General features: G+C 42.4%; 7 protein-coding genes across 7 annotated transcripts in view; 6 read left to right on the forward strand and 1 right to left on the reverse strand.

Moving 5' to 3' along the window:
- Positions 1-17084: 17084 nt before the first annotated feature.
- On the forward strand, positions 17085-51447 carry cntn3a.2 (contactin 3a, tandem duplicate 2; the record flags this gene model as incomplete). Its single annotated transcript, XM_084553352.1, has 22 exons — positions 17085-17139; positions 17648-17783; positions 20551-20726; positions 22116-22211; positions 22704-22907; positions 23793-23895; positions 24286-24470; positions 26420-26556; positions 28523-28652; positions 29141-29291; positions 30603-30730; positions 31971-32140; positions 34592-34709; positions 39386-39544; positions 43473-43622; positions 43716-43786; positions 44457-44691; positions 45172-45281; positions 46655-46841; positions 48707-48819; positions 48974-49142; positions 51350-51447. 22 exons carry the CDS (start codon positions 17085-17087, stop codon positions 51445-51447), a joined length of 3081 nt encoding a protein of 1026 aa, XP_084409478.1.
- A 3825-nt stretch (positions 51448-55272) lies between these two features.
- exosc10 (exosome component 10) lies at positions 55273-68521 on the forward strand. The gene is made up of 25 exons (XM_084553251.1): positions 55273-57204; positions 58122-58258; positions 59120-59243; positions 59337-59441; positions 59642-59801; positions 59896-60004; positions 60083-60158; positions 60257-60367; positions 60471-60614; positions 61969-62159; positions 63377-63533; positions 63702-63850; positions 63991-64041; positions 64159-64270; positions 64369-64416; positions 64506-64581; positions 64671-64783; positions 64870-64962; positions 65050-65118; positions 65205-65310; positions 65394-65467; positions 67669-67849; positions 67961-68025; positions 68117-68193; positions 68287-68521. The coding sequence occupies exons 1-25, from the start codon at positions 57082-57084 to the stop codon at positions 68315-68317; spliced, it is 2682 nt and encodes an 893-aa protein (XP_084409377.1). The 5' UTR covers positions 55273-57081; the 3' UTR covers positions 68318-68521.
- Positions 68522-73146: 4625 nt separating this feature from the next.
- On the forward strand, positions 73147-76467 carry srm (spermidine synthase). Its single transcript, XM_084553252.1, has 8 exons — positions 73147-73334; positions 73710-73830; positions 73918-74010; positions 74104-74257; positions 74346-74429; positions 74896-75041; positions 75158-75280; positions 75380-76467. The coding sequence occupies exons 1-8, from the start codon at positions 73204-73206 to the stop codon at positions 75395-75397; spliced, it is 870 nt and encodes a 289-aa protein (XP_084409378.1). The 5' UTR covers positions 73147-73203; the 3' UTR covers positions 75398-76467.
- A 4243-nt stretch (positions 76468-80710) lies between these two features.
- Positions 80711-82783, forward strand: sst6.1 (somatostatin family member 6.1). Its single transcript, XM_084552876.1, has 2 exons — positions 80711-81748; positions 82056-82783. Exons 1-2 carry the CDS (start codon positions 81644-81646, stop codon positions 82281-82283), a joined length of 333 nt encoding a protein of 110 aa, XP_084409002.1. The 5' UTR covers positions 80711-81643; the 3' UTR covers positions 82284-82783.
- Positions 82784-99637: 16854 nt separating this feature from the next.
- Positions 99638-103213, forward strand: masp2 (MBL associated serine protease 2). Its single transcript, XM_084552759.1, has 6 exons — positions 99638-99799; positions 99870-100092; positions 100176-100353; positions 101359-101490; positions 102543-102739; positions 102957-103213. Exons 1-6 carry the CDS (start codon positions 99792-99794, stop codon positions 103128-103130), a joined length of 912 nt encoding a protein of 303 aa, XP_084408885.1. The 5' UTR covers positions 99638-99791; the 3' UTR covers positions 103131-103213.
- A 1858-nt stretch (positions 103214-105071) lies between these two features.
- Positions 105072-113696, reverse strand: dffa (DNA fragmentation factor, alpha polypeptide). The gene is made up of 6 exons (XM_084554318.1): positions 113381-113696; positions 110677-110835; positions 110432-110586; positions 109422-109617; positions 108380-108510; positions 105072-107533 (listed from the first exon to the last, which is right to left on the reverse strand). The coding sequence occupies exons 1-6, from the start codon at positions 113472-113474 to the stop codon at positions 107309-107311; spliced, it is 960 nt and encodes a 319-aa protein (XP_084410444.1). The 5' UTR covers positions 113475-113696; the 3' UTR covers positions 105072-107308.
- Positions 113697-113979: 283 nt separating this feature from the next.
- pex14 (peroxisomal biogenesis factor 14) overlaps positions 113980-143833 on the forward strand; it is a 43674-nt gene continuing 13820 nt past the window's right edge. Inside the window, exons 1-6 of the mRNA XM_084553353.1 lie at positions 113980-114045; positions 115492-115542; positions 132874-132958; positions 139205-139330; positions 141558-141643; positions 143470-143572. Coding sequence (XP_084409479.1) covers positions 114010-114045; positions 115492-115542; positions 132874-132958; positions 139205-139330; positions 141558-141643; positions 143470-143572 — 487 coding nt within the window. The 5' untranslated portion in view covers positions 113980-114009. The remainder of the gene's footprint in view (positions 114046-115491; positions 115543-132873; positions 132959-139204; positions 139331-141557; positions 141644-143469; positions 143573-143833) is intronic.

Here is a 143833-nt window from a genome sequence, read left to right on the forward strand (position 1 = left end):
CAGCAGAAATAGTACTTTCACAGTCAGAGAGCTTTGAAACACTGTTGTTTAAGTTCCGGTGGCCACAGACGATATTCAAAGCTTACCCTTTGAAGCTGTGTGCTTTCAGGTGGGTAATCTGTTATATTAAGCCAAAAAGTCTGAATTGGAGACTTCAGATTTATGTTATTAGGGTTTACCGTGGATGCACGCGCGGAGGATGGGCACAACAACACAACCACTCCTCCTGTGCAGTGTTTGTTCCTGTGCTGACTGAGGATTATGTGTTCAGATTTTGTCGTTCAGTTGGTTAAGCGAGAAATATTCTTCTGTTCCCGTTCCAAACACGTCATTATTATCACAGTTAAATGCTAGATAAATCATTTTCCATACTCCTGTGTCTGTGTGCTCATTCATCTGGGTTGTGTTATGTTGTAAAATGAAACATATTGCCACAGTGTACGGCAAAACAATTCCACTTTTCATTCATTCAACCCTTCATTCATTCATCTTCTATAATCGCTTGTCCTGTGAAGGGTTGCAGCTGTCATCGGGCGAGAGGCGGGGCACACCCTGGACAGGTCACCAGTCCATCTCAGGGCTAACACAGAGAGACGGACAACCATTCACACTCACATGCACTTAGAATCACCGGCTGACCCAACGAGCATGTCTTTTGCAATTCTGCTTTTCTTTATTTGCAATTAAGGAAAATATTTCTGGGTCCGTCCAGTCTCACAAGCCGCAGATTCTTTTTAAAGGACTGGAATTCGAGACAAATAAAAGCTCCAGCTCTGCACACCCTGATTAAAATATTTGGCCAGTCTTATTCCGTTAGCCTTCATTTTAATTCGCCTCTGACCTTAAAACAACCAATAGGAGGAGTGTGAAAGTGAATTAGACCTAATGCAACAAAGAAGAATAAAATACTGGCTTAAATCTTACATTTTAATGGTAAGAGAGTGTTTAAAACATTTGAATATACAGTTTTGGACGTTGCTTTGTCACTTGCTTTAGAGCTCTTTGTGTCTAATTGATAGATCCGGTCACCAATAATCCAGGATTAATACCGGTGCAGTAATAACGTTCGATGATAGATAACAGCGACTGAAATGTAGAATAAAAGTGTAAAAGTAGTTCAGAGGAAGTCTGAATTATAGATCGTCGAATTGCCAAGTAACTAGAATGTCAGAGGGCTCCAGTGCTGCCAGCTGCTTCTGACTGATAGTCCTTTTGCTACTGCAAGGCTATCATTCAATAAATCTTAACAGCGCTTCAAGGATTATACATAGCACAAGCTGAGCTATTGTGCAAGGTATCAAATCATCCAATTATGCATTTCTTGTGTCGTATGCATTAACCTGAAGATGTCAGGGATGTTTCTGTGTGTCCTTTCCCTTTCGATGCATTTTTATCACCCTGCCAGAACAGGTGTTCCTCAGGTGCTGCATCTGATTCAGGTGACTCCGATAAGCGGAGAGAAAGGAGGTGGCACCGTGACAGAACAATGCTGCCTCTGATGAAGAATGCTTCAGAGAAAACGGAGCACATGTCGAGAAGGATGCTCATGCGGCGTGCGTGTTTTAATGACTCGCCCCTATTGTGTAGACTACAAGCGAGGACGTGAAGCCCCATGCGAAAGTTTCCCACATTTGCGGCCCAACAAGATAACGGCCTGGTGCGTGGCGCTCAGCGCAGACGTACGGGGGAATAAATGTTGATTGATAAGTGCAATCAAAGGGCGGCCGCCTTCATTTATTGACTTGGGACCCAGGGGTGTGAACGTGTGCGAGAATGTGTGTAGTATCAGGGTTGCAGTGCAATACGAGAAGTTACATCATCACCACTTAACGGTATTACAGGCGGCTCGCAATGACTATTGGTGCCCAGGGGAAAAATTTAAATTGAAATGTTAAATGGCTTTAATACAAGTGCACGTTGGGAATATGTGAGTAAGGGTTGCATTTAAGCGTTGTTATGGTATTCTTGGCTTCTTTATGTACAGTGTCTATGTACACCAATCAGGCAAAACATTATGACCACCTTCCTAATGTTGTGTAGGTCTCCCTTGTGCCTCCAAAACAGTTGTGACTCATCAGAGAATGGACATGGGCCTTCTGAGGGTGTCCTGTGGTGTCTGGCAACAGAATCCAAGTCAGAGTCAAAGAGGTTTTTATTGTTACTTCAACCATATATAGCAGGTGCTGTACGTAGTGAGATGAGACGGCATTCCTCCAGGGCCACGGAGCTACATGTGCGCGTGTGCAAGCTTATGCAGACAATACAAAACAGTACGAACAGTGCAAACGGTGCAGATAGTGCAGACAACAGTGCCAACAGTGCAAGAATAAGAGAATGTTGTTAGTGGGGGCCTTTGGGAATAATGGGTTGAGGGGAGGGGCCTCTGTGGATCATCCCACAGATACTTGATCAGCTTGGGATCTAGTGAATTTAGAGGCCAGGTCAACACCTTGTCCTGTTCTTCATGTTTTTTTGAGTTGTTCCTAAAGTGTTTTTGTGTGTGTGTCTGTGTCTGCATCCTGCTGGGGATGGCTGCTGCCATCAAGGAGCGTCATTGCTATTGGGTGGGGGTGCCTGGTCTGGTCTAGGTGGGTGCTACATGTCTAAGTAACATCCACACAAATGAATGCCAGGTCCAAAAGTTTCCCAGCAGAACACTGTATTGTCACAAGATGATCAATGTTATTCACTTCTCCTGTCAGTGGTTTTAATGTTGTGGCTGATCGGAGTAGATAGTCTTTATACTGCGTACTGTATGTGTGTGGGGACTCATGAGGAGGCAAAAAAGTCAGACCCCATAACATAAACCACTGAATTTTCATGACAGTATTTAAAGCTGGGCTCAGCTTTGACTCAGGTTGGGGTGATATGATGAGGCAAGAAGAGGTTATGATTAGGTGAAGGCTCCAGGACCTACCTCTGGTCTCCAGGAAATGAATGTTAATCAATGGAATGTCCTCTGTAGTGATGGAAACACGGCGGTGTGTATGTGTGTGTGAGAGACAAACAGATCAATAGAGCAAGCTCTTTTGTGCACACACACACTTGAAGCAATGCTGAAAGAAGGAAGCGGCCAACTTCATGTTGCAGGATTATTTGTGGCACAGACAGTTTGGTGCGTCTAAACGGCTACACCCTTTTCTAAAGAATCACATTAATTTCTGACTTGCACTTCGAAAGGCTACCATATCTGTTGATACTGTCCAAATCAAAGCCCAACTGTCGTCGTTGGATCGACCACTTTGTCCAGATTGATGCAAACTCAAGTCCTATTGAATTGTTTATCACTTGCTTTAGGTCCAAATCCACTTGCAACAACAGCAGCAAGGATTCCTTCTTAGTTATCCAGGGAGGAGACAGGAGAAAATCTTTATAAAAACATGTAAATATTAATGTGGTGCACTGGGATTACTTTTACATACGAGTCCACATTTTATTTATAAGAAACCATGTCCAAAATGTTAGATCTTGTAACTGCTGCAAATTAATTATTTAGAAGGTGAAAGTGCAATGAAAGAAATAGTACATGATGGTAACAATAACACACAATCCAAGCAAGCGGTACTTTTCCGGTGCACCGAAGTTTTATCTTCATGCACTTGTAATATGGATTTTCTGTTTAATTTACACTTGCGAGTCAGCACGTTGACCATTAAGGGATCTTTTATGTTAATCAAGCTGTTTGAATAATTCATGGGTCTGACGTCCTGATGCTAAGCTAGGCAGAGGCATCAGGAAACAGATGTGGTTCACCCTTAACCAGCAAATGATCATCCATAAAAACTGAGAGCCAAGCATATCCGCTGCCGTTCGCGCCGGCCGTGATGACAAAACTTTGCCTTCTCGCTGCGTTTCTGCATCATTTGTCACCTAAAAATGTGCAAGTTAACGCTGGGGAACTGCAGTGTAGTCGATCCTTACCAGATGTTTGGGGTTAATTGTGTTTTTTGGTGTTTTTTTTTTTTTGCCGTTTCCTTCAGTGTGCTGAAGGGATTGTTTTGTGTACGGCGCGTTGTGGGTTGTTGTTAATTGCAGCTGAAGGCCGTCTTTAAAAATCAACTGAGGTCATTTTTTCTTTTTTTCTTTTTATACTCAAGCTAACGTCTTGTAGCTTTTAATGTATGCTAAGTGCACGGGATCGTTGTGTCATTGGCAGGTTAGAGAGTGAAAACATTCATTAGTAAGAGACTATTGAAAATCCATACATCGTCCTGCACCTTGGATCTATACATATTTGAATCGCAATCACCTAGGGTAGATCTTCTCATCGAGCCCTCGAGAACAATGCGCGAAAACAAATGCCAGTAGCATCGGGGCCTATGTTAGCTGAAGATCTGTGATGTGTGTTTCTTGCGTACCGAGCCTTCTGTGAAAGGGAAAAGTGCGCGAGACAACCCGCGGGGGCTATATCCCCGATGTTTGTTCTGTTTTGCTGCGGGGGTTCACACATGTATAAGCTTCTAATACTCTCAAAATGAAAGCAAACACAACTTCCAAGTGCCTCGTTTTCTCATGAAGCGGGCAAACATTTAATTTAAGGAGGTGCGCCATGGGGGCCAGGCAGCACTTGTTGGGTTGAGCAAGTTGGGTGAAGCAGGGAACATTTGTTTCTGCTGATAGCATTTGTTGATGTTTTTAAGACCCTTTGGTTTAAATGAAATACAGCGCTGAGCCCTGTTGTCATTTTTTTTTAAAGATCTCTGTAGACACCCAGTTCAATAGCATGTACTTATAATTATTAATAAAAAAAATGATTTGATAGTTTCATTTAAATTAGTTTTAATAAATTGTCTACGTGTGGTCTCCAGGAACATGAAGGGAAAGGAAATGTGATCCTGTGTGATTGTATAATTTCAAGCAGCAAATTGGCAATTTCACCTGAGGTAGGCTAACCTTGTGGGTTCAGTAGCTTCATTGATTGCGGATGTCAGACAACCGAAGACCGGGCAGCAGGACTGAACGCCTGAAAACAACACACTCGCCCATACGCGCACACACACACATGAGATGAGTCAATGGAGAGCTGGTGAAATGAAAGCTAAAATATTTATGGGTGATGAATATTCAGCTGAGAGTACTTTCGTATCATCGCCCATAACAGTTTTACTGTTTTAAATATTTATGGCTGCTTAAATAAATGGAACGGCCACACAACCTAAACATTAGGCGTGTATAGGTGAGTGCAAACACGTCATACGCGAGAGTTAAGAGTTTCGATTACCTGAAAGTGTGATTTAAATCTGTGCCCTGCCACGTCAAATAAAGCATCGCCGGATGTGAGGCGCTCTTCCTGAAAATTCATAACGCAAGTTGTTCCATGTAAAATCTCCTCTTGCCACCTTTTGCAGCACTTAACACATCCCCTCCTCTTCTCCTGACAGAAACAAAAGCATTTAAGCAATTTTGATTATCGCTTCATGTGTTGCCAGAAGCTGAATTTATATCCACAATTGACCGCACTGGAAAATATCTGTTCAGATTGGCACCGGGACGTGGGCAGTAACGTCTGCTGCCACCTGCTCCTCTCCCGATGCTTTTCCGCGCTGAGCAGTGCAAGGGTACAGGCATCTCTAACTCCGTCTGCATTGCGTGTTTAGGATTTAGGGACCTTTTACCGGGGCCGTAAAGGCAGCGAGAGATGATGATGTCAGTGCAATTTAATCCTGTCAAAACTTCAAGGTTGGCCTAGAAGCTAGAGATACTGACAATCAACAAAGTACTGCATCTGCAGGGTTGATTTCTGGCACCGGATGAGAAGCGAAGGCCATTAAATTTGCACACTATCAAGTGCAAGGTGTCTGTTGTTACAGGCCACAAACACTGCTAAAGGGCCCCCGAGTAAGCCACTAAACCCCAAATTACTGCAAGGGTAATGTACTTCTTAAGAGGCTTTCTGGCCTCTTTGTGCCTCTTTAAGTTGCCTTATGTTGACTTGAAAAGTCACTGTACTAACCATGATTTTCAGATCTCTTGCACAGTACAGCTGGCACTTGCTGCTAGTTGGTATTCAACTTAGAAATGAGTCACTTGTGTGAAGATGCCTTTCTGTTTTAACACCTGTCACTGCTTAAATCTCTGGTGCATCGGTCGCGCTGTGGAATTACATAAAGGGAACTTCTCGACAAAGATTTTCCACACGCAGGAAAACTGCTTCAGCGAAGCGCACCAGTGGTCACAAGTAGACCCTCACCAACACCGACTGAAAGACACTTAGCGGGACAGTTGCTCAATAACACTACTAACTATGTTCTCTGAATGACCATTGAGACTAAACAACACTTCTCACAGTCTCTGGTGCAACTGCCCATTATGAGATTTACAGAATTAACTTTGTTACGTAGCCCGCTGTGTTTAAATGGGAACAAGAATTTTGTTTTTAATATACAGCGATCAGGCACAACATTAAAACCACAAACTTGTGACAATACAATGTTCTGTTGGGAAACTTTTGGACCTGGCATTCATGTGGATGTTAATTAGACATGTAGCACCCACCTAGACCAGACCAGGCACCCCCACCTCATAGCAATGACACTCCTTGATGGCAGCAGCCATCCCCAGCAGGATGCAGCCTGACACAGGCACACACACAAAAACGGTTTAGGAACAACTAAAAAAAAAATAATAAAAAAAAACTTGAAGAACAGCACAAGGTGTTGACCTGGACTCCAAATTCACTAGATCCCAAACTGATCAAGCATCTGTGGGATGATCCACAGAGGCCCCTCCCCTCAACCCATAGGACCCAAAGGCCCCCCACTAACAACATCCTGTTGCCAGACACCACAGGACACCCTTAGAAGGTCCATGTCCATTCTCTGGTGAGTCACAACTGTTTTGGAGGCACAAGGGAGACCTACACAATATTAGGAAGGTGGTCATAATGTTATGACTGATCGGTGTAAATTAGTGTACATCATCCCAACGATCATTTATGTGTCCTTAATGTCTGGTCTGAACTGGAAAAAAGGGGGAAAAGCTGCTTCCTCTCAAAGGAACTGGCTGCAAAATTTCAGAAATCTCTCAAAATGACTTGGAAACTGTTTTAAATAGCAGAGGCACTCCTGTCAGGCTGTTAGCTTACCCCATTATCGGTGCTCCTGCATGCATTCGGGTGCGGTTTTATTAAGGTCATCGGTGTGGACGCACAAATGAAGAAATGCACCATTGCAAACTCACCCAAACACACACACATGCACCCACACAGATTTCTTGGTGAAAGAGGTTTCTTACACATGAATATTTGATGATTCTGTTATTTTCATATAAATTGTCATGTGCAAATTCTTTTGGCAAACAGGCTATCTGTGCGGCTGCCCGACTTGGCCAAGACACTCATGAAAAAGACATTCTCCTGGTAAAATAACGGTCATAACCGTAACAGCAATGACTATGATAATAATAATAATAATAATAAAAGGAGGATAAAAGGAGGAAGAGGAGAAGGGGAACAACACGAAGGATCATCATCATCATCCATATCATGACCACATTTTCAAATTTTATTTCTTCTCGTCGCAGGAGCAGAAGGTATTTTTAGCTTTCATATATACGATGATGAATGTGATGAAGATATTGCAGCCCGCGATGATGAATGTATTGCCGCCACATGCATTTTTACACGTAAAGAGACGGATGCGTCGCGTTTCCTCGCTGAACTCACAGTAGTCAGCCCAGGTCAGACCTCACAAGCCGGTTTCTAATTGCAGGTCTCTCCTGTAGCCGAGCGAATTTCTTATTGACCCGAAGGTGGATTTATGTCAAAGTGAAGATTTCCCTTCTTTAGCCCCCAGCGATTGGCCTCCTAATCAGCGGCAGTGGAGAGTAAATTCTTGATCCTCCACCGCTATGGAACTGCACTGTGCAATAAAAGGTATGCTGGCCCATTAGTCCTGCATGCAAGGCTGTTGAAAAGAGCCCAGCTTAATGAATTAAGGCTGCTAGAAAGGTTCAAAAAGGAACTAAGGAAAACCTGATCCGCGAGGGGGGAAAAGGAGAGAACTCCCCTAAGTGATGTTTAAGTGAAGTGCAAAAAAAAAACTATATACATACTGCTGACAAGACTGTTGTAGAGACATGTTTTCATGTTCAATTGTAGTGTAAAACAATTCAAAGGGGTTTGAGGAGAGGAAGACGATTTATGGGTTTCATGAAAAATTATTACAACACATGAGAAGGTGATGCAGGTTTATATATTTGCTGCAACAGCTGTTAAATCTTTCATGAAATAATAAAGTAGGCTATATAGTGTTTCCTTCAGTCCTGACAACCTGACAAATTGTCAAATTACATTCCATTTACAAGTGATGAATTGCATTCTGTTGCTAGTGCTCTGTGCGTGTGTTTGTGTGCATGTGTGTGCCTTTCATGCAAAAAAAAAAAACTCCACTTCTTCTTCAAATGCACAAATCCCCCGCCCCGCCGCCGGACGAATTTCTGTCAGGTGTGCAGTCAGGATTTGAGCAATGTTCCGTGATCAGGCAACATCATAATTAACATCTTAAATCCCATTTGAAGTGTGTGCGGTGGAGATTTCCTCCTTCATTTTGCAGGAAATTGCTGTGTTTCGCTGTCTGTTAACCAACCTGCAGAGTGGGCAAATTAAGCGGCGGTGTTTTCCTCTCCAAAAAACTGGGTTAGACATGGGGGTCGCTGCGTTGTGCGATAAGCGCACGTCTTGCAACCGTTTGCTCTTTTCTTTATGCTCTCCCAAAACAAGACAGGGGAGTAGCGCGGGAGAGTTCGCGCTCAGCCCTCTGAATGGCTGAGAAATAAGACCTAATGACTTTTGCAGCTTAACACGTGCATTCAAGGCACAATGCTCGCTGCCATTACACACACGCACACAAACACATACCATAAGTGCACACACATTCACACAGTGAGGGAAGTAATACCTTTAGGGGATTGCTATTAAGATGCTTAATCCCTGGGCCTCGAGAGGAGCAGGATAAAATATTCCTGGAGGAAGCTTTTCACAACAAGCTCCAAGGATCAAGTGCATGAATAAATTACAGGCATAATTAAAGGAAATGTCAAATGTCTGCTGTATGGAGCACTATTAACGATGTCCTGGGCTTGTGTAAGAAACCTGGGCCTGAAATGAGCATGATCAATGTAGGTTTAATGGAGTTCCTGTTAGACTGAGGGACTGAGGGACCTAAGATAATATAGTTAGGCTTAACTGAGGCCCAGCACAGATATTGACCTGCCTGTGTGTGTGTGTGTGTGTGTGTGTGTGTGTGTGTGTGTGCAATGTACAAACATGGATAACGTGATTGCGTCTCAGAGAAGGAGACAGACAGACAGAGTAATGAAGGGGAGCCCGAAAAAGTGGGAAGGGGAGAAGTGGAAGCGAGAGCGGTTTCTCTCTAGTCTCGTCATCTTTTCACAATGAACCAAAGCTGTCAGCGGATGCTTATCAAAACCAGGGCAACGTCAGCCTTCTGCAACTCAAGTACCTACACGGCAACCTAGTTTCTTCCAGTTAGCGGAGTCAAGTCAAGTTTTCCTTCACAACAAGCTCTTTCTTTTCTTTTTTTTTATCAATTACAACCTCGACTTAGTGAAGAAAATGTGCTTAAACAAGGGAGAGCAGGATGGTCAGACATGTAATCTCTAATCTCTACATGGACTAGAGAGAAGCAACGGCTTTACAATTAGTAGCAAAGGCAGTTTGGGGAATTGTAGTAACTGGTGCAGATGAAGGAAATAACGTTAATAATCTTGTTGCAATGCAATGTTCTGCTGAAAAATCTGGTCCTGGTATTCATGTGGGTGTCATTTAGACACCTACCGCTCACCTAAACATTGTTGCTGACCAGGCACCCCCACCACCCCATAACAGTAACACTCCCAATACCCAGCAGGACAATGCAGCCTTCCACACCACAAAAAAAAAAAAAAAAAAAAAAAAAATATGCTTAAGAACAGCTAAAAAAAACTTGAAAACTACTCCAAGCTGTTGACTCGGCTTCCAAACTCCCCATACCCCAAACTGGTCAAGTATCTGTGGGATGCTCTGGAACAAGCCTGAACCACATAGAACCCCTCCCTTCAACGCATAGGACCCAAAGACCAACATCCTGGTGCCAGATGCGATAAGACACCCTCAGAAGGCCTGTGTCCATTTCCCGATGCACCCGAACTTTTTGGGGAGATTCAAAAGGGAGAACTAAGCAATATTAGGCAGGTGGTTTTAATGTTGTGGCTGATTAGTGTATAGTTAAAACATATTTAAATCCAGTGCGGCTGATGTTAAATATGCTGTATAATTTTCCTTCTCTGTTTATTGTATTGTTTGATATTTAATGAATGTATGAAGTAAGCTTGTGCATGTGTGCACATTAAAAAGGTAATTCATGAAGGTAATGAATTCGTGGTTTGCGAATACCTGTATACGACAAGCACAAAAAAATGGAAAAGCAAAGAAACCTGATGAGAGTGTCAAGTAAATGATATAAAATGTAAATATTAACAGCCAGGAAAAAAGTGAATGCATTCTCTGGATTGATTAATACGTCATCCTGACCCTGCAGGAGGCAGCCCCTCCTTTATAGGCGGTTTAGACTTCTGCTTCAATTTGACGCTGTAGGTACGGCGACAACGCAGAGCATACGTAGACCCTGCGCAGACCCTAGCGCCGTGACTGACGTGCACCTCCACGAAAAGTAACTACGCACTGTGCCGGCGCAGACTGCAAGAGCTGCGATTGGTCCGCTTGGTAGTAGCGTGTTTCCGCTTCACTATTTCTGGCTGCTTCTCCATCTCCGCAATTTTCGAATTGATTGTTTTGAATCAATGAGCAAAGGTTAACTGAGGTGGTTCGGAGAAACAAACATTTGTATGACTCGTGACTTTATGATTCAGTTCTGTCTCTTGTCCATTCATAATGTCTGTTCTTTTCAGGGTGGAGAGAAGGTTGTAGGGTTCAGGCCTTATCGTTTTGGCAGTGACTGGTAGTTGCTCTCAGAAATCCGTATTCGTCACATACATTTAAATACAGTATGTTGTCCTTACTAGTGATACGGGCACAAGTTCAGCCAAAACACCACAACCCTATTAGTAGATTTTAACCGCAGGTTAGCTGCTCCATTATTTCAACAGCCTGGGAGCTTTGTCTGTGCACTTTGTGAGTGGTACACTGGAAACCCGGTTCAGTTGCACCCACACAACTCATCCAATCATAGACCAGTTTGAGGCATGTCACTCGGCCCCCATGCACGCCCCAGCAGCACACAAAGGAGAAGCCACGTTCACGTGCCTTTTGAGTCATTTTAACACCCCACTCTGCAGCTCCAGTTTATATTTTTATTTTTTTCCGGCCACTTGCAGCTCATTATATTGGTTTTCAGGCGCATGTACACTTGAATCCGAATGGCTCTCAACGACCCCACAGATTGCCACTGGGAGCCACTCCTACCTGAAAAGCTTGCAGCCTGGATAGTGTGAAATGAAAGTTTGCTGAAGTAAACAAGCTGGAAAAAAATAAAAAAATAAAATAAAATCAACCAAAGCAAGCCTGAACCAGTTTTCACAGGAATTTGTTTTGGAGACTTTTGCCACCCGGTGGTAAGAAATGCCTTGATGCTACTTTAAAAAACGTCAAGAAGTGTGCAGAGTAAGAAGAAGCATAGTTAACTCTGAACTGATGAAATAGCCAGTGTCTTAGTAGGGGCTGGAAATCTTTTAAGTTTAGCGACAGTTTGTGCAAATTTGCCTGAAAGGGCTTTAATTCAACGTCTTATATCTTTCGACTCCAGCTCTAGCAAGGAAAACAAAGTGGAAGCGATCTTCGATGGGACAACAGAGAAGTTATTACCCTTCCAAGAAGGACAGAGATGCAACATGATGTATACACAATAAACCAAATAAACCAAATAATGAAATTCCAGATGAATCCAAGCTGTCTCGCCGTGTCTTTCCATGGAGTCTCTGAGGTATTATCCTGCACTTATAGTGAAATACATTGAGGAGCACCTTTTATATGAACACATTAAATCAAATGACAGGAGAAGCACTTGTGGAACTAATAACATTAATGAGTGTTAGTGTGATGAATCAGCCAGTGAGCCGTCAAGCAAAATAACTAAACTAAATGAAATGCAGCCGTTAGTTATTAACTGCACCTGAGCTCCTCCCGATGGAACGTGTCAAAACTTCAACTGTGGGAAAAATAAAATAATAATTAAAAAAACAAGGTTTGCACACTGCATGTAGTCACTACCACCGAGAACAAAAAAACTCAGCTTCACAGGTCTCTGGTCACTGTTAAGGCAGTAGTTTTTAGAATCTCTTCTAGAATCAGCTTTCTTGCTGCGTGTCAGATGGGAAGACTGATATCTCTCTGGTGCGTTCAGTGTGTGAATACGTAGCCAGGAGCCTTTTAGCTCAGTTTAGCACAAAAAAAAAAAAACGAAACTCACGACTTTAATTAACACTTCGTTATCTCCTCTGCTTAATCTGCACAAAGTCTGAAGTGTAAAAATGACAGTTCCCTGTCTTATGGCGGCAACGACTCTCCAGTGAGCTTGCTACCGACTGGTGGGTTCTGTTACGTCTGAACCGAGGATAGTTTTAAATCGAAGCTCCTTCTTATCTATCTGCAAGCTACTATTCCTTTTAAAGTACGTTTATTCAGCTCTGCTCCCAAGAACAAATACTAAAGCTAATGCTAGTCAGCTGTAACACTTTTATGGTTAAGATATCTGAGTTGGCCAGATCAATATGAGCCTGTTTCTAATATATGAACCACAAACAAGATTAAAGTTAAAGAAATGATGTTGTCTTCATGACTGCTCGGTTGAGTTTAAATCACTGAACTACTTTTAAAATGGTTTCAAAACTTATTTATGTCTGCAATTATATTATAAAATGCTGGTATAATGAGCCACAGCCAAGTAAAATGTAAAGAAAACACCTTTAACGCTTATAAATTCAGATTGCTGTATCCGAATCCTTTAAAATAATGATGTAATTTTTACTCTGGCATTACTAAATCCTGATTTGTGTCACCTTTCCATGTGTAAATTCCTTTCAAATCAAGAAAATAAAGAGTTCACGTTCTGCAACGTGTGTGTTAGACTACATTGCGTTCATGTAAGGCCATTAGAGGAACATTTTAGGTGTCAGTATCCTAGTTTTCCGTGACTTCAGATTTTCTCTGTCTCTTCTAAGTGCCATGCACGCTGAGAATTTGACAGATTTCTATAAATCTCATTAACTTCCAACAAGTTCAGCCAGACACTCCGTGCTCTCTGGCTGGAATCCACTGAGGGAAGCTGACCCCTGTTTTATAACCGTGCTTCGTGTAAACTCGTCTGTGCAGTTTCATTTGAAATCAAATAACCAGATGGTGCCGTTCTTCTTGTTTTTGCACATGAGATTTTACTCGAGGAATCCCGCGCACCTTTAATAACTCCAGTGTATAACTTTGTTGGTTCGGGAGAAGAGGAACTGAAAGTGATCTGTAAGTGAATTCAAATAAAATTCTGCCGGCCTTGGCCGTGGACATACAGTCTTGGCTGACTGTGCACCATTAATTTTTCAGCTGCGCGCCTGTGTGTTTGTGTGTGTGTGCCCGGAGGACGTTACCAAAGATATATGCTTGTGTTCACAAATTAGCTCGTGCCTGACTGTGTTTTCTAAAAAGAAAAAAAGAAAAAAAAAAATCTTAAAAATAAAATGCAAATGATCCATGCAGTGCTCCTCTCCAGCAGCGTGGTGACCACCCCAACAGTTTCGCGGCACCGCCGTGGTCTGACGCGAGGGGGCGCAGCTCTCCGCCAGGTGCGCCCGCCTCCCTTCTCCTCCTCCTGCACCTTCCCCATCCCAGCGCTGCTGGTGCTGGCTGCTCCATCGCCTCCTCTCCGCCGCCGCCGCCGCGCAGCCCACTCCTTCTCTCTCTCTCTCTCTCTCGCAGGGAGAAGCTGACTTGATGCGCATAATAAATCATCTCCGCAAGATTCCCCTCTCCAATCTCCAAGCCCAGTTTCAGACCTGGATTTGAAGGCGCAAACAACAGGCGAGAGTCGAGCCTCGTAACTAGGGGGATGTTGCAAATGTGATTCAGCGCAGCAAACAACGTGGGTGTTGTGTCTGTTCGGTGTGTGTGTGTGTGTGTGAGTGTTTTTCTTTTTTTCTTTTTTTTTTTTGGTTGGGGAGTGGAGGAGACGGAGGAGCGCAGCGATATGAAACGCGTGTGTTTATGCCTGCTGCGTTACCCGTTATCTGAGACTGACCACCGGCTCAATTTCACCTGTATGAACGACCTTGCAATTGTGACCGAAATTTTCCTAACGAGGTTTCCATGGAGGATCAATCTGCCGTTGTTGTTTTTTTGCTGAGGGCTGAATTTGTTTCCTTCTGGTCTCAACACATTTCAGGATAAGAGGTAAGACACTGTATATATATTTATATATATACACACACACACACACACACACACACACACACAGCTCATGGGCGCGCTTTGCAATTAATTAACGCGCACACACTAAATTATTGACGCTGACATTTGTGTGCCAAAATATTTGCTCCCTTCCTCCGGCAGGCTGCACATGTCGGCCTTCCTCGCCGTTCCGAATTGGCCCATCAGCTCCTAATGCCACATATTTGATAATGACTGTTTGTTTTAGAGTGGAGCAACGTGACGCGCCCCCTCCCCGACTGCAGCCAATTCCTCCGCACGTCTTCTCCACCGGTCTGATTTTGATTTTTGCAGAGACGTGCGTTCGGAAAGACGCACTTCTTCTTGCTGTTTTCTTTTTGGGTAAGGAGTTGGTTTATGTTTTGTTTTTTTTCCCTCCGTGGCTCAGGCGTGCCTTTTCTTTGTCAAAGTGGTGTAGGGGGTGCAGTTCTGGTGTTGTAGCCTCTGACTGCTCTCGTGATGCCACACTGCAGCTTCAGCTTCACATCAGTTCACCCTCTGAAATGTGAAGCTACAGCCCAGCACCCTTAATCAGGGACAGCCTTGTATTGCATGTATGAACAGGCTGTTTTAAAAGTAACCAAACATGTACTGGTGGGTAATTAAGGACGCTCTCTTGAATGTATTTCAAGGCAGAAATACCTCCAACAAACCTTGAGAAGTATTTCTCTACTAAAGGGGCTTTATGGAGAGATACAGCAATTGGAGAAGGCACGCACACATACACTCAGTATTTGCACCTTGCAACATTCACCAGGTAATTGCATGCTTGTATGCCACAATGTCATCTGTGATGAATGCAGCTCGGGCCTTCAAACTAAGTACACTCCCACTCTTCCAGCTGGGCTATTTGTTCAACCAGCGTTTTAGTTTGACGCTGACAGAGTGGGATGGAGGCGGTGGATATCATGTCTGTACTTTTTTATTTTTTCCGCGTCAGTTAAGCCAGTTTGCCGAGGAAGGTAGCCTCCTCGACTGAGGGTGATTCACACCGTAAAGCTTTCTCACCACCTCCCATGGCCGTCATTATCACCATTATCCGCGAGTGCAAGCTGAGGATGTGCACGTAGGAGGTCACCTATGCTCGGATCTGTGCGTGTGCAGGAATATCCGCGGCACAGTGTGCACGCGTGCACATGCCGTAATCCTGCAACTCTGGAATTTGCATTAGTGAATTAGTCATTCTCACGGTTTATTAAAAAAAAAAAAGAGAACATGGCACGAGCTGTTACACGGTGCCATCCCTGGCAGAACCCCATTACAAATGCAAACCATAACATGCAAAGTCGACAGTGGTGTAATACCCACTGTACCTTTCTCACACCAATCCTGAGGTGCCAGCAGTTTGCACACTGTGGCCCCTATCACTGAGGTATGGCATGCAGGACTCTTCCTGAGAGGAAGCGTACCAATCCAATTTTGCAGACTTTGGGGGAGGAAAAAGGACCGAGCAAACATGAAAGGTATGGAAGAAAATCCTGGCTCAGACCCCACATGTCTGATTTGACATCCAGGCAGCTGACAAACAATTAGAACCTCCATAAGTCGCGCTCTGAACCAGGCTCGCCTCAGGATTAGGCCGCAAATGAGCTGCACATCATGGCTTATGTCTTCTAAATGGAAAGTGAGTGTACTGTGTGAGTGTGTGTGTGTGTGTGTGTGGAGGCCGGCTCGCCTATGTGTCGTTCAAGGCGAGAAAGCAAGTTTGGCGTGTAGGTGTGTGTGTGGGCTGTGTGACATTTAGCAGATTCGTGTTAGTATCTGTCCCTGCCCTTAATATATCTTGAACGCCTCTCGGAAAGGAAATTTGTATTTTGTGTGCGTTTCCGCGCAGGTTCTCCAAGTGCACGCCTTCACCCAGGTGCAGACTGATGCGCAGATATCCGCACAAGCACATGTGTATTAACGTGTGACTCCTCGCTTAACTGCTGTGTTATTGCCGTGTTCGCAGTTGTGTGTGTGTTTGACATTTCATAATTGCATCATTACTCGCTCAGTCTCCTCCTGCAAAGAAGCGCGTGCGCCGCAATTTGCAACACATGCTACAAGCAGACAGACTCTCGCCCTTGATTATGGACCTGGGTGGAATGGCTTCCTCATCAGGCTGTCTTGATTCACCCCAGCATGTGGGAAGACACATGCTGCTGTGGGTGAATCTAATTGATTGGATGGCACCCAATTCCCAGGTCCAAGTCTCCTCAGGCAGCCAGAGAGCGAATCCGTCCAAGTGAAGGATGAGCTTAGGCGTCGGCCGCTCCCATAATAGATTGGCATGGTCTTTCTTCCATATGCCTCTGGTATCACCCTCAGGCATCTCCGGGTGCAGGTTGGCTGCACCACGGGGCACAAAGTGACATTGCATGGATCTTCGCTGGATTGAAATGTGAGAATGGATCCAGAAATGAGACAAATCCGCCCCCAAGACACTTATTGTGGTTACATTTCCACCATCGAAAATCGTAACACTCCCTGTCTTCTCCTCATAGGAATGTGTAGCGTTGGAAAGTGGGATGAAAAGTTTGGTATTTCACAACCCTTGTCTCAACAGGTGACACTCCTCTCTCTCTCTCTCAATCTCTCTCTCTCTCTCCAGAGAACACAAGTGCCATTTCAAAGCTTATTGGATGAAAGTCTCATTTACACTCGGCTGCCAAAGATGACGTTGCCATGGAAACAGCTTCTACTGTTATCAATCATCGACCGTCTGACAGGTGAGCCACCTTTTTTTTTGTGTGAGCGATGATTCTTTTCGCGCTTGGACGTCCACAGTTCGCGGGCTGATGGGCGAGGAGCCGAGAATCGTGTCGGGGATGAGCGGACGGCCCAGGTTTATAAGAACACACCTCGGTATCGATTTCCGTTCACTGCACAGACACGATACTCTCGGTCTACTCACGTTTAAGATCCTCCCGTACATTAAAAGTCTGTTATAATCAAAATTGGCAATAAAGATTTTAAAAAAATAATAAAAATGCTGGAAAACTATTGTTCTACTTCCAAAAAAAATCTTTGGGAAACATTCTCGTTTCATACAGATCACTTGTTTGGAACAATCTGTAACAGAAATAATGTCCATACTTTTTGAAGGGGCGTTCTTATGACTCTTCTTATGACTCTGAATGTATTGTTTCCTCCAGTAGAACAGGGAATAATGGAGGTCTGACTCAAAACGGACCTTTCGCCATCTTTGCGCTCAGGCTGTTACCGTCTCTTTGACAGATTGTCTGGACAGCGGATCATTCCACGGCCCAAGATGGAGGATGGAGCCGGGCGACTTGTTCATTCCTGTCGACTCCATAGAGGAGGAAGCCACTCTGACCTGCGACGCTAAGGGAACGCCCCCTCCACAGTACAGGTGAGAGTGCGCGCAAGGGTAGAGGAACTCGTTCTGAGCCGGCGCTGTTGGAAGAGCACCTTGTTTAGCGCAAAGTACTGGGCTCAAGTGCATGGAGGCATTGTTGCAGTTTATGCAAAAATCGAATAAAAAAATCAGGATATTCATTGTGATTCTTTAAAAATTCAAATACTCAAATTCAGGTTACACGAATATGTTTCTTATGCTATAGTCTGCTTGCTTCCTCTCAGTCATGCAGATCCTGTTTTAGTCATTTATAGAACTGTAAATAAGAATTTGCAAATTGGAACATAACACTTTTCACATGGAAACGAAGGTGCATTCTCTTCTGTTCAGCTTCTCCAAATTAGCCTGAAATGCACTGCAGACAGTCTGAGCTGTGGTTTCATTATACACTAATTCATATTGACTAACAGGCCGCCAATCTGCCTCTCGTCTCACCAGATAGTATCTTAGCGACACACGTGCAGCATCTTAATGATCGCCTCCTCTTAGAGAAAAAAAAAAACGCCACAAGGCCGATGCTAGACACCAGTTGGCACCAACAGGCATTGATTACAAGTGTCTTTGGCGTTTGGAATCACCGCGGCGCGCCGAGCGCGGATGAGCCGAGCGGTAGCGGTGTGGAGCGTGTGCGTTCATTATTTCAGGCTTTTCACATTCCCCGCCTAAGACCAGGTATTTCCATGTACTGATTAAAGGTGAGATGAGCATGTTTAACCGTGGTGTCTTGTCAGGCTTGCTGCGCTAGGCTCTTCATGCCCTCAGCACATCTCTGGCTTCTCTCTTGAAGTGTAAATGGGCTCTCACTGCCCCCCCCCCCACCCCCTTCTTCTCTCTTCCCTCTTTTCCTTTTCCGAGCCACTCCTGTCACTCACGGAGATATGAGATTTTCATAGCATGCACACAGTAGCGGCATAATAACTCGTGGGAGAACGCCAGATCTCGCACAGAAAGGCAGCCGACTCCACAGCAGGCCACAAAAGCGTTGCTGTGTGAGTTTCTCGAAGTCTAAACAGACAGTGACTTGTTTAACCTTTGCTTGACCCCCCCCCCCCCCCCGGAGGTTAAATCCAGCGACCCCCGGACGGCAGGGTCATCCAGGTCTGCTGGAGTTTCTCTGTGGTCTGATCGTCAGAGAACAGGTGTTAACAAAATGAGTTTCAAGCACAGTAATTCAGTTATCCAGTCGCTATTCAATCACCTGCCCTCTGCTCATGGCACCACAGAACAGCAGACGTACTTCAGAGCGGGTCAGAAAGAGGTGAAAATGTTCAATCGGAGTAAAAGAGCTGAGTGGACGCAAACACATAAACACACCGCTGGCTTGTATCGCAACAACATCTCACCTTTTAGGTATTCATTGTGCAGCCTTAAGAAATGCTAGTGTTAATTCCAGTCTATACTGCGACACGGCTGTCAAGTGTAAAGTGTCTACAGCATGGCGGCAAACACTCATCCCGATTGAATGGCTCGGATATATTCTTTAAGAAATTATTTCGTAGGTTAGAGTTGAAAGCGTTTTGGAAAGTTGGCTGCTATGGCTTCCACGTCTTTCATTTCCACTTAACGCACAACAGAAGAATGTGGCTGGAGGAAATAAACAGCTATTTCCTATGCTTAAGAGAGAGAAAAAAGATTGAACATTTTTGAAAAGTGCTCCGTCCTTGAACCCATCAGTGCTCAGCTTCTGAATAGCATTTAAAAAGAGATAAAGGGCTGCGGTGGTGCAGAATCAAATAGGAGCATTTTCTCGGCAATAATGGGACTTGTTTAAATCAATGAATTAACCTTGTGTTTTAAGGGTTCTCGGAGGTGCTTCATTTGTTTGGAGGCGCAATCTGAACCTGCTGTGCAAAGTTTTTTTTTCAAATTCCCACGCCTGCTAAGTGAGTGATGGGTGTAATCGAGAGCGAAAATGAGTTTAAAAGGCGTCCTTTGTTGCATAAACCTACTGTTACCTCTTGCCAAGTGCTAATGCTGGGACCTAATGAGAAGCCAAAGGTGGAATAATGTCACATTATGTAAATATGATGTGACAGAAGAGAGGTGATTGTGGTTAGACGGGTGATAACATCGAGGATGGCTTCGAAAAGCTTTATCTTCCGCTCCCCTTAAATAGCAGAGGACAGCTTTGTGTATGATACTCTTAAGATGAAAATTTAATGATCCCTGTGGGGGAAATGGGATCTCTGCTGCAGCAAGCAGTGATAGAGCTAAATAAAGAAAAATAGAACAGAGAAAGAAAGAAAAAAAAAAGAAATCTACATAAGTAAGAAATTTGCATTTCAAGGATTATATAAACACATAAGCAATAACTCTAGAACATCTGTTAGGTAAACAAATGATATGCAGTGCAGCATTGTGGAATTAGATTGCAGGGACAAAAAAAAGAATTATACAGCAGCCATAAAACATAAGCATGACTGACGGAAGCATGAAGCTATTAATCAGAGGAGGCCATTCTGATGATTAGCCGTAAATTTACTTTTAACTGAACTCCACACGTTTATTAGCTTATTAGCTGCCTTGTCCACGGACGAAGTTTCGCGGCGACGAAGCTCACAGAGCTCCTTTCAACCTGCAGCTCTTTGAATTCCTCAACACACGGCGCAAATCACAGTGTATAAAGTACATTATTCTCTCTCCAAGTGAGTTACCACAGTGAGTTGTGTTCTCCACTCACCTCCTGTCAGATCACTTTGGTGGGTAGAAAGAAATGGACTGCGCGCTTTGCCAGGGACTGATGGTGTCTTTGCCCTCACAGATGGTCGTTGAATGGGACTCTCATAAATCTGGGCCTGGATCGTCGGCGGCGTCTGTCCGGGGGCAACCTCATTATAAGCAGTCTGGACCGCTACCAGGATGCAGGGATGTACCAGTGTATGGCCTACAACACTGTAGGAGCCATCCTCAGCAGGAGAGCCAGCCTGCAGTTTGCATGTAAGTCACAGCCGGGTGTTTTGCTAAGAAAAGGCATTGACGTGTTTGCGGCACTTAACTGGAAACTGTGCACACCAAACTGGAAGGGCGATATTTGCAGTATTTATCAGCGTGTTGCCACTTCGGTGAGGGGCTGCATTAAATGTGAAGTCGCACGGGAACAGTCTCAGTGCAATGACTTGCTTTACTTACGGTCATACATGCAAACCACGAATGATTGCTTCACTTTGTGTTGTTTACCTGAATCGAAAGTCGTTGCAGTCCTTCGGATGTCCTATGGGGTAAAAGTCATCAAAGCCAACTAGCGTTTGAAGAATATCTTAATAAGAAGTGAAGCCTGAAGTGAAAAAGATGGAACATAATATAACGGCGCACCTATAAAAAATAAATAAATAAATAAAAGGAAAGAAAGTAAGAGTGATGCCGGTGAATAAAAGCTGCAGAGGAAACACAGCCCTATATAACGGGGCGCATTAGAGAGAACGCAGCATTTCTTTCACATCACGTACCTGGCGGTGAAACCGGCAAACATCTCAAATGAGAAACCCGAATGAACGCTTATTATTTCGCACGTACTGCTCATTAACGGCTTCTTTTCATGCAGATCACAACAAAACATCTTTTCGCACCTCCGCTCGGCGGCGGCGGTGGTATTTGGCCATGGAGATATTTTTGGCTTTTAAGAGTGTATACCGCAGAAATTTGCAATGTTCAAAAAAAAATAATAATAATGACATTTGAAGTACGATGAGTCAGAAATAATGCCCTGGTTAGATTGGGTAATGCACAAACCTCGCTGATTAGAGTTTCAGATATTTACATTTTGGAAAACAGGCCTTGATGAAATGTGTTTTTGCAGATAAACCTGTGCGAGATCCTGACCCTGAAAACCTATATGTAATAATAATTATAATCATTTAATTTTTAGTTAGTTTTTGTCTTATCTCATTATTTGGATGTGATGCTACAGAATTATAATAATAATAATAATATGTTTAAACTGCTGTAGCTTAAATGAGATTTATTCTAAATATGGTTTTAGTGTTTTCTCATGGCCTAGTGTTATGAGCTCTTGCAACCTATGTGATTACACAGCTTTCATAAACACGCGCAAGATTGGAGTCTGTTAAAAAAAAAAAAAAAAAAAAGCCTAATCTCCGTGTCACGAAATTAATTCTAACATCTCATTTCTTCCCAAACTCTCTTCTGGCTTCCCTTCTCCTCTCCCTCTCAGTCATCGCGGAAGTGCACTTCTCATTACAGCTGTCTTGTGGCTTGGTTTGTGTCAGTGTCTCACTGAAAGCTTTTACTCTCTCCCCCTGTTCCGCTCCCTTGATATGTGAGATCCTGCGGTGATCTTTTCTTTTCATTTTCCTTTTCCCCCCTCAGACTTGGATCATTTCAAAGTTCACATCAGAAGCTCGGTGTCGGTCCGAGAGGGACAAGGAGTGGTGTTGCTTTGTGGAACGCCCACTTCCTCTGGAGGTAAACTCTCCGGCCTTCATCGTAAAAGGTCCGGTGTGTAGGATCTAAAAGGGGCTTCTGTGTGTTCATTAGCGCGCAATCAACTAGAAATGGGAATAATTGTGTTTGGGATATGTTAAAATGAGGCCTTTACGCCCACGCAGGGAGCAGGTATTTCATTAAAGAGCCCATCGTGCTGCGCTTCATGTTTCTGCAGTAGCCCTGAAAGAACAAACCAAACACCGGCTCTAAAAGAAAGTGTTTTTAGCTGCTATTGTAGGTACTCCTACATGCTTGAAAGAGGAAGGTGAAGGTATTCAGGTGGTTGCACTAAATCTGAATGCGGCACACTGGACCTTTAGTCGAAGGCACTGGAGTTATTTACACTTCTGGCGAGATTAAAATGTAATCCTGCCGCCACTGATTAGCCTTCACGTAATCACATTAAACTCTCTTAATCACATTTAATATCATGCGTTATCATGCTCGTGTGCCTCCTTGTTTGTCTTCCAGACCTCACTTATGCATGGGTCTTCAATGAGTACCCGTACTTCGTGCAGCAAGACAATCGGCGTTTCGTCTCCCAGCAGACGGGAAACCTTTACATCGCCAAGGTGGAGCCCTCCGACGTGGGCAACTACACTTGCGTGGTGATGAACAGCGTCACCAAAGGCAAGGTCCAGAGCTCTCCCACGCCTCTGATCCTCAGGACAGACGGTAAGGCGCCGCTCACGGATTGTGACGCGACCGGCGAGCCTTCGCGGCCTCGCATTAGGGACCTCTCGCTTTTGAGGCGGCTTTAATCACGGCCCCGGCGCGAGAGCTCTTTGTGCTGCCGTGCCTCGCCGGTCGTTCAGTCACTGAGCGCTAATGCTTGTAAGTAAACAGTTGCTCCTCGATGTGGGCCAGCCAACAAAGCGCCCCGATCTCCTCTTTGCTGACTTTGCTTTCTTATAATTCGCATTCCCTTTAAAAGCTTTCGCCTACGCTCTCACACGAGTTCTCAGGGCTGTTCTCAGCAGCCTGTTGTTCTATTCTCTTTTACGCTTTCATACAAAGATTGAATAAAGATTGCCTTTGAAATGAATTAAACATAAGTCGTACGTCACTGGACCATTACATTGAGTGTTCTGGTGGCTCAACCAGTTAGTTTCCACTCAGTGTACTGTACATGTCGCTGCATACATTTAAATCCCATTGCGTCACTTTCTGATCCTGTTCTTGACTGTCTTCGCTGAATACTGATATAAACAATGAAACACCAGGGGATGGGAACTGCCCACTCAAGCTTTGAAATAATAGATAAAAAAAAATATAAAATCCCTGGCTGAAAAAAAAACAAGATTTCTCATACGCTGCGTGTATTCCACCAAGAAAAGTTTTAAATTATTCCTGGCTGGGATTTCACTACACCCTGGTGGCTATACACTTAAGTGATGTGCTACTTTGAGCTCACCCATGAGAGAATGTTTGCTCGCGCGTCTTTTATTTCTCCTCTGTTAGTTTTACAGTGCTGTTGTTGTGGCCCATAATGCCCGCCATATTGCTTGTAAGTCATGAATAATGGAGGACTGAGCGCGTTCTTGTGCTTGCTCTTCATAGGAGTGATGGGTGAATACGAGCCGAAAATAGAAGTTAATTTCCCAGACAATGTGCCCGCCGCAAAAGGATCAACAGTTACGCTGGAGTGTTTCGCCCTGGGGAAGTAAGCTGGATTCCTTGAAGCATGTTTTCAATCTTTTAGTCTTTCATTTCAGAAAAAGAAGCCTCCGCATTTCTATACTGCAAAGTTGCTGTTGCAATTATATTTCTTACAGTGTGGTATTAAGCCTTGATTGGTCTGAAACCAAGTCTGAAGCCATGTGAGACAGCTTTTTCTTTTTTTTCTTTTTTTTTTTCTTTGTTGGATTGGGTTAAGTCTGAACCAGTCATCCGCAAGAAATACAGTATAGGCTTTAGCACTCCATCTAGCACTTTATTGCCGGATTGTTACAGACACCTGCAACCTGGGCGACAAGCGGCGGTTTCGGATAAAGGCTTAAAGTGAGCTTGAATCAGAATCCCCCCTGAGGTCTGCTTCCTCTGTCTCTCCCAGCCCCGTCCCAGAAATCACCTGGAGGAGGGCTAACGGCATTCCCTTCCCCAGCAAAGTCAAAATGAAGTACTCAAACGCCGTGCTGGAGATCCCCAGCTTCCAGCAGGATGATACGGGAGGATACGAGTGTGTGGCTGAGAACAAGATGGGGAAGAACACAGCCACCGGTCGCCTGGCCTTTTATGGTACTGTCAATTTTTGTTTTGTCTTGCTGAGAACTAATTCTGGTTGCAATAAGCCCATTTATTAAAGGGATTCTGTTATGTTTTCCCTTATTTTCTCTCATACAATGGCTTTAGAAATTAGATACTGTTCAAATTAGATAGATTCCTGGAGTTCAGTAGAAGGTTTTCTACTTCCATGTCACCACCACCAATATCTATGCATAGTAAATGCATGCAAATGTAAATGCACGCACAAACCTCACCGCTGCAATCTTTGTTGCCGTGCACGGTCGCGTTGTCCACTATCATATTCTGGATGACGAAGGATTTAAGAAAATTTCCAAAAATTAGCAGTTTGATTTGGGCGGCACAGTGGTGTGGTGATTTGCCTTTCTGTGTGGAGTTTGCATGTTCTCCCTGTGTCTGCGTGGGTTCTCTGTGGGTACTCCGGCTTCCTCCCACCGTCCAAAGACATGCTCGTTAGGTTCATTGCTGATTCTAAATTGGCCGTACGCGTGAGTGTGAATGGTTGTCTGTCTCTCTGTGTTAGCCCTGGCGACCTGTCCAGGGTGTACCGCGCCTCTCGCCCAACGGCAGCTGGGATAGGCTCCATCGCAATCCTCCAGAGGACAAGCGATTACAGAAAATGAATGAATGAATGAACAATTAGATGCTTCTTAATACGACAAAACCTGCTAATCTGAAGAAGTGAGCTTTCGTGCTGCACTCACAGTAGCTACGATAGAGCATCAAGAGACGATTCATTTTTAATTAAAGGCCGGCAAAGGGTCGAACCGCCCCCAAACTCAAGCACACCACATGTCAAAGCTCAGCTGGCTTCCACTTTCGGCATCAACTCCAATGATGCAAACTCAGGTCAACCAATCAATGAGAGCTTGAGCAACACTTCGGTATAGGCTTTAACACTCCATCAAACCCTCAGCGACAGTACAGCTGGCGATGTTTGGCCATTTTGCACGTTTTTTGTTGCTCACAGTGCGAACACAGCATGACTTAACTAGGTGATATCGACTGGAGCTAGCTAATGTCGTCTATTTTTTACGCAGGAGATGAGCTCAGAGGCTGCATAACAAGCAATATGAGATAAATAAGCATTTTTTAAGAACTACTAAAATACTCTAGCGGAGTCCCAGTATAAAAATGTGGAGCTCAAAATGAGCATAATATCTCCCCTTTAAAATATATAGAATTACATAAGCTTTATTTTTTGTTTTATTTTGTACTGCCACCATTATTGGGACATCAAGATGTAATTTGGTAATGTGGTAATTGTGATAATTTTAACAGCCCGTTGTTCTACACACAGCCGGAAAACATCTTTATCTTCTACCCCGGATAATAGGCACCGTTGGTTTTAATTTTACTGCAGTTATTACATTTTGGCTTCTTGGCTTGCTTCAGCTGCTGTGTTTCACTGTGAATTTGCGAAAAATGACACCTGTGAAATTGGAATTGACAGTATGTACAGTGCCTGCAAAGTGAGCCGCGCTTATTATGAGCACAGCACTCTGCCCATGAAATTTCCTGAAAAGCTGTAAATATGTAGGAGATGTGTGGCGCTGTGTGCTGGATGGGGTGATGTTTATTATACACAGAATTAAGGTGACAGGTTGGGGTGAGCGCGGATGTCAGGTGCTCCTTCGCCAGGCGCGGGAGCCTCCTGCTCTGTGGTTCAGTGTCTTAATGTTGAGCTTGATTTGCCACAGGCTGCAGACGCGTTTAAGTGATGAAACTGAGCCCACATTCAATCTCCTCTCGTCTCAGCTCATAAAGACAAGCCCAATCTCCTTAAGTTTTATGATTCCCACTGATTGGAGCTGCCAATCTACTCATGCTTTTTCCTTTGAACTTCTTTGGATGCGGCATATTTAATGAGATAATGCTGCTCCCTCGAAATCTGTCCTCTGGTTCGTTTTTTTTTTCACTGGAGGATATTTCTGCATCCTCAGCCAAGCCTCAGTGGATCCAGACCATGAAGGACACGGCCCTGGCCATCGAGGAGAGACTGCACTGGGAGTGTCGAGCCAATGGCAAGCCCAAACCCTCCTACACGTGGCTGAAGAACGGCCAGCAGCTTCTCTCGGAGGTAAATCACCGCCTGTCTTCTGCCACCTACAAGTGTTTCATTTTAAAGACTTAATCTCATCCTTTCATTTGAGAGAGCCTGGCGCAAAGCACGCTGCTGTTTCTCCAAGTGTAATTCAGAGTGAGATGAGAGAGGAGTGTAAACATCTTGCCGGGGTGCGCCAGTGAAGAGACACGGATGTAACTGTCTCCGTTTCTGCTTTACCTTGGCAGATTACACAGTCTTAGAGAGTGGATCAGCGTAGTTCCCGAGAGATTGCTCCATTTCATGTGAATGGGGCTGGTGGTTGTTTTTCATTATTCATGGTGCATGTTTAAGCTTCTTCAGATTTAAGGACAAAGGGCTTAATCTGCTGTGAAATATACTGTATACAACAACACACCTTACTTCAGACCACTAGAGAAATGCACTTAGACTTGCATTTTTTGAGATACTTGGCTAAATCTAAAGCTATACTACGAGACCTGCATATATTGCATAAATTAATTTCTGCTTTAAACTGTCATAGCAAACAACTGCATGATTAAGCTCAGTTGTCTGTGGTGACATCCTGCACTGGCTCCCGGTATGCTTTTTATGACATCCAGCAATGATTTCCATTTTCCAGAGCTGAAGAGTGGAGCAATTGCAGCAGCTGAGAGTACGGGGGAGCCTCGAGCAGAGAAAGTTATGAATGTAACTTGTGAATTAGGTTTCGTGACTTAAGCGTCACTAGTCTGGCGTAACTGTTTGGATTTCATTATGGGGCGTGTTTCAACCAACACAGAGAAAAAATACCTTTGCATGCAGTTGATAGTTCTACAGCCAATCAGAGCCATTTGTTGTGAACAAATTCCACTCCATGGAGTCGCTTTTTTTACGCTTCTGTCCATCACCACATAAAACCTGTGAAAAGAATTTGATTGGCCCGACAGATCTTGACTGAACCATAATCGACCAAAGACCAACTTTACGCCTCATAAATTTGGTGCGAATATTTGGTCTGGGTTCCAGGTTAAAGTGTCTCTTGTGGTCAGGAACAACGTAAAGAATAACTTATGAAGGATCCAGTGCAAACACCTATTACCACTGGTGTGGCTTTATCTCGAAGGGACTTAGGAGTTGTAGAGTGTGGTCATACGTCATTCGCACACCGGCAGTGTTTGTGCAATTCGTTTTGCCGCCAGAAGGGGGAGACATACGCTCCGCACTTTACCTTTAAGACTCTGCTGAGATTTGTTTTCTTAGACTCACATTGTGCTCGGGATGAGGCATATCTCTTCTCACTAGAAGAACTAGACTGCAATAAATAATCATCCACCCATCCATCCATCCATTATCTATAACTGCTTAGCTTGTGGAGGGTCACAGGGGGCTGGAGCCTGTCCCCACTAGTGGCATCATGCGAGAGGCAAAGAACACCCTGGACTAGTCACAAGTAAAAGTATAATGTCATAACTAAAACTTTATGAATATGTATCCTGGTGCAAAATATAGATCACGACAGCTAGAGTTACAGTATTTAGTTTACATGTGCAGTAAATGCTCAGTGATAAAAAATACACATTCTACAGCATTATATATGATTCAGTTTAATTCTGTTGCAAAAACTTTACATATAATGCCTCAATAACACCTTTTTTGATGATTCAAAAGCAAATTTTATAATGTGAAACTGTTCAGAATCGCAGACACAAATCATGCAAGCTCAGTTTTCACAAGAGTGGATCCTTAAAGCAGTGCCAGCCAGCCAGCTAAGACAGGTTTACCTGATGGTAAGAAAACAAGCAAGGAAACAGAATGTGGTTTGTGGTCTGACTGATTAATTAAGTAGAACATACAGTAACCTTGATTTGATCTATGCCTATTGACGGTGTCTCTGCTCCAACTCAATGTTTACTGAGCTTTGCCAGAGCGTGCTGCTCAAAGCAAAGCCTACCTTTAAGTCCTAAGCAATAATTACTTTCTTTCGTCCCTGCCTCCACAGGACAGGATCCATGTGGACGACGGAGTCCTGTCAGTGTCAGTGCTGACATTATCTGATGCTGGCATGTACCAGTGTGTGGCCGAGAATAAACACGGACTCATATATTTTGCCGCTGAACTAATGGTTTTAGGTAGGATGGCATTTATCGTTCTCTCTTAAATCCTCAAATCATTGTTGCCAAAGAATCTTAAAGGTCATCTTACTGTCATTCTTAAAGGTTGTCTGGATTAGCGGATAATGGGGTCACCTGGGGCGGTTTTGCGAGGTCAAAACATTTAAATAAATCTTTTGCTTTGCTGTTGTGTTGACGACGTCGTGATGGATACTCGATTCCTGGCTGAACAGTTAACATGATCTTTTAAAGTGAAGCCATTTATAAGTTACAGTATTTCATGCTCAGAAAGGTTTACTTTGTAAGTCTCTTTCATACAAACAAAATAGTCTAACACTCACCAGCAGCGCTTTGATTTTCTATGTATTTAACTCCCACAACACATGTTTAAAATGTCTGTCTTCATTACTTTACAATTTGATGGTTTAGCAGATCAAACAGCAGAATGCTTCGAGTGCCCGGTGGGCTTTGCTGCAGTCTAAAGTCAGTTTACTCTTTCCCTTCAGCCTCTCCTCCAGACTTCACAGGGAACGTCCTCAGAGCTTTGCTCAAAGCTAAGGCAGGAACTACAGTGACTTTAGAGTGCAAACCCCAGGCCTATCCCATCGCCAGCATTTTGTGGAAGAAAGGAAACCTGCCCATCCACACCAATGACAGGTAGTGACTGTACTGAAGGTTATTCTAAGTGTAGAGTGAATCTTCTTCTGTAGCAAGAGACAAAAAAATCTCCATGAATTACACATAGGATTTATGTCGATAAAGAGATCCATCCATCTATCTATCTATCTTATACATGTACAGAATATAGATTTATATACAGTATCCATATACTGATCAGTCACAACATTAAAACCACTGACAATAGAAGTGAATAACATTGACCATCTTATCACAATACAGTGTTCTGCTGGGAAACTTTTGGACCTGGCATTCATGTGGATGTTACTTAGACATGTGGCACCCACCTAGACCAGACCAGGCACCCCCACCCCATAGCAATGACACTCCTTGATGGCAGCAGCCATCCCCAACAACTCAAAAAACCTGAAGAACAGCACAAGGTGTTGACCTGGCCTCCAAATTCACTAGATCCCAAACTGATCAAGTGTCTGTGGGATGATCCACAGATACTTGATCCAAAGCAAAGGCCGTAGCAGTATTAGGCAGGTGGTCATAATGTTGTGCCTGATCGGTGTATATATATATGCAGGCATCTTTCCAATGTAGGCCTCCCTGCTTGACATTTGCCTCCAAGCTATTTCTTAAAGATTTACACTTTATTTAACAGTTGTCAAATATATAATAACAGCAAAGAAACTAAAAGTATATTGGCGCAGGTTGGATGGTTTCCACAAAATAAATGACCAGCTGACAAACTCGAATATATTTAGGAATAGCTCTGTGGTGCGTGTCTTAGCTCGAACATTAACTCCGTCCCAGCAAATCCTATATCACAGTTCTGCTTAGATCAGCATGAATATACAGCTAGAATCTCTTCTCAGTTCTGTTAAGAAGCATTATCTTTTTAAATGGAAAAAAACACAAGTAATTCACGGCACTATCCGTACAGCATAAAATAAATGATGTGCCTCTTGCTGTATACTACTATATATATATATTTTATATTCTTTCCTAAATATGGTCCCATGGTGGTCCAAGGGAAATTGGCGGGTCTTCATCTCTCTATTTGTAGCGATGCACACACATAAACAGATTTATTTTTATTTTTTTGATAGAAACAATATCAGGATAGGATTATTCTTTATTCCAGCTCTGCTCATTTTAAGCCTTGTTTGGTCTAAACAAGATTCACTCCACACACGCATGCCTCTTAACTGCAGGACGTCTGTGATTATGTAGAATTCTGGGGGAAAATCCAGCAGCCCGTGTTTATCCGATGGCAAAACGAGCCTTCGTTCGTGGAAGTCGGACTGTAAACGGCCGTCTCTGTTTGTACACTCCCTATAGGATCACGCTTTCCCCAGATGGAACGCTGAGGCTTGCCAACGTGAGCAAGTCCGACGCGGGCAGCTATACATGCTTCGCCAGGAATAGATTTGGCATGTCAAGTACAACTGGAAGGCTCCTTGTCACCGGTAAGCTCCGCTGTTTTGCAGACCGTGCACACACTCCACTTAGTAAGCAGAATGTATTGCTCAGTATGGATTAATGCGCAAGAGAGAGTTACTGTACCGCAAAGGACTTGGGTCAATAACTAGCGGGTAGGAAATCTAAACAAACTCGAGGCATGTGTCAAAACTTTGGAAAGTCTTTATCTATAAGAGTGGAGTCTTTGCATAGTAAAGGCGGTAACGGTCAACAAAAGCACCTTAAATAAGAAAAAAAAAAAGTGTTACATTTTTTATTGAGCTGATTTGTCTGGCTGCATTTTGCAGTAATGCTTTTTTTTTTTCTTTTAAAGGTGTTTGACAAAATACTCCATCATTGTTTTCCCTCAAAGCAACTGAAATTGTGTGTGTACTGCAGCAAATGAAAACGCCCTAAGTGGAAGCAGTGAAAATCATTAGCGAGGTGGTGTACAGACACTGCTGTTATTGAGAATACTTAAATGTTCTCTGACTTTCTTTCACGTTTTATTAATGTGCTGAATTGATATTGTTGTGACGCTTTTTTTTTAATTCAAAGGATATTTTTCATAATGCAGTCCGTTACACAGAACCATGGCCCAGACATTGATTATTACTAGCCTAAGAACTGACGGGACTTTTTTTTTTTTTTTTTTACATGTGATTTATTATTATAAATCCCTCTATGCAAGGTAAGATGTTAGGGCAAAAATCCTCTTCCTTTGTGTCGTACCTTCTTTATTTGAATCCTGCAGATTCATTATCGTGACTTTTGAAGCACAGAAGGCTTAGCCAAATGACTGCTCTGGAAGACTTTAAAGCAGTACTCCTCTTTTCTTTTCCCTTTTCTTGTAACTGGATGCACAGAGCAGCCCATTACGTGAAGTTTTTATCTGATCCGAAGTGTATTGTAATTGCTATCAGGATTTCAGAAGATTAGGCGAGCCGTGTCATCCTGGAGCATTACGCCATTTGAGCGGTGGCGGGCCGCATGTTATCACACATTATTTGACTGAGACTTTCATGAGGCCCTCCTTTATAAGTCGGCGCTGCCTGTGACTCACTGTAATACAGAGCGTGCTCTTGTGTCCCGGCCAGCATTGTATTAGCGGCCAGCCTTCATCTTCAGAAAATCAACAAAAGGACTGCTCATCCTCTTAAAATGAAACGTCTCATGTTCCGTATGAGATTGGCACCTTCCAATTCAAAGAAATGACACCCTCTTTTTTCTTTTTTTAATCTTGGCCAGATCCAACCAGAATCATCCAGGGGCCGGTGGACATGGAGATCATTGTGGGCGAGAGCATTGTGTTACCTTGCCAGGTTTCCAGTGACCCCGTCCTTGATGTGTCTTTCTCCTGGGCCTTCAACGGACAGCTCATCGCCAAGGGAGACGGTCACTTTGAGCTAGTGGGAGGGGTGAGTGACCCGCAGCCGTACTTCGTGAGGACGTGCGAATGGGCAGTTGGCACCTCTTTCCATCTTGCTTCGCTCCATCCCTGCTATTAGTTTAAAAAAGGACATCTAGCTTGACATGATGATATTTCTAGAAGAGCTTTACTGTGGCCATCCTTTTTGCATTTTCAAAACGATCCTTAAAGGGGAATTACTATTTTTTACAACCTGGACCTTATTTCTGGCATAAAATATGATCCTTTTACTCACCCATGTAACTTTGGTGTCATTTGGAGTCATTCGGATGATATTTACAGCCGCATATATCCATATAGTGGGAGTGACTGGGGCACCGAAACGCAGCCTCTAAATAACGCATTATCTGCAGCTAAACTCATTCACCAATATTTTGTTATGATATGCTGGTGCTATTCCCCGTTGAGTCCGGAGTTACCTGTTATCTATTCGCGGCCGTGCAGCGGTTTGTTGTTCTTTGGCCAGCTGTTCCTCTCTCTGCCTCCACATCCTCTTTTCAACGAGCTCATCATCCGTATACTCTGGCTCAAAACGGTAAGGACGTCGATCATAAACAAAGTCGTCGTCCACAACCTCAGAATTGGAAAAAAATTCAGCCATGTTGCAAAAAACTAGCAGTAGCAAATTACAGGTAAACAAGCTGTGCGTGGCGCTCAGAGATGACATCATCCAGGCCAGAAGTTAGTAAGTCAATCTACAGACCCCGGATGATGATAACAGGTAACTCCAGACTCAACGGAGAATAGCACTAGCGTATCATAACAAAATATTGGTGAAATTAACGAGTTTCGTGGCAGATAATGCGTTATTTAGAGCGTTTCAGTGCCCCAGTCACTTGAACTAAATGGATATACATTGATCTAAATATTGTCCGAATGACTCCAAATGACACCAAAGTTATATGGGTGAGTAAACGATCATATTTTATGCCAGAAACAAGGTCCAGGTTGTAAAAAACGGTAGTTCCCCTTTAAAGACACGATGAAAAAACAAATAAAAAAAAAATTTAAATGAAGTGATGCTGGATCATTTAAACCAAGGGTGTCAAACTCATTTTAGTTCGGGGGCCACATACAGCCTAATTTGACCTCAAGCGGGTTGGACCAGTAAGATAATAGCATAATCTCCTATAAGTAATGACAACTCCAGGTTTTTTTCCATTTTCCAATACATCCAACAAGAAAATTAGGAGAATGTTTACACTTAATAAACTATCCTTTAAAAAAAAAATGGGCACATTGCTCTCTGCTGTTTAGTATTGGGTCTCTGTGTTGTGTCCTGTCCACTTCTCTTACTAAAACAGTTGACAAATTAGGGATAGCAGTTATTTTCATTGAAAAATTGCAGTCTTCTATGTCATTTTCACACTATGCAAATTCATGGTGCGGGCCAGATTACACCCTCTGGCAGGCCACTTTTGGGCCGCGGGCCATATGTTTGACACCTGTGATTTAGACCCTCAAAGCCAATTGTATTTTTGTGAATGGAAAAGGCTGCCGTGTCAGATTACACTTCCTGCCTAAAAGTCACCGTGTAGGTAATGCACGAGTTGTTGAGCCGCTGTGACAGGTTGTCATCTTTCTGAGTACACTTCTCCAAACGCGAGCTCAGTCTTCTGAAGAAAGCCATTTTTTATTTTATTTTTTTAATACTGCGGCTGGTCTTGGATTCTCTTTAAATTCTTCCTTGACATGGCCTGCTGCACAGCCCCTCATAACGGGAAGGCGGATAAACATTGTTAGAGACGTCTTTTGAAGGAATCAAAGCATGGCAGGGACCCAAATGACAAAACACTTTCAGAACATCCTCAACCCCCTTTGAGATTACTCGTTCTTCTTGTGTGCGTGTTTGACTGACAACGCTCTTATCTGAAAGGAAGAGACTCCTTACCCAGAAATGCTAGAATGTCCCCAGTCCAAAGAGATTATCAACCCAACTTTGCTGCTTCAGGGAAATTAATTTCCATAATTAAACCACATTGGCTCTGCTGCCACGTTTCCCTGCCAACGCCAAGAGGACGATTTCACCACTAATTTACTATTTGCTGCTTACGGGTGTCCTCTCAGATGAGGACTTAGAGGATGTTTTTTCCCCCTCTCCGATCAAAAGCAAAAACTGCTCGCTGAACTCAGTTGTAATAGCTTAGTGTTGAAGGTCACAGTGATAATAAGAAATAGCAGAGATACAAAAAAACATTCACTGCACACAAGTTTTGGGAATCCTTGCCTTTATTCTTTTAATCCCTGTTAATCAGCTGTTCGGTTGATGATATTTTCTGATATTTAGTTTTTCTCCTACAAAATGCTGTAGCTACACCTGCAAACGCTTTCAGGACAGCTATTTCATGCACCTTAAATATGCCTCACTACATTCTTTAATAAGCTGTCACAGGGGCTGTTATCTTTCATGCTACATAAAGCTTTCTTTCCTCCCTGGTAGAGAACAGCAGGGGATCTGATGATCAGGAACATTCAGCTTTACCACGCCGGCAAATATATCTGTGTGGTGGACACGGACGTGGAGAGCCTGTCAGCCGTGGCTGTATTGATTGTGAAAGGTAAGAAAACCTCCTCTCTCCTCTGCAGTCCCTAATTAAAACAGCCAGGATTGTTTAATGGTTCCTGCTTTTAAAAAGGAGATATAAAAAAATCTAGTCTCCGCTGTGGAGTGGGTTTAAAAAGATATCTGCAGTCTTTAAGTGCTACTAAACAGAGCTGCGTTCGAGATATTTGGAGGCATTATATGTTACTGATAAGATAAAGGATGCTGACTTTCGGGGTGGGTAATGTTTGCTTTGGCTTTTAAACTCAAATGGGTGCCTTTTAGACGGTTATTGCAGTGCGACTAAAATGCCCATATTCTCATGAAACTCATTCTGGATATCATCAGAATCCGCAGTTTTTATGGCCGGATTATTTCCAGCAGCAGTTGCTTGATTACAAACAGGGGAGGCTCGCTCCCATTTTACATTTCATTCAAGGGCGTTTGTGAAAGCAGAAAACTTGACAAAACTGTGTGAAATTCAAGGAATACCACTTATGAATCTTTTAGGAGGTTTGTTTTTCTTCCCTTTCTCTCCCTTTAACGACCAATACAGTTGCAATGCACTTGACAGTGGGATGTTTAGATGCCTGTCTGTGTTCACTCATGCAGTATGTATAGCTCCGGAGAGACGCAATTGTCGAGAGCGACGGCGGGCAGAACAAAATAACTTTTGTTACACATTTCAGGGAGTGACAGGTTTGTATTGCGTTGCAGGGTGAAAGCTAGGCAACGTCTCTGGCTTAGATCAATACGCCAAATAGCCCAGCAAATTGACACTACGCAAATATGTTAAATGTCAGAGGAGGTGAGGGATGATTTTGGTGTCAAGTTTTGAAAAGGTTGGATCCATATCTTTATCTCGTACGGATACCCACCAGTGATTCAACTTTGCGCGCTGAAGATCTTCAGCTCTCCTTTTCCAAAACGTCTTGAGGACAGTGTTGAAATAATGCCGAATGCGTTAGCAAGGCCAGGGAGATGGATTGCCTGCGCGCTGACGGGAGACAAACTTGACTGTGACTCAGATTGTGCATTATTTACACTTCCTGCTCACGGCAGCTGTCATGGGTGTCTCATTGTTTGGATCAAATGGCTTCAAATGCTGGGTGGCAAGGCATGAAGCTGGATAGAAAACCAGCCATGGAGGGTAAAATGAGTATTTTCTTGATCACTGCAGACCTTTAACAAACAGGGATCACATGATGATTATTTTCCAATTGAAGCTGTCATTGTCCTGCTGGAACGCCACTTTCTTTATACCTGTGACCCATAAAGGACAAAAGAAGTGCTTTCAAACAATGTGGAGCAGCATACTAAGCGCTAAGCACATTGATGTATGTCAGGGTCGGGCGGTCTGCCTCATCCACCGCCTGGCTTATATTATATTCTTAAAATTTATATTATATTCTTATTTAAAAGGCTATTCTCAGTCTGCTTCCATCCATAACTATGGAGATACATCATTCAAAAAAAGTATTAAAAGACTTTTCTCTATTATCCGTCTTTAAAGTCTGAACTCAGCTGTGAATAAAGCATTTAAATACACTTTAGATATACTGAAATGGTGTCTTTGTCAGGAATCCGTTGCGAAATTCCTTAAAATCTTAGGGAGCCGGTCTCACTGAATAGATCCGTTTTAAATGCACATTTGGCTGATGTTTTGCCTGACTCATTATCTCCCTGTTGGGGCTTTGAAATGAAAACTTGCATTGAACAATCACTGAATATTTTTGTAATTTGGTTATTTTTGTGCACTGTACGCCTGTAATTCTTCCTGAAACCCTGTCATTTGTGTCGCTGCCAGGGCTCTCTTCAAAGCAGAATTTATCCTGGTGAAATAAAAAAAATCTAAAAACCATGAATCAACTTGCAAGCACATTACAACAAAAAAAATGTTTTCACGCTTAATTTCTGGGGAATAGCACTAGCGTTAACATATCATAACAAAATGTCGGTGAAATGAACGAGTTTCGCGGCAGATAATGCGTTATTTAGAGGCTGCGTTTCGGTGCCCCAGTCACTCCCACTATATGGATATACGCGGATCTAAATATCGTCCGAACGACTCCAAATGACACCAATGTTATATGGGTGGGTAAACTATCGTATTTTATGCCAGAAATAAGGTCCAGGTTGTAAAAAACGGTAATTCCCCTTTAAGCGGCGTTGGACAGAAGTGTAATGGTGACAAGTCGTACATGTCATCTGAGCGCCATGGAGTTGAATTTGTTCACAACAAACCAGCTCTGTTTTGCTGATTTCATATTGACTATGCCGGGCTAAAGGCTCATTTAAGACAGCGTAAAACTATACGCACGTAGCCTATGCACGTAGCCTATGCACGTAGCCTACGCTAGCGCTAGCCATTTGTACTCATCAGTCTGGCTCGCCCTGTAAAAACACCATGCCAGTCGGGTTCATTTTAGTTTCTACTTCCTGCTTCACTTTCAACAATGCCGACTGAAACTTTTGCAGAAATTTAGCCGAAGACGAGTCGTACATGTTTGTCTCTCAGAACCTCCTTGGTTAACCTTTCCTCACTGTCTTCCATCTTTATTGATCCAAAACAGTCCATTACAAAATTGCAGAGATGGAGAAGCGGCCGGAAATACTAGAGCAATAGTTACTACTAAATGGACCAATAACAGCTCTCGCTGTCTGTGTCACCACGGCACGTAGTTACACAAGGAATGATTTCAGTTTAGTTTCCGTTGTTAAAGCACACCTTAAATGATTGGGTAACATGTTTCTCCAGCTTAAAGCATAAAAAACTTGTAAATGCACTTAGTCACTTTCCACCAGCGTGTTTTAATTTGGACAAATTTTTCTCGAGAAGTTGTTTTGGAGATCATTTCATTTTCTTTTTAACAAGATTTTCTTTTGAGAAAAGAGGCTGAAATCTTTTGGATGAGTCACTCGAAACCATGGCAATCTAAATCAAATCTATCTCGCTGTAAGAGATAAGGAAGGCTGCTTAAAGGCTACTATAGACATGACAGAGCTGCCGACATGACGTCAGTGTGTCTGCAGCAGCATGTACAGTTACGATCATAGTCTCGATAATGGTGGATATTGGTGTTATTGGCAATAGGCGCAGTCTTGCAATCATGTATATTAGCCGACTCAATAATTTTAGCGGGCTGTTATTTCCGATCCTGCTTGGCTCCTCTCCTCTCGCAGCGCTGAAGGTCAATGATAATCGCTCCTGACACAAAGACTCTTGAGTGATCATCTGGGTTCTTGTATTTTATTTATTTATTTTTTCACAATGGCATGGAAAATGTTGTAGATGCCACTCCATGATGCCTCACAAACACTCCACTGGTGGTGATGGTGGTCATGGAGAAGGTCACGGTGCGAGGATAACATCGTGGTCATTAGCATGCACACCACTTGGCGAGCACTCGTGTTTGCTGGACAGTTGCAGCATCGCCATTATCCTCGGAGATACACCTCGCATCAATCAGTACAACCCTGTTTTAAACGTTATTATTACATCCCTTTTTTACTAATGCTGTGTGTTGGATTCACTTCCGGTGCGCTAGTTTCACAAGTCTGGGTCATATTCCGTTCAGATGAAAAATAATACAGCAGTGTCTGTAAATACAGCCAAGATATTAATTTTCCCCGTGGCAAGTTCACAATAAAAGCTCAGATAGTCTGTCCATATTAATAACAGATTATTTGAACACCCTCGAGACACTGACAGCACCCTCTTGCCTCCGCCAATGAAATATAATTAAGAAGATAAAGAATTGATCCTTGATTGTGTGTCCCATTAATATGTATTAATGAGGCCAGTGTATTAAAGTTTGTTTTTTTAATCAAGAGCCGCTAATGAGTTTCACAAAGATCAATATCTCCAAAGCTAGGGCTCTAAGGCCAGATATACGAGGGCAGCGCGTTCAAGGCTCCTGCAGACAAAAAGATGTACTTCAGCAGTTACTTGTGCTCACTGAGTGCAACCTGATAAATCCTCACGCACATGCATTAATCATAAAGCACATGCATACTGCATGATCGTAAACAAGGAATCATTTGTTTGCGCTTCCCGAGCATTGATTGTTTACTGAAATGATAATTTAACGCTTAAATAATTCGAATATTTCGCTTCAGATCAGGAGGCACTTCAGAGCCGAGCAGAGCTAGGGGCGTTATTATTCTGCGGTCTGTCTCACAGCTCTCCAGTGGTCCATTATTTCTGATGAGCCGACAACAGGAAACAGTAGATGAGGCTAAAGTAAAACATCACACCGCTTAATTGGTGGGATAATGAAAATAAATGATAAAACTCCGGTTCTTTGGGCCTGCGAGGCGCTGGTTCATCTTTTACCTTTTAATTTGACTCCCTGCATCTACTTACGTCTGCGGTTCCATCGATCAATTACCGGGACGACCGTGAAAGGGAAGGATTACAAGTTGGGTGAATATTGGAGAATAAATCTTGAATTAACTTTTAATTCCTTGTGAAGGGCACTGCTTCTTCTAAAACCGAAGGCTTTTTTTAAAATGTTCCTCTTGCTCGATGTTGATTTCAGGATATAAAGGCTATGTAGCAGTATAATTTCAGCGGAAGTGTTGGGGGGGGTTTATGCAGATGTACGTGTACGCATTCACGTCTGCATTCTGTAGTGTCGTCTCTGCAATGCTGCGAATACCTCACAGTGTCTGTTCCTGTGATTGAGCCAGGCCCCCCCAGCCCTCCAGACTCGGTGACGGTGGAGGAAGTGACAGACAGCACGGCCCAGCTGGCGTGGAGCCCCGGCAGAGACAACGGCAGCCCCATCACCAATTACCTCATTCAGACCAGAACTCCCTTCACCGTGGGCTGGCAGAGGGTTAACACAGGTAACCCAGATGAATTTTCCTCTTAAAGCTCATGTGACGTTATTCAGATAATTCACAGACACCCCCCCCCCCCAGGAAGAGAGGTTCTGCGTTTTCTCCTCCCCTCTTTGGCAGGAGGTCAGAGTGTAGGGTCAGCTATAGAACGAGGACTCTGGAGATGGTTGGCATTCAGGGTCTTCACCCGAGAGACCTTGAGGTCAATATAAAAGCTCGCTGCTTTTATATTATTTCAATTAAACCACTTTAATGGCCTTCTGTGCACACCAGCCTCGGTCAAAACCACCGTCCTTTTTTATCCGCTCAGGTCAAGTGGGCTTCTCTGACATCTGCTCTTGTTGTATAAAAGCTGAAAGCATATGGTGTGAATTTCTTTTTACAAAAGCCCCTGCAAAAATGAAATACCTTTTTATTTTATCAATGCTATTGGCACAATTCGTCATCCTGATGGCTGATTTCATGCTAAGATTCAAAATTCATATACACTGTTGCCCGTGAAATGGAAATAGAAAAGAATAGAATAAATGATGTTAAGGCAAGGTACTGTAATTTAACCTCCACAACCGAAGGGCCCTGTACGGGGTACCGGTACTGGGGCCTGCTGTCTATACGGATGATCTTCAGCTGTGCCAAACTAGCCAAAGTGAAGAGAAAACCTAAACAGGCCTCTTCTAAAACCTCACTTAAACTTCTTCGTTTCACTTTATTTGCGTCAGTCTTCCAGCTAGTAATGTTGCTGTTTTTCAAAAACAGCTGAAAACAAGCACAACTGGACTTCCTTGAAGGTGTTTCACAACTCATCCAAGAAGTTTGTGCGAATTTCTGATGAGCAGCACCCAAAGATGTTCCTATTAAAACCCGCAAGACTCCCCACCAGTCTTTATGAACATGAAGAAGCTACTGAGATGAGTGTCTAAAAAGTCTTCAAGTAACTCTACAGGTCCAGTCAGCCATGGTTTGCAGCTGTTTCGGATATATACGTTGACCTGGATGACTGAGAACCTCCTCAAGATGTTCATCTACTCTGACCCACGTAACATATAGCCTCATCCTGGCACCTCTGCAGTGAACTTACCTTTATTGTGAGGCAAAAAGCAGACAAACAAACCCCGCAGCTGCTCAGATAGATTCCACTTATTTTGTTTTTTTTACCAGCAGGAGTTTGAGAAAGTGGCCTGTGCATTTCACCCAAGCCTTAGTATTTAGAACAACACCTCAGACAGTCACAACTCAATACCAAAGCTCAGACCACATTGAACATTTTCATTATTCACGCAAGAAAGTCTACAAGTCCAGTTGCGCTTGTTTTCACAAGTGACAAGGTGATTTATTTTTGATAGATAAAGTGTATATCTTTATAACTTTACTTAACAGTCCTTTCCAAACATATAACTGGTGTGTATAAATAGGAATAAAAAGAGGAATGTGTCTGAAAACAAAATTATTCCAACAGTGTACATTAAAAAAAAATATTTAAATGCCACAAATTGTTCAATATAATATAATGCAAAGTACTGATTCATACTAGACGTGAAAGTAGGATAAAAAAACATATACCAAGGAAAAAGTTTATGCAAGTTAAAGCAGCAGCAATCAATATTTTTATATATTTATACCTCACGACTTTGTGTAGTGGGAAAGAGGTCGCCTGAATTGATGAACCCAAGCATAAATCACATAACTTTATGCAGTTCCCCCGAGCCCTGCAGAGCCCGCTTGCGTGATTTAGCTCCGTGTTTTCGGGTTTTCCGGTGTGTGCGCCGCCGCGTTGGTTCGCCCTCGCCGCTCTCATTAGTGTCGGTTGCATCTGCAACAGCCGGGTCGCTTCATCAAAGAGAGGTCTAACGGCGGATGGCGCGTCCGCGTTCCGTATTTTTCACTTAAAGATCGAAACCGCCAGGTGAACCTCGTGGAACATTTAGCATCTAAAGAGCCCGGGGATTTCCCTCAAGAATTAACGCCGGGCAAAAGGCAAAAGGAGAGAAAATATTGGACTTCATCAGTTACACGACTCTATAAATGATTGCTCTCTAGCTGCAGGGTGTGTACACAGGCCACTGTTTGCTAACAAGTTGCCCATATGTGAGTTAAAAGGTGATAGATAATTTAATTCAATCCATGTATATGGCATAAATAAAAGTCCAGACTGTCTGAAAGCCTGAAACCCCCCAGAGGAAACACTGGGGGCAACAATGGCAGAGCAAAATTTCCTTTTAAGAGGAAGAAATCTGAGACAGGAATAAAAAAAGAGGGAGATGGGGCTGAGGAGAAGGGAGTGGAGGAGGACAAAGGAGAAGCAGAATACATTTATCTAGATAAAGCATACATGCCGCATATGTGCATAATACAAACAAGAGTACATGATGGTAAGTGATGCATTATACTTGGGAGATAATGGATAAAAAGGACAGATAAAGCCAGCATTCAAAGCATTCATTGCTGAAAAAAAGCTTAGTGGCTGTACGGTGGGCTCATAAAGTTAGTGTTATAAGAAGGAGCAGGAGCACAGAGGCAGAAAATGGGCGAGAGTTGTTAAATTGCACTTGAGTTGGCTGGGATAATGCATGAATATACGAGGTATCACAAGCAGGTCGGAGAATTATGCGCGGCATTAAGTTAGGAATAGATAACTGTAAGCGATGAACACTAATCAGGTTGGTGGGGCCAGGACCACAAATGGAGAAGCATCAGATGAGTCAGTGTTGTGCCTTAATCGCTCCGTTTCTGCTTCGGCCAAATCGAATAAATGATGTTAAGGCGAGGCACGGGCCAGTGTAATTTGAAAGTTGTCTTGGTCACCCGTTAACGTTGGTATCTGGTGCAGACAGCATTCTTTGCGCCTAACCTCTTTACAGTCTTACCTTACTTTAATTTGACCTCCAGAACTGAAGGGCCTTGGTGCCGGGGCCAGATGATCTTCAGCTGGGCCAAAATAGCCAAAGTGGAGAGAATACCTAAACTCTTCTCAAACATCACTAAAACTTCTTTGTTTCACTTTATTAGCATCACATCTTTGAACAGGTAATGTTGCTGAAAAGAAGCGCAGCTGGACTTGTAGACTCTCTTGCAGATGTTACGCCACTCATCCAAGAAGTTTGCGCGAATTTCTGATGAGCAGCACCCAAAGATCTTCGTCTTCAGCAGGGAAGCCCAGACAGCCCTGTCCCCAGACGAGAGATATAATCCCTCCATCGTGTCCTGGGTCGGCCCTGAGGTCTCCTTCCGGTGGGACATGCCCGAAACACCTCTCCCGGGAGGCCCTAGCTACCTCAACTGATTCCTCTCGACGTGGAGGAGCAGCGGTTCTACTCTGAGCTCCTCCCGTATGTCCGAGCATGAGTTTACTTCACAGCACCCAAAGATGTTCCTATTAAAACCGCAAGACTCCCCACCAGTCTTTATGAACTGAAGACGCCACTAAAACATCTTCAAGAAAGTCTGCAAGTCTTCTCAACCCTTGTTTTCAGCTGTTTCAGATGTATACGTTGACCTGGATGACTGAGAACCTCCTCAAGACGTTCATGTACCCTGACCCCTGTAACATATAGTCCGATCCCAGCGCCTCTGCGGTGAACTTACCTTTATTGTGAGACAAAAAGCAGACAAACAAACCCTGCAGCCCCTCAGACAGATTCCACTTATTTTGGTCAGCTTGTTTTTTTTGTTTTTTTTTTTTACCAGCAGGAGTCTGAGAAAGTGGCCTGTGTGCTTCACTCAAGCCTTAGTATTTAGAGCGATGCCTCAGACAGTCACGACTCAAAACCAAAGCTCAGATCACATTGAACATTTTCGTTATTGACCAGCCTCGTACTTGGTTCAGGGTTGTCTTGCTTTAGTTGTGTTTCAAGTGTTTATTACTCCCTCTGCTTAGGTTTATATGTACAATATGGCTCATATGTATATTGATTTTCTTTTTTTGTTTTCTTTCTAGTCCCAGAGGTAATCGATGGTAACACACTGACTGCCACAGTGGTAGACCTCAATGCCTGGGTCGAGTACGAGTTCCGGGTATTGGCCAAAAATAGCGTCGGTGTCGGAGAACCCAGTCCCGTGTCTGTCAAGACCAGGACGGAGGATGCAGGTATTCCAGTAAATTCATCCTTTTGTGCGGCTTTCTGAAGTGTGTTTTTTTTTTTTCACGGAGAAGAAGTGAACGCGGCCCGTGTTTTTGTAGTTCCAGACGCAGCTCCAGGTGATGTGGGTGGCGGAGGTGGAAGCAGATCTGAACTGGTCATCACGTGGGAGGTAAATCATCAGTCTTATGCTCTAGTCTGTTACTCATAGCGCCTGCAGTCGGCCTTTTTTCATCCTCCAGCGAGGCACTGGATGTGTCTTTTGTAAATCAAAACACCTGCTCCGTTTGGATTCGCGTGTCAAACATTTGGGTTCAATTGAAGTCTGGCGCCGCAGTCGTTGTAACGTCTTAGAGTCTGCGTGTAAGGCAGCAGCTGTCTATACAAAAGAAGAACACTGAATCTGACAGCTATTGTCATCTATTAGGCTTTGATCTGTGACGAATTGCTGCTGTTCAGTCGTATCTATAATGTCAAAAAGAATCGCAGGGAGCTAAGCCAGTCATGTAGCTGAAAAATTATGTTGATATTAAAGAAGTCATTAGGCGCTGGGCTATCTCTTTGTTTCCGTTTTCTCATTTCATTAAATGCAAAATGACGTTTCATTTTAAAGCTGCACCAAGATTCTGTAATGAGCTTAGATTTTATTAATTTTTTTTTTAAATTATATTTTACTGCTCGTTTCTTTTCACCAGGTGGGTTGCTAAAGCAATTTGCGGGTCGTGCTCTTCTTGCGGCGCCCCGAGCGCCCCCCGCGGTGATTGCGCGAGCCCAGCGGTGGCGTGAACGGGAGTGGTTTGTATATGTTTTAATATCACTATAGTTTTGTGTTTCACTCTCAGCCTGTTCCCGAAGAACTGCAGAATGGTGAGAGCTTCGGCTACATCATCGCCTTCCGCGCCTTCGGAGAGGTCAGCTGGACCCACGTGGCCACCTCGGCCCCCGGCGCGTCGCGCTACGTGTACCGCAACGACAGCATCGCGCCCTTCTCCCCGTTTCACGTCAAGGTTGGCACTTACAACATCAAAGGACAGGGTCCCTTCAGCCCCGTGGTCACCATCTACTCTGCGGAGATAGGTAAAGGAACGAAAAGGAGGTGGGATCTTAGCGACGCTGCACAGCTTTTTTTCCCCTTTTAGAAGAGGACAAAGATCATTAAAATGGTTTTGGTGCATCTTCTGTATTGGCCTCAGCGGCATGCAGGAAAATAAATCTGTAGAAATCTTTTCACAAGTCACAAAAAAAAGCAGAAAATGAGCGGAAATTGCAGCACATGTATGTAAAAACCCTCTTATGAGTAGATGTGCTGAAGTGAAAATCAGTTAGGATTTAGCTCTGTGCTGCCTCTCAGCATCCCGAGGGGGGGTCATTGTGTAGTGTTAGTTTATTTACCAGCAGCACCTGTGTGTGATGATTCATCTGAGAGGAGATCAACAAGAATGCCGCACAGTTATATGCATGTAAAAATTCAAGAGATTTGTTCTGCTCGTCTCTGTGCGGTCTGGAGACGGCGGCGGCGGCGGCGGCGGGGCTCAGTCTCCTGTTGTCTGTTTTCAGAGCCAAGTGGGATGCCAGCGGGAGTTTGGGCCAGAAGCGTCTCAGCCTCTGAGATTGAGGTGAATTGGCAGGCTGTCTCCCTCACCCCTGAAAGGGTTCTGGGCTATGAGGTACGTTTTACTCTGGTAAATGGAAACAGAAATCACACAATTCAAATGCTTGTCATCACCCATGTTGTACCTCAGAGCCATCACTTCCAAACTCTGCGTCGCCATGGCGATGGCTGTTTCAGTTGGGCGACTGTTGCAGCCAAAATTATACAGTTCTTTGTGGCGACACGACAGGAAAACATGTCAGAGCGTTTTTTATTTTTTTTCCGGAGAACAAAAGAAAATTGCCCGTCCGCGCCCCTTTTCATGTTGCCGTCGTTTATGGGATATCGTGATACACAAGCTTCGTGATAGCAGCTCGACACCGGAGCCCGTGTCAGAAAATACCAAGAAATCATGTTTTTTTCTCACATAATGAAAACTGGAAAAAAAAAGAAACTTACAGCAGGAATTAATCTACTGCTTTGTTCTTGGTTTCTAAATAAAATAGAAATATTAAACTGGTGCATTTAAACTCAAAACAGCTGATTGCACCTTCAGAAACTGGGACATCTTGATTGCCTCGTCTGCATGCGTCTGACTGAATAATCACAGCGATCAAAGGGCTCAGATGTAAGACGCGGTTGTTCTTTTTTAATATTTCTTTCCGGGATAGTGTGCCTCTACGCCGTTTCATATCTGAGCTACCTCTGTGATGTAAGAATAATGATGCCAGAAAAGTAAATAAATGAGGCATGGACGTCCTCTGGGATCTTATATTTTTCGGTTAATTATTATAATTATTATTATTAAATAATCACTTACTTTTATGATTGATAATTGAAACTTGATCCTCAGAAATAAGAATTTTAAAAGCGATTTTAATCAGATTTATGTTGGAAGGAACATAAATATTTCATGCTGTATTACACAAACACATCTTGATTATTTAATTTCATGACTGATGAATTGATTCAGTTGTTAAGATTAAAAGCTTCATCCTAACAGCCTTTTTTCTGTTTTCAAGAGCTCTTTGGGCAAAATTAGACTTTTTATCATTATTTCTGACATCCTATTAATTAAATATTATGAATCAGTAGGTTCGGCGGTTGAATGGTAATTAATTTCTGGTGTCAAACAATAGAAAGAAAGTTGTAAAAGTACATTAAAGAAGGATTTGTAGCGTTGGATCAAATATCTTGCTGGGAAAGCTGAAACTAAACTATGATCGGTCTTCAGAGGATACACCCAGAGGCGATCACTTAAAATCACCACATCACTCTCAGCAACTACAAACATCGCGCCGCCGCTTGCGTTAAAAATACATGGTGTCTACGTGCACGTTTCTCTCCAATTAAAAGCCATATATCACGAGTCGTGTCCTGAAATGACTATGCTCTCTCTCTCTCTCTCTCTCTCTCTCTCTCTCTCTCTTTATTTCGTGACTCAAATAGGTGGTTTACTGGGAGGACGACACTAAACCGGAGACCATGGGGAAAGTCAGAGTGCCTTGGAACCAAACCTCGGCCATGGTGGGCGGCTTGGCGGGAAACACTCAGTATTTCCTGACGGTCAGCGCCTTCAACACGGCCGGCACCAGCCCATTCCTCCCCGCGATCAATGTCACGACGAAAAAGCCGCGTAAGTTGCGCCGCACGCGAGGAAGCGTATATCAGCTATTATAGTTATGTTATAATATCACAGGTGGGGATTATATCCGGTTTGATTGACGTCTATTCGTAGCTTTTGCAGGACATGTTAAAGCTAACATGTAAGATTCGGATTCAGAAAACTTTATTTGTCCCTGGGGTGCAATTTAAGGCGCATGTGAGCAACGTGACGTGCAAAACCAAGACACTTTTTAACAAACAAAATAGAAGCGTACACAGTATATACCAGGGGTCATCAATTACATTTGTCCAAGGGCCAGACTTTTTCTCGTCTGACACTGTGAAGGCCAGATGCTCTCATAAAGTAAACTAAAATAAATATTGTATCCTATGTAATATATTATTATTTGATATATTAATTTTCCTTAAAGGGGAACTATCGTTTTTTACAACCTGGATCTTATTTCTGCCATATAATACGATCATTTACTCACCCGTATAACTTTGGTGCCATTTTGGCCTTTTTTTGCGGAAGATATTTAGCTCCGTGTATATTTATATAGTGGAAGTGACTGGGGCACCAAAACGCAGCCTCTAAATAACGCATTATCTACCACGAAACTCATTCATTTCACCAATATTTTGGTGCTATTCCCCGTTGAGTCTGGAGTTACCTGTTATCTATTCGTGGACGTGCAGCGGTTTGTTGTTCTTTAGCCAGCTGTTCCTCTCTCTTCCTCCGCATCCTCCTTTCAACGAGCTCCTCATCTGTATACTCTGGCTCAAAACGATAAGGACTTCCATCACAAACAAAGTCGTCATCCACAACCTCAGAATTGGAAAAATATTCAGCCATGTTGCAAAAAACTATCAGAAGTTAGTAGGTCAATCTACAGATCCCCGGCTGATGATAACAGGTAACTCCGGACTCAACCGGGAATAGCACTAGCGTATCATAACAAAATATTCGTGAGTTTTGCGGCAGATAATGTGTTATTTAGAGGCTGCGTTTCGGTGCCCCAGTCACTCCTACTATATGGATATACGCGGTGCGCCGCTGGAGCTAAATATCTTCCGAAGGACTAAAAATGACACCAAAGTTATATGGGTGAGTAAACGATCGTATTATATGCCAGAAATAAGATCCAGGTTGTAAAAAACGGTAGTTCCCCTTTAACGACGTTAACAGACTCATATTACCTGTACTGCCACTAGGGGGCGATTGCGATGTTTTCGGCTTCATATTTGTGAGGCTGTCAATCACTCCGTCACGTGCAACGTTGCATTTGTTTTTGGCTCGTCCCCGGGAATATGACTCACTGAAGACACCGGCCACGTATGTGCTCACCGTGTTCGGATTAACGTACACCTAAAAAAGCCACTTTCTCAAAAATGAACTCTTGAATTCAGTTATATTCTGGATGGAAAACTGTGGTGGGCTGGATGTTTGCCATCTGACATTCACTGATATATATATACACAAAAACTTTGCCATTAATGTTTGAAACTTTTCCAAAACTGTCTGTGGAGGATGTAAACAGGGCTGTATGGATAAAATGACTATAGTGGATTAAGTGCAGAGAGGGTGTGTAAACAGAAATTACAGGGATTGCATATTTGCATGTTATTGCAGAGGTAGTGTGGATGATAAATAATAATAAGTAACAACAGGACACAGCTGCAAAAAATGGCACGTGAAAGGTGCTAAACACCTGTACGCTAGAGGAGTTTCCTTAAGCTGCTTATTAATAGAAAGTCTGATAGTGGTTTGACAGTGGAAATATCTCATTCTTGGAAGTAATAGGAAAAATGTGATAATTGTAGTATATTGATGTGAGACTAAAAGATATATTTCCGTGCTGACACGTACAAATTAATTATTTTTCTCTCACGCAGCGCCGGCTCAACCGCCCCTGAATGTTGAATGGACCCTAATTGGCTCTCAGCTGTCTCTTTACTGGGAACCCGTGGTGGCAATGGAATCAGAGTCAGAAGTTACAGGCTATCAAGTGAGCTTTACTTCCCCAATATGCGGCGCAGTAACATGTTTATTCCTGTTCTGCATCAGCCTGAGGAAGAGCGCGGACCTCACCTCAAAGCTGTCAGGCTGCAAGAATACATATTTACAATGTGTCATCCTGCTCGTTTCTCTGCCCCATTCAGCTGTCATACAGGAGACAGAGACACAAAGAGGTAAACACACTCACAACGGCCAATTCAACAGCCGAGCTGACCCTCCCCGAGGACGATGATGACTATATCATCCGCATTCAGACGCTGAGCGAAGGAGGACTGGGACCCGCCTCCGAACCCATACGGATCCATCAACTAAGTAAGAGCCGCCGTTTTATCAAGCCGTAGTGGTTATGCGATTAAAAATACAAAGTTCGGGGGAGTAATCGGATAGTGACTCTTGAAATGCGCTGATGGGCCCACCGCTCAGCAGGAACAAAGCCGGCTGACAAAATTTTTGACGTGTAAATTCACCGGGAGCTCACTCTCTCAAAATTTCTATTTTTTATTATTTACCCACTTCTGCAAATGAAGTCACTTAACACTTTTTAAATCTGACAGGGACATTTTGTCCTCCGTTGACTCGCCATTACTCACGTCCCCAGCCGCCCCCATCGGGCTCTTCTGGGTTTATATTTTGCTGAAATATGCAGCACAATCCATCTCTGTCGCCGGCTCGCTCTTTTTCGAGATGCTATTACCGTCCTGTGGGACTCCGGGGGGGTGTGGAGGGGGGGGGGGTTCTTCTGCTCTTAATGCTTCTTTGCATTGTTGAGGCTCTGTGTTGAAGCCCTGAAAACAGCAGCGGAGAGAAATAGAAGTCCTGGTTGGCTCCTCTTTTATATTTCACTCAAAACAGTTTACTTTTCTCGCAGAGGGTCTTTGGATACCTCAAAGTAAAAGATGTTGGGGGAAACACATCCGTGTGGAAAACTGAAGGTTTATAGACACGGCTGAAACATCAGAAGTGGTTAACTTTTTTTTTTTGTTTATTTTTTTGCAAAACTGTGAGTTATTCCTGTGAACTAACCCTCTCATGTAGATCATGTCATGAAAATCTGGCAATGAGAGCAAACTGCATCAGGGTCCCGGTCCCTCTAGTTCCCTTGATAAATGTTTTAAGCTCAGTCATAAGCCAGGACATAAATATGTTTTTACCACATTTTAAGTACCCCTGTGACACACCAGTATGCATATTTTATGATCTGAAAAGCCAAGTGTGTTATTTTGAACTAAAAGGTTTTCAACTTATCTGTTTTGGGTTTTATACACAGCAACAAAAAAAAAAATAGTAGGTGTCATTGCAATACTTCAGTCACAATATAACATCATTGCAAGTGTCTTTTTGCTTTTATTGCTGCAAAACGGGATTGGCATGCAGACAGATTGACCAACCAACACTGTCATCAATGTTGCATGCACCTTACAAATTGAACTGTCTGCCGTGTTCGCCCCGGTGTGACAGTCTCGGAGAACATGAGACAGCAGCGGTCCCCCTGGAGATAATGAGTTGTCACAGTCATACAGCGTGTCAACGTTCTCGCAACCCCTTTCTGATGCACTCGAAAAAACTTTCCCCCAAACTTCGGGCTTCGCCTCTCGGCCCGTTACGAAAGCCTTGTAACAAAATGCTGTGCGGAAGTCTCTGATTTAGGAGGTAGCTTCCTCTAGATGTGCGCGTCTCGTCTCGGTTTCTTCGCTGGAGCTGATGTCATTTCAGCTAACGCCATCTCTGAACGACAATCCCATTCCTTGTTCAAAAAAATCCTAAATAAGTCCATACTTTTGATACAAATGCATCTAACGCATACTGTGCTCGAATCTTAGCTCACAAATGTAGTCTTGGCAAAAGCAAAAGAGATTCAACGGCTCCAAAATGTGACACGCGGGAACTATGGGACACTTCAAATCAGCTTATCAAGATGACATGCAGAGGGAAATCACAGAAGGCGCAGCAGCAGACGGCCCCTAAAACAGATTCATAGCTCTTCAGCCTGCGCGAGACGCGGCCTTCCGCAATTGAATGTAGTACATCATCCGCACCGGCCCAAACAGAAGCTCAGCAAAATATTTCACCGTATTCATCATTCATGCGAGCGTTTGTTGGGCTTGCGCTGGCGTCATTAAGTCATACGTTCTGGAGCTGTCAGAGGATATCAGATTATTGGAGGAATATTCTTTTGACTTTCGAGACCAGTGATTTAGATCCTTTGATGGCAATTTCTGCGAGTTACAGACTCTTGACATAATGCGAAGCGGTGCCGTGTCATTTGTCGGGCTGCTGCTGGCGCTAATGATTGATCTCGCTCGACTGGAAACTAAAAGCTGCACGTGAACGCTCAAACCTGATGATTTAGGTGATGAAATACCAATAATTAGTGAAGATTGAGATCCGGTTCAGACTAAAGTTAAGGTTCCTTTAGCTTGAGGAACATGACTTTGCAGTGAGAGAGTGGAAATAGAGGCTCTGCTACACTGTGCACATAGTCAAACACATCATGTTTTTTTTGTGTGTGTGTGTTTCAGGTATGAGTGCCCGCGGCTCCCGAGCCTGGATTGTGGACATCTCCCCCTTCACCCTGTTCCTTACCATTGCAATATCTACATTCAGGTCAACTTTGTGACACAGTGACAGACTCTGTTCGGTTTTTCAACGTTCAATATAGTTTTTTTTGCCTTTTGTTAGTTTTTTTATGGCCGCACATTATTTTGCTGTCTCATTTTGCCAGTATGAAGCATGACCAGAGTGCAGCGTGCTGTCAGATTCCTACTCTTTATTATTTTTTTTATAAAGCGAAGGTCTGTTTTGACATTTTTCGCCGGTTGGGAACAATGCTCCATTTCAACAATTTTTTCTAGAATGATACAGATGCCTTACTTCCATCCATGTGCCAAAGTAGTTTTCAGCCTTCTTGTCGTTATTGCTAGGGTAGCTACGGGCTTTCCTCCTGCGTTTTATTCCTCACACTTTATTATTATCGAGGCCTCGGCGTGCGTTCGCAGAGGGCAGTTGCGGAAAAAGTTCCCTTTCGTATATCCGAAATCTTTCCTTCCTCACAGCCGAAATTAGAGAGGATGAACGCGCTCATTCACCCGCGCCCCCGTGCCTTTGGAGATTCCCGTAACGGCTTTACTTGGGAGACGCTGATCAGCGATACTTGATGTTTCAGAACACACCGCGGCCGTTCCCGTCCTTACGTGCCCCATTAAAAGTTGGTTTGTGTCCCAGATGAAACTCATAAAACACCTCATATTGTCAGAGTTGGCCCGTTTACCTTTTATCATTTGATTGCGGAGAAGAGCTGAATGCGCCACGAGGGCATCGAGCGGTTTTAAAGCCTCGGACCAGTTATTGTAATGGCCCTCTGATTGATGGATTGGACTTCACTCTGCATTTACAAAGATTACATTCGCTTGTGTTTCAGCGGCTTGAGCGGAAGTGCCCGACTGCCAATGTGTTTCCCTTTACTTTTCAAATAGTCACTTGAAAATTATCAACAGCAATCACCGAAGTCATACGTCTAGGGAAGAAAATGCCAAATACTCTTTTGCCACCAGCTCCTGCTGAGAATTCGTTGCTTCTCTGTATTCAAAAGGTAAAACCCACTGAGGTGCACATTTAATTACAACTTATTTGCCTCCAAGGGCGTAATCGCGGAATCTAAATAAGAAATCATTCAGTTACATTTCTCTTTTTTTATACTCAGCACTTCCTATATTTAGAATTTATGTTGCTTGGGTTGCTAGGCAGTAAACAGTTGATCATAGGAAATGGTACATTTGACAACTCTGGGCCGAGAGTTGACAGACCTTCCAGAGGACGAGGTGAACCGAGATATTATTCAGTCTAATTATCAGGCTGTTGCACCATTCAGATCCTTTCTAATTCTAAAATTCAAGCAAATGAAAAGCTCCGGTGACGCTCTGAGGTTAACTACAGAGCGAGAGCTAGGAGACGGTTAGCGTAGCTTAGCACGAACGCCGGTGAAAATTCACATGGAGCTCTTTTTTATTTATTTTATTTACTTATTTATTTTTAACCTACACATATCTAGCATCCGTTTACCGCACACGCCACACCCCTTCCTATTTCTCTAATTATCCGAAACTGACGACCCAGCGTTCACTTCACACTCACTTCACACCTAGATTTTACAGGCGCGTGGAGGTGAGAAAGTAAGCTGGATTTGAACTTTTCCTTCTCTCTCTCTCTCTCGAAGTTAATTCGTTCGCTAGACATCTGCGCGTTTACAACCGTGTGAAATCCTGCAAATGCCTTCGGTGAAAGACTGAATAAACGCGTGCCCGTTTGCCCCCACGTTGGGAAAACTTATTGCGTCTCGCCCCCTTCGCCCTTGTGACTGGCTGAACGCGGCTGTAGGAAATAGTTTTTCTCGGCGTAAACTGGCACTGGCTCCGTAGTAGACGCACGAGCATGCATCTCTCGTTTCAAGTGTGAGAATGCAAACATTGGATTTCTTGAATATTCCTTTGATAATTACTTCGCAAAGTCCAAAGAAACAACAGAATAATCTGGTTTGTTTGGGAACTTTTAGCTGCATTTGTTTCCCGTGCACTTTCACAATCTTCACTTCACGTTTAACTATTGAGTTTCAGTTGAAAGCTCCAGAAAGTCTAGCAAGTGGACCTTGAGTCCTTCTGCAAGGATAAAGTGTCAGGCTACCAAACACAAAGGGACACCTGCCAGCCAATCAGAATCCAGACTTCAGTGTCCGTGGTATATTGTAAAATGTCACATTCGATATCTTTCAGTGTCGGACACTTGGTCGGGCAAAATAATCAATCGGGAAATATCACCTCGTGCTCTCGGACACGGCGATGGCCATTTTTCTCTTGTTTTCTGACATTTCGGGAACTGAGCGATTAATAGTAAATGCAACTGACTGATTCGTCAATAGAGAAATAATCATTACTTCCAACCCTAGTCTGCATCCATCTGCGCTGCACACAGCCAGTGCCAATCAGCGCGCATTATCAGCCATCGCAGTCGGGACAAGAGGTTTAAAGTGCTGCCAACTGTGCCAGTCTGATCATTGAAACCCAGCCACCAGCTTAGACATTGTTTGGCTAAATGTATCGTCAGCTGTGTTTTAATACTCTGTGAATCTGTCCTTTGTTGTCAGTCATATTGGCTTTTTGTTTTTTGTGTGGTTTTCATGTGTTGTCATTGTTTATTTATGCGTTAGAGCGAAACCCCGCTGCTCAGGTATTCAGACCTGCTTCACTCCGTCATTCAACGGCTCTGAAACGGCAGGAGGGGATAGATCAGATACGTGTCGGCACCGAACACAGGGGTCTATTTAACAGTCTGACGTGATGAATGGAGCGTCTGATATGTGCCGTGATTTAGCAGACATTAAAAGATCTTTATAAATTAGAGCTAGCCCGAAGGGTTTCAGTGGGAAAGGGCAAACGAGTAATGGTACTAATCACCCACGCAAGACTAATATATCAGGATTTAGGGACGACTAAATCAGGACAATCCCATCACGATGACACCAGGAAGGATGTGTGTGTGTGAGAGCCGGATTGTGTGTTGTTAATTCTTCGGCCTGCGATGCCATGGACAATTGGTTTCAAGGATACCGTTCCGCTTTTTTGGAGAAAATATGGTTTAAACTCATTTCTTGTATTTAACCATGGACCAAGGTTTTGGGCAACTGAGGCATGGAGGACATTCAAGTAGAATAATGCAAGGTCAATATAGGAGGTACATGAAAAAAGAAAAAAAAAAAACGAGTTGCAGTGTTACAATTTCTTTTGTGTTTTTTTTTTTATTATTATTTTTTCTCAAATTACCATGGACCGCCAGAGCAAAGGAACAAGTGGGGCGAAGAAAAGCTGCAGAATCCAAGGCCGTTTCAGGTGCACCTCGCCGAACAGAGCTCACATTAAACGTGAAGACAAACGGTTTTCACCCCCCTCGTCCCACGATAAGTGTTAACTACCTGAACGCCGTCTTTGAATCCTGTTATGTTGTTTCTGTGGTTTTATTGTATGTGCGGTTAATCTGTAGTCATTCTCTCACCACAGAATGTCATTGTTAACGGATGTTTACACGGAGAACTGCATCTTTCTGGCTGATTTATTTATTTATTATATGAACTGAGAGAGGAAAAAAAAATTGACATTACATGACGAAATTCCTGTCTTGGGTACTTAGAAGCATTGCCAACCTCTTTGTTTTGTATCGTATCAGTACTGTGGAGATGTTTGCATTTTGGTTTCCTCTTTTTTAATGTTTGATATGGTTCCTTATTGTTCTTTTGTTCTCCTTCTGCACAAAGGTCAAGTGTTGTTTGAAACTAACAATTAAGAGCAGGTGCACTGAGATCTCTCATGCCTTCATGCAGTATGCTGTATGTATTTTGTTTGTGATTTGAAGCTACAGCCCCCCAACCGGGAGGAACAAGCTGTAGCGTCCCACTTCCAATTGTAATTCTCCGTCCAACCCAGAATCTGAAAAATACATGAGCAGAGAGAGTAACGTTTCTTAGCAGCTGCTGCCACACTCTGCCTTTTGGTTCAGTGACACAAACACTACCTGTTACAAGGTAGTCGGGCCAGTGCATGGTGGATAATCCACGTCGCACTATCTACTTTTTGTCTTTTTATACCAATACAGCTTTACACTTTTCAGAAAAATTGACCAGGAATAAGCGTCCTTAAATTTGCAAAAGACTGATAATTAGAGCTCTGGGTGACAATGCTTGGCCTTTCTGTTGCGACTCCTCAGTATTTTCAGTGTCCGGGTGATCTCCGTGAGATCGTGGCAGTAATGTTTTCACATTGAAAAGTCATCAGATCTGATCTTGATACGCTGAACCTGTGCATGTATGATATCGTTTGGTGCATTCGTGTTTTCTAAATGAGGGAGTTAATAAAAACAATTCACTGAGGATTTGCTCTCGGATTTTTTGTTTCTTTTTCTTTTTTTGAATTATGTGTGGGATGGTGTCATTTTCGGCATCAGCAGTTTTAGTGTCTTTTACTGCAGGAAGAATTTGAGCAGTGCCTGGGGGCACCATCAAAGCTGTAAAATGCATAACATTATGAAAAGGCATATAAATGGTAGTAAATGGCAGCAGTAATGTCCTGTTCCGCGGATAAAGGACACATGCATAAAGGTTTTTGCTGCATATACTGATTTTATTTTTACAAGGATTATCATGACTGATATCTAAAATAACATAAAGTACACAATCGGAAACTGAGACATCAAGCTGCCGGCTTTGGGCTGTAGCTTTTTGCAAAGAATACTGATTCCTTTCCTTGGATTACTGGAGCGTGTGTCTTATGAAGTTTAGATACCTTCCTCGAAAAACAACAGAATGACATGGAAAGATACTGTGAAATATTGATTGAGTCAGTGTTGCAGAGATGCTTTTAAGATAATAAGAAGGAGAGGACCCTGTGAAGAGATCAATACGAAGGGGAAGTGAAGAAAGAAGAGGTTTCTTCCTACACACCACAGATCATCCATAATGAGCTGGTGTGTCAATACTCTGACCATGGCTCTTCACATGCTATTGACCACTGAATCACAGCACAGCAGGTACTATAACTTCTTTTTGCAGCAGAAGACTGAAAAGAAAAGGTATTTATCTATGATCAGTGTAGACACAATTGCCACGCATGTAGCTCTTAAGTGCTCGATGCTTTACATTCAGGTATGGTTTAAATAGCCCTAATAGAGATACTGGCTAAGGAATGGTTAGTGTGTGTTACTTGCCTCAATGCAGCAGATGCTGTTTGAGTACTTCCTGCAAATGTCAATACTGCCCCCTCATGGTACCAACATTTTGGTGCATCAGTGCTCAGGCTGAAGGGGTGAGGCAGTTCATGGGAGATAAGGCTGCATCTGCAGTGTGGCCGCAGTGAAATGGGGACATTGACGACAAATACCCTGGCCGTGCGGTGCTAAAAATGGCAGACTGGTGTTTATTCAGATTTCTGCTTTAGTGGTAGTTGTCAACATTTAAAATAAACAAAAAAAAAATACGTCAAATCATAATTTCCAGATCAAACTATATGAAGATACACAAATTCTAGGTTAATATTTCACACGTGTAGAAATGTTTCCATTATAAATGCAGTACCTTCCTAAACAGCTAGTCCACTCCGCACCATGAGGGGGCGCTGTCGCTCTCTGCGATTCTCATCAGCGGCTCAGAAGAAAACACTGAGGAGAGGGTCAGTTTCCTGTGGCACACATGTACACAGCCACGAACTAAACCATGAAACCCTCAAAGAGTAAAGATTCCACGAAGAGTGGCGTCCAAGAGGGACATTCAGACGCAAACGAGGAGGACAAAAGTGAGCTGTGTCCCGGCTTTAAAGACGTGGACTCCTTCGTTAAAGTAAGTGAACTACACAGGATATACACAGAGCTCAGGCTAGCTATCAGGGGAGCAACGTGGGGGAAGGAGTGTGTTGGCTACGAGCTGTGACTTAGTCCAATTATAAGACAGTTACCTGATAAGAAACACCTAATTTAAAGTTTATTTAATTAAGGTATTTGTCAAAATATTTGGAGATATTACGAGAATGGAGCTAGCTGGTAGTTAGCTTAAATGTTTTTAGCTTCAAGTACCTGTAGAATAGAGAATTTGACTATAAGCTGTTTAACTTACTTAATAAAATAATAAATCTCAACCAAATATAGGCATTTTAGAGGCTGTCACCAGCACATTTTTTTGTGCAAGATAAATTGCTAGAATTAAATTAGTGACATGCTAGATAAATATCAATATCTTACAAGATAAAACTATACTAGACAGTTTATTGGGTGCACTAGTAAAAATGAATTAATTCTAATATAATAGTCCTGCACTAAATCTCCTTTCGCGATTGCTGTAATGTTGAAAGGGCATTAAAAAGGTGGTGATTCAACTGGATGCTCATTTTGGAGGATGACGTTTGTGGTCCTGTGAAGCTGGACAGTAAGGCTGTCAAAATAATAGGAACATGTGCTAGTACAGAACCATGCAATTCAGTGGTGCTGCAGACCACAGCCTGCAAAATAAAAACGCAGCTGAATCAACAGCCTTCTCAGTTTTTTTAAACTAATACTGAATGCCACACTCATTTTACATTTGTTTTCACTAGTGTACCTAATAAACTGGCCTACAAACACAATAAATAAACAATAAATACATCCAGGGTTGGATAACAGTGTTTTATCTCGCTTAACTTTATATTTACTCCACTTGATTCTGCTGAAAGTATTTTTTTTTCTTTTTAAAGTACTAACTAACAGCCTGTCTCTCCCCTGCAGTATGGACTTGGTGCTGTGTTATCAGCCACCAAAGCATCTGCCGGCTTACCTCAGCCCGGGGATGAGTATGATTTCTACAGAAGCTTCCCGGGCTTCCAGGAGTTCTGTGAAAGTCAAGGAGATAAGCTCTTACACTGGTGAGTGTTAGGGAGGAATTTGTGGTGATGCCGATGAAGAAGAAGTACCAAAGTCCTGTATGTCTTATGCTGAAGGAGTTTATTTAGGCTCGATCGAGGAGAACAGAAGATTCATCATCACAACATAAGTGCATAAGTCCACCTCAGTTCTAAGGGTCAAACAGTAAAGCTCAGATTCTTATACTAGAAAGGTGGGCCGAGGCAGCAAAGGGGAGATGTGTTAACATCCAATTGGCTATAGTACATAAACATGAAGATAAGGATTCACACCAGCTAGGAAATACAAAGTGTCATCCAGTGACGTAGGGCGTTATCATCTAACTCTACAGCTGTGTCTGTAGACAGCCAGAGAGTGAGATTGAAGACGCCAAAGAGGGACCATGGCCTTGGCATGTTCCTCAGAGAGAAAATAGGACAGATAACTGACCCCAGCAGTAATCTAACATTAACTACACAAACTATCTATAGGGAAGTGAAATTATTCTCTAACAGTGAGTGTACTATGCGGCGTGTTGCTGCTCCTTTTAAGTAAAAAGGCTTCAGGCTCTCTGTGAATATTTGCTCTACCTGTCACTTGATTACCTTGATGGCCACAGAAGTGGCAAGTGCATGAAAAGCCATCTTAGATGTGAACTTGTGCATTGGGTCAAGTGTTGCTTTGGCGTGTCTTGACTTCGAGAGCTGAAAGATGATTGATACGAGCAACGTCATGTCAACCCCAGTTTGTGCACCGAACTACACACCGCAGCATCACTCAGTAAAAGTAATTTTGGAGGAATGACAGCAAGTCTGACTGAGACATGCACGCGTATGTGTTGTTTTAATAGAAATCTCTTTCTTTTCATTGCGTCTCTGTGTCAGCATGAGCCAGATAATGCAGCACCACGGCTGCAGATCCCACATGAGAGACAGGAACAAGCTGACGGGGCTGGAGGAGAGGTTCGACTTGGTTGTCGACTCAAACGACGTCATCCTGGAGCGCGCGGTACGACCTGCGGCATTGGTGTTAATATAACAGGTCAATTCGGGACAAAGTCGCCGCAAACCAACCGTGCTCTCGTTTTTCTCCGATTTTCAGGGTATTCTTCTCGATGAAGCCGATGGGGTGAACCGGAGCCAGCAGCCTGTCATGCCCGCAGGGTTTCAACCTCCAAAAATCGTCGTTTCCAGCTGGAATCGCAAGGTTGGCAAACTAACCTCTCATCTCTTGTGCTGCAGATGCCCCGTCTCTGTTTTGGGCCGCATTCAAGATGAAGCATTGTTTCCTGTTCCTGGCATTCAATTTCCGAGACCACTTTAAAGTTTTATGAATCACTTAATAAATATTCATACTTGTACATAACATCTTTTGGTAAAAAAAAACAAAACGCTTTTATTGATCAGGGTTCCGGCTCTAGCAGTCGCTCAGAGACTTTCCGGCTTCTCCACGCCAAAAATATCACCAGGCCTCAGCTGAAATTCAAGGAAAAAGTCGACAACAGCAACACACCTTTTACACCCAAGATCTTCATCAAGCCTAACGCCACAAAGCCACTTCCATCTTGTAAGACATACTGTACTTTTCTCTAATGTTCTCATGTCATCATACATTTTTCCTCACATTTAATTTTGACTTGCACGTATTTTCTCTCTTTTAGATTTCACCAACAAACAAATACGTGCAGAGAAACCTGAAGATCTTGACGTCCCGGCTGCTCTGGCAGACTTCATTCACCAGCAAAGAATGCAGGAACACGTTGAAGACATGTAAGACTCGTCCTTTAGAATATAAACATTTTGTATTTCCCAGTTTCTAATTGTCCATCTAAATTCTGATCCACATAGGTTTGCTCACCCATATCAATATGAACTGGACCATCTTTCAATACCAGAAAGGCTTCTGTCTAAGCCAGAGCCTCAGGTAATATAGTCATGTATATTGTTGGAATAGAATAAGATGCAATCCTGTCATCGTTGGTTAGATCCCCGTCTGATCTGTTGTCTGTTTATTCTTTTTAGATGTACAAACCAATGGCTGAGACAAGGTTGTCCTTCATTGACTCGCTGGAGGATCTGGTAGCTCTGAATGAGAAGCTTTGCAAGTTATCTGAATTTGCAGTGGACCTTGAGGTACTAGGCTAATGTAACCTGAAATTGTGTGTCAGGAATTGATTTATTTGGTTCTTTAGAAACGCTGAGGATGGGTTTGTTAACACTTTGTCCTCCGTCGCAGCACCATTCCTACAGGAGTTTCCTGGGCCTCACGTGTCTGATGCAGATCTCCACCAGAGAGGAGGACTTCATCATCGACACCTTGGAGCTTCGCAGCGAGTTGTACATCCTGAACGAGACGTTCACCGACCCGGATATTGTCAAGGTAGTGAAACGTCCGACCGAAGGGCAGATGAGATGACGTGTTTAATTACATTTTACATTTGCGGGTGACACCCACAATCTGTGGCTGATTTTAAACATTTCTTTACTTCCATTTTGTTTTGTTTTAGATATAGTTGTAACACAATGTAAAGTGCAACTTCCTTAGAATTGGAAATGAAAATGAGTATAGGTTATAGAGTATAGGGGAGTTGAGGTTGTTATTATTAGGAACATCTGTGTGTGGTGCCTGCCTAAGACTCCCATGACTAGGGTCTGTTACCAGATACTCACCTGCAATAAGAATAATTGTTTTAGCTTTGTTTTTTGGCTACACCATGACCTGGATGACTGAAGGCTCATTCAGAGTACTGTGGGACACAGACGCCGTAACCTACGCACATAGCTAACGCCGGTACGCTCGTCAGTCTGGCTCACTCTATAAAAACGACAACCATACGCTAGTCGGCGCGTTAATTTTTCTTTCCACTTCCTGCTTCACTTTCAACAATGGTGACTGCAACTTGTTCCATCTTTATTGGTCCAAGACAATCAATTCGAATATTGCAGAGCTGGAGAAGCAGCCGGAAATACTAAAGCGGACCAATCACAGCTTGCTGTTGCGTGTAGTTACATTTCTGGGGAGGTGCAAGTCAGCTACGGTGCTAGGGTCTGGGTTGTCACTGTAGCTTCTGCGTTAATTGGACACAGAAGTCTAAACCGCCTATGAGAGTCTTCACAGACATGAATGTTACGTACATCAGTCAGATTACAGATCATATTAGATCTTGTAGAGCTGCTTCCTGATTTAACTTTGACACACTGATCATACAGTATTCATGTGAACAAAGAGAAGTTCATATGAAAGGTGGTTATTATTTGGGTATGATTTCTAAATTAAACTGAGGATATCTAAATAAAACCTTTCTGTTTGTCTGAACCGCAGCATCATATTCTCAAATACAATAATTCACAGTAATGAAAACGGACTTCAGATTACCTCGAGGGAACATACGGTTTTAATTGTATTTATATTCGCTTACAGCCAGAAGCAGAAAATCTCCACTCGTGTTGTAAATTTAAGTTTTTAAAGATAAAAGTCTGACTTGAGTCTTGCCTCCGAGCTTTTTCAAACATGTTTGATGAAGTTGGCGGGTGCCCTGTGGTGTGTGTGGGAGCCACCGTGACTCACACACTGTAGGACACCTGTGAAAATGTGTGGTGCGTGGGCTGGAACAACTAAAAGATCTGTGAAAATGATCCAAATGGCAAAAAAATATCACATAGCGAGTCCCTAGCCTTTTAATTTTCAAATCAACCGAATGAGACGTCGAATGTACTTCAATTCTCGTTCGCAGGTTTTTCACGGTGCCGATTCCGACATCGAGTGGCTCCAGAGGGACTTCGGCTTGTATGTCGTCAACCTTTTCGACACGCATCAGGCGAGTCGAGCTCTCAACCTGGCCAGACATTCCCTGGACCACTTGCTCAAACACTTCTGTAATGTGGACTCAGACAAACGTTACCAGCTGGCTGACTGGAGAATTCGGTAGGTTGGTATGTTGCTTAAAGGGACAGTTCACCCCCAAAATACACACATTTATTTTTCCTTTCCTGAAAGAATCAGACTTGTTGTGAGCAGTTTCTTGTTGGAACGACACCGGTCAGCCACTACATTAAAACCACTGACAACATTGACCATCTTGTGACAATTCAATGTTCTGCTGAAGAAAAAGTTTGGACCTGGCATTCATATGGACGTTACTTAGACATGCAGCATCTACCTAGACCAGACCAGGCACCCCCGCCCCATAGCAATGACACTCCTTGATGGCAGCAGCCATCCCCAGCAGGATGCAGCCTGACACAGGCACACACACAAAAACAGTTTAGGAACAACTCAAAAAACATGAAAAGTTCCAAATTCGCTAGATCCCAAACTGATCAAGTATCTGTGGGATGATCCACAGAGACCCCTCCCCTCAACCCATAGGACCAAAACGCCCCCCATTAACAACATTCTGTTGCCAGACACCACAGGACACCCTCAGAAGGCCCATGTCCATTCTCTGATGAGTCACAACTGTTTTGGACGCACAAGAGAGACCTACACAATATTAGGAAGTAATAATAATAATAATATTATGCCTGATTGGTGTATTTTATCTGTGCATAACTGAATCATTGAGCAGTAGAAAGCGTGCATTCTCCGGGAACCACAGTGGGTGAAGTCATGAAGAGTTTGTCCATGCTCACTGCACATGCAGACAATGTTTATATCTTGTCTGTAGCATGAGCCTTGTCATGGGGCGGAGCATGCTTCTTTATGTGCAGTGATGTAGCTGGCAGGTGCAGAAAATAGTAATCCTGCATGAAAGGGCTCACAACAAGGTGTATGGATATTCTTGAATAACAGGATGAGGGTTTCGGGACAGGGTTCTTTCATTTCTGCTTCTCAAATGTATTTTTGGGAGCTTTAAATAGCCATGTAGATGATATTTCCAAAACTTGGCAACCTATAGCACAAAAATCTCGATGAATAAAAGGAAAGAAGGCACTTAAGGAAATAAGAAAAACATGTGCAGTATATTTGATTTTGGGGTGAACTGTCACTTTAATTTCTAGTTTTTGTTTAGGTTCAGTTAAAGTTCAGATCAATCTCTCTTTTTTTTTTTTTTAAAGTCGTAAGATTACTCTTTAAACATCTTGAAATCATTACTAAGTGTGCAGGTGAAATCCAATTTGTCCCATAATATTTCCTCGCAGCCCCTTGCCAGATGAGATGGTGCAGTATGCGCGCACAGACACCCACTACCTCCTCTACATCTACGACTGTGTGAGAGTACAGCTGTTGGACTTTAACCACGGGCAACCTGGCCTGCTGCAGAGCGTCTGGAATAAGAGCAAAGACATTTCCCTGAAGGTGAAATATCTCCTCATACACCACGAAGATTAAAGTGACACTTAAAAAAAAATCAACCTTAAGAGACGTATTCATTTTCTCTTAATTCCCCCCGGTTCGTATTTTTGAATTTTCCACATCGTAATCTCCTACATTTTCTGACATTTGTCATGATCTGCTCCCAAACAGAAATACTTGAAGCCGATATACACAGAGGAGTCGTATTTGGAGCTGCAGAGGAAGCAGAAAAAGTCTTTTAACACCCAGCAGCTCACTGCCTTGAGACTGCTGTTTGCCTGGAGGGACAAGGTGGCCAGGCAGGAAGATGAAAGCACCGGGTAGGCTTTTTGGAAATGGATGGATTGGCTGGCTTGGAAATGTGCTCAAGCTGTTCAGATATGTATAGCTCCTGCCCTGTGCGATTTTGTCCCAGTCTTCACGCTTTTTATGTTTTAACATATGTTACATGTGTTCTTAGATTTGTCCTTCCCACTCATATGATGTGCAAAATATCAGAGGAGCTTCCCAAGTAAGTTGATTAAATTTTCCACTCGGCAGCTAATTGGTGATCCCCGCTTTGGGTGCAGATGGATTTAGTGTGATTATGCATAACCTCCGGCGTAATCTTTTGTCTTTACCTGCTCAGAGAGCCTCAGGGCATCATTGCCTGCTGTAACCCCGTGCCTCCACTGGTGCGGCAGCATGTCAATGAGCTTCATCTGTTGGTGCAGCAAGCCAGGGAGATGCCCCTCCTTAAGGTGAGGAAAGATGTACGGCAGTGGAAAAATTCACACATTTTTTTTTGTTTTTCTGTGAACTAATCGCAAAATTTGTGTTGTCGAATATTGCAATGCAGGCAGAGATTGCAGCACAAAAGACGAAAGGACTCACACCCATTAAAAAGGTCGGCCAAAATCTGATAAAACTGTATGAAATTTTATTTTTTACGTTGAAGGAACAACAGCAACTTTGTTTTGCCGTATTATTTTCCAGCCAGAGGTCATGTTATTTGGTCCTCATGATACATCCAGGGTTCCTGAAAGCGACCTCCCTTCTTTTTCTGCCGAAGGTAAGCTTGATCCTTGGGTACGTCGTGCGTTATACAGTCAACTTGAATATTTTAAGGCCTTTTTTAATAACGCATGCATACATTTCCAGAGGTGCCAGTTAAGCAAGGGGTGCTCTTCTCAGAGGATGAAAATAAAATGGATGCCGACGTTCAGACGGCGACAAGCGGTCTCGAGGCGCCGGCTAAAATCACTCTGTTTCAGGTAGAGCTCACCTTCAGTTCACTTCACTCGCACCGATTTGTCCTCAACCGCCGTGCATAATGTGAGAACTGTGCTCTCCTTTGAAGGAGCTGGAAACGAAGGACGATCAAGGGGCGGCCTCTGTGGCTCACATGAAAGCCAGACGTATTATCGAGTCTTTTGAAAACCCTTTCAAGATGGTAAGAGATGTCTAGTGATTAACCCTCCCTAATGGTGTATTTAATTTACCTTGAGCGACAGTGTTCATCTACCTTCCTCCTTTTCAGTATTTACCCTCCAGTGACGTGCACGTCAACAAGAACGCCAAGTTTGACCCATCTACAAAAATATTTGAGGTATTCATTTCAATTTAAACTTGTATTGGCCTCTCTATCTCTTTTTCTTTTTGGATATTTATAACTGTACACTCTCGCCTTGACAGATCAGTAAAAGATGGAAACTGCAGAGTATTGAACAACAACAGACGGAGCTGGAGGCCAAGAAGAAAGCCAAGCAGGAAGCGAAGGAACAGGCGAAGAAAGAATCAGGTAATAGCGGGGTTCATTTAGCTCTAATCTTTCTGCTTTTTAAAGTAATGCTCCTAATTATCTCTTAACGTTGATTCGCGCAGAGGAAAGAAACAAGGCTAAGCAGAGCTACCAGGAGTCTCTGCAGAACGTCGCCACTGTTCGCCAGCAAGCAGCGGTGAGTCATTTGTCCTCTCGTCCTTCCTTCCATTTCTTCTTTTCCATCTTCAAACAGGCTCTGCACTCCTGTCGTCGTCGCTGTTGACGTCCCTGATGGGAAAGTTTCAAATTTCACAAAAGACATGATGTACGTTGACCCGAAAGCCTGCCTCTGCATATTGAGGATAGTACATTAATAGCCAGTTTAACCCTCTGCAGTGCCCCCCATTTTCTTAAGAAGCAGCGGGAGTTTTCTGCTCATAAATATGGTGACTCACAAGCGAGAGTGGAGCGCCGCCGCCAGTCTGGAGCATTGGCAAAGTGGTGGCCTTTTAATATTTATATCTGTCTCATGATGTGCCTGGGGAAGAAGCCTGCTCCGCATCCCAGACTGGAGTGAGAGAGACACGTCCCCTCCTCATCAAACGCTTTTCTTTCCCCCTTAGGAGCGACAATAGCTCGTCTCTGCCCAAAAGCCCACTTCCTGTTGGATCAGTTCTCTCAGGGGTTTTGCTTGGTTAGTCGTACACACTCCTGCCACTGCATTGTGTTTGCTCTTAAATACTAAAATACAAAAGTCTCAGTACTTAATCCTTTGTCCACTGTGCGGGAGAACAGAAAGAGCTGTGACCACCCTTAAACTCCCACTTCTGTCCCTGCAGGTGGAACCACTTCCCCCCCTCCCGCCTTTCACTGTGTTGAGGCTTGAGCCATTATTCACACGGCAGTTGCGTGTATCATAGCAATCCTGTGTGTGTGACGATTGCTTCAGTGAAAACTTAAAGGCACTGAAAGGACGCCTTCGTATGAACGCGCTGGCAGCGTCTGGTGGCACGCATCACAGTCACAAATGCTGGCAGCAGCACTTGAAAGTAACACTCGTCAGCCTGCCAACTGCACGCAAATATTGGCTGTTCCGGCTAACTGTCAGTTCCAGTCTGCTCTTTGGCAGTGAAACTTTCTTGTCTAATTATAGTTTGAAAGAAAGCTTTGTGGCTTTCCAAAGCTCCTACTGCACTGATGCGTTATTGATAATATGAAAGGCCTCAGCTGTGACTGGACCGCACCATCGCCAGTTCTGTTCGCTGTGTCTTCTTCACCAGTGGTTGCATGAAAAAGTGATTCATTTTCATCCGATCAAATCATCCAAGTAACGTGTGATGCTGGTATGAAGCCACCACTTCATCTGCGAACCTTTAGGTTGGTTACTAAACTGTAGAAATCAACGCTGAAGTCAAAATGTACAAAGATATAAATGTAATAAGTTACTGTGCACTTATACACTGATCAGCCACAACGTTATGACCACCTTCCTAATATTGTGTAGCCTCCAAAACCGTTGTAACTCATCAGAGAATGTAAGTAACATCCACACGAATGCCAGGTGAGAAAAAAAAGGTATTTAACCTGTGCTTGCTTTTGATGAGTGAGAGAGACTTTACAGCGTGTTCCATAATATGTGTCATGTGTCTTACATCATGACGCACATACAACAAACGGCGCTGTCCGCGGTTCTGATACAGCATCAGGAAACAATCCATCAGAGACAGCTACTGTTAGAGTATTCCTACAAGAAGAATATTAGCTGCTGGTGTTTATTTGCATACAGAGCGTGAAACTGAGACTGGATCAGTCAAGCGCCGGCGGGGGACACGTGTAGAAAAGCATTTAGATGACAGGTGTGACCACATTGAATTGCTCAGGGTGAACGTTAATGCGAGGTCTGAATGGAGCCATAATTACAGATAAAGGTCTCCAAATGAATACTGTTGCATACTGTTGCACTTACAGATTAAAGGATTAGATTGTCTTCTTTGTACATTTCTTACGGCTCCAAACATTGCAGGCTGCAATTTCATGCTGCAGAACATGACACAAGGCGATCTTCAGCATCAGAATGTCAAAAACGTGTAATCATAATGTCTTGAGTAGGTTAGTATGCAGCACAGAGAAATTAAATATATTTGACAGTAGCCTACATAATTTGAAGAACATTTCAAAGAAGTGATTTGTGTTCTTTTATGCAGTGTAAAGTTGTGCAAATTTTACATCCAGAACATTAAAATACAAAAGAAACCATAAATATACAACTGTCTGATTGCTTACAGCTTGTCCCACAGCTAGGACCAGTCGTCCGACTCTGCGGTTTATCTTGTTAGTTTAACAACATGCCTTCATTTGTGTCACGGGGAATTTAATGCCTCTGACCCATTTCATCAGGAGTCCACAAAAGATGGAGGAAAGAAAAGGGAGAGGGCTGTGAGTGAAGCTGGAGAGTTGACACCCAAACCAAGTAAGAAGCTGATGAAATCTGCAGAGAAGCCCCAGAAGACGGAGGAGCCTCCACAAGACAGCTTCAAGCCCTTCGACTACAGTCAATCAGACTTCAAAGTCTTCACTGGTATGCATATCTGATCGTTCTTTTTATCGCCCTGGATGCACCGCTGCTTCATTTCCTTTCAGTTTTTAGTCATTGTAAATTTAAAAATAAAAAAAATCTTTCTTAATACAGGGGCCAAATCAAAGGATAACGCGCAGTTTGATCCGAACCGACAATCCCATGATTTCAAGAAAAAGGTATGCTCTTGAATTAATTTAGTTGTAATATATATGACAGTACAGACAGAGTTTTTATGAGCTTAATGAATTTTAATCTTTTGTCCAACAGAAAACTCCCAGAGGACAAAAAAACAACGTTGGAGCTGGAAACCGGAGTATGTCGTACCTGACTGGAAAATCTGAAAGGTAAATTAATTCAGTATCTATCGGTGTCTTTGCTGCTGCAAATTGAAACTTCCCAGTATGGTAACCACTCGTCACTGTTTTTATTCCCTACAGAGGATTCCGACATAACTGGCCCAAAAGATAGACTCTCTTTGATGCCTCTAGTTTTCTGTCTCGTTTTCATCCTGCAGAGACGGCGCTCCACCTTTTTTCATTCACGCAGCTGAAATTCAGTATTTTTTGAATTTAATAATTTCCAAAGTGTATTTGTTTTTTCATTCGTGGAACACTTTAACCTGTAAATATGTGGACACACACAGACCTCTTTATTAAAGATGATTTTAGAGGGAAAAAAGAAAGTCGTCATTGCCTAATTATTTTTTAATATTCCCTCCAGCACATCCAGACTCACAAAATAGCTCTAAAAGGGGTTTTTTGGTGACTTCTCTGCTGAATATGTGAGAATAATTATGGATGTTCTCTTCCAACGTGACATACACCGATCAGCCACAACATTAAAACCACTGACAGGAGAAGTAAATGACATTGGCCATCTTGTGACATGTTCTGCTGGGAAACTTGGACCTGGCATTTGTGTGGATGTTACTTAGACATGTAGCACCCACCTAGACCAGACCAGGCACCCCCCCTCACCTCATAGCAATGACACTCCTTGATGGCAGCAGCCATCCCTAGCAGGATGCAGCCTGACACAGGCACACACACGGTTTACGAACAACTAAAAAAAACATGAAAAACAGCGCAAGGTGTTGACCTGGTCTCCAAATTCACTAGATCCCAAACTGATCAAGTATCTGTGGGATGATCCACAGAGGCCCTTCCCCTCAACCCATACATTCTGTTGCCAGACACCACAGGACACCCTCAGAAGGCCCATGTCCATTCTCTGATGAGTCACAACAGTTTTGGAGGCACAAGGAAAACCTACACTATTTTAGGAAGGTGGTCATAATGTTATGCCTGTTACTTGTGGAACTGTAAAGGTTACAGAAACTCCAGATTTTGCACTGTATTTCCAGAAGTAATTGGAAACACTGACGTTACACCCGTGTGTGATTGCTGAATATCACATTCCAAAAGCGTTTGTGTTATTATTCTGCTGTAACCACCACCACTGTTGAAGGGAGACTCTAGCAGATATGAATCGTGGCTGCAGGGAGTTTTCTCCCATTCACCCCGTATCAAAAATTCCTGTTTGCATCCCGGTCACCGGCCAACTAGATTACTGAGACACCCCGGTTTTTTTCCAGGTCTAAATCCAGTCAGCTGCTTCAGCTTATTGAGAATCCAGGCTCCCTTATCCCAACTAGAGCCAAAGATTTAACCATTTCCGTCTGGTTTTGAAACAACTTTTCTCCCTTACATGTTCATTATAGATCACTGAATGCGCTCTATACCCGACATGCTCTCATTTTATCAGCCAGGCAGATCCCTCAGCTCCCAGCACAGCTAGCCTCTCCCAGTTTCTCAGTTCATCAGACATCTGTTGCTTATCATTCAGCGTATGCTCCTAAAATATCCGACAGTCTGTCAGTTGGGTTCCGCTTTGCACCAACTCTATTAACAGCGATACCGAACAAATTTTTTATTTATTTTTTTTGTCTATTTCCAGGCTTATTTTTTTCCACTTTTATGTCAGACTGTGCTCTACTAATACACTTGATCTGACTTTATCCCATACTTGCATGGTTTCATCATTTACAGTACTGGACTTGTAAAGGGCCTCACAACAATGTCTTATCATAAACCTATTATTTATTCTTGGGGATAACTCCAGATTAAATCTAAATCCTAGTTTACATATCATGTTGTATGCTTCAGATTATGATCAAGCTTTCTCCGTCCTCTGTTTTTTTGGCAGTCTAATATGATCTTTTTATTCCTGGGGGTTTATGAATGGTTTACGTGGAGACTGTTCTTCACATGCCTGGATCATGAGAAGTGTGGAAGTATGGAAATATGGAAAGCATCCTGAAATCATCCCCCATTTCTGTCTTCTATGGACCTTCTTCACGTTGCTGAGATCACCAGTGTGTGCTTCCTTTTCTCAGAACATATGCACCAAACCGTCTGATTCGGCCGCTCCCAACGTTTCTGCTGTCGCTGATGGATTTGTGTGGGTTTTGCACCAAAAGCATGGCCTGTTTTTCTTGCATTGCACATACATCAATGAGGCATAACATTATGACCACCTTCTTAATATTGTGTAGGTCTCCCTTGTGTCTTCAAAACAGTTGGGACTCATCAGAGAATGGACATGGGTCTTCTGAGGGTGTCCTGTGGTGTCTGGGAACAGAATGTATGGGTTGAGGGGAGGGTCCTCTGTGGATCATCCCACAGATACTTGATCAGTTTGGGATCTAGTGAATTTGGAGGCCAGGTCAACACCTTGTGCTGCTTTAATGTTTTTTTTAGTTGTTCCTAAACCGTTTTTGCGTGTGTCTGTGACAAGCTGCTGCCATCAAGGAGTGTCATTGCTATGGGGTGGGGGTGCCTGGTCTGGTCTAGGTGGGTGGTAAATGTCTAAGTAAAATCCACATGAATGCCAGGTCCAAAAGTTTCCCAGCAGAGCTATGAATTATCACAAGATGGTCAATGTTATGAACTTCTCCTGTCAGTGGTTTTAATGTTGTGGCTGATGTGTATGTTGAGGGTTAACAGCCACAGTTTCACACACAGCACACTTGGAATCCACTTCCAGGATTTTATTTGTCCTTTAAAAAGAGTCTACATGTTAAATGTTAAATAGCTGTAACCCTCAGATTAAAGGTGGGAGGCTTCACTTCAACACATATCATTATAAAATGTTAAACCCTAAACATATGTAGAGGTAACTGTATGTTACACTAAACAGGATTTGTCTCTTTGACACCTAACTCTGCTTGTTCCAGTGAGCTTAGTTACAAATTAGTTCAGGAACGGTTGAACTTTGACTGAAGGGGGCCGCTCATTAATGTTGGCTTAAAGGTTAATTCTTGACTTCGAGTCAACAACTAAAAATGTCACAGCGTCGTGGAAATCAAATCATCCGAATGAATTAACAGGTGTTTTTAAAGCTCTGCTCAGCTATCAGTCTGATGACTAATACTGGTTCCACTTGCGTAACCCCTAACTGTTTAACGGACACGCCTCGCGAGAGTTTGACACAAACTTCAGCACTGTTGGCTGGCTTTTATTTTTCTTGGCTGTATATTACACAACTAGCACCCGGTCTACAGTAACACAACAGCAGTGTTTCCAAGTTCACCTGCATTAATAACAATTAGATTTTTAACTTTTGACAGTATTGTTACTGAACCGGTTCTTAAAAGTCTTGACTTCAGCTTCAACCAAATATGATGCAACAGAAATTAATCACAACAAAACTTTACAGCCATTTTAGTCAAAGTACAACTTATTTCTAGGTGGCCTCTTTAGAGAACGGCACCGTTTGGTTAATTTTTAATAGAACAGAATAGCCTCTCTCAGTACAGGAGCCGCCATGGTGGAAGGGGATAATCGTTTGATGACTACTGATAGGATCGCATTTCTTCATTGAGGTATTAGACGTGGAAGAGATCTTTTGTGGGATTTCTCCTTGGCTTGCTCTGACAAGTTGGGACTTGTTAGCTTGTCTTCTGGATCATTTTCTCCCCTGAATACAACGCTCTGTGTTATACAACCATTGCGGTTTGGGCAAAAAACCCGGGACAATCTTTTACATGAAACTCTGGTATGAACACCTCCACTTCATAGAAAATAAATAGAAGTGACAACCCTAATGGGATCTGACCTCAGCGAATCTCAATTCAGACGTGTCTTTATGTTGTTGAATAGAAAGTTCAGTATTTCCTTCTGTAATAGAGGAGAAGCATGAAGTAGCGGAAAATAAACAAGTACCCAGAAAGTTGGATTAATTCCGGGGGTTGATTAAATGCCCTTAGTTATATGGCCCAGATGATGTTTTAATTGCAGCCTTGTGGCTCTTGTGTGAGATCGAGTGTGAAAGTCGGGAGTGTTGAGGCGCGATTCTCCTCAGTCTACGGCGGCATGGGTTTTATGGAACTGTTTCCTTCACGTGTCCAATGGCCATTTTAGATTTTACTTAACAGAAGCACTTCAGTGTTTAATTCGATCCGGTTTAACAGCACCACAAACTACACCACCCTAAATGTTCATTTAGTAGAATCACCACCTTTCTGATGCTGTTTCAACACAAACTGAACATTATAACAGTCATGAAGCTAAGATTTAGTGCAGTGATTGGTGACTATATATACAGAATACTATATATATCATTCAGTTTATGCTAAAGTATATTGAAAAAAATATATATAGAAACATACAATACATACAATAAAATTCAGTAATACTACAAAACTCAGCCTCCACAATGAAAACACAGTTGAATCATTATTTCAAACTAATGCTAAATACCATTAACCTCCATGAAGCTAATTTTAGTGCAAGCCTATTAGAACGCATTCGTTGTGTACCTAATGAAATGGTAAGCAAGTCTATATAAAACCATAGCCAATTTTGGGCTAGCTTCAAGTGTTTGGCAGTGGTTCTGGGTGCTTTTGTTTTTCTAATTACAAGTAGGTACCCATGAAAATAATAACCACTTTGAATAATAAATAAATGCATAAATAAATATATAAATATGAAATGTATAATTCAAATTAATGTGCCAAAGAAATAAGATTAAAAATAAATAAATAAACTAATTAATTAATAATTATCGCCGTGATATGCCACCGTGCTTCGGCTTCACGTGGACGTCTCCGCTCTTCCTGCAGGGCGGTTCTGAGGGCGGGGCTGCCGTTGTCAAGTCAACCAAACTACGCCTCCCCCGTCGGTCCATCCAGCCACGCCATTGGTTCGCGCAACGGAAGTCATTACGTCGGCGGCGCTCCATTCGCCGTCGAGCGAGGCAGCACGTTAGTCTGTCGGAGAACGGCTTTTGTCGTAACTTACTCACATTGCCACACTCACAAACACGTTAGTTCTTGTAGCTGTTTGGCAGCTGTCATGGACCATATTAAAGATGGATGGTTTACGGAGTCGTGCGCGTTGTGGCCGGGCCAAGCTTTGAGTCTCCAGGTGGAGGAGGTCCTCTACCATAAGAAATCAAAATTCCAAGATGTTATGGTTTTCAAGAGGTGAGTACTTTGAGCTCCACAACTTAGCTAATGTTGCTAGCTATTAGCCACAGTGTACTAGCAGGGAGCCCCTGAAGCCAGATCTCGTTTCTTCAACATGTGAGTTTTTGCCTTAGATATTGGCAAATGTGTCGCCGAGATAGTGGCATTACTGGGAATAACTCGGGAAAGCAGCAAAAAAAATAAATAAAATGTATGACAGATTACGAAGAATAACAGCAGCAGCCTTTTCACTGGGTGGTTTATTTTTTAAAGAATGGCAGCAATCATTTGCTAGAAATCTGCAACCCACTCAAGTCATGTAATCACTGTTTGACCCATGTTTATCTCCAGAGTGTAGGAGCTTTCAAATGTGCCTCATTCTTCACTTTTCAGTAAAACCTATGGGAATGTGTTGGTGCTGGACGGAGTGATCCAGTGCACAGAGAGGGATGAGTTTTCCTATCAAGAAATGATTGCCAACCTTCCCCTGTGCAGTCATCCTTGCCCCAAGAAGGTATCGCTCGGTCTTGTTGAGATTTCTAAAGCTGAATGTATTGAATGCCTCTTGCTGAAACAGTAGGCTTGTTACTCTTTTTTCCAGGTGCTGATTATCGGCGGTGGAGACGGCGGCGTGGTAAGGGAAGTGGTGAAGAATCCTCTGGTGGAATCTGTGGTCCTGTGCGAGATCGATGAGGTGGGGGCGACAGCACGGACAGTGGTCGTAGCCTCTCTAATGAGCTCATGATCGTTTCCTCATCACTTTGTCAATGTGTTGTTTCCAACGTAGGACGTCATCAACGTATCGAAGAAGTTCCTCCCAGGGCTGGCCAAAGGGTTCTTCAATCCCAAACTCACCCTCCATATTGGAGACGGCTTTGAATTCATGAAGCAGAACCAGGATGCCTTCGACATCATTATAACTGATTCCTCAGACCCAGTTGGTAGGTGACACTGTTTAAGTGGTTGCTTCTTTTTCTTTTTTTATCTGTTAGGGAATTAGTCCCATTCTGAGTTCTGGTCTTTTTGCAGGACCTGCTGAGAGTTTGTTCAAGGAGTCTTACTATCAACTGATGAAGACAGCACTGACAACCGGTGGTATTCTTTGTTCCCAAGGTAAGTTTATGTTTCAGTAGAGCTTTTCATTAGTAAAGGGTTGCACTATTGTACAGTACAGTTTACTCTCTATGTATATTTTTTTGTATATTTCTTGTACTGTACTGATTTTCCAGACTTGTATTCATATTCATTGTACTAACCACAACAACAAATTCCTCATATGTGTGAACATAATGTGGCAGTAAAGAGAATTCTGATTTATATCTGTCCATAATTTCTTTTTCATTAATCTATCGACTATTTTCTGAATGAATCCTTAGTTAAGCACCACTAAAAAATGAACAGAACTTCCCCCAGTACATTTTTTTTTATTCGAACATTGTGAAACATGGTGAACATAAAGGAGTAATTTCACTCTTCTTATTCATCCAGCTACGTCACAGTACCTTACCTTGGAACTATGCTATAAAAACTAGACATGAATTAACACGCCCTTCCTTCTGTTCTCGTCGCAATTTCTCAGGAGAGTCTCAGTGGCTCCATTTGGATCTGATAAAGGAGATGCGGACCTTCTGCAAGACCCTATTCCCTGTGGTGGACTACGCCTACACCACCATCCCAACGTATCCCAGTGGCCAAATTGGATTCATGCTCTGCAGTAAAAATCCTGTGAGTGTGCTCGTCGTTCTCCACTTTTCCTCACCCACCACGCGCCTGAATGTTGTTCGACCGGCTTTTAAATGACTGAAATGTAATGGCGTGATTCCCTTTTACTGTCTAATTAGGAAACTAATTTCAAGGAACCAGTGAAAGCGCTGTCAAAAGAAGAAATAGAAACTATGAACCTTAAATATTACAACCCTGAAATTCACAAAGCTTCGTTCGTCCTCCCTGAGTTTGCAAGAAAGGTAAGTTGTTGAAATTAAAGCTTCACATTTGATTGATAGCTACAAGAGTGTAATTCAAAACTGTTGCGACTCCTCACTCACTCACTGTCCTCTTGACAGGTGCTCAGTGAAGCATGACCAGCAACGACACACTACCACGTTCGTCCTCCACCTGGCCCTCAGACAGCAGACGACCAGCCCCGTTCTACAGGTTCTCCTCAACACAGAGCAGCATCTCCCTAATCCGTCAGTGCTCGCTGAGTTATTCAGAGAAAACGTTAAGTTTAAATTCAGCGTTTCTTCAGTCTTAACACACTCTTTGTAACGTATTTGGTTTTTCATGTTTTTTTCCCCCTTTAATTGTCTTATCAGCATTTTGTGAAGAGCAATTTGATGGGCTGGGGGCGGGGCTGAGCGGGAAGAGCATTGTCCTCAAACCTGACCTCACTCTGAAACAGTGTACTGTTTATATGATTTACTGTATCCACACATTATGAATTATATTACAAACCATATAGAGTATATATATATATATATATATACTGTGTGTATATATACTGTATATCCGTTATGTCTTGCTGCACATTTATTTGTAATGTTTAATATCAGTTTGTGCTCCTTGGAAAATACGCAGTCGCATCATGGCTGCATACTCAGAATACTCTTGTTTTCCGCTACACATGGACCCTATAGTGCCTGAAATAGGTTGTGTGTTGTTGAAAAAGAAAACATATACTCTATCTATCATAATGTACCGGGCAGATAGTGTCTTCAGAGGAAAGAGATGAGGAGAATGAGCCCTTTAAAGTTTCAGCGACTTTAGATGAAAGCAACTTGGAAGACTGAAATGTTAAAAGTATTAAAAGGAAAAAAAAGAAATATAAGTGTATTTGGAATTCTGCAATGCAAGAAATGTCTTTTTAAGATGTCGATTCATTATGCAAGTAGAACCTTCGGTGTTGGGTATTGACCGCAGGTGGTGAACTTGTACTGCAATCGGCCTGCATTCTAATAAGTCTTACTGCCGGATGCAGTTAATTCCTCTCCCAGTGGAAATCCAATGTCTCTGTGCGGTATTTTCGTTTGTCCAGCTAATGTCAAACACAGAACCTTACTACCTGTTTTTGTTGAGACGTACAGTCATACTTGGAGGAATTTGTGTTTTTATAAGAATTAAGAACTGTAATAAATTGGTAACATAAAATGGATCCGTGTGCATTTCTGCTGAAATGGCACCGAGACGTCAGGACTTGTTTTATTATGGTTTCCTGCTACGGCATTTCTAGGTTTAAGGGTTTAATCCCTGCCTTAAAGACTCAGGTTAATCTTTACCTATTGTAACATCGTTTTCCAACTACCTGCGTATTTATACATTGCTGCTTAAAAGTCTTTGTGCCTTTTTAGAATTTTCTACATTTCTGCGTAAAAGTGACTCAAAACATAAGCAGATTTTGACACTCTAGCGGAGACATAGGACTACAGAACGACCGATCCCTTCCACTTAGACAGGAAAAGAACGGGGAGGGAGGAGCTATGAAGTGGACACACCTGAGGTGGAAAAAAAATCATTCAATCAACCAAAGCAGCATGGCGGAGAACGTACAACAGGGGTGAGAGTAATAAAAAAAGGAGTGGATAACTAAGAGGAAATCTAGTTTTTTTTATTACTCTCACTCCTTAAAACCAAAATCAACAGGATATACTTGATTATATTGGGAGAAAGAGACTGGTGGTAGAAATCCCTGGAGTTGTTAAAATGACGTTGGATGAAAGTCATGGACTGACTTGGATCCCCTGGTGGACTTTACCTTCCCCGCAGATATAGCTGAGTTACCTTCCAAACTCTCCAGACTACTCCTGTCTCCTTGCGCACACATCTCTCATTCACCTACATTTACTCACACAAACACTCTGAACTGAACGGCCTTAAATGAAAGGAACATTCAAACATCTCTGACCGACACATTAAAACATTTCGATTTTGTTTTGAAAGTTGAAAAGTAAGAGACTGTTTTTTTTAGCTCATGTTTTTTTTATGACAATTGGTTAAATGTAGCACTAGTTATTTTGAAATCATAGTTCTGAACTTATGAGAATTTGTGTTTGACCTTTGTGTTTGTTTGGATCTAATGACGACAACACATTAATTTGATCTTTATGTATGTTGAGTTAGAATGTTGTTTAAATGCAACTAATTTAATTCACAGAACTAAATGAAAACTTGTAGCACAGGTACTGAGCTAACCAGGCTAACTTTATTTATTATAAATCCCCTAATTTTGAATTGACGGGTTGACAATATAATTTACTCTCCTGGCTGGTGCCCAACTCTAATTTTGATAAAGTGTACTCTACAAAACAAGTCCTGAAAGCAGACAAAGAGAAGCCAACTGATTAAATGAAACAGAAACAATATAGTTGTGTATTTGCATGTTCAAGAAAATGACCTAATGTATCAGTAGGTTGCAAGAGTAAGTGCACTTCTAGGATTGCAAGCTAATGTCAAGGCCAAATTTGAGTCCATCTGGGGTCACTCAAATGTCGTACAGTGGCCTGTTTAAAAAAAAAATAAATAAATCAAAAATTTGTGAGGGATCTTTACAACACATGATGGTGGAAGTGAAAAGTTTTCTTAATTTCCAAAAACATAACATGGACATTTTGTGCTCTATTACAATAAATATATGTTTCATACTGTTTAACCAAGAGCAGTCAGGTAGGTGTATAGTGCGAGCAGTGTTGTAGTCCCAGTGCAGTTCCAGTATTCAGGCACAAGGTGGCATCATTGATTCTGTCCTGTTTCAGTCAGTCTCAGCTATTGTCATGGTTAAAAAAAAGAAAAGAGGGATGCATTTAAATGATGGTGTTTGTATTCTTTTTGAACTTAAATGAAAATCCCCTTGGCTGCATTAAATTACTACAGTGTCAATGAAACACTGTTGCTGTTCAGTTGCATCAGTGTCAGTGATTGTTGTGTAAGTCCTCAGAGCACACAGATTTTTCATTAATATGTGATCAGCCCCCAGCAGGGCACTACGTTATACTCCCTTTATATTGTATCACGATGTCCGCTCTGCAACACTTGTGTTAATGAGTTTGCACACACTGTAATACAGGAAATGAGTCTTATATCCACTGATTTACGGTAGGACCTCTGAGAGCACGGTAACCATGAACGTTGCAATGATAATGTCTGTACCGCAGTAACAGAACTAGTCTACGTATTAGATTTGTCAAATTGAAATGCCTCCAGTGCAGTTAAATAGATGGATGAACTCACATTTTCCAGATCCACGCGTTTATTAGAAGAAGTTGTCAGATGATGGACAACACTACATAGATGTTGGGAAAATGGAGACGTTTAAACAATCTGGGAGCACCTCCACCAGTCACCTTGCTGACGCTTCCCACTTTTTAAAGACTTTTTAAAGAGAGCTTTAAGGCGTCCAGTTGTTAAAGATTCTTCAAACACTCTCAATTGCCAATATAACCATTTCAGAAGTCAGCTAATCTTTGGATTGGCTTTAGGCCTTCTTGAAATCAGAGGAAAATACCCCAAAAACTGTTGTGAAAGCACGGCGAATCAATTTCAACACACCAGACGGGGCATATTGGAATGTAAGTACTGTATGTTCCCTGCCAGTAGTACAACAGCAAACTTTGTCAGTGAGGCTATTTCAGAGGTGTATCTCGGAGGTCGACGGCATCTTCTCAAACACTTCAACCATATTATTTTGCTTCTTTTTTTAAAAAAATAAATAAAAATGACAGATACAGTATGTCGGATTTAGAAATGTTCTCATGTAAATTGAAACATATAAATCTAAATGTACATATTCATTTTTAGGTGAAGTTGTATAAAGAACAGAGATAAGAAAACACTAATGTATTCTTTTTGTTTTTCCACATATTGTCTGTTAAAATCATATAACATTGTTCAAGGCAGGCAACTATACTGTGTAAGGAAGTAAATGTAATTGAATCATTTAGAATGTGTTGGAAACAGTTTGTCATTGGAAAGCAGTGAACAGCTGGAAATTTGGAAAAAACAAACAAATGCACTTGAATACATAATTGTAGAACTATCCAATAGGTGCAGTGAAAATGAACCCATTCTAATATAACAGTCCTGCACTAAATCTTATCTTTGTGACTGTTCTAATGTTTAATTTCTGCTGAAACTGCATCAGAAAGATGGTGATTCAATTGGATGATCATTTTGGAGGATATAGTTTGTGGTAGGGCTTGTACCGACTAGTCGACTTTACTGCTGTGCCATGACGCTTTAAGCAGGAAGTCGATTGGTCGTCAATCACGTGACAATAACAACACGGACGCATAGAAGACAGGTGAAGAGCCCGGTGGGTCATTGCAGCAAACTAGCAGCGGTTCATCAAGTGTGTGGAAATACTTCATCAAAGATGAAGCCCCTTCTACCGGGACATGAAGAATATGTAAGTCAGTCCTGAAATACAACAGAAATACTACTGCAATCTGAAAAGGTATCCGCTAACGCTAGCAGAACGGTCCAAATCCTCTCAATGAGTCAATTAACAACTTCACTAAACGTCCTGAGGTAACAGAGACAGCAAATCAACAATTAGCTGGTGAATTTCATTGGCTTATGTTATTAGACCTTTAGCTGCTAGACACTGAAAAGATTCGGCTACATTATCCATTATCTTACAACACGTTGTGAAGTATTATTAAACGCTATGTTCTAGTTAACATTGATGCTGTAGAGCTTGTTTTTGCTTTTGTTTTTTTTGTTCAAGCGTCAATTACCTGACAGAAAAGCCTCCATATCTTCTTTGTGTGAAACGCTACAATATGTATTCAGGTCAAGAATATGGATTTCATTGTTGCAAAGCGTTCTACTGTAGTTTTATGTGTGACGTCATCGACTAGTCGACGTCGACTCGACTTCCATTACATTTTAGTCGACTTTAAAAAATCCGAAGTCGTTCAACCCCTAGTTGTGGTGCTGTCAAACAGCATTGAATTAAACGTTAAAGTGTTTGTTGTTTAGCCTCGCCCACTGAATACAGTGGCGTTGCCAAAATAATTGAAACACGATTCAATACAATAGGACTACAAATGGAAACATAATTGAATCAGCAGCTCTCTCAGTTATTTAAAACTAATGTTAAATGCATAACCTTCATGAAGATGAGATTTAGTGCAGGACTTTTATATTGGAATCCATAGTTTTCACTAGTGTACCCAGTGAACTGGCTGGTTAGTATATAAGTAGAATATATCCTACTAAAAATCAAATTCTATAATGAAAACAGGTCTAAGGCAGTAATTAGATATATTATTATAATAGAATAAATTTTTTCCCATTATTTGACAAGAAAATCATTGTCCAAACCTGCCTATATCTCTCCTTAACCAGTGTCCTTTATGCTTTTAATTCAGAAAAGCAACATAAATTCCCTTTAATCCAACTATCCAGTTTTAATACAAACCATCTGCTCCATCTTAAGAGCTGCTTCTTCTTCTTCTTCTTCTTTTTTTTTTTTTTTTTTACTCCATTAGACCTGTGATGTGCATTTCCTGAAGACACTTCTCCGAGCCAACGGGAGTGTCAGACGGCTCGATTGTAATCTGCAGGTGTCAAAGAGGCGCACGGAAGCTTTGTGACAAGAATCAGATGTTGCCCGAAAGTAGAGTGCCACACGCCGACCCATGTTTGCAGTGAAGGATACATCAGTTTTCGTTCAATTTGTATTCCTTTTATATTTGTTTGATTGCCACTATGGGAAAATGTGACCACTCTATATTGAGTGTTAAGGACGGTTAAAGTGCATCCGGCAATGGTTGATGAGTTGTGGGGTAGTGCTTCCACATGTCTGAAAGGTAATGTTTGCATTGTCTGTGATAACTGCCAATACATTAGTTGATGTCGGAGCCTGGTTACAGCCCGCTGACGTTTGCTGCAGATGTTCCCTTCTGGTGAACCGCGTCAACGCAAAAGCCACCCCACAATTTGTCAAAGAGGTTAACTTTTAAATGGTTCCATTTGTTGTGCCCTGACCCCTTCATCTCCCCTCCCCTTTCATGCTCACACACCCCCAGCAGCATGCACGCACACACACACACACCCTCCGTCATACACCCACCACCTCTCTACGTCAGTTGCATACAAGGAGGTGGGGGGGAGAGGCGTATAAAAGAGTGAGGGACTTTAGAGGTAGAGCAGAACAAACATCTGTGGTTTCCAACTCTTATGAGCCACCAACTGAGCCGCACTTTCTTCACCACTCTCCTCTGGACCTCCGGCTAGTGTGAGCTGCTCGGACTCTCTGCTGTTCAGACACACACACACTCACTCCTGTCTTTGTGTGCCTCCTGGTCGGTCACCTGCACTTCTGTCACAGCATGCAGCTCCTGGTGGTGTTAGCAGCTCTCATGGGGGTTCTGTTCAGCGTTAGAGCAGCTGCCGTGCTTCCTGTGGAGGATAGGAGCCCCATCCATGTGAGCAGGGTGAGGAGATTATTATTGTTTTTGATATTTTTATTTGTCTGAATTTGAACTGTTGTGTATTGTGGGAAAATAGATTGAATGAGTTAAATGATGATTGAAAAATATAAAAACTGATAGTGGTGTCTCCACAAAAGGCACTGTCTCATCAAATCCTGCAAAAAAAAAGAGTTACAGTAGTTCTTAATTAATTTCATCCTACATAGAAAAAGTAAAAGATGATTATTCTTGAGATTAAAAAATGCACATTTTCCATGATCCAGTCTCTTGTATAACATTTTCTCTTGTGATTTTTTTCTTTTCTGACTAGGAGCTGAGCAAAGAGCGCAAAGAACTGATCCTGAAGCTGGTGTCCGGCTTGCTGGACGGAGCTCTGGACACCAACATGCTGCCGGGGGAGGCGGCACCTGTGGAGCTGGAGGAGCCGCTGGAGTCTCGTCTGGAGGAGAGGGCTGTCTACAACAGGCTATCGCTGCCGCAGCGCGACCGCAAAGCCCCCTGTAAAAACTTCTTCTGGAAAACTTTCACCTCCTGCTAACAGTTCCCCTGCATCCCCCTCACACAAAAAACAAAAGAAAAACGCTCGACAACGGCTCTGCCTGCCTCCTATACTCCTTCCCTCCCGGCTCTACATGAACTGTAGTAGATCTCAGCTGTACATATCATCATCTACACCTGTCAGACATGCAGCATCGATGGACTCCACTGAGACAGTGTGTTGGTTGAAATATTAATTATTTATGTACCTATTTGTGTATACAATCTATGTATTTATGTATGTAATGGTTTCTTTCAGGGTCCACAATAAAGCATGGATATAATATTTGAGATAATGGTTGATTGCTTTTGCAACTAGAACATTTGCTGCTCTGATATAAATGCAAAGTGAGATTTCTTGCAAACGTTGTGGCTGTATTTTTATTGCGAAAATTGGGGGTTTGCTTTATGGAATTATGTTTCGATATATCGACCCAAAAACTGAGTTGCAGTCCTAAATGGCGCAGTTAAAAGTCAATCAGTCTGTGTTTTACAAATTTAAACTCGCAGATTCTTTCTGGTCTTTCAAGTTATTTGGCAAAACATGATGCAGTGAAGGATGCATGGGAGAAAATAAAAAAATAAAAAAACATGACAACATAACATTGAGAAATTTAGGAAAAAAGTGCCTCGTTTAGATTTATGTGTTAGACGTGTTAATAAAAATTGCACACTTACTGAAATAAGTCGTAATCCACGTTGTGTCTTTTTAAAAATGTGAAAGAACGGTGCGCGTATGTGCTGGCACATGTCACACTGTGGTGCCTATTAATTCGTAGTCACAACTTGGGATGCTCCAGTGACTTAACGCGGGTCATTAAACGCGTCAGTAAGACTGGAAAGTAAATAAATCAGGAGCTTCCCTCCTGCTCGATCGGTGCAGCTACGGTTCACGGGCAGCCTGGAAACAAAAGACAACTGCTGCGTACGATAAAGCGGCGTTAACATTTGAAGAGAAAGATCAGAGCTGGTAAACAAACAGAAGGAGGAAAGAAAGCAAAGGGCGTGCGGCGTTTAATAGAAATCTGACCTCACCGTTTGACGGTGAGGGGCTCGTACATGTACATGTTGTGATAATGAAGTGCTCCCGCCTGTGACCCCTATCAAACTCGGTTTATGATTCCTGCAGCAAACAACACCCGGCTGTCGGCCGCTGCTCACTTCTCAATCAGTCACACTACAATTACTACACACTCTCGCAGCCCTTCTGGCGTCTTACAGCCAGTGTTATATGTGGGTGTTTCTTTTAACCACTCACTGGAGTAGGGTTGCTCTGCCCACAATCAAATATTGACTTTCAATCTGGGCCCACCAGTCCCTATTAGAGAACAGGTTGATTCCCTGCGGTAAATTACATGCAGGTGAAACGCCCCGCTGTGTGAACCAGGTCAAATAAATAGCGTCAGGTTGTTTATTTACAACATCTGGAAAGAAATGACTAAGAATTCAACCGTGCAAACAAAGACTTAATCATGGAGGGACTTGTCTAACAATCATAAAAGAGCACTTTCGGGAATAATATCACAAAACGATTTCCTGCACACAAACTGTGCCATATAAATACATACTCTGTCGATCAGATTTTTTTTTTAATTTAAGTCTATATTAAATGTTGATGAATGTATTGTACTTGTAGAAAATATACAAAATGCAGCTATGTCCTTATGCGTCCGGCCACATTTATATCTATGTAATGAAACTGCTTTTTATTTGATTGAAGTGTCCAATTACATTTGAGCTCAGGAAAATAGAGGACTATGTGCGCTGTTGCCCATAAAGCACATCCCTCTTTTTATTCTTATTTATATAAATCACACTGTCACAATCATTTCAGGACAAGAGGTTAAAAAAAATAAATAAATAAATTTTTGTCCAACTTTATGGGCAACAGTGTATAAAAATAGTTCTAAATCATGAGGCTTTCCTCCAGTTTGGACGTGCACACCCTCAAATATATTTGAATATATTTTTACGTAAACGGCTCAAATAACCAAATCCCTGTCCAAAAATATATGAACCTAACTGCATATATAAGTAACTCAGTTGGGTTTGAAGGCAATCAGTGCCCATTGCTTTGCAGAGGTGTGACAATAATAAGCAAAGACCCGCATTAAGACGTGTAAATACTTAAATAACCTACATTATAATAAGTGCTTCCAGTGTGCATAGAAATCCTACAAAAGCCCTTGAGTACTCTCTGTACACTTTTCCCTGCTGGGTAACTGTGTCATCATCTTCCTGAAAGGGAAGAATAGCTGCTAATGACTCTTAAAACGTACTTGTTTCACAGGTGCAAACACACAAGTGACAACGTTCTGATTCAATTACAGGTGGAACATTAAGGGCCGTGATGATGGCATTTTCCTTCCTTCCATTGTAGTCACGGCGTTACGTGTTTGAGGCGGGCTGAGAGAAGAGCTCTTCAACGGTCTATCTGGGTTTTTATTGAACGAGACAAAGTAAAAACACCGTTTGATGGTGGGTTACAGCAACGTGAATTTCAAAGCTATGTAATTACACGGTTCTCGCGGCCCCTCCGTCACTCCCTTTAACAGTACAGGAGAGACAAAGCCTTCTGCGGGCTTCTTTGATTACAGTTCACCGCGGGCCATCTTCCATTCTTATGTACGTTCGCGAAAGACAAAAAAATTAAATTACAAAGTGGCACATTTAGAGTATAACTTGAATAAAAACCAATTGCAGAATCAAGACAAATGTCAAAAAAGATTTTCACTCCAAAAAAGCTCCTCCGGTCAATCAGTGTCTCCGGGGTTGAGATTATAAATACAATACAATTTGATATCAGTGGAGGTGCTGTCCACTCCTGACTTTATACCCCTGGGCTCAAATGAGCATGCAGAGGAGAAACATCAAAGCTGATGCCTGCCAGCGAAGCATTTTATTGGGTTTCCTTTTGATCTGAAGGAGGAGGAGGGGAAAGGAGTGCTCAGGCCTAACTGTGTAATTCAAATTTAAATGTGACTTCATATGTGCCGGTGTTTAAAAATAACAAAGACTTAGATATTGTTGGTGCACCTCATAAGAGAGAAAAACAACTTCAAAGTAAACCCAACATGGTTATATATGCAGAGAATAGTTTTAAACTTTCTATTTAGGATGATTTTGGCCGTGATGTGTGGCGTATACGGCCACGGCTATTCAACGCTGGGGGAGTTTTATCTCTCAGTGCAAAAACAGTGACCGTTCATCATGTGGGGAATCAATTCTTGTACGCACGCACAATCCCGAATACATATTAATATAATGTATGAAAGCTACTGAGACATTTAGCAAAGAAACACTATTCTCAGAACCACTTAGTTCATTACAAAGACAAAGTCCAGGCTCCACGAATTAATATTTTCATCACAAAAACTGATCAGATCAGTCAGGTAGAAAATTCCTACAGAGAATTACCACTCACCTCCGAAATTATAAAGCTTTTTAACATATTTTTTTTTCTTATTATTTTGGTTTCGCCACCACACATTTCGCTGTATGTTTAGTCCCCCGCGCTTAATCGACCTAATTTCCTGCAGGTTTTCATGTTCAAGTATGCTAATTGTGCGAGAGAGCTTCCGAGCTTTTAACCCGTGCAATCAGTCTGGAAAATTACAAATTAGTTCGCTGATTCGGGTCTCTTTGTTTGGTTCACTTAGAATATTTGTCATCACCGACAATGCAATTTGTTCGCTTTTTGTTTTTAACTAAGTGGTTGCGTGGTTGCTCAGCTGCTTCGCTGGTCTGAGGACGCAGCTCTTGTTGGTACGTGCCGTTGTTAGAAGGTGCTTCAGTACATAAAACGTAAAGTTACGTATCAAAATTCTAAATATTTTCACTTACGTCATCTCAGGATTAAACTTTTCGAGTGCCCTAGGGTTGTTGACCCCACCACATGACATTTTCATTATTTTTTAAGACAGACACCAACCAGTAATAGCCTGGAGCCTATCCCAGCTGTCATTTGGCGAGAGGTGGGGGTACACCCTGGACAGGTCGCCAGTCTATCGCAGGGCTAACACAGAGAGACAGACAACCATTAACACTCACACTCACACCTACGGCCAATTTAGAATCACCAATTAACCTAACGAGCACGTCTTTTTTTGACGGTGGGAGGAAGCCGGAGCACCCGGGGAGAACCCAGAACCCCCTTGCTGTGAGGCATCAGTGCCACACCACTGTGCCGCCCTGTGCAAGCCTCCTCTGGCATTAAACACTTCTCAAAACATCAATGGTTTATTGGCATTTATGAGTCTCGTCATGGAGGCGATGGTTCGTACACACATTTTGAACAAACACTCGTAGCGTCCCCTTAGCAGCCGAGCTAAAAGGACGAGGTTATTTTCTAATTCATTTATTTTTCTAATTCATTAACTTTGAACTAAATGGTGTACAGTGTTTGAAAAAAGGAGCAAGTACACTGAATAATAGACATGAAAAATGATGGAGCTCAAGGAACAATTTGACAAATGCTAGCCTGGCAAAGTAGATGTTAATTTGACTTTGGTTTTCCTTGTGTTTCCAGTTTTTATTTCGTAAAGTTCTTCCTTGGTGTTTCTTGTCTTGTTTTACTTCCTGTGTTTTCCCCCTTTGATTGCTGGATTGGTTTCTCCCTGTGTGCTCCACCCCCATTAGTTTCACCTGTGTCTCGTTGTCCCCTCTGCCCAGGTGTGTATATATAGCCCTGCCTTTCCCTTTGTTCACTGTCAAGTCTGTGATGTTATCCCTGTTTGTCCTGCTGTGCCTTTCCTTGTATTTCTGAGTTCTCGCCTGTTTTTGTAGTTGTTTTTTTGGATACCCAGCCTTTCATGCAGCGCCTTTTGTTCCTTGGAGTTTGAATTTTTGTTAAATTTGGCTCATTTTGGCTGCATTTGAGTCCTCCCTCCCTCTCTTTCTACTACACATGACAGCTTGGAAGCTTGGATGCAAAGATTAATTTCTCTGTACCACTTTCAAGTCAATAATGCAGCATGTTTCTTGATGACCCCGATGAAGGCCACAAGCAGTCTGATGAAGTTGTTTCATTTGCTACAAGGTGAAGCAGGAGTCTTGACCTTTCTACAATTTCCTTTCCTCCACGTAGCTTCATAACAGGTCAAGTCATGACAGAAAAAAATAAGAAATTCACTTTCAAATCTGACCATGTCTTTATCTCAAATGTGATAAAAGTTCATATAATTTCATATCATGGACCAGGAGTCTTCCTTCTTGTCTCAAATTGTATATTTCTACTATTATCTACACTGATGAGCCACAACATTAAAACCACTGACAGGAGAAGTAAGTAACATCGACCATCTTGTTCTGCTGGGAAACTTTTGGACCTGGCATTCATGTGGATGTTACTTAGACGTGTACCACCCACCTAGATCAGACCAGGCACCCCCACCCCATAGCAATGACACTCCTTGATGGCAGCAGCCATCCCCAGCAGGATGCAGCCTGAAACAGGGACGCACACAAAAACGCTTTAGGCCTCCAAATTCACTAGATCCCAAACTGATCAAGTATCTGTGGGATGATCCACAGAGGCCCCTCCCCTTAACACATAGGACCCAAAGGCCCCCCACTAACAACATTTGTTGCCAGACACCAAAGGCTACCCTCAAAAGACCCATGTCCACTCTCTGATGAGTCACAGCTGTTTTGGAGGCACAAGGGAGACCTATACAATATTAGGAAGGTAGTCATAATGTTATGTCTGATCGGTGTGCACATGCTGTTTTGAGTGCATTAGTGCATTCACTGTGACAAGCACAGTATGAAGACATGCAGTGCACCAGTGAGTGCACGGATGATTTGAGACATGGTGTTCATATCGCTCTCTAAATTATGTTTTCACTGTCCTGACTGACACCAAGTTGACAACAATCGAGAACAAACTGCACCCGAAAAGAATTGACTGTGTCCTGTGTAAATTCACTCAATGTACCACTTTCATAGAAAAATGTTATACCAACAGATACACACATTTTTACGTGCCAGCCTTTCTGACAGTTTACGTGATCTCTGTGTTTGTCTCTGTTTTTTTTTTGTTTTTTTTAAACGGATGTGTCAGAACTCATTTTCATCCCGCATTAGTGAAAATTTAGAAACGGTTAACATCAAACGGCTCCCTAACCTGCCCTCCGTCAGTCAAGACAGGTCGAATTAACACCCGGCGCTCGGCTGAATGCTCCTGAGGAAAGGTGTGAACAGGCAGGTTGTGTGGCAGTGCCCTGCCGAGAGGAAGGCTGTGTCCTCTCCCGTGTACAACAAACACCATCCACAAGAGTTATGGTGAAAAAAAAAATAGGATTTAGATAAAAGTAAACTGGGTTGATCTTTAGAAAGAGTCGGTTTAGCAGCAGAATTTCTCGTGTATTTACACATTGTGCTGTATGTGATCAGCAGAGAGTTGGAGACATTTGACTCAGTGAGGGACGCGGACACTGGACAAACTGCTCTCCATCATGGACAATCCGTCAACTACACCAGACTATTGTTCATACACTAATTTAGTAATTTTTTTTCCTTACCCTGCTTTATTTTACAAGATTTTTACTTATTTCTATTTTATTTTACCTTTCTTTTTACTTGTGGGTCTCAAGTGTTTTTTTTATGTGCAACTAAGCTGTGACCAAGCAATTTCCCTTGTGGATGATTAAAGTCTGTGTAAGTCTAAGTCTATTAATTAACATATACAACAACAAAACCGCACTGAATTTACATATCCTATTATACAGTATTGTGCGCACATGTTTTGTTTGCTAAACCGGGATGGAAGCTGTGTTTAGACGTGTACTTATTAAGCCAGCAACTCTGGTTTCAGTGCCTGCAGCTGTCTTACTCATCTCCGTCGGCCAGGCTCAATTTGTTTAGTTGTGACATTTTAGATTTAGGTTGTATCCAGAGCACTGAACTAATGCAGTATGCTTGACTAGCTGAGGTAGTCTGAAGTAAAATAAATATATAAATAACCTTTTTTTTTTTTTTTTTAAATGTTGCTCAGGTTTGAGGATATGCCCAGTAGGAATAATGGACCTGTCTCTCTGTGTATGCGGCGAGTTGGCATCACTCTGTTGAGAGATCATTAGTCCCTTTTTTTTTTGGAAGGGGCTGTTCTCTTTTCAGTGGAAACGTCACCGTCTTCCAACTTTTGATCAGTCTCCCTTTTTTTTGACTGAGAAGATTCGTAAAACGGAAACTGACAGATCTTCCAAGGTACAATAAAGAGCTATATCGCCAGGAATATATAACCTTCGGGTCTTGACAGATGACCCATTGTGACGTCATTTTAACACACTTACCTACGTGTCTCTGATGTATTTCTCCCAAAGAGTTCCCTTGTTTGGGAGCACCATTGGGAATGAAGGGCTTGTTTTCCCCAGCAGGGCCTAATGATGCCTGATGGCTTGTTCAGCCGCCCAGCGCCAGCGCTAAAAGCTGATCATTATAGGGCCCTCTGCTCTTTCAGTGCTAAAGCCACGGCTCACAAAATGAGCTGTCACCAGTTTGAGGAAAGGATGCGGCGTGCCGGTCACTATAGTGACCCTTGTTCGCTCTGGACGCCCCTACTTTGGGAAGCGGGGCGGGTCAGTGACATGATAGTAAAACACAGGGTTTCAAGGCTTTTAGTTGACAGTGAAATTCATATGCAGCTGTACGCAAATGCCTCAGGTATCTTATCAGCTTCAATAACTATAAAAGGTTCAACTACATTATCTCCAGTGGCCGATGTTAAAACAAAACTAGGGTTTAGCAGTTTTTGAATTTTGGGGCATTTACTAGCAGCTCTGTCCGCATCCTTATGTTGATATGCACCCATATTTTTGACTGTATAAGGTATAATCAGGTATACTGTTTACAATATAAACTATGTTGGTTTAGGTTGTCAAGGTGTGAATTAGTTTAAACACGACGTTGTTGAGGTGGAAGTTTGTAATGTCATTAGATTTGCAGATATTGGGTCATAATCTTAACTGATGTGGTATTAGATTAAAAGTTACAGTTCTGTTCATTTTTGGCCTAAGATTATCTCTCTTTTTTGGTATCTACACTTTAACTCTGTAAATTCAGTAACACCAATATATGAGCAATGTTGTATTATGCCTCTTAGGACGACCTTTAAAGACTTCTTGTCTAATTTATAGGGCCTTGAGGACTATAACAATGGAACGATGGAAAATCCGTCTAAATTTGCACAGCAGTTTTGTCCTCTTCTCCAGAACCACAGAAACAACAGGATCAGATTCAATGCTGGCCGCCTCTTGTTCACTTTCTCTTTTTTTATGCACTTTCATTTAAAATGAATACAATTGGGATATTTTCCCATCGACCTCCACTCAATAACACACAATAACAAAGTGGGCCATTTGCTGTGGCTGTCCTAATAATGCTCAGAACTCTGTTTGCTTTAATAATCCTTGAGATAAGTCTCCACCTGTGACAAACTAAAGGGACTGGACTCCTTAGAAAGGCACTGACCTGTGCACATCAGGTCCCAAAATTCACATGCGTTATGAAGTCTAAGGAACTCTTTGTCCACTTGTGATGAAGCTATGATGAGCACAGATCACGAAAATAGTAGCATTCATCTAAAGCTGTGATTGTTCAAAGGACAGCGTCCTCAATAATAGATGAAATAGAAGAAGCCTGAAAGCACAAGAACCCTTCAGAAAGTTGAACATCTGGCCACGATCAAGAACAATCCGAGCGACCTTTGCGGTATTGAGAGAACCTGCCAGACGGAGGACTATCTCACCAGCAATCCATCAATCAGGCCTTTGTGTTGGAGCAGCTAGACAGAAGCCATTCTTGAGTAAAAAGGAATGTGGCACTTGGAGCTTTCTACTGCATTTAAAGGTGTCTGAGAGGAGGAGAAAATGGAATTGTTTGATTGGATGTGTCAAATACTGAACTCTTTGGCACTGTTCATACGATTCCCTGCAGTGAAGCATGGTGGTTGCAGTATCATGGTTGGATTGGTTGAGTTGAGGGAATGTCCAGTACAGCTAAATACAGATAAGTATCTCTTAGAGACCAGAGACTTGAGAGGTGAAAGTTTACCTTTCAGCATCACAGTGAAACAAATCTGAAGAGTCTCTGCCAAATCCCAGACTTAAACCACATACGGAGAGACCTGAATATGGCAGTTCAGACTACCCAGAACCAAGTAGTCTTGTAAATACTTACCCAAGAAGATTCAAAACTGTAATTGCTGCCAAATGGGCTTCGACAGAGTATTGAATAGGGCTTATTGCAATTATTGGTTGTTGAGTGTAGATTGATGAGTAAAAGCCTATTTTATTCATTTATGATTTATGTCTTAAGTTTAGGAAAAGGGTTCCCGCTACGCAAACTGTTGAAATTCAGTTAATTTGATGCAGGGCAAAGCAGAGGCGTTGGAGCGCGTAGGTGGCTTTGGAGCCGGGTGACAATGCAAAACATGTAACGATTAATTGTTTTGTGCTTCACTGACCGACTGAATGATTCTCTACACTGACAAGCCGTCGCTGTGATTTTTTTCTTTTTTTCTTTTCGAAAGTGTTATCCATTAAAAACACTGCCGTCTGTGAGTGCCGATGTTGTGCAGACCTCAGATTCCACCGGGGATCACAGTGAATGACAATAAGAGTTACAAAATGCAGTCGTATTCAGCAGGTCTACAATATGGATCGCATGGGGAGGAAAACACTGATTGTACTTCCAAGCACTCAAGTCATATACATTGTCACATACCTTTATCTATAACTTTCAGTTACTGAGTGCTGGTGTATTATATGCGATTTAATGCTTTTGCGTCAATTTGACGTAGCTGATGTGCATCCCCAGAAATCTGTAATTACGTGTCGTGGCGAAGCAAACTGCAAGAGCTGTGATTGGTCCGCTTGGTAGCGTATTTCCGCTTTAGCATTTCCGTCTGCCTCTCCATGTCCGCAATTTTCAAATTGAATGTTTTGGATCAATAAAGATGGAACACATTGAGGAAAGGTTAACTGAGGAGGTTCGGAGATACAAACGTTTGTATGACTTGTCTTTAGAAATTTTGTCGAAAGTTTCAGTCGCCATTATTGAAAGTGAAGCAGGAAGTAGAAACAAAAATAAACCCGATGGGCAAAAAAGACACAGCGCCGACTAGCGTTTGGGTGGCGTTTTTACAGGGTGAGCCAGATGGCTACGTACGTACGTAGATTACAGTGTCTAGGCTCGCAGAGGCATAAATCGCGCTTTATGGTCAGAAAAATTCTCCCAGAATAAGCATGATCCATTACAGTAAAACGGTGGGAGTTACTATCACAGTTCATTTGTTTGGCTTTTGTGTCATAACAAGAGCCAATCATGTTGACAGTGTCATTAGAAGAATAGAACTGCGGGAGAGGGAAGAAAGTGTCACAAGATGATATTGAGTGTCCTGTTGAAGCACTGCAGTGTGTACACTGTAGGTCTCTAATCACAGGGGGTGACGCTCCCGTGATTAGCCACAAGAACTGTCCTTGTGTGGCCCTTCCTTGGCACCTGTAATAGATTTGTTGCCACAGCAGCAGATGAGGATCTCAAGTAATGTTATTTTCTCCCAGTACGCAGTGCTGCTTTTGACTATTTTCAGGGCAATTGGGCCCTTGTGGGATGGCAATACAGCTGATTGCAGCTGCTCCGACAACATGAAATCCCTTCATGTCAAATGGTGGGACTATGATACAGGGAGGAGAAAAAAAAAAAACAGAACGATCTGAGCCGTTGAGAACCTAAATGTCACCACAGCATTATGGGTGACAGTGATGGTTTTTGGTTATTAATGGTATGTGAAGTCTGCTTACGAGAGAGTCGCTCCATTACTCATATTGGAAATCCATGTTTAATGTTCAGGCTGGTTGTCATTTTTCTCAAGCCTAACAGAGCTGAAAATGTTTAATCAATTATACACGAAATAACCCCCCATTAATATCACTATTGAAGTTTTTGAGTCATGCCCTGCCAACAGTATTATATAATTTGACATCTGCAATGTGGGTGTGTTCATGACAAGTATGTTTTTTCTGTTAAAACAAAAATTTTCAGTCTTTATTATTATTATTATTTAAATCAGTATGTTTTTTGTTTTTTAGAATTTCTCTGAATTGTAAAGGTCCTGTTGGGGCAGCAAGCATTTTATTTCTAAGTTAAAAATCCTCTTTGAAACATAACGAAGGAAAAAGGAAGGTGGTGAAGCCACGTAATGAAGGAAAGGATTCAGAGGCGAGAGCAGCACCTGTGTGCCATTTCTCATCATTGCTTCCTAACACCAACGTCACCTACCGCTTTACTGCCTTATGGCAGGCCGCTGGATTGCTGAATCTGGAGCCTGTTTGAATTAGCAAGGAAATGACCATATTTGTTATCTGTGAAAAAGAGCCGAGCCGGGCCAAATTGAAAGAGTAATGACCTGACGTCACGAACGAAATCCGGCACACAAAAGGCTCAGCATCAATTCATCAGGAGGCATTCTTGGTGATTAGCATCTGGGGATGCGGTGTACCAAGGTGAGCAATAAATTACATGCTGAACATGCGGGTTTAGCATTTGGGGCATTTAGTAGCGCATGCACCGGGCCACACACATTCCTTGTTCACATATTTTGTGGATTTTTGAAGAGAATAGTTTAATCTTTTAAAATCACTAATTCATTTGATGGAACTGCTTGTCCTCTGGAGGGTCGCGGGTTGGGGGGCTGGAGCCTATCCCAGCTGTCATTGGGTGAGAGGCGGGGTACATCCTGGACAGGTCGCCAGTCTATCACAGGGCTAGCACAGAGAGACAGACAACCATTCACACTCACACCTACGACCAATTTAGAATCGCCAATTAACCTAACGAGCATGTCTTTGGACGGTGGGAGGAAGCTGGAGTACCCGGAGAGAACCCACGCAGACACAGGGAGAACATGCAAACTCCACACTGGGGTAAAATCAGTGTTAAAAAAAATACTAGGAGAGTGTATCTGTAATTGTTTTGGAGCAAAGAAACACAACTTTAACTATACAATAACACATTGACTAGGGCACACAGCATTCATCAACACGAACCACTAATAAAAAAATATAGTGCCTTAACATTAAACTAAAGATTTTTAATCAGCTAGAAAGTTTCCACATTTCACAGATTCACAGTGCAGAACTCACCTAAAGCAAGCAGATCGAGCCCTGAGCCGAATATAATACTTTATTTTAAAATTAAAAAATACAGTTTCCGTACTTAACCCTTAGGTTTTTTCCAATTTATCATCATTACGTCAGCTCACTTTGCCTTTTTCTTTTCTCTGTTTTCTGCTAAACACTGATTATGCACATTAAGAATTAATTCCCCGTCCCATTTTTACTTGTGTCATTTCCTCTGCAATTGAAGTGAGTCCTTTAACAAGAAATCACTCTGAGACATTTGCAGGTGTATTTTTGTTTTGTGCCATTTACTGAATTCTCCGCGCCCACGCGCAAAATGAACGGGCACAATGGCGGCGTTAATGGAAACATTAAACTGAACCCGCTGCTCCCCCGTGAACAAAGAAAACGTTAATATGTATTGGCGACGTTCGGTAAATTCTATCTGTCTTGTTTTTTTTTCAGCTTGTGAACATCTGGAACTGTTAAAAGCAATCTGATATCCGCTTTCTATCTGATTTAAAAGTGGATATTCTTGCCAGAAACATTTTGCATCTGTGCATTTGCCCTTTCCTGAAATCAGACACTGACAGATGAATGAACGAGCGTCTGACACTAAGAGACGACTTCGGCTTGTGCTGCATTTAAACCGTCTGTAATTTGCAGCAGGTAGTGTGCTGTGTTAGCCCGAGCTCTGCCGTCGCTGCATAACTACAGTGGACGAGCAAATTACAGTGGATTAACTCTACATTGTTCCTTAGTGTTCAGCTCAACTGACACATCCCCACTTATTCAAGTCCTTAATTACAGTTTACAACCTGTGGGTGGTTGGTACGGCTGTGATTGCAGCCGGTGGAGAGGGGAAAGAGGATGAGAGCGGCGAATGAGGCTGAAGATGCCAGAACGATGTCACAGTGAGGGTAAATACACTCATAAAGTGTACCAGCAAATCTGGTTGTATAATTTGGTAGCACACGATGTTCAGAGTGATACTGGATCTTCGAGAAACTGTGTTAGCAGGTTTGTGAGAGGTCACAGAGGACCAGCAGAGAGATGCGTATTTATGCAAAATAAGAAAAAAAAAAAGAAACTTCTCCTCTCTTTTCTGCCTTCCAGCATCAATACGGCACTGATTCAAAGTCCTCTCTCCGCGTCTCTCCATCACTCCCTTTTGTTGGCTCGCCGCATAAAGACAGTCAGTATCCTTTGGTCATTTCAATTGATCTCGAGTGGCCTATTCTTTGTGTAATGACTGGCTGACTTCCTATAAGGAAGCACTTCATTACCGCATGGCACAGCAAGCAGGTGGAGCAGCGCCGCGAGGACAGCGTCCGCCTTGCGCACATGGCCATTCAAGATTTGATCATGCTGAAATCAGAACAGCCCGAGCCTTGTGTCCCTGCACGTTCTGAGTGCATCCTCGGCCCCGTGCGCGCGCGTGTGAGCAAATTATCCACGGTACACGCACGAACGCGGCGCTGAATTTGGAGCAAATCAAATGTGCTTCTTTTTTTTCTTTTTCATGACGCACATGCTTGCCCCAATACTCGCGTGCATCTTGAGGCCTTAATAATAAATGTTTGTGCTTTGACGATTTGATCCGGAGTCGCATGCAAGTTCTTTTAGTAACCCTATAGTTCTCTGTTTTGCATCAGTTTTTTTTTTTGGGGATAAAATAACAAGGCTCTTCATGTTACTGAGTCACCTGGAAAAAAGAGCACTATGAATTGAATTGACATCATTATGTGACGACATGACCGAATCGGCCCTTTTGACAGTGAATTAGTGAGCGGCTGTATGGATACATAGACATTTAGCTTGAGGTATTTCATCCATCCCATTGGGGTTCAATGGAATGAAAGGTTTCCAGCTGCGAATAAAAAAAAAAAAAAAAAATTGGCCCAGGAAAATCCCAGTGGCTGCTGTCATGATGTGAGCAGTTCCATTATTCACCGTCTACAGAGCTGTCTTCAGATGACTTCATCAGTTCAGTCTCTCCGTCTGTCTGTCTCGTTGTTGACTGGTCTAAAAAGGGATTCATCTAGAAAGCTGAGACGCACAAAGTTAAAGATATATTCTATATATTTTTGATTTCATGCATTTTATTCATGAGGGAACGCGTAATTCTTACTTTTAATTTTTTCCATTTTGGGATATTATTATATTGCTATATATGGCTTCAGTGTGTTCATTTTGTTATTCTGCTTTCAGTTGAACGTTTCACAATCTTTACCATTTAATACTGCTCCCAGTTAGCCTGGGTGTTCCCATACTGCTTTGCGCGCGATTTCATTCTCGCTGCAAAAGCAGTCTGGAAACCATCGCCCATATTTTCGCCTGAGATAGGGAACCAATCACAGAAGGGGGGGCAGCAAGACGATGACGACGTCTGTGCGTGACACCGAAGCTTGTAGTGTGTTAATCCAACATGGCAGCGGACCTAACGTTACCGTTCGATGCAGCCTTAGACAGTGTTTTAAGTAGCTTAGAACGCAAGTTTATTTTAAAAAAAGAGCAACGTTTGGCGTTGAAAGACTTCATTGCCAAGAAGGATGTGTTTGCTCTGCTACCAACAGGCTTTGGCTATGAATCGCGCACAAGGCAGCATGGGAATTACCAGGCGCATTTGATAGACATTCGTAGCGCCCAATAAACGGCTCTAGGCATTTGTAAAACCACGCCTCAAATACGAGAAAATGAACACGTAGTTTCCAGACCAGCATCTCATTGAGATGTGCAGTCGCATCAGCCAGGCTAGCTCCCAGTCCTTCTCCAAATAAAAAAAAAGGAGAAAAAAAAAGGGTTTTCACACCCTGAGGATGTGTTAAAGTATGACCTTAGGGTGCGAAAAGGTTAAAATGCTGAGAAGCTACAAAGAGCTCGCATCGGAAAAAGATGAAAAAGGTGAGGGTGTCAGCAGCTGGAGGCGTTGATTCAGAGCCTGCTGCAAATCACCACCCTGGACCCGCCAAGGTAGAAAAAAAACAAAAAAAAACACCAAAAATCTTTTGTGTCCAGTCAATAAAACAAACAAGCGGTACATTATGAATGATTGGCTGCCTTCAATTTCTAATTACTACAGCCATGGCATTTGGGTGCCAATCACTACAGTGACATTTAAAATGCAGACTTTGCCTGAGCGGAGGCAAAACTGAAAACGCCGCCTGCAGCAATGTAGCAAGTTATAACTAAATCTTTATGATATCTCAAAACAAAGACCGGTTTCTCCAGGTTCAAATCCAGGGCGACTGGGCGACTTTCTGTGTGGAGTTTGCATGTTCTCCCTGTGTCTGCGTGGGTTCTCTCCGGGTTCTCCAGCTTCCTCCCACTGTCCAAAGACATGCTGGTTAGGTTCTTCTAAATTAGCTGTACGTGTGAGTGGTTGTCTGTCTTTCTGTATTAGCCCTGCGATAGACTGGTGACCTGTCCAGGGTGTACCCCGCCTTTTGCCTGATGACAGCTGGGATAGGCTCCCGCCCCCACCCCCGCGACCCTTCACAGGACAAGTGGTTACAGAAAATGAATGAATGAATGAATAATGACCAGTTTCCCAGGATTGGGATTTGAAATCTTTAAGTGTGCAATGTTAAAATTGAAATGAAACTTCAATATTTAGTCATTACATTTTAATACAGATCCAACAGGAGTTTTGCCTCAGACTGAATTTCAAGAGTTTTGCAGTTTGATTATTAACACCATGCCAACACAACCTGCAAACATGAGCAGAGCAGGAGGAACCGTGAAAGGGATATGACACCCACCCCTGAAGAACCCCTAGCAGCACCTGGAGGCTGCACTGTCCTCACACAGAAGGAGCAGGTTCACATCCCAAGGCCAGTGACCCATGAAGATTGAAAGAGGTGACTGAAAGTTTAAAACCGTCTGTCATTCCCGGACAAACAGCACATATTCTTTCATGGGGGAATTTAAAGTAGCTCTGTCTGCACCGAAGAGTAAAACTGGGGTAGAATATCTTTAAAACATGGGCGGAAGATGCTCTCGGGGGGCCAAAAATAAGAAGGTTGTCAGGTTGTTTGTAGTGATGTGACAGGTGATGCAACTCCTCAGAGGGTAACTCTTAGAGGAAACAGCCCAGGATATCTATTTTCACCTCCACGATCCCACTGAGTACTCTGGTGGTAACGGCCCAGAAGCTTTAAATTGATTTATTCTTCTTCCGGAGGCGACCGCAATGAGACTCTGGGTCCGGATGATGCGCAGGGCACGGGCGCCGCAATAATTCTTAATGGTTTATTTTTAATGGTGACGTTGGATGAACGTTTTGAGTCAGAGGGTGTCATTTCTCTGGGTTCAACGTACTGGATCATAAAAGCCAGAGTGGAGGCTTGAATGGCGAACAGCTGCCGTCAGTGCCGACTCCGCCGTGGCTCAACATCCCACCAGAGCGCATTCAGGAGAGTCATTGTGGCTGAGAAAGAGGACCATCAAAAAGGTCATTAGCAAAGGGAAATTAACATCGATGTTTATGTGGATAATTATTGTAATTCACTTTGAATACTCGCCATTAGGGCTTTAGCATTAGGGAAAACAGGGCTTTGGTTATTATAAGCTACTTAATGTACAACTGTTGCTGGTTGAAAGGCCCCAGTCAATTCTGAGTAACATCAATATCTGGATTCCATCAAACCGGACTGCATGAATACGCCGCCCTACCCCTGCCACAATAGCTTTTGTAATGAAGTCCGACCCTAAAGCATTTGGCAAAGGGCAGATGCAGACGTGTAAAAAAAAAAACAAATAAATAAATAAACGATGCAATCTGGTGTATTCACTGGGAAACTACTGATGATGTACCGCTAACCGTTTCCCATCCGCGATACAGTAATTAGGTGCAAACAAAAGGGACAGGCTGGTAAATGTTGTGGGTATAGTGTGTTTGTTTTTCTGCGACTTTTGTTTAACAGCCTCGCAGCTCAGACGTCGTAAGAGAGCCGGCTCTGAAATAATCAGCGGCGTGAGTCTGGTCTGATCAGCATCACCGTCCGGGCAGATTCACGGGGCGCTGGAGTGTGACACAGGTGACAGATGATTTCCATTTTTAGAAATATAGGTGTTTTCATTTAATTATTTAGATTTGTTTGCTAATATCAATGGATTTCACCAATCAGAGGTGACGAATGCATTTCTTCATGGTCATAACCACCTAATTATAGAGTGTACAAGTGTAAAAAATCAATATTAATTCTTCTGACATTCATAGGTTTGATATATTTATGTGACTGGAAAATGAGAGGAATGAAAACAAACTGATCCTGTGCCTGCCTCTCTCTGTTTACCCAAATGTCGACCTCCCAGTTGAGTTCATTTACCTTCTGATCGGAGAGTGAACTGTTCCAAAACACGCGTCACACAGGGAACACAAAGCCAGCATGGCCAGGTGAGTGTCAGCTATTCATATCTGCAAAATAATCCTTAAAACTGCTGCCTTCACGTCTCATTTTTTTCAGTGTATTTTGCGTGTTTGTCCTCTTTGCACTCCTCCACGTCTCACTGAGTGTGGAAATGACAGGGCTGTACGGCAGCTTCACCTCCCCCAACTTCCCCCAGCCATACCCTGACCACCAGCTCGTAGTGTGGAACATCACCGTCCCAGACGGCCACAGGGTCAAACTCTACTTCACCCACTTCAGCTTGGAACCGTCCAACCAGTGTGAATATGACTACATCCAGGTACGTGCGGGAATAATCCCCCATTATCTGAACACGAGTCAGTAGCTTTCCCCGCTGAAAGGCCTCTGACCTTGTCAAAGCAGGTTTTGGCAGAGGGGAACGAAACCTTGCGGTTCTGCGGTGAGGAAGAGAAGAACTACGAAAGCAGCCCCGGGAACACCGTCATCATGTCAGCCGGGAACCTCATGTCAGTGGTGTTTAGGAGCGACTACTCTAACGAGGGCCGATTCACCGGCTTCCAAGCATTTTACACCTCTGAAGGTGATGCAAAATAGTGACACTTGCCGCCAGAAGGCAGATGCAGTTTTATCCGCCGTAATTACGCACAGCCACAGACTGTGGTGCAGTCTCCACAGGAATATTAGATCATCACAGGTGTATACAGATTTAAAAGTAAAGGAGAAACTACAAACTGTATATGATATAAATATAGATATATGATAGATATTATTCCAGCATGCACATAATTTTACTTATGTGTGCAGTTAGGCTCATATTTTTTTGGGACATTGACGCATTTTTGTTATTTGAATTTGCATATAGACATCAGGCTGATCAGGCATAACATTATGACCACCTTCCTAACATTGTGTAGGTCTACATTCTGCCTCCAAAACAGTTGTGACTCATCAGAGAATGGACATGGGCCTTCTTCTGAGGGTGTCCTGTGGTGTCTGGAAACAGAATATTGTTAGTGGGGGGCCTTTGAGGGGAGGGGCCTCTGTGGATCATCCCACAGATACTTGATCAGTTTGGGATCTAGTGAATTTGGAGGTCAGGTGTTTTTTTTTAGTTGTTCCTAAAGCGTTTTTGTGTGTGTGCCTGTGTCAGGCTGCATCCTGCTGGGGATGCAGCCTGACGGTTACTTACATGTCTAAGTATCGAATTACATGCCAGGTCCAATCCCTCTATTCTGAGGGTCTCAAAGGGACTAAACAATTGACTCAAATCTCTTAATGTTGAGTGATATTCCTTCATTATTTCTTCACTATTTAAGTGTCCTAAGTGGTTTGGAGTTGTTACCAAGTGTGATATTTGAATTTGTAAGCTGTCAACTCGCAACCCGTGTTTAAAGGAGCTGTAAATGAAATGGATCCTTAGGCTGTAAAAAAAAAAAAAAACGGGTGAGCTTTGCAGCATAAAGGTTCCTGGACGTCCGCAAAAGACAGTCGTGTTTAAGCACGTATTCAGACACTCATATAAAGACACATTCTGCATTTTAACCAGTCTGTTCTGTGTGTGTCTCTCTCTGCGTCTCTCACACAGACATCAATGAGTGTCTGTCCAAGGTAGATGGGGAGAGGGTGTGTGATCATTTTTGCCACAATTACATCGGCGGCTATTACTGCACATGCAGACAAGGACACCTTCTCCATGACAACAAAAGGTCCTGCACAGGTAAGAGCAGCGCAGATGAAAGCTCAAGAGGCATTTTCATCTGGGCTCAATCAAAGAGCTCGACGCACACCGTTTGACTGTCTTATCAGTCTCCGTAAATAGGGTATGTGGTGTTTTCTGAGGCTAAATCCACTGCTGCCGGGCACATATTGAATGCAGTAAGGTCGAGCAATTTTCCGACAGCGCAGGTTTTAATTTGGTGATGATATGAACCTAATAATGAACAAACCTTTCAGTTCAATTTGATGATGTGATACTAACTATTACAAGACTTTTTTTTACAAGGGTAGTTGGAAATTAGATCAGATTTCTGCATTACTGGACCTCGTTATTGCAAGAAATAGCCATTCATCCTTATACTGCAGAAAAAGTCTTAAAAAAAAAGTTGATAGTGTTACATATTGGATTTCATTCTGTCTTGTGCTAACTAATTTCAGACTGAAAAGGTATACCGATACATAAAGTGGTTGATCTCTGCCAGATGGCGCAAGGCGAGGTTAATTACCGTCGATTCCTGAGGGGAAAGCGACTTCAGAACGGCATTAAAAATTGATACCTGTGCACGGCGCTAATAGTGTACTGACACTTGGTAATTAATCACAATTACCAGCTGACGTGCCTTAAATTATTATTCTTTGCCAGAGGAAAAAGGGTGACAAAACAAATCATGCAATGAATAGGCGAAAAAATGATTATCTGCCTACAGATTGTACTAATTATATGAATTACAGCAACTCTGCCTCCTTGCAATGCTCATTTGTTTTTGTCTCTAACAACATCTGCACGCTTGCTGGGGCAATAACGCAAAGCGAAATGAATCATTTATGACGCCACGGCGAGAATTTTGTTCTGATCAAATAACTTTTTCAAGCCAATACTTCATAACCAGGCCGCTGCGGGTACTGAAGATTATAGGATTTCTTTTTCAACAAAATCCTATTAAAATGCTAATATTTAAAAGTTTCAACAGTGATGACCGGGCAAAACTGTTTCAGTCCCAGGTGAGGAAAGTTAAAGCAGGTTTGTATTGAGTGTCTGAGTCCTCTCCACAGTGCCGTGCCAGAGCCTGTTGCTGACTTCACCGTCTGGGGTTTTGACTAGTCCGGGATACCCGAGCCCCTACCCACCCATGAGTCAGTGTGAGCACACCATCCGCCTGCCGGAGGGCTCCAGAATCATCCTGGACTTCCTGGAACCCTTCGACGTAGAGGGACACCCAGATGCCCCCTGTCCGTATGATATGTTAAAGGTCAGTCACGTGACTTCACGGTCTGGCACACACGAGATGATGAATAAGCAATGTATTCCTCCTCATGCTTGTGGAGGCAGCCTGTCACTGACTCGTCCTCCGTCTGTGATATACTATATGATCATGCGGTTTCCTGCATATTTAAGTTCGGCCAGACATCAACAAATCAAGCATGTAATGAATCACTAATGTTTTTTTTTCTTCCTTTTTTTACAAGATTTCAACAGCTGGACAGGACTATGGACCGTTCTGCGGCTCAGTGGCGCCAGGCCGCATCGACACGGGAAGCTACCAAGTTCACGTCGCGTTCAGATCCGACGCTAGCGGGAAAAACAAGGGCTGGAAGATCAAGTACACCAGTATCAAGGCTAAATCTGTCACCTTGACGTGAGAACTATTTGGCTCTATTCTTTTTGTGGACTTAAAATCTCACCAGCACGATCCGTTTGTACTCACTCTTGTACTGTGCTGTATTATTACTGTGCAAATAAAATAAGACTTTCAACTAGAATTGCTAATTTGTTTAAATCAGACCACTATAAACATAAAATACAATCTGAATGTGGGCAGACAGGTAAACCGTAAATCTGACATGAAGAATGAGAGACTGTTTAGTGGAGAAATGATAAATTAATTCTGGAGGCTATTCTGGAAATCAGTCCGTCTCGTCTCACAACACATGCCAGTCCTTTAAAGGGGAACTACCGTTTTTTACAACTTGGACCTTATTTCTGGCATAAAATACGATAGTTTATTCACTTATATAACTTTGGTGTCATTTGGAGTCATTCGGACAATATTTACATCTGTGTATATCCATATAGTGGGAGTGACTGGGGCACCGAAACGCAGCCTCTAAATAACGTATTATCTATCATTATTTGTTTACGTGTAATTTGCTACTGCTATTTTTTTGCAACATGGCTGAATATTTTTCCGATTCTGAGGTTGTGGACGACGACTTTGTTTATGATGGACGTCCTTACCGTTTTGAGCCAGAGTATATGGATGAGGAGCTCACTGAAAGGAGGATGCGGAGGCAGAGAGAGGAACAGCTGGCCAAAGAACAACAAACCGCTGCACGTCCACGAATAGACAACAGCTAACTCCGGACTCAACGGGGAATAGCACTAGTGTATCATAACAAAATATTGGTGAAATGAACGAGTTTCGCGGCAGATAATGCGGTCTTTAGAGGCTGCGTTTCGGTGCCCCAGTCACTCCCACTATATGGATATATGCGGATCTAAATATCGTCCGAACGACTCCAAATAACACCAAAGTTATATGGGTGAGTAAACGATCATATTTTATGCCAGAAATAAGGTCCAGGTTGTAAAAAACCGGTAGTTCCCCTTTAACCTTCGTACATTTTGCAGCTTGTTCTCAGAAAACCAAGCTCTTCTCTGTTAAAACAACAAAGTCATTCAAAAGCGCAGAACGCCTGAACTCTTTAATTCTATATTACTGTTTCCTTTGCTCTGTTTTGACCCTTGGAATGAGGCCAACATTATTTTTGAGTTTCAAACGACAGTATGTTAACTTTGCCTGGATTGTTTTTGCGGCCACACACTTTGCAGGTTGAAGGCCGTCTGATCTTAGCAAAGCCAGGTACGCACTGACCCATACGTCAACTTGGCATTTGCAGCCAAACAGAAGTCATGTGACCGCATCGAGACAAGTTTTTTTTTTTTATTATTATTATTATTTTTTTGCAGCATGAAATGCCCAGACAGTCCTCGGGGCACATGGGTGCTAAAAGAGCAAACGTACACTTCTTTCCTGAGCACTGCTAGGTCATAATCTAATCCACACAGACAGCGTGACACTTGACGGCACAATCGACTGCTCCTGCGCTGCCACACTCACTCCTAACTGTTCAGCCTAGTCGGAGCCAATTCCACAGGAATTACGCACACCATGAAACCCATTAACCAGCGGTTGGAAAATATCCAGCAGCACGCTGCCAACAGACTTGTCGCTAATACATATTGTATGCATGCTCGTCAGTGTTTCGCTCACACGTGAAAATAGTATGTTAGCGTAGAAATAAATATAAAGGTGATTCCTTGTCAAAATTGCTAATAATTCAGGAGTATTTTAAGGTGTTTAAATGTTATTTTCACAGAGCTACTGGTTTTGAGGCCAAAGCTAATGTTCTGTGTCTCTACACAATGCTCACCTTTTATTCTTCAGAGGTAGAAGAATTAAATTATTATCTTTCATTCAGATTGTGCCTAATTCTAAATCATCTTAATATCAGTCATACACCGGCGTAGTTAAAAGATTAAATGCTGTTTTATTTTAAGAAAAGCCTTCCTCCACCAGTCAGCATGTAAAAAAAAGGTACCTTTAATCCCCTATTTTGGAGTCACACACAACTTCTTTTTGTAATATTTTCTCTACAAGATTAAATACAAAAGGGTCCAGTAAAAAAAAAAAAAAAAAGCGAGGCACACACAAACACAATACTGAGTAATTAAGACATCTTTCTGAAAGCTTCACTCTTCCCAGCATCTAATACCGAAGTACAAGCGCGGCAGTGACATCTCAATCTCACCAACATGCGCAGAGGAAAAAAAAAGAAAGAAAAAAAGAACGATCTTTCCTGCAAATTCAAATCCATAATTTGTATTCATTGTTCAGGAGACAGATGAGATGACAGGCATGAGAAAAGCTATCTTGTCCATGAGTCACACGGACCTGCACACACTGTCTGCGCCGTCTTACATCACACGGCCACCAGACTGATACATAACTTCCACGGTACTATATAATCGATATTGTTAAAGAGCACTTGTCCGGCTGCGCGGATAATTCAAAGGTTATCTGCGTCGTTCTTGCCCCTAATTTCTACGGCGAGGCTCGCGTGCATGAAGTGACACATGTACGCCTTCTCCGCGAGGAATGATTTTAGTTTTTACAAATACGTTGGGTCCTCTCCCTGTGATCTCATTTGTCATGTTTAACAGCGTTTTACAGATACTTTGATTTTTGTTGCTCCCTTGGACCGGTTTCTGCACTAATCACGCTTCCGAAGTGTATCTACCCGTTTGTTCTTGCATGTGAAGTCTCTAAATGACCTGATGTGTGGATAAGAGGCAGAGGCGACCTGTCCAGGGTGTACCAGTCTATCGCGGGGCTGACACAGAGAGACCGACAGCCATTCACACTCACATGCATACCTACGACCAATTTAGAATCACCAGTTAACCTAACCAGCATGTCTTTGGAGTTTAAAATCGACCTGTGTAAGGCCCATGACACACCAAGCCGGTCAGCAGTTGGGGAACTTGAGGCTGTCTATGATCGGCTGTGGCCTTATCGTTCCGAGGTGTGCACTAATCGGACCCCTGACCCTTCTCCGTCAACTGAGCATGCTGAAATGCGAGGGAAGCCCGTTGGTCTAGAGAGAGCACTCCGACTGACTGTGCAGCTTAGCGAACCAGCACACGAGAGGACTAGGGGAATAACATTTCGTCCATATTTCATCGTAACGTTCCAGTTTGCGAATACGTTCAAGTAGATCATCTGGAATGAAGTAACAGGCAATTTGTTTCTGTAAACACTCTGTGTATTCTCAGACCTCGCTCTTTCTCTTTCTGAATAACGAATATACAATACCGCCACCTGCTGGTATGGACAGATATTTACTCTTACACGGGTTAGCTGTTAGCAATAGTCTATACAGGGTTTTAAAGGGGACTTTAGCACTCGGATTGCATTGCTTTGATGCCGGATTGATGTCTTTTGGGCTTTGAGATAACATCTTAGAGCCTGGTTAACAGATGACGGCAAACTTTCACAAAAAAAAAAAAAATCCCCTTTACTCAAGAAATAAACATTATATTTGTGATAGCACTTTCAACATAAATCTGTTTATGTATTTTGCTGGACATCCATAAGGACCCTCTAACTTCATCAAGGATCTAATATAAATTGAAGTGCAAACCTTTCGTCTTATCTGGCAATCATTGAGGGATAGAAGAAGGCAAAAATGGACAGCAAAGCTGATTCTAATAAGTGCTTGGTGCACTAGATTCACATCTTTAGAAATATGGTGCTTTTGGTAAAAGTTAAATCATTAGATTGATGTCAGTCTTATATTTGTTTGCTACAAATGAAAATAAAGACAGGTAGCTTAGCTGGAAGACTAGAAACTGGGGGATAAACTATTTGGAAACTAGCCGGGAATTATACAAAAACTTCTTCTTATTCAGTTTTTCTTAAAAGCGCTGAAGCAAATTTTGCTACCAGTACACTGCGAGACCTTTTTCTGTACAGGTACGAATATGAGCCAGCAGCAGATTCTATTTTTTCACATAACTCTCAGTAAGACAGCAAATGAGGGATATTTCTCTAAATGTTCAACTGTAGCGTTAGGTTTCCCACCGATATGTTTATCTGTAGTTATTTTCACAGCCCATAGAAAGTAGATGCAAGGGGTCAATGTCAGTGCGCCTTTGATAAACATGACTTGTGCAAATCACCCTGCTTCCTCTTGAGGCAAAAGCATTCAAGGCAGGTGATGTGAATTCTTATCAGTCTCTGCTCAGGTAAAGCCTCGGCCTAGTTGCTGCCTTGGGCTGGGGGTTGTGCGTCCCCCCCAGCGCCCTGCGCACTGGACTGCCGGCTGCCGTCCGGCTGTGTGCTGCTCCTGATGGACTGCATGGCCTGAATCTGCTGGAGACGCGTGTTTAGTTCGGCTTCGCAGGCTTGCAGCAGCGCGGAAGTCCTTTCTCTGTTCCAGCCGAGCACCTGCTGCATAGCTTCCACCCCACGGGTCACCACCATCTGAAGGCACATGGAAGGGAGCTTTGTTTTAGAAATCGGAAGCTTGAACACGTGAAAACGTATAGTGGCTGATCTTTTTTGCATATACCCTAGATTTTTGATGATACTGTGTCAGAAAAGGTTTGACATGAGAATGAAGTTAGCGGTGTAATCTGGCTGCACAGTCTGTCGGAGGGCAAAAGATGCAACCTGTCGACAAGCATGTAATTTATTCATTCTATTTGCATGTATTCGATTTATTTTTTTGCTTTTTGTTAGCATGTTGCAATCACTTTTTGGTTCACTGTAATCATGGCTTCAATTAAATATACTAAGAGATCCTCAAGGATTCTGACATCCACCTTTTCCTGTGAGTAAATGCTTGCCTATTTCCTTAATGGTTTCTGATTATAAAAGCACTTTATGTTTGCAGTTTTAGAGTTAAACAGAATGGAGTCATTGCATTTTGCCCTTTAGCCAACACTGATTATGCTGTGTGCGTTAGCTTTGTGCTCCAATCAGGTTTCAAGTGTCACTCCTTCCGCACCAGCAGGCTTCCCATATTTGGAAGGTCCTGGCTCAAACTAGAAAAGATGCATCAGTTCTGCAACAGTAAAACCAGTGATCATTGCTTGCTATGTCCATTTTTACATCCAATCTATGCTTAGAGCCTTGCATCAGACGGAATAATGTAAGAATATGATGAATTATCTGGACAGATTACACACTGTGACATGTTAATGTGCCCCGGCTGCTCAGATTGGTCTAAATGCGCTGTATGAACTTTTCTGGAGGTTCAAAGAAAGACTGGATCCTCTGAGGCATTTGGCATTTGGGCGGCCTGGATCAATGGTGCGAGCGGACTACCTGCAGATCCTCAGTGGAAAGCCTGGTCTCTGGCGATGTTTTGCCTTTCAGGACCATCAGCGTCCTGGACATGAACCCGGATGCAGCGTCCACCTCCAGTCCGTCCATCACATCCCCAGCATCTCCAGCATCTGACATGTTGATGTATAAAAAAAGGGTTTAACACATTTTTATAATCACTGAAGGAGTTGAGATTGTTAAGCAGCAACAATGGTTCCACCTAGTGACCAAACGGTTCAAGTGCAGCTCTTCAGTTATGAATTGAATATTAGGAACCAAAGAGAAAAGACTAAGAATTTATCAGCAAACACTAACATATGAAAAAACAAAACAACTTGAGAATACACAGAACTGATGTAACTACTTGGATTAAACGTCTTCAAGGAACTCTACAAGTCCAGTTGCCTTTCAATTGAGAAATAACTTCATCTGTATTTAATTAAAAAGCATCTGTTAAAGGACAATGCATCCTAACTGATTTATTCTGTTGCAGATTATTTCAAATACAAATAGGCCAATAATCATTTGCAAATGTATTGTTTCCTTAGATTTAAGGACTGTATTAGGCCTGCATCCAGGTTAAGGTTACATCAGCGATGTCTTTATGCCTTGTCCCACTTACATACCAGACCTGACATTACATTGTTATGTTATTCGCAGCCTCAGCTCCTAGATAGGGCTCCTTGAGAATTTCTATTTAACACACTAGTGGCTCTTCAGAAGACACAGTAATAGATTTGCGGGGGCAAGAAATCCCACAGCAGGGCCGCCTCTAAGACTACAGTTGATTTTCCTCAAGTATTGCTGAGTAACACTCAGTTTCTGTAGAAGGTCTTTACCCCGACCGCAACATATGAAAGAAAAATGACTTTCTAACCAAAAACCAGTAGCAACTTCTCACAGAGATTATAGTGTTTCAGAAAACCATGCCATAAACTCGAAAACCTCTTTAGAGGGCGAGACAAGAATGAAGTATCTTTCTTTAGAAGGACTAGCTCCAAATGGTAAAAATAAAAACGACCACATAATGACACGGCCGTACCTTCCTGGCTAGCTTCGTCCTGCTGTCTGTCCTCGTTCTCCACAGCTTTGAGGTAAAGCTGGAGTAATTCCTTGGACTGCCTCTCCTCCTCTCTGCGGTCCAAAACCCTCTGCAGCGTGTCCTGGAGCTCCTCGGCCTTCTTCTCACTGAACCCCAGAGCAGAGGCTAGTTCAGGGTGCGGGGCATCCACTAAGGTCTGGAACAGCAGGTGTCACGACATATGCTCAACAAGCATCAATAAACCATTGTTTGGGACACTTTTTAGCTCTGGATCCACATCTATAAATAGATTTGTTTTTCATATTCGTAATCTGTCGGCACGACAGCAGCTTTTTCCGTTTGGAGTTCAGGTAGTATTGTATCAGGTTTGAGCTGGGCTGGCCATTTGCAGGTACTTCTTAGATTTCTGTTTAGTGTGTCCGTGACTTAAAACAGCAGCTTTAAACTGTTGTTTAAGCTGAGCAACACTCAACACACGCTCTGTTCCTGCATCTCATGTTGTTGGTCAGGCTGTAAACAGTGACTGGCACGTGGAACAGCCGCCTTGACAGAGATATTCAATATGTGTTAACCGCTGCCTACACATCAAGCTCTGAAACATCGCCTGTTGCAACCCAGAGGATGAGTCATCAGACAATAGCCTATCTCTGGACTATCTCTGCATTAAAACACTTTAGTGTGTAATTACAGACAATGTAAGATTGACAACTGTTAAGCAATAATAAACAATGATTTCAAGGTTCAACTCACCCAGTGTGAGAGCTTAGATGTGTTTTAAATAATTTTTTGAACAACAGTGGAAGTAAATGGTGAGAAACCAGCCATATCAGGTTTGGCTAAACAGACTATTCCAAGTGTGTACGATTAATTTATTGTGCATAATATCCTCAAAGATTAAAACGTTGATGGTGACAAATGAGGATAGCGTATTTTTAGAGGGGGATTATTTTGTTATTGCTTTGTTACCAGCGCATACCAGGACACTGAAATTACAGCAATGATGCTGGTACCTGTAGTTCTGCCTCGGACATGAGAATGATGCTGGTCAGGTCCTGCTTCAGCTGCTGAGCCAATTCCAACCAGGGAGCGGCCGAGCCGGAGGAGTCCACGGCATCAGCCTCCAGCAACACCGACTCCCTCGCCATCCAAGCTGTGCCGCCATCAACTACAACGATATGTAAATGAGGACCCAACACAAGGATGTGATTTTCATCGTGACTCTAGATAAATCTCATACAGGAATAAACCCGCTTACGTTTGCGAACTGGAGACCATGTCTCTTTTTCCTGCAGCAGCATGAACTTTGTGTTTAAGGGTAAACACAAAAAATAGGCTTGATCCTCTACTATAGTCCCATCATTCTCTAGGACCACCGTGACCGGGTCACTGGGTTTGAACCCAAGAAACTCGCCCCCTGTTGGAAAAACAGAGACATTAATTACAATATAGAGCTCATAAAGAAGAATCCAAATTTCATAGCAAACTGATCAGCACCACCAAGACTGTGTAGGAGCTAAATATTCTAAGGAATAATAACTCACATACCACCTGATCGTCAGGTGAGTCAAGCAAATACCTGTGCACCTTAACAAAGTCATTCCACCTGAGCTGTCACCGGTGCTCTTTCATCAAAGCTGTTCTTGTTTGCCTCACATTGCTGCTGAGTGGTTGAACTGTTTACTCCGGCTGTCATCCAAGCTGTAGTGTAGGCTTGTCTTTTAACTTTATGCACATTTTACGTCAATGAGGAATCCATGCCTTTGTTTTGATTGTTACCGCCATTGAATCTTTTTTTTTCTCAATGGTCTTTTTATTGATCTCAAAGTGTACATAAAACAATCACTGTACAGGAAAGAAAATTTTCAATTTTTTATACAACAACCACCCCAGGCATAACACAACCCCTTGTCCAAACATTGAAACATGAGCAAACATAAACACTGAGCAGAGGCAGAGGACACAAACAACACCTGAAAGGGTGAAATACATAAAGCACAAAAAACACAAAAACACAAAAAACAAACAAATAAATAGATACATAAGTGAATAAATAAAAAATACCCAAAGCTTAAACTAAAAAAAAATAATAAAATTAAAAATGAAAAGATAAATAAATAAAAAAAAAATAACAATAAGAATAAATAAAAAATAAAATGGGGGGGAGCTACTCAGAAATTGTCGTTGAGGGTTTCTCATAAAAAACCAAGAAGGGGTGCCATATTTTGTAGAATTTGCTCTCCGAACCCTGAATAGTGTATTTAATCTTCTCTAGATTCATGCAGGATATCATGTCTCTGAGCCAGTGTGAATAAGGAGGAGGATTTGGGTCCTTCCACTTACATGAAATAGCTCGTCGGGCAAGTAAAGTGGCAAAGGCCAGAAAGTTAAGCGTAGTTTTGGGTAGATTCAAATCTGGAGCTATGCCAAAAATACCAGACAAGGGGTTGGGCTCAATCTGATGACAGAGTATTCCTGATTTCCAAAAGTTATCTAAAGAGGGACATGTCCAATACATGTGGTAAAGTGAGGCGGGTGCGGTTTTACATTTATCACATACAGGATCGACCCCAGGGTACATTCGGGCTAATTTGGTTTTTGATATATGGGTACGATGTACTACTTTAAATTGCAAAAGTGCATGCCGAGAACACATAGAAGAGGAGTGTATCCGATCAAGCACCGAGTCCTATGTGTTCTCTGTGAAGGTATAATTTAGGTCTTGTTCCCAAGCAGTTTTTATAGCTGCCATTGAAGAACATTGTAGTTTGGTAATAATGCTGTATAGATTAGACAAGATACCTTTGGAAGTGGGGTTAGCAGAGAGAAACATATCAACAGGGTTGGCTGGGGGTTTATGCGGAAATTGGGTTGTTAAACGTTGTAAATAATGCCTAATTTGTAAAAATCTAAAAAAGTGGGACTTGGCAATGCCGAAAGTTTCTGTTAACTGGGAAAAGCTGGCAAAACAATTGTCAATGTATAGATCTTCAAGGTATTTCAACCCTTTTCTGTGCCAATTCTTAAATGCGCCATCAGCCATTGAAGGAGTAAATAAATGGTTAGCAGAAATCGGGCTTTTAAGTGAGAAAAGCTGTAGTCCAAAGCTTTTCCTAAATTGGCCCCAGATTTGCAAGGAATGTTTAACTACTAAGTTGTTCTTGGGAATGCCCGAAATAAGTGGAAGTGCAGCGCCTAAGAGGGCAGGTGAGGAAACCGCCATTGAATCTTTAGAGTAACTTTATTAGTATTTGAACATCCTTGTGCTATTGGTGCTTAAACTGGATTGACTGGGAATTAATTAATGCAACAAGACACTTGGTATCATTTTATAACTGTGTAATAAGGATCATAAACTAATGCAATTCCCAAATGACAGCACTCAAGGCATTGTGTCAGTAATAATTGCATAAGTGGTCTCCTTACCTAGTATCTAAACAATACAATGCAAGCTGTCTGAACACCTCTATGGATACACAGATTGCAGTGATCTGGGCAACGCCTGGTGACTAGCATTCAAGGAATGAGGTGAACAAGGGGACCGACTTTTCATGTTTAGCTCCTGCAAGTTTGAACATGATGCAAAATGGAAACGTTGCTGCACGCCTCCTGTTAATGCTCTTAGTAGCTGGATTAAGCCGTGCAGCAAAATCACCGTGGCTGCACTGTTGCTGTTTTGAATTTTAAAAAAATGAAAAAAAAAAAAATAAATGGGGAAGATTGTTGTACATCATGTAATCTCTTTCACTTCCAAAACATCCAGAGCTTTTGTCGTTCAGTTCAAATGCGAACTACGTTTGTCGTTAATTACATTTGTGCGACCACGTGAGTTTAAGTTTGACTTCTATGTCAGATTTGGCTTGAATTCTTCCCGTGTCACACATAGTTTTGATCAAAACTAAGCTTTAAAATTAGACAGTCCTCTTAAGGCGCGTTTAGAAGATTTTGGCACGATAACTCACCCGTTTTCTTCAGGTCTTCTAAGGAGGGAACAACCACCCCGTATGATTTTTGTCGGGTGAAATTACACACCTTACACGGTTTCCTATCTGTCATTCTAGGCTGTGTAAAGAGAACCGTGTATTTTATTTATTGTTCTCTTATCCTAATTCTGTCAAACACCAACAGCAGCTCTCCACCACTACTACCTCTTCGAACGCGGAACCGCCACGGTGGCGCTATGGACTCTGGGATGTGTAGTTTTGCCAGTTAGAAAGTTAAAAACGAGCCCCAAGTGTCAGGAGACAGGAGTTTATATATATATATGTGTGTGTGTATTTATTTATTTGTTTTAATCAACAATACTTTTTTCTGCTGAAAACTGCAACGCCACAAACGCGGCATCACCTTGAACAATAATTATCTCAAGGGTTAATATTAGGCGGCATGTATCAAATAAATTCATAAACTTCATTTATTAATATTATATATTTTTTTTTAATTAACACTTAAGATAACGTTCAAGTTTAAAAAAAAGTTCAAATGTACTTTTATGTTTGCCGTTAAGTTAGTCCGGTTGTTGTGAATCAGGAAAAGCAATCGAGTGCGGTTCAGTCGAGCAGCCTCTTAATCATACAAGGGGGACAGGAAGATGGCATCCACCGATCAACCTGACCCACAAACCCAGGTCTCTTCATGCTACTAACGCGTTTACCTCTTAATGTCCAGCTGCGGCAGTGGACTTCCCTAATGTGCTTTATTTGTTGGAGTTTCAGTACCACGGTTTCCTTATGTTGGTTTTGTAGCTGCTCGGCTAACGGAGGCTAGCATGTTAAGTCTGCTAGTTAGCATGCTAGCTAGTATTCGTTTCTAAAGTTGCCTCTCAGACATGCTCCTGCTGACTAGTGGGCGCATAGGGTTCTTGGAGTTTTTACCAGAAGTTGCCAAAATTTATGTGCGCTGCTTACACAGGTGGCTAGCAACTATAGCTACGTCTTTCTGTCTGGTCATGTAGCCTCGTCTGTGTCTTATTATGTTGAGTTAATGATATTTGGAATGTAAAGGTCACTGCTAGCCAAACAAGCCAGTACAAAGTGCTTTGTACTTCGGCTCTTTGCTAACACCGAGTTGGTTAAAACCTGGCCATGCAAAGAAAACAAATGTTAACATGTCACCAGTGACAGGTGCACACTTCTGCAGTCTGTTGCCACATTTGCAATGCTACTGATTTCAATAATTTACATAAGCTACCAGGTATGATGCAGTGTGGAGAGAACTAAATCAATACATGTAGACTATATGTTGACTTACACCAGAGACAAGTGAAGCTAGGAAGAAAATAAAGTAAGGAAATAAAATATTGTCTTGAATCCTAGCAAGCAATTACTTTATTGATAATTGAGTAAGATAATATAGTACATGAGCAACAGATTTCAGTCTTCAAACATAGACTCCCCTGCCAGTTTATTAGGTACACTAGTGAAACCAAATGCATTTAATATATAACTAATCTTAGCTTCATCTTAGGGTTACTCTAATTTGCTTAAAAAAAGCAGAGAGAGCTGTTGATTCAACTGTGTTTTCATTTTGGAGGCTGTGGTTTGTAGCACCATTCATTTGTTTTACTGACACGTGTTCCTATTATTTTGACAACCCCACTTTATTCAGGGGCCTTGGCCAAATAACAGAAGCACTTAACTCCATCCAGCTTAACAGCAACGCAAACTACATCCTCCAGAATGATCATCCAGTAATCATCACCTTCCTTACATCGCTTTAACAGTCATGAAGTTATGTTATTTTATTATGTTACAGTGCATTTGTTTTATATAGTTTACCTAATGTCTTGGCAGCTGTGTGTATATGAGCATGTGCCCAGGCTTCGTGTCACTTACGACTATTCTACAGGACAGACGAAGGCTAGCTGAGTGTATTTAAAGTAATTTTTGCTGTATTTTCCCATTTGCTTATTTATATTTTAAGTCCATTTGCCATGATCATAGATGGTACCGTCTTATACTTCCCTGCTACAATGAACTGATTTGGACTTTCAAATGTAAGATGATGTGAAACGTGTTAATGTGTGTCCTCCAGTAGATGGCACTCTAATACAAGTGTTCCTTTATCTTCTCAGCCTGGCCTTCCACTTGGAGACGATGCAGCAGCTCGCCCCAGAGAACCACTGGTAAGGGTCCAACGTTTTAAACAGCTTATTTGATTGATGAGAGAATTATGGACGAGAATCACAAAATCATTTTTAAGCATGCCCGTTTGCTAAAAGTTGCAAATGAGACGGAGATAATTGGTTCGCATCAAATAGCGCTCATATTTACATGATATTTTCTGTGTAACGTTTTAATGATTACAATTCGTGTAATCAAGAAAAAGTTATGCGTATGTTCTTATAAATAATTCAGTTCATTTCAAATATCACAAAATTTTGCAGATGCCATGATTTCTAATACTAATTCTCCACAATAGCCAAGTTTTTTTTAAGTAGCTGACTTCACCAGCCAGTCCCTTTGCTTTAATTATGTGCTTACCACTGAAATCAGCAGCCGTAGCGTTCCTAAAAGAAATAAAAATAAAAGTCTGCAAATTCTCCGCAACAGTTTTTTTTATTTTTTTATCCCCTTAAGGTCTGATAACTTACGGACTTTTATTTGGCTAATCGGATGATATTACAAACTCCCAAGGGAGATTCAGTGTTAAAGGCTTCCAATTAGCAGACAGTCACTTTAGCATCACTCCGGTGTCCCCAAGCCATAATGAGAGTGTACTTTATGTTCCTCGTCTTTGGAGAGGGGAAAAAGGATTGAGAAAGGTCTATTTTAACTGCGCCAACGTTTCCTCAGTTGCTTTAATCATTTATAGCGTAAAACTTTGACTGCATATCTTTGTTGTTCTTTGTTAAGCCTGCTGTTTTTTTTTTTATTATTATTTTTTTTTTCATTCTATGTCAAGACCCAGGAAGGTTTTGGTTTGCCAATAATTAGCCTGAACGTTTTTGTTCTCAGAGAAGAGTATTTAAGAAAAAAAGACTTGGATAAAGTTGTTTAACTTGGGATTCTTAATCAGGCGGCTTCATTCATTCAAACTGTATAAGTTGTTAATGCTATCAAATGGTAAGATTTAGCAAGAATACACCTAAGTTGTTTTTTCAGAAATGCATGACGGCAAGTGTTTATGAGACATTCCTGGTTCCAAGTGATCATTACTGCCAGGAATGCTGTGTTATTGCTAAGTGGGACGGAATGCGTCTCAGGTACATTCGCTGTCCTTGTATGGGCACAACATCCAGGTTAGAGGAGTGCTCTATTGTTCAGCCTACATGTCTCAATGTCATTCACCACCATTCACTCTTCATCTTCCCCCCATCATCCCTTCATGCCAAGGCTAATTTAATCCTGGGGTTATTGATTGTGGGAGCATTCTCCCAGGCTTTCTTTCAATTTACTTCAATTTCATCATCCCCGTGCGCTTCAAGACTGCCTCCTCAAAAAAGGGAAGAAATTCTTGTTATGAGGGTCCTGATTCGAGACCGGTTGACAAGTCCCACCACCGCTGCCGCCGCCGCCCGCCCTCACTTCCAGCCCTTTTTCTCCTTTCTCTTTTTGATGAGCTGCTCTTTCCCAGTTAAGTGGATTATTACAGTAGGGATAATTCTTGTCACATGGCATTATTTGGATGAGGTGAATAATTGAAATTTGTGTCTGAAAGGATTTTATCTGGATGAGAGGAAAGGGAGTGCTGGCAGGGTTGCGAGGGCAGAGAGAGGGAAAGAGAGAGAGAGGGAGGGAGGGAGGGAGAGAGAGAGAGAGCGCACACACACACGTTTGTATAACATTTATGTGCACATTGACATGTGCATGTCAGACAAGCCAGTGTGTCAGACTGGGGACACCAGTCATGTTAACAGGTTCTGACTCACCTCGCCCAGATCAGCAGGCCCTGGCACTCTGCACGGCATGGGCTATCCTCAGTGGCAAGAGGGCCAAGCTCAGGGGCCAGTGCCACAGCCTCTGCCACCACACAGGCCAGAGGGGGCAGATCGGGGGCTGCGGTAAGAGAGAAGAAAGGGTGGGCCTATGCGAGTCCCGTGGTTGACTGGTATACCAGTCGCTGCCAGCCGCCACCGCTGCCTCTGCTGCTGCTGCTGCCGCTGCCTCTGGCGCTGCTGTTTGCTCGCCCTCACCCCGGCCCTCTCAGTCTATTATCCCCACCCACCTTCCGCTCATCCCTGCCACGGCCATTACCCCTGCCAGTCTCCTGCTGGTGTTTCCCTGGTGTGTGTGCTCTCTCCGTACAGTGATCACCGCTCACCCCCTTCAGTCAACTCTGTTATAACTGCTTTTAAATCCATCCAAACATATGCCAACGATATCTATGAGCATAGGTTCCACAGAAAATGGGAACTACATTAACATAATATACAGCTGCGTATTGTGAGGACAAACTAAATGTATGGAATAAAACACTATATTTAACTTATTTGACTATTTTGAGTGATATCATTTCACAGTCATGACCAAATTACCCTAAAATGCATTATTATTTATTAATTTATTATCGTGATGTCTTTATATTCTTTGCTATTTCCATCCACCAATCTAAATAACAACTATATCCGTATTAATGGCCTATATTAAAAGAAATAAAATAATAAGACATCATATTTTTTTGCAATTCTCATCATGTAATATGTCCAGTGTCACTTTTTCTCGATTGTCCTTTACAAAAATGAGTTGCTATTGGTGAGAAACAGAGTTGCCCCCTCACCAAACCCAGCCTTTACACTTCTAGGTATCACTGATAGTATCAAGCCTTTTCTTCTTTGATCTCTAAAAAAAAAAAAAAAAAAAAAAAAGATTCTGCACTCTGAATGACTAGGTGCATTTCTGTGTGGGTATGCAAGCATGCGGTTATCTCGTGCAGGAGTTGCATGTGTGCCATCCGTACAACTTGTGTGTGAGTGTGAGTGTGTGCGCACGTGGGCATACATGGTGCGAACCCGGGTGTGTGCTCTTGTGTTTAGGTTTGGGGATTTTAGTACAGCGGAGGGAGGGGAAAAAAGAATTGTAAGAAGAACATCCCCGGTCTCGCAGCAACTTCAAAAGCTCTCCTTCCCCAGGATATTAAGCGACTGTGATGAAAAATTTAGCAAGCGTTAAATAAGCCGCTTTGAAGTGATCTGTTTTGGCTCGGCAGCCTCCAAATTTCCGTAGCCCCTGTGCAATAGCCATCTTTCTATAGAGGGAGAAATAAAGGAGCAGTGTGCTAAGTGCAGCGGTTGTGGGTGACCTGGCTGGCTGGTTGGCGGAGAGGACGTGCCAACAGTAATTGGCGCAGCCAGAGACATGAAGGTACCACTGCCTCTGCTGTCCGCTGTCCCTTTTTTGTCATTCTCCTTTTTTAATTTTTTCACCCCTCTCTTTCTTTCTCTCTCTCTCTCTCTCTCCCGGATGGCTCTTTTGCTGAGCCTCATGGTTCGCAGGCGGACAGATGTTGCTCATATGTTCGCTCCGAAAAGAGATATTTTATTTTTTTTTTCTTCACATGCGCGTGGGTGTAACACAAATGTAACACAGTGGTGATACCAGGAAGTCAGAGGTTACTCTCAGGTCGTGACTCAGTTATTTTTTGTCCTCAATGACTTTCCCCGTGGAACATGTGTTTATGGAAACATGTATCCTTTCACTTCAAGCGGCCTGTCCTACGTGCATGTGTGGATTTTTCTTTTTCTTCACCGCATTATAAAATTTCTAAACTACACCCCCTCCCCCCCTGCAAACAAACAAAAAAAGAGAATCCTTTTTACACGTCCGACGCCATAAAGCAGAAATAACAAGAAGTTCTTCTTCTTATTTGATGATTCATTTTTCAATCCGTTTCACATTCATCACTTTTAAAACCATTACTTTAATTTTTGAGAACTCCAGGTTTCAACACGCTCCAAATTAATTATTGGGGCAGAATAAGAAATGGGAGTCGGTAATGAGTCTGGTATGGTAACTCCATTCTGTCAAGAAACTAGGCTACCATTTAGTTAGTCAAGGGAACCTTCTGAGATTTTCCTTTTTTCCTCTTTGCTCATTACTTTAATTGTAATTGTAATCCTTTATTGGAGCTGTCTGCAGTAAAGGAGAGTTATGGTCCGAGTGGGGGCGCGAGCCATAGAGATATTTCATGATTATTGGGGAAGACGGTCACTAGGTGGCAGCCACTAGTTCGGCCTCGCTGTAATTACTGAGTGGGAAGTGAAGTGAAGTGATGCCGGGGAGAAAGTGTGCGTCCGGGGTGTGTGTGTGTGTATGTGTGAGAGGAGAGATTTCTCAAATTCTTGGGCGCTCCTTGAAAGAGAAAAGTCGAATAAATCTGATCACCTCGCCGTCTCAAGAGTCAATAGTTCCTGTCGCGTTGACTGTAAACACGCGTCACACTCTGCAGGAAAAACAAATCAAAAGGCGCGCGCTGGGAGATTTATCTTCGTATTTTCGAGGTTTGACTCTGAATCAAGTTGGTTAATTTTTAATGTCGTTTGATACGCTTGCGTATGAGGAGTAACGTTGAGTAAGTACAGTAAGCATGTGAAGAATACCGGAGTGTCATTGTGCTACCTGCACCTTTAGCTTGACGAACATGTGTGCACCACAGTTTGTTTCAGTGGTGAAGTTTTCTCTTTGAAACGCGTAAAGGCTCAATTCTCTGTTTCACAGCGCTCATTGTGCATCATGCGCTGTTTGTTTCGGTGGTTAATGACACAGGAAGGGCCCTCCATTTTATTGTTGCTGTGTTGCACTTTTTCCCCTCCTCGCCCCAGCCCGGCAGCAGCCTCCTTAGAGGACTCTGTATGAATTCTCACTGTCATGTCCAAGGACGAGTGGCGCAGGGTCAGCTAATTGCTTTTATGATTATGATTTCACGTCAGATTTATCGTGCATGCTCGGAGCACATCTTCCAGGTCCTGCCGACGTTGCTGGCTTGGATGGGGGGGAAAATGAGTTTACAGCTTCTGGCTGTGACTTCTTGTTTAAGTGCAGGTCACACTTTTTGACTCATTAGGGTTGAACGCAGGGGGTGAATCACACAGGCTTTTCCTGTAAAAGCCTCTGTTTTCTATGTCAGTGACTGTACTTGTTTTTCTCATATTTGGCCACAAAAGAGCATTTTACTTACTTTGTCTTCAACATGTGCTAAAGTTTGGAGGTCATGAGTTAGGAATGACACAGACAAGGATTTGGGGTTTTCTGTCGTTTGAACTTTTTACGAGCCATAAATCTCTCATCGTCGTTTCTGTTCGCAGATGAAATCATTACGCTTATTCCCCTCATAGTATGCCAGAATTATCAGTTGACATCCTTTTGATGTCGGTGACTTTTTTATCCGTCGGTTCCACCCTCCTCTTTGAAAAAAAGGATGAGCACAGATGAGTCCAACCCGTTTTTATAAATTATTTTTGTTTTGTGGGTTTTCTCTCTCTTGCCTCGTGCGATGACCCGGAGCGGATCCGCGCTGCCAGCCGAGACAATAGCGTTTTTATTTTGGTTTCTGATGAAAGCGCCGAGAGGCCTCTAATTCACTGTAAAGTTCATAGTGAGCGAAGAAGGAGCTGTTGTCACTGTATGCCAATAATACACATATTTTATGTAGATGGTGGTGTTTCTTGTCACAAGCCGCGGCTCTTGATTTGTTGCAGTAATCTGACCTCCCTCTGACCTTCCTGGCTGGGCCGCAGTGTGACTAGTGACAGATGCAGCCTGGGAATATGGTTTGGATAGTTTTCCAGTGCTCGGAGGAATGTTGAAGCTAGTTTTACGCAAAGTTCATTTTGGAGACATATGTAAAGTCTGTGATTAAGCTGAATTCAATAAACTTTAATGAATGCTTAGGACTTTATTTGTAGGGTTTTTGTCTCGGCGAGTGTATTAATGTAAACGGCATGGTAACAGAGCTGTAATTTCCTATTCTCCCACAATTTAGTGAACTGTCACAATATGTTTACTTAAGAAATGATAGAAATACGACACCAGTTTAATTACAGCGTAGTCATTTTGCCTCAATATACTTGGGAAAGTGGCCTTATTGAGCCGAGCTTCCTTTATACTCTCTATTCTGCTTTGTAATTACTTCAGCTTGATTTATCGCCTTTTCTTTGTGTTTATGGTTGTAAACTGCTCGAGTGAGTAACTTGGTCTGAGAGTGGCTTGTCTCCTTGCAGCGAGGCTGGAAATCTCCCGATGAATCTGAGATGTCTCTGCTGTCAAGACTGCTCACATCGCTCTCAGCCTCCAATGTCACTTTCAAGGCATAATTACACAAGTTGTGTTGATTAGTATGAGAAGCAATTACGGTGGCTTTCCGCCGCAAATGGAGAATGTGATGGCTCTTGATTGACAGGAAGCATCCTGGCTTTAATAAGTAAATGACTATGGTAATTCAGGTACTGAGACCCTTTGATTTGTCAGCATCTTTCCAATTTTTGTGATGTCCTGTGATTTTAATGAACATGAATTTGATTGAATCCCCCTTCATTTCCCCCGTCCCCGCACCTGTCTGTCCGTCTCTGCGCTCCCAGACCAGCCAGCGCTCGCAGCGAGGGAGCCATACACTTAATGCTTTCAGAGCTATCCTAAACGCTTCTGCGGCTCAGGCTAAATTATTTCTCTCTGAATTAATGTTTTGTTTTTAAAAAGGAATGGGGGGGGGGAGAAAAAAAAAAAGAAATAAATGAGCAACATGTTAATTCTGGCACGCTATTCAAAATGCCTTTTAGCAGATCGTTCTTTCACAAGTGTAGAAATCAGAGGAAAAATTATTTGTAATTGACACTTTGGGGAACATTTTTTTTCTCCTTTTATCTGGCTTCCCAGTAAGTTATTAGCTGTTAATTTGTCGGCAAGCTCCCCTACAGCGCCAGATATTTGTTCAAATGCCGGGATCCCCTCAGCGCATTTGTAACTACACTTCTGAAAATGCTGCCCTGCCTAATTATGTAATATAATACTGCCTTTTAGGCAAGTTTCATTTAATTGAATAATATTAGAGTTGGCTAATGGTGAGCTATTGGAACAGCAACACTTAAAAGATCCATACGGTATAAAACACACGATAGGTCGGTGCGCTACAGTTAACACGGCAGCCCGAAGCTTTTACACTAAGATCTGTGTGTTTTAGATATTTGAATTAGAGCCAAACATTTATGCTGAAATTTGATTGGCCCTAACCCTCGCTCTCATATTTCTTTCTTTGTTAACCACACTTTGGCCTAATCAAGTAATTCCCTGTTTGTCTTAGTAACCCCCTATAGAGTCATACATGCATACATATAATAAAATAATTTGCTCTTGCACTCCCTAGCCCAGCTGTAATTTATATGGATTGAATGAGTGCTGCATTGTGGAAAAGCACGAGTGGACCAAATGCTCGTTTGTCACCTCTAATAAATGTTGGAATGTAAATTATGAACTTATGCTTCAGATGTAAATGCACTTTATTCCAGTCCTTTAATGTAAACAGCCCACTCCAATACATTAAGGGGGTGGGGGGTGTCTGGGGGAAGGGCGGAGGGGTATTAGACTTGGAATTTTGACTGTTTTCCCAATCAATAACAAACACAAAAGGGCCTAGATGGGGAGCGTTATAACATATCTGAAGTCGCCTTCATAAATTATTGCATGAAAGCAGGCTTGTACACCAAAAATGTAAATACATTAATGTTATTAATAATGTAGTGACTAATAGTTCTATCAAGACTGTAATAGCAGTTTAATGGAATATGACAGCAAGAATGTATTGCGCTTCTTACATTTAGACGGGACCTCACATGACATTTATCAGCGATTTCTGTAACAATTTTTTTGATTATTTTGTTAAGTTAATTGCTTCTTTTCCCCCCCGAACGTCTTCTCCGGGAGAGGGGGCAAAAAACTGGTAATGGATATTAATTAATATGTGTCAGTTTTCTGGGTTTGATTAAAAATAATGAAAGCAAAATGCTAATGGGATTTCAGAGTTTCTGCGTGTGTGGCGCCCCGAGATTGCAGCTTTATCTGGGGAATCTGTAGAAAAAAAAAAAAAGAAAGAAAGAGATAGTGTGCTACTCGCCGGGCTAAAATAAAAGTGACAGAATGCTGAAACTGAGATGAATTATCTGAAAACCTGCTAAAATAGAGCACTTAAGTGCTAATTAGCCTAACTTTAGAAGTGTGGCCCAGATGTGCGTTGCCGGTAAGCTGTTGAGTTTTCAGCGCGTTGTAGTGAAAACAAGAGCCTCGCCTTCAATTCACCTCTTCTTAAAATGACATTATCCTCACCTGCAGCTGAAGGAGGTATTTGTCTGAATGAAAGGAACGCGTGAATCATTTCTGACAAGTTTCTTTCTTTGCAAGGTGTTTTTCCAGGTACTGTGTGTTTCTCATATGTTGCTGCTGTCTGCCAGGAAAATCACTGTATGGACTTGTTTTTCTTGACGGTTACGCAGCTTGGATGTGTTTTTTCTAGGCCGGATTTGGCCTTTCATTTAAACTAGACCTTCTTCATGCATCTTTAAAACTGAGCCACTCTTCACTTGGCACTGATTACAGCTGGACCTCAGTGCTTTCATTCATAGTCCACTACAGTCATCACGCAGAACTCCTTTGCCAAGACTTCTTTGTGTCTGCTTGTGCTGCACTCTTTGGTGAAAAAAAAGCCTTTTTTTTTTTTTTTTTTTCTTTTTCCTCAAAGCTATCATTAAGGTATAGTGCACAAGTGTAGACCAGCAGTGAAACAGAGGTTGGCACAGTAAAAAAAAAAAACGTAGCCACTGGCACAACTGACAATTATCCGACACCTGGACTGGCTCTCCTCCCCTGCGCCTTGCGTCAAGACTGTCGACTTCTTGTTAATGCACTGATTAACAGGAAGATTGCATTTGTTTTGCTGTTCAGCTCTCCTGGCAGCCCTACTTTGCTCTCTCTTTGATTAAAATAGTAGATGGATGGATGTGGCTCGATCGTGAACTTCAAAAGAAAGAGTGAGTAGGAGGCGATAGAAACTGAATAAACAAGAGAGTCTGCGGCCTTTCTGTCCCCTCCAGATTGTGTTTAGTGTGGATTTTCGGGTTTTATGGGAGGTATCGGCGGCCTGCAATCCTGTGGAAAGAGTCAGCCATCGCAGACGGCGGCCAATGGTCTTTGGTCGTCCCCATGTATGACTCAGATGTTTCTGTCTCCCCTTCTGAGTCTCTGAGACCTGCATCCTGTCTGTTCTCCCTTACGTCTGCAGCGCTACGTCATGGTTCCAAAAGTGTGTGGAAAGTGGTTTTAGGTATCATGGGGACGAGGGAAGGGGAAGTGAAGGGGGCTGTACTTTTGAAATGCGGAGAGTGGCATTGTCATGTGTTTTCTGTGTCAAGGTCGACAGAAAATGTCAGAACAGGTGTGCGTCTGCTGCTGAGCTGCTTGCCAACTCAGCCCCTTTTGCTGTAACACGCCACCCCGTGTGACATTATAGTGGTTCAACCGTGGGTTGTCCGCTCTCCTCATTCTTTCGGAGGGGCCTGGTAAAACACGTATTATTTTTATTTTTATTTTTTTCTTTCCCCGTCGCCACGTGACGTGACGCGATGCAGAGCTGGGGCGGGTGTTGACGCCAGAGCTTTGACCACTGCCTCTGATTGTCACGTAGTCACAAGGAGCATGGGGTGCTGTGCAGCAGCGACGTGCAACATTCTTTTCCTATTACCTCTTCTTTTTTAGCAGAGATCTGGTATTTCTATCTAATAAATCTTGCCGTTTTAGGTGACATACATTTCATAGAGAGGGAAGTCTTCAGCATTAAATTAATATTTTGTCAGCGCAATCCTAGGACAATATAGTGTAATGAGTAGAAATGCAGTATTAGAGATCAAATGTATAAAAAAAACAAAAACTCAAATCTTAATTTGAGTTTCATTGTAAGAAAAGAAATGCGTGACTCAAAACAGCTTGATGGAGTTAAGTATGCCTTTTTTTTCTTTTTTAAGTCCGTGTCACACATCTAAATATTCAGTGTCATTCAACCGTGTCGCAAAACCTGAAAAATCTGTCTCATAAGAGGTGGATTATCTTTAGGTGGGGCATGAATGGACCAAAACTTACGCAGGCTTTTGTCACTTCATGACGTTTTATTACTGAAGAATTCTCCATTGTTGTAGTGCAACCGGTTAACAAAGGCTCAAATGAAGAATTATCATTTGATCTGACGAGCTGTCTGGTTTGTGTTCTCTTCGACATCGGGTTAAATCAGAAGGAAGACAAGTGTTACTCCTCTGCTCTGACCCTGATGGCTGTTGTGTGTTGTTTTTTTTTTTTGATGCTGTCAGCACCGCGCTCTCCTCGTGTTCGTCCTACTCTCGAGGTTAGACTCGTAGTGGTAGTTGGACGCCTCTAGAAAAAGAGAATTAGCCAACATTTTTCTTTGTCACTTAGCGTGATCAGGAACAGACCCTGCTTGCTGTCTTTCTCCAAAACCAAATGAAGAACCGCTGCCTTAAGTTTCCTCCCTGGTTTGACGGTGATTTCACTCTGACTTGTCTGCCACTGTAGATGTGTGGCCCATTGTCTTGGCAAGTGTGTCTAAATGTTTCTGACAGGTCTCAGTGAAAGACAGGCCGCAAGGGTAATCTGCCAGGCTTTCCTAACCCCCCACCCCACCCCGCTGCTCGACTTCACCCGTGCAACCCCTGGCCAGTAGATGGCGATGTTCATCTTCTCTGGCTCTCCTCCTGCCTAGATGCATGTCCCTGTACGCCAGCCTTCCCCCTCTGCTTCTCTCTGTGGCACTCGCTGAGGAGAGAGGGGTCTCACCCTGTGTGGAGGGTCATGCCACCAATTCCTGGCCCCCTTTGAAGACCATGAAATTGCTGATCCAAGACACATGATTAGTGCATTCAGCCTACTGACTGGAGAAGGGTTGACACGCGATAACAATGTCACTGGAATGTCACAATCTGTCTAGTTGTCTTTGTGGGCATACGCTCATCCGGTGGCACGGTTGCGCCCAAGAAAGAATAATTTGATCAATAAAAGCACACCTCTCTCCCTCTATTGTCGCCGGCCTCTCTATTCAAGTTTTATTAGTCAATTTGGCCGACTGGCAAGGCTGCACACAAAACCGATGCCAGCTCACTGCATCTTCACCCCCTCAGCTCCCTGCTTTATTTGCCTACCGTAGTGGTTCAGTTCAACTCAGCTGTGCCGTGCGTGTCTGTTGGGTGGGTGGCTAGAGTGCTTCCTTTAGTGAGCGGAGCGGCCTGGATCAACAGAGGACTGGGGATAGGCTTGTCACTGTAGGTCGCTTGTGACGGAGGCGGCCCTCTCTCCTGACACCACAACACAACTTCTGCGGCGTGTCGCTCGGACACAAGCTCCACGCTGTTTGCCGCCGGTGCCGCTTGCGTTTTGCCTCAATCAGCTAATTGAATGTGAGAGGCCAGTGGGTCTTGATGACACAAAGGACAATGCACAGAGCGGCGGCAGCTTTAAGAGACAACTCGGCGTTTGTTTGCGTTACTATAGTTCCTTGAAGGTCTGTTCACAAAAGAACCAGATGAACCGATTGACGTCGATGAGTTTGTTGAGGCTCAAAACTTGACTTTTGTTTTGCAGTTCATGCTCTTCAAATTTAATGACCACCATTTATATATATTATCTTGTTCTGCAGCAAATGTATAAATCACCTTATAAGTGCATTTTCAGATTTTTCCATTCATCTAAATTTGCACTGTGAGCCCTGTTGTGTTTGTACGGGTTAAAAGTCTCTTGGAGCTGCTTTCTATCACCTCGTTTTGTGAAATAAAACATTTATACGTCAAGAAAACTTGAATCGCGAGGAAATTATCAGCAATCAGAGTCTGCGCGCACTTCTTCTGCTGTCTTTTTTAACATCTCCTCAAATATTTGTAGTCTCATTTCTGCACTTTTCGGCTCGTGACACATTTTGAGACCACATCGTGACCGTGCTGCTGTGGTACATTCCACTGATATACTGTAAACTTGCGTCGTGAGCACTCTCATTCTTGTCACAAAATGTCATCGCGAACGGCAAAAGGAAAGAAGAGAAAAAAAAAAAAGAAAAGAAAAAGAAAAGCTTCGAATTACAGGAAAGAGGCACTGCATTAAAGAACAAAGGAGATCGATGGCAGTACATTAAATTTTATGCGAATGAAAAAAAAAAAATCAACTAATTAAAATTGATTACGCCTGCTTTGTAAATGTGTTTCTGAATTAAATTATTGTATGAAAACATTTTGACCAATCGAGGAGCTGAGGAAGTATCCATTACTGGATTGCAGCTGAGAAGGGGCTGCAGTGTTTTGTGGTAGCTAAGTAGTTTGTTGTGCTTTGCTGCGACTCCCCTCTTGCACCCCCCCACTGCTAAAGTGCCATGGGTTAATCTCTGATGACCCTCATCTCTCAGAGCAGCTCCAGCCTCATGGTTTGGGCCTTTTACCTGAATTAAAAGGAATGTATGGGCTATATAAGTATTTTTGTCCAAAGTGGGTGAAAGTGAGGTGTCACTGGAAGAGTTGCTGCTCTTTAGTCATCAGGGCTCTTGGGGCTCTCGGGGCCCCACTGGGGATGTCCTTATCTAAACAGTCATCTGTCTCGCTAGTTTAGCAAGGGCAACCCCAGGCAGCACCACTGACAGTTGCACATTAAGAAATGTCAGACTCGGCTTTATGTCGAATCTCTCAAGCTAGTTTTGAATTGGCTGCCTGCCACGCGTTTGTCTTCAGGTTCAGATCTCCCGCGAATAAAAGAAATGCATCACTATGTTGCTGCGTGGTGTTATTTTTCAAACACTTGTTGTTTAGCGTGAACCCCTGGGTCTTCCTGCTGCACTAAAACAATTTCGTTTTTTGTTTTTTTTTAATCACGTGTGTCGGGTTCTCGAAAGAAAACCCAGAATCAGTGAAACTCGAGCAAACAGTTCGACCGTGCAGTTTTGTGGTTTTTAAGACATGCAATAACTTCAGTTTACAATACAAAAAGAAGTGAAGCTGTTGCGTGAAATCGTCAGCCAGCAAGCTGAGCCATAAAATATGTTCTCGCAAAGTTTTGAAATATAACTTTACATCATCGTAAAAGTCGCCTACATTTTCAAAGGAACAGGGCAACTTTTCATTTCCTTGAGGGCCTTATGTAATTCACAAGGTGGTACTGTGTGTATTTATCTGCACTTTGCTCCGTTTTTACAGTTTGTGCTGTAAAATGGTGTCCTCGCTGAATCAGATGTACTTTAGCCCTCTGTGTTTCTCACGGCTAAACCCACTCAACTTTTCCATGTTGGTGATGACTGAACCGTGATAGGGAAATGCTGCTGAATGGAAAGTTTGCTCTGTACATGCAGTGGTCTTGAAAAAAGCTCGATTTCCGTCCACCAACCCTCCCCCTTTACAAAAATTGCATAATGCGCTTTTGATGTCATGATCGTAGCCTTGCCCATGGCTCTGACACTGATACAGCACTGTATGTTATTTTTAAACCTTTGCATAGCAAATGTCAATGAAGTTTTCCATGACCCTTTTTTCATCTACTGAAATGTTGACCTTTAAATTTCAAAAGTTAGGACCATTCGATAAGGATTGACCACATTCAGAGTTTACAGTACACAGAAAACCGACCCTGTACTTACCCTTGTGCTTTACTGTACTGTTTTAGCAGATATATAAGTTAGCCTTAACCAACCTGTGCTTCTTCAGGAGTACAAAAACAGCCCACGTTTAACCACTACTCCTTTATCAGATTAAACTGATGCTCAAGTTGAGTTTCGGTAATGTCTCTGCTCGTTGGATTTTCTCAGCTTGCGGCTTCTCCGAAAACAACTACACAATAAATAAGCATGAGACACAGTGAAGCAAGAAACTTAAGGTTCTTTTTCTATAGTCGTTGGCAGAATGGGCCATCTCCAGCGAGGCCTTCGAAGCTCCTGCAGCATCTGAACATGTTTTGTGGGTTAGCTAAATGGCCCGGTCCGCACTTCACTTCCTGATGTCTCTCAGGGTCAATAATTCCCTATAGCTGCTCCCATGAGGCATTGCTTCCTCCACTAAAGGTCACATCAAGGCGGGAAAGATGTCACAATTAGAAGGGCATTTAAAGCCGCTCTTTTAAAAAGATTAAAAAGCACTGTCGGCCACATCAAGCAGGCAGGCGACTAAAGGAAACGCAATAATTGCATTAAAACTTAATTCCTTTCTGGCAGGGCTCTGATATCAGAAAGGTATTGGGTTAAGTCATTTAAGACAGCTGCCCCTGATAGCAAATCATCCATGAAAGCACCAAATTAATATAGAGCTTCATTTTTCGCCGTCTCTCACTTTCACTCGCTTTTGGTCCTCCAAACGTGTGTTTGGGGGGGAAATTTGAGACTGGCCTAACACAATTTTTGTTCATGTCTATCAGTCTGTTATTATATCAGGGGCACTTCTCCACAAATGTACAGGCCGGGGCAATTTGGAATGAATTGATTCACACTGAGACCGAATCCTATACTTGCTAATGATTTCCTTTTAGCCCCTCTATTGCACCCACCCACTCAACGTCTTGTTCCATCATGACCTCTGAATCTTGTTGCAGAGTAAATGACATGGCACAAGGTGTTGCCAAGTAGATGGCAACGTCATTTTGTTTAGCGGAACAAAAACTACGTGTGCTGATTGGTTTTAGATCCGTTTATCCACTGTTTAGTCTGTGATAACTTTGGGCTTTGGATGGAATATCAGCTTGTATCACTTCATTGCTTGATAACTGTTGGTTTGAGTTGACCTAAATAATTTGGGAAAGCAAGACTGTCTCCTCTGAGGCATCTTTTGTCATTTGTTTTGGTTCTGTTTATTACGAAAACTGAAACGTAACTTTCAGTCTGGAAACCAGACAAAAGAAACGACTGCAACACATACTACGCATAGGTGTTTCAGTATAGAGTCTGCTCACACATCCTGCTCGTGACATACATAATACGCACCTCCAAATAACTATAGGCATTACAGTAAGTTATAGTTAAGTGCTGTTACTAGTTAGAGCGAAAATATACAACTGGTTACATGGATTCCCTCAGGCGTCTGTCCATGCGGCTCGAACGTAATTGGATTTCCTCCTCATTTCTCACAATTCAAGGTATCACAATTGTAATTCTGAGACAAGTGCAGTGCAAAGTCTTGTCCAATTCAAACTCAATAACATTTCTGTAATCTTGTCCTTTCATCAAGTTCACTCTCTTTAAGTGTGTTGGTTAATGTTATCTCTCGCCGTGATTGAGTTTTCACCTCTTTTTCGGCTTTACCTGACACTCCATTGGTTATCTGGTTTGCAAAGATTATTGCTCTTAACATGGAGCACTCTGGTGCATTAGCAGTCAAAGATGCCTCGCAAAAGAGCCTAATTGTTGTTTGAACCGAAAAATGATTCGCCAGTTTTCTGCAAGGAGCGTAACTCGCCTCGTTTCTGTTTAGATATTTACGCCGCCAACCCAAATGTGAGTTGTACCGTTATCCATCTTGCCTCCCCTAAAAGCCCAGTTGTGTGCTACCCAACACTATAACTGGGGTGATCCATAAGTCAATAACAAGACTGAAATCTGTGCAATGTGGTTATAATTGATTGAGATGTCTGGATGGAACTTGTGCAAAGCATCTATGTCATCTGCTAAGAAGTGCACTTTTCCTCTCCCTGAAGATCTACCACTACAGTTTTAACCAAATGGACATTTGCCTCATTAGTTCGCCGCCGAGCTAAGATGTCATACTTATGCTTGTTAACACTGATACAATTTTCTTGTCAATATTGTGCTCCTGAAATTTTAAGGGGATGTAAACAAGGATTGCTCATTCAGCATATTCCTTCTCTATTAGGTCATTACCTCTCACAGGGCTACATCACCCTGTTATTAAAATTAGAATATTAAATTCTAGCGTGTTTATTGTCTCTGGTTTCTGACGTTACTTCAAGCTGTGTCTGTGGCTCACTTACCCAAACGGCGAAAGATTTGCCAGGAGCGGGATGATTTTGTCTCGTTATCAGAGGGATATTTTCTCTGTGTTTTGACTGTATCTTTTGGCCCAGAACATCAGTTGGGGGGTCCACCATGCAATTGGTTTAATCTGGTTGTCACATTGAAGGTTCCGGGTGACTGACTTTAATAAGCCCTCAGCATATAGAGATCCAGGAAATTCTATACCTCTTGCGTAACCCTTGTGTACACCAAGGACACGGTTGTGTCCCGGTGAAATGGCAGATTAGTGTCTAAATAAATTGTGGCAGCATCTCGTGGGATGAACGGGATGAATCTGGAACATTTTGATAAAATTCACTCTCTGAAGTTTTATTACTGCATAAATATGACAGGGGATTTACAGTGTAGTATACTTCTGAAGGACCGCTTTGGATGCAGAAAGCTGAATGCATAAAGATGCGCATGCAATGATTCTCCACTGTACTGTGTGTTGTCACAGAAATCTAGCTTTTTAAACAGCTGCCTGCCACTCCTACCCCGTGGACAAGTTTAAACTGCAATTCTTTCAGATTGAAACGGGTTCATAGTATATGCAATGCATTACCCAAAATGAATTACCACTGGCAGGGCGCTCAATCACTTTGTATCTTTCAACACTAAGAGAAAAGAAGAGTAATCAAAACCTTTCAACCTATTAGAGGGATGACTTTTACAATTGAATCACGGGGACCACAGGTGCGATAATAAGTCATCGAAACCTCCCCTCCAGTGTGTTTCCCCTTTCTGTGTGTTCTTACATATTTATCTATTTTAGGAGGCGCCACTTCATGGCGCCCACTTCAAATTTATGTTTTAATGCCATTTGAGGAAGATTTTTTTTCTCCCTCCAATTCTTGGAAATGCATACTGGGGTGGAAAATTAAGGTGCATCTCGAAGGAAAACATAATAGAATCGATGAACGCAGTGCACTTAAAACTACTGATGTTCTGATGCTATTTAACGTTCTAGTGCATTAACGTTTCAAGTCATTACAACATTCAGGCTGGGTGATTTGATCATGGCAGGTTTTTAACTGGAAGAATTACAGAAGTTTTCAGCCTAGGATTCTCAAGTTATTAGATACAAATGATCACCTCTGCATTAAGTATAGATTTTCTTCCACTGCGCACTTAAGAATGGAAGTTTGTCTTTAAGAGGGTAATAGCAAATTAAGCTCCATACTCCATTTGTCCGGCACTCTTGATGGGCTAATTTTATAACTGCTGATTTGGTCATTCCACACATTTAGCTGGAAAGTGGTCAGGTGGTCGTTTTCCTCACTGTTGGGTGTGGGGGGGCGTAAAAGCAACTATCAAATGGAATCCATTTAGGTTTTTTTTTTTTTTTTTTTTGGTGGGGTGAGATTTATAATGAACCTTTTTCTTAAGGAAGGTCTAGACTGTTGTTTGTACTGTTAAAAGCTTCAGTTTCCTGCAGAGCTTCTTCCTCTCACATTATATCATTATACAGTATTAAATCACATCATTTGTCTCTTCCTAGATTTCCACTGCTGTAAAATTTCTGCAGAACCCAAAAGTACGTCAGAGTCCCCTGGTCACCAGGAAAGCCTTCTTGAAGAAAAAAGGTGAGAGACTTTTGCTTTGTTTTGCTGAATTCACTGCCTAACGCTTAAAAATATGCCGTACGGTATATTTGTTGGAAAAAAGGCCATTTAGATTACAGTTCAGATGTGCATTTTATCATTTTTTTCTTTTTGCAAAATGTGGTTAGCCAAAGATACAGACGCTGTGTTTTTTCTTTTATTTTGTAACATTAGTCTGTAGGGGTCAAAGGTCGTGGCCATAGCTCTGCGCCCTGGGGGGGTCTAATAGGGGTCGATTTAGCTTCAGAGAACATGATTCAGGCCCCGTGAATAAATGACACACCAGTTGGGATGCTCCTTTGGGTTCAGGAAAATTAATATTGACAAACTCCCTCTGCGTTTTCAATGGAATTATCAATATTGCCTTCTAGCATTTTAACCCTTTTACTTAATTTAACTGTTATCGTAAATTCGAGGCACGACACAGGGGAACCTTTCTGAGCGGGGAAGGCTGAAAACGTTTGCTGGCGCTTCACTTTCTCTGCGGCAGCTCATTGAGATATTTTTAACACATTTTAGAATATTGTTTGTGCAATAAAACTTGCAAAAAGCTTTATAACTCCGAAGTCAATTTAAGTCGGCTCAATATAACGCGGCGGGGGGAGCTGTGCAGAGTCGTGCCATGCGTTTCTTCCTATGGCTGAGCGGTGACAGAATGCACGGAGATAATGTCTAGCTTTACCCCAGATAAACTCTTTCTGTGGAGTATTTTCATTTTACTTCGCTCAGAGACAGTTTAGTACTTTGGGGACTGTACCTCTACAGTGCTGAGGGACTTTGCATCCAGCATTAGAGTAGGCAAACAGTGAAAAGTGAGCCTAAAAGCTCTGTGACTGAGAAAGGTAACCTGAAACCAAATCCATGGTTGCCGGCTGCTACTACACACGTCTCATATGGCTCTAATGATCCTTGATATCTTTTGAAACTTCTTTGTCTTTTTTGGCTCATTATTGACATCTAAGGCACGTTCCTAATCTGCTGTTGGGTGTTTCAAATGCAATAAGGCCCCCGCCGGTACCAAATGATGTCATGCCGCACCTCGTTTTCTTCTTACTTTCAGCTTTGTTGCAACCTCCGTGGAACTCCCACTATCCAAAATGGTTTGCTCTTACTGCACTTTAAGCCAATGAAATATGTATGACGCTTTAATGCAGATTTATTTTGGAAAATCGGTTCCACTGTAGGTCTAAACAAGAACTCTCGATTTGCATGAGCACATTGATCTCAGGGAGGGGAGGAAGGGAGGGAAGGGGGGAGAGGGGGGGGGGGGGGGGGGGGGGGTGTAGGTACGAGCACTGAAACACTAAGCACAAAGTATGTTTGAGTAGCACTCTGCAGGATTCTTAGGATAACTCTTGACTTGTGTTGTACAGTCATGTATCAGTGAACCTGGAAATGTTTTACATTTAGGAAAGTGCTCTACTACAACCCCCATACTTCAGTCTGTGTACTTTTTAAAACGCCATCATTTCCATTTTCACTGGAGGATTTGTAAATGTTCATGCTACAGGAGGTTCTGTCCGGAAAAGCCTGTTTTAAACTCCGCCTTATACACTATCGCTTACATAATTTATAAAAATCATGATAAGTCAAATGAAATTAGTTCCCCCTGCCTCTGTTTGTGATGTTCACCATGCATTGTTAAGGGTTGTACTTCTCTGTTCTGTTCAGACTAAAACGTATCTATGCCGGGAAAAAAAACTCCACGTTCGTTCCATAAAAATGTGCATATGATGAATCTGATTAGTAACAGAAGGTTATTAGTCTTGATGATTGCAAACGACTTCCTTTTCTGTCTCACTTGAGTCACAATAGACTTTTGCATAGACCGCAGCAGTCCAATACTTTCCCTAGACTTCCTGTTTCTGTACCCTGCATGTATTGTCCTCTCAACCTTTCGACACAGAAACTCAATCATCCTCCTCTTCCCACAGTCCCCACAGCAAATGTGTCAGTCTTAATTTCTAATACAGTTTAATGTCATATTTATGTAAATACTTCTGGATTTTACTCTATATTAACAGCCAGAAATGTCAAAGCACACATAAAATGAAACAATACCATCTCCCGGTAGAGTGGAATTTAAATTGGATTCCTCTTGCTGCCAGTACTTACGCTGGACAGCTGATGAAGGGGAAAATAGGGCCCACTTTGATTGCATGTTGCAGAATCTTTACACAATAATCTCAGTCGTGCATATTATTTCCCTGCGCATTTGTGCCCTAATCTGCACTGAAGGATGCCTCTCCGGTTACATCTCCCTTTTTTTTTTCCCAAAGAGATCCTAATAGCGTGGTTTATTTCAATATTCATTGAAAAATATAATTTTCTGTTTTCCTTCAACTGTCAATTTCAGGCTATGAATTGGCAATTATGCAGTCCAATATTTCAAGCTGCCCTTCTTGAGTCCTTGAAGTTGAATAAACTGGCTGAAATATTGAAACTTTGTCACTTTGATGTAATATAAATCAAGATTTAAAGCCGCAGATGTTTTATTTTCTTTCTTTCTTTCGCGGAGCAGAAGAGTGAGGAAATGAATTTCGTTTTGAGCTGTCATACGGCAATCTTGAAGCAATTTTACATTACATGTTCCTTGCCAAGATCAAGTAAATTTTATTGTGTTTGAGTGAAATATAATGTGCCGCGGTCTCATCTAGTGAATTGTGCCGTCTGTGTCTTCTACAATTAACAGATGTAACAGCTAAAGAGCGTTGGGCCCCATTTTGGCGCCACCATTTAGCCCAGGCAATTAGCAGTTACATACATAATTGCCAAAAAAAAATAAAAAAATCAAATTCTCAGGATGAAGTCAACAACATTTTCCCACTTTCGACGTGTCACTTTGACCGTGGCCCCTAAACTGGCATCTCTCAGATGCTCCTAGATTACCAAACTGAATGCAGCTTGTTTGTAAAGCACAGCCCACGCATACATTATTGCAATACGGGTACATTTAGCATGTGAAACAGGCACAGTACATTCTCTGTCAGTGAGTTGTGAATGATGACTTGACTTATTTATTCTTTATATCGTCCCAGTTGTTATAGAGTTGAATAAATAATTCTAATAGATTTCACCCTGAGTAGAGGGCCAGTGATCGAGGGTCACGGGGAACACAGGTAGGCTTTTGGTCTATTACCATACCTGGTATGAAGGTAAGGCTAAGGTTCATCATCTCGGATATTAATAGGATGCTGTTTGTAAGTGGGGTTATGCGACTCACCTCTCGGACAAAAATGACAATGACCAAGGCCTGCATAGAAGGTAAAGGGATTGATGTGGTTATAAATTACTCCACGGCGCCACCTAGCCTAGGCCTTGCCTACTTTGTCATCAGTACAAGGCGATAAAGCAGGGAAATGAGAGCAGAGTCCCCTTTTTTAATACATAAATGAATACTCTATGAGAGTGGTCATTATTTAGGGCATGCCATTTTGTAGCACTTGAATGGAACCAAATGACATGTAGAATCTCCCCCGCTAGTACACCATGAGAAACAAGTTGAACTTCTTCTTAATAACCCATTGACCTCCATCTATTTATGACCCCTGCCATGCATTTTTATTTTTTCTAAATATGATAGTCAAAATGTAAGTCATTTTCAGTCAAGGGCAACTTCATAGTTCAGCCCTTGGAGGACAGCGAAAAAGGCATTCACCTTTTACCACCCAAAATATTTTAGTAAGCAATTTTTATAATTGGCTGTCCAGGCTAAGTCTTGACCCATAAAGTCCAGAAGTGCCAGAATCGGAGAAATAGATTTAATGTTGGAGCCTTGCTGCCTCTTTGCCCTTAAAAAAAAAAGGCCCAGAGAATATGAGCCCTGGAAAATAGAGCTGTAAATAACCTGACGAGCAATGGGTTTTCCTTTAAATAAATACCGATCAGGTTTATGTTGAAAGACAATAGAAAACGTAGCCCAGATATGCAGTTTACAGTATTTATAGCTGTAATATCGAGGTGCCAGCACCGTAATTTCATGCCCCAATGAGAATGGCAAGGTCAAAGCAAATGCTTTGGCAGAGCATCTGCTAATACGGTGACTCATAAACAGGCACTGCGTGTATCAGGTGCACCAAATAATACAGTATAATGAAATACAGAATAGCTTTCCATTATTGTTCTTTTTTACGGTGTCGTCATTAGGTGTAATTTATGTCTTAAAAAATTCATCTCCCCCACAGGTCGATCTGAAATGGGGGTCCAGGGGTCATTCCACAGGTTTTGGAACCCGTAATAAATTTCACAATCCCTTTTTTGTCTTTTCCTTTTATATGTAAAACTCACTCTCACCTTGTTCCTTTTTCTTTTGGATCTAAGGGCTCTTTCATTAGCTGTTGTGTCCCCCCTCCCCAACAATAAACAGATCAGAGCCTACAACACAACTTAGCAAGCTGTAATTTGACTAGAAAACAGCTTTAGGAATTTTTATGTAATTTATTTTGCTGCAAGGTAAAAAAAAACAGGAAAACCTTTCATTTCATGCATAAACAACATCAAAGATGTGAACAACTATTAAGATGTACATATATTAATCTCAATAGCAGCCTTAATGTAGATTGAAAAAAGCAGATACATTTCAAGGTGAAAAGATAATTTTTTTTTTTTATTATTATTATTATTTGGTGAAACCGAGATCGCTGCACGTCTCACTCAATAGTCTGTCACCATGCAGTCTGCTGTGGTCAGATGAATCAGGAGTCCAGGGACACATTATTGCTTATTTGACAGTGCAGTCTGACTGCACAAACTCAGCACATGGCGCTCACCACTTCCTGGCACTCAGGACCTGCTGTAGACTACAGGCTGGCCAATATTTGCCTTCAATTATTCAACAATTTTCATGGCCATTCCTTGGAGCATTTAAATAGGTGACTGGAGAGGGACCTCCTCCTGGCATAAGCCACGCGGCAGCTCATCAAAGGATTCCTTTCATGGCCATACATAGATTTGTTAAAGTGTGATTGCTGATTGAGGGTTTCAGATCTGCTGTTCAGATGTATGTGCTTCACCCAAACAGATCTAAACAGATGAATGAAAGCAATGGAAATATCTGCTTACCTTGGGTACACAGTTTAGTTCCAGTCCACGTGGGTGTTGCTGCATGCTAGTCTTGTGAGCTCTCTGATATTATATTCTCTTTCTGTGCAGCTACTGTTAATGAAAACTCAGTCATCTCTTGAAACATTACATCTGAACCCTTTTCCGATCGCTCAGCGTCTCTCGGAGGATGGAGAAAGCTTTATCCCGAGCACGTGTAAAAATATCTAAATCCAGAGGGAATAGCTCAAGTAAAGACTCGCTTACAAATGGGATTTTCAGTCATTAAGCGAAGGGAAATGACCAAAGGAAGCACGGGTAAAATGTTAAGGGACACCACTACAGTAAAACAGTATGCAGCATCATAATGAGGTAAACCATGAGCTCATCCCTATCCAAGAACTACCAATTTTGGTTCTCCGTCTTTCGGCTTTCTCTTAATTGTTTTGCCATGAATGTGTTAATGTTGTTTTTTTTTTTTTTTTTAATGTAGTTCATCAGAAGTTGTAATTATTTTCCTTTGTTTAGACCAAGATGCTCATTAAAATATGAGACCCACAGCAATGGCAGCATATGGCGCCTGAAATAAAATCCTTTCTTGCCACAAAAGGAGATGTTCATATTAGATTTTTTTTCCTCCTCCCCTCTGATTCTCCATCAGGGAGCCCTTTGCAATTTAATCATCACTAAAATCATTAAAAAGATCTGAAGATTAAATTATATTGGCATTTGCAAAATTATGTAATACATTTACATTACAATGAAGAAATTAAAATAATGCATTTTCGCTGTCTGGGGTGTATGAAATCTCCACATGGGAAATATAACCGGAGAAGTGGACAGACTCTTATTTTCTTTGCCTTTGGTGGCAGTTAATAGGCTAGCAGAGTTTCAGGTTTCATTGTGCGAACTATCTTCCTTTGACGGATGTCCCTTGAAACTCTCGATGGAATTTCTGAATTATGAAATGAAAATATATTTTTTTTTTTTTTTTTTTTACTAGAGGGCTGGTAAAATTGAATGACATTTTACATACTTTCTCTAAATTGTGCTTAAAAGATTTGTTGGAAGCTTGGGAGGTATTTAATTGTACGTTATGATAGCCAAGGAGCCACTTGGTTTCCCCCATTAATCACCGGACATCCTCCAAATGTCTTAAGGGTGTGTGTGTGTGTGTCTTGATTCCAGGACTGACGGATGAAGAGGTAGAGTTGGCCATCCAGCGCTCTGGCAGCACAGAAGAAGTCCTGCCTCTGAGCCCTGTGGGGCCCCCATATCCACTCCACGCAGCTCAGCTAGCTCCTGCACCACTCAGTGAGTACATACTTCCTTTTTGTTCCCCTTTGCAACCTGGGCGTTAACACGATATTAATATTTATGCCGACTCTCTCACCTCTAAAAGAGTTTGGGCATAATTTATCAAAGATCTTCCTTCTTGCTTGAGTTTAATTTTAAACTAGCCAAACAGGGGCGTCTTTAGCTCGCCAAATCTTTTCAAGTATCACCAGTCGTGTGTGCTGAACAACATTTGGCTCGATTGTGAGTTCAGACACAGAGGGTATGACATTGCACAGCACAAGCTTATGAAGTCTGCTTCAAGGGGTTCCACCCTGGCAAGACCCCACACCGCAACCTGTATCTTTATTACCTCAGGAGGTTATGAGTGCTGTCCACTGATTTACCAATGCAGAATGAAGTCCGCGTAATGCTTAACCCATATGACAATGATTCCAGATGTATTCCACCCTCATTTATTACCACACTGTCCTTGACTCCCCGGCATCTCATGTTTTGTAATGAAAGTGATGTTGATGGGATGGCCATGTAGTTAGGGAGACTCGCAGCTCTCCGTCCATAGTGGGGGGTTTTATATCAAAACGGCTATAAGGGAGCTGCATAATGAGGTGAGAGCGGGGAGTCTTGTATGGGGGGTCACGCCGAAAAGAGAGGGGGCTACCTCCCTTTGATGTCCTTCTTATGGGGACGGTGCACAGGGACCCGCATCCATCTCTGTCGAAGTAATGGATACTCTGATCTCTATTTCCACACGGTAGAAGGACAGGAAGGCCTCCACTGAACCCAATAAATTTGAGAGGAGATTGGAAAAACGGGGGATGAGACCACAGTTCCACAGCTTAAGTGACCAAATAAAAAAAGGAAGATGGCAGAGTGGAAGTGGTATAGAAAAAGGGGAGAGACACAGGAAGAATGAAAGGTCCTAAAGGAGGGGGAAAGAGCAAGTGAAGACCCCTGGTGATGCAGTGAGGCTTGTTCAGGGTCAACCACCCATCCCAAGGACTCCCAGGCCTTTCAGATGCATGGCATTCTGGGATGGGTGACAGTCTATCGCTGCTATAATGTTGATGAAGTCCCAAATTTATGTGGTTACCATATGGATGTTGGAGAATGATTCAAAATTTTAGATAGGAAAGGTTACAGGTTCATCGCTGCATTCTGCAGCTGCGATGAAACGTGCCCTTGGGTAAGGAGAATAAAATGGCACTCACCTTGGAAATATTCCATACGGTCCCGTATGACGGCGGGTCCCTCATTTTATTTGCATGTAAAATCACACAAGTGCTAAGGCACGAGATCAATCCGGTTTACTTACTTCAAGCCAGTAAACATGTACCACATAACCCATTAGGTGAAATCAGACCTGTAATAGAATATCAATGGTGTACTTTAGTGGCCTAGCCTCTAATAATTTCCTATTCATTTTGGCCCCACCAGAGTAAATAAAAGAAGAAGAAAAAAAAACTCGTATATTTTCTTCCAGACCTGTTTGTTGTTTAGTGACATTTTCAGTTGAATGCCTCTCTTATGTGGGGAATTTCCACCTTGACAGACAGTTGGCCTACCCAACTGACAGCTTGCACAATGACACACTTTCATATTATCTGTCACTCAGCGAGACAGTCAACTTCCAAGCGCACGAATACACACTCTCTTACCTTTCTGTTCGTTTTAGTTGTTTGAAGGGTTTATATGCAAACAGTCCACCCCACCCTCAAAAATAAGTAAGAGGACAAAGGAGTCCTTTTTTTGGAAGAGCAGGTTAGAGAGTGCATTGTTTGCTCTATTGAGGCTCAGCCCTTATGGTTCAGATGTTTTGCGTGAGCGTACGTGGATGTTACGTCACATAGAGACGAGCTGTGCAGCAGGTTGTTTACCGTCTATGCAAACGGGATTGAATTTATTCATCTCAAGTGGTTTTCCGTGTGTTTATACCATTTACTAGATATTTAGCATCACTCCTAATCATTGTTGTTGTGTTTTTAAATGTATGCTGAATATATTTTCTTTCATTCCTGCACAGCCGTTGACTTCCAATGGTTTTTAATTTCCTTATGCTGAGGAAACCCATTGTTCGACGCTTGTGAATCCCGTTTGTGTTGCGTAATCCATCCCAGTGAACATTTGCATCATTGCCACAACTACAAGTTACAGTCACATTGAGATAACAAGTTATTTTTGTTTCCATTCATCACTGTTTTACCACTCTTTATTTCTTTCTTTCTTTTTTTTTTGCTCTGTCCAGGTCCAGTAGGCTACAGATGGAGGGACTATGGCGCCCTCACCATCATTATGGTGGGCCTCGCGTTTGGCTTCCATCAGCTTTACAAGGTAAGTCACCGCATGTTCTTTTGACTGCGTTTCCTCACTGATTTAGTTTTCACCGTGGATGTTTGTCATACATTATACGCCGCATCCTCAGATCCGTCAGTCCTGCCTTTCCCTTATATTACGCTGAAATTGGTGGGCATCAGTTTATGATAAATTACAGAGCTAGAATAGAAGGCGCCTCTGCAGTATGTAACATCACTCTGGTCTTGCTATTAAAGCTACCCTGCTTTACGTCAAAGCATGATCTCATTTGGACCCCTTCTTTTTAACTTCCCCTCCCTCCTCCCCTCAAATACATATTTTTTTCCTTTAAAAAATAAATTTGCTTACACAGCACACAACCTTTTTTTTATTTTTTTCTGATGTCCTGCAGCCTAAAAATAATCACCCTGGGTTTTATCGGGCTTAGCAGCCCTTGAACATGAGCTCATGAGGCCCCTTGTCCCCGGTGACATTAATCCCATAGTGGTTGTTAGTAGTAGTCTGAGTGGCATGTGGAAGCCATTACTCTCGTTTTAGAGGAGGACAGGAGCTCCAGCAGTAGCTCTTGGCCTAGATGACAGGCCGTTCTCATACGTGTGAGTAAAATAGAGAGAGCGAGCGCGTACCGTGTACGTACATAGGCCTTCCTGTCCCTGTCAGACGTACTCGCTTCTCTTTAAATCCTGTTACGCCTTCCTATTTCATTCTTCTTTCGTACGGCTGCAAATGCACATACAGGGTCTCCTACTCCTCTTCCCACAAAAACACACTGCACCAGTCCTCCGTTGCCTCCATCCAGCAGGGTTTGCCAGCCACTGGTCACCTGGGAGGTGGGATTCCCTGGTGGGACGGCACAGGTTGCTGTCATGTCACTAGAGCGTAGCGCCAGCCGCACCATATGTCCAGGCTTCTGCCCATACTTTATTTATGTTATGGTGCACCTTGTAAACACCACACTCCCAGCAACCCACTTATTAATTACCACGTGTTGACACCCATTTAATCTTTTTCTCTAAAAAGTGTTTATTACTCGCGCCGGTGTGGCTGCTTGCCACCTGAGCTGGAGGGAAAACCCGGCAGAGAGCTGGTAACCGGCAGAAAGGGATTAAGCTGTTCAGCCTCGAAAGAAAAGAAAAAAAACAAATTCTGATTTTGAAAGCAGTTTAGTGGGACCCTTCAGGGACACATGGACATTGGGTTTATTTGGTGAACTTGGCTTCACGCGCACATCTAAGGAACCGAGTAAGATGCTCACAAGCTGCTCATCTGGGTAACACTCACGCTGGATAACAAACATCCTCATTTGGCTGTCACACATGCATATCATTTGGTGGAGTTCTGTTTATTCAGTGGCAGAGAGATGACAAACAACATGACATTCCTTTTGGTTTTGGAAGAGTATTTTCAGTGCTCACCACCATGTCTTTCAGTGTAGGCCTGTCTCTTACTTTCACTGTCTTTTCATGGGTTTTTATTCATTTATAATGTTGGAAATGTTTTTTAGTGTTGCCTCTAACAGTTATTTCCATAAAGTTCATCACATATTTTTTATAGTGTATAATAGTAAATGCATTTAAACGCCTAGAACCAGCTTGGTGGATAAATTAAATGACTAATCAGTTATGGAAATGTTCTAATCTGCAAATGGTTTCGACAGCAACATGTGTGTGTATGTATCCTTGACAGTCACCAAATCATGCAGGTTATGCAGTGCGGCATGTGTCCTATAAAACAATGCCTTTGACCGTGCGCTGCCACGTCTAGGGTGGCCCTGTCTCCTCCTCATCTTTCTGCCTCTTTCCACCAGAGAGAAGTGTAATATTGTGCCATGCTTTTAATTGCAGAAATACATCCTACCCCTCATTATGGGAAGCCGAGAGGACAAGAAGCATCTGCAGAGGATGGAGAGCAACATTGCGGCAATGAGTGGCACGCTGACACAGACAGGTGAAGATTAATATCTTCATCACTTTCTCCCTCCTTAACATTTTCCCTCATTTATCTGTCGCCAAAATCGGGGGGCCCCGCACGTTTTTAACAAATGACGCCGCTGTCATTTCGCTTTAATTTGAAATTGCTTGTTTACTGTCAGGCTCGGGCTCAATTAATTACGTTTCGCTGAAAAGCTCTTAACCTCGGAATATTAATGAGGAGTTGGGAAATGACAACTTTTCTCCCCCTCACCCATCCCTTCTCACTCCCCCCCCC

Source organism: Chelon labrosus (assembly GCF_963514085.1).
Source record: "Chelon labrosus genome assembly, chromosome: 10".
NCBI classification, from domain to species: Eukaryota; Metazoa; Chordata; class Actinopteri; order Mugiliformes; family Mugilidae; genus Chelon; species Chelon labrosus.

Excerpts from the sequence above, each read along its gene's own strand:
- exosc10 (XM_084553251.1), top strand. The coding sequence starts at position 57,082 with ATGAAACCCTCAAAGAGTAAAGATTCCACGAAGAGTGGCGTCCAAGAG. Across the intron at positions 63,534-63,701 it reads GCAAAGACATTTCCCTGAAG|AAATACTTGAAGCCGATATA; the intron begins GTGAAATATCTC and ends GCTCCCAAACAG. Across the intron at positions 63,851-63,990 it reads CAGGAAGATGAAAGCACCGG|ATTTGTCCTTCCCACTCATA; the intron begins GTAGGCTTTTTG and ends ATGTGTTCTTAG.
- srm (XM_084553252.1), top strand. The coding sequence starts at position 73,204 with ATGGACCATATTAAAGATGGATGGTTTACGGAGTCGTGCGCGTTGTGG. Across the intron at positions 73,831-73,917 it reads GTCATCCTTGCCCCAAGAAG|GTGCTGATTATCGGCGGTGG; the intron begins GTATCGCTCGGT and ends TCTTTTTTCCAG. Across the intron at positions 75,042-75,157 it reads TGCTCTGCAGTAAAAATCCT|GAAACTAATTTCAAGGAACC; the intron begins GTGAGTGTGCTC and ends CTGTCTAATTAG.
- sst6.1 (XM_084552876.1), top strand. The coding sequence starts at position 81,644 with ATGCAGCTCCTGGTGGTGTTAGCAGCTCTCATGGGGGTTCTGTTCAGC. Across the intron at positions 81,749-82,055 it reads GCCCCATCCATGTGAGCAGG|GAGCTGAGCAAAGAGCGCAA; the intron begins GTGAGGAGATTA and ends TTTTCTGACTAG.
- masp2 (XM_084552759.1), top strand. Across the intron at positions 100,093-100,175 it reads GTGAATATGACTACATCCAG|GTTTTGGCAGAGGGGAACGA; the intron begins GTACGTGCGGGA and ends TTGTCAAAGCAG. Across the intron at positions 102,740-102,956 it reads GTCCGTATGATATGTTAAAG|ATTTCAACAGCTGGACAGGA; the intron begins GTCAGTCACGTG and ends TTTTTTTACAAG.
- dffa (XM_084554318.1), bottom strand. The coding sequence starts at position 113,474 with ATGACAGATAGGAAACCGTGTAAGGTGTGTAATTTCACCCGACAAAAA. Across the intron at positions 110,836-113,380 it reads AGAAGACCTGAAGAAAACGG|GGGGCGAGTTTCTTGGGTTC; the intron begins GTGAGTTATCGT and ends TTTTTCCAACAG. Across the intron at positions 107,534-108,379 it reads TTTCCACTGAGGATCTGCAG|ATGGTGGTGACCCGTGGGGT; the intron begins GTAGTCCGCTCG and ends ATGTGCCTTCAG.